The sequence below is a fragment of the Malus domestica genome, chromosome 12 (genome assembly GCF_042453785.1).
Source record: "Malus domestica chromosome 12, GDT2T_hap1".
NCBI classification, from domain to species: Eukaryota; Viridiplantae; Streptophyta; class Magnoliopsida; order Rosales; family Rosaceae; genus Malus; species Malus domestica.
Genome location: NC_091672.1, coordinates 11,747,573 through 11,891,751, shown reverse-complemented (window position 1 = coordinate 11,891,751; position 144,179 = coordinate 11,747,573). Strand labels below are relative to the sequence as shown.

Below are 144,179 nucleotides of genomic sequence, written 5' to 3'. Positions count from 1 at the left end.
AGATAAGAGAGAATCCTCTTTTTCTTTTCTTTTTATTTTTTTTAGCTTTGGTCCTTAGATGTCATTTTATAAGAAGTAAAATTGGTGTCAAAATGTTTATTAAAAAGTGGGTGGGGAGATAAGACAGTGTAGTGAGTTTATCAGTACTCATTCTTTTTAACAAACATTAAGTAAAATATTTGATAAGACAGTGGGGTGAGATAAAATAATGGGGTGAGTTTATCAATACTCTTTTTTTTTTTTAACAAACATTAAGTAAAAATATTTGATAACAATATATACCATGACATAACTTCTCTTTTTTTTTTTTATTAATATGCATTGAATTTATAGCATAAATGTCCCTTTTCTTTTCTTTTCTTGGCCATAAGCATTTAACCCCCTTTTCAATTCACATAGTTTAAAAGGAGTAGATTTCTCTTTCCTCCTCTTTCACTTTTCTCCTTCTTCTTTTTTTCTCTATAAAGAAGTCAACACAAAGTGTTGACGTGACTTAATCATGACTGTTCAAATAAAGGGGTGTTTGGACCCAAAGTAATGGATTTGTACTGAGTAAGGTCATAAGCTTGACCCATGGTTAAACATCTTAACCCAACCCAAAATACTTTGGCTGAGTTTGAATTGATGCAAGACATTTGAATTTCAAAATGGTGGATTCGGCTAAGTCTTGATTCAATTATTAATCCTCATATCAGAATGGTGTGAGAATATTTTAATATTCTCAGAGGCTTGATTAAAATAAGGGAACATATTTGATACCAAAAGATGGGCAGGTTCAGAGTCCAAGGTCTGGTAGGGGTGGTTAAGCTCAATTCATACAAGATATTTCATTAAGGATATGATGAGGAGTATTAGTTTGAATAGGACTCTACTTCGGCACCAATTTTAGTCCCAATAGGGTTCTACCTCGATACCAGGAAAAATTGTTACTATAAATAGAAAAGGATGTACAACGTTCAAAACCTCTTCAAAAACACAAATAGATTTACCCAGCGCAAACTATTGCTCTACGCAAAACCCTCTCATTTTTGAGAAAACATTGACCTTTCTAACTTCATTGAGCACACATTCAATTAGTCTTAATAGCATTGTGGTTAAGAACCGGCGACACCTTCAATTAGTCTTAATTGCATTGGAGTCATAGAATTAAGTGGTCGAGGAGCAACTTTAGTTAGTCTTAACAATACTGCTTCGAGACCGGCTAATTATTTATCCAAGTCTCGACCAGCAAGGAATCCTTGGTCCTTGTTGGAAGAGGTCACTTCATTAGCCTTCCCAACGAAGTGAATGTTACCAGGTTACATAGTTCGGCACATTGAAAGCCTATTTTATGATTAGATATTCACAAATACATTTCAGAGTCCGGCACTCAGACAACCAAACCACATTTACAATCAAGACACTTATGTCTTTCGAGTATTTGTGTCCGTATAGTCTAGTACCGATTTGCCACACTTATATTTGCACAAATGTAATTACAACAGTCGAGCCTGGTGCCGACAATTTGTGAACTTCGAAGAAACTAGGACCCTTGTCTTCAAGCTCTAGAACCTAGAGGCCAAGACGAGTTCCTTTCTCGGCAGCAATAACAAAAGGCAGCAGCGCGTTCAATGTCACCACCACCATATTCATTCACTCATCGATCGAGCTCGGTCACCTAGTTGGCACGTCCCACATTCAACTGAATGATGTAGTTAACTCATTAGCTATTCAGCTTATGCACCATGTAGGTTAGGTAGTTTTTAGGATCAACATTTGGCTCGCCCATCGAAACATGCAACATCAAGAAAAAGTCAACGATTGGAAAAACAACTAGAAATCAAACATCCGTAAACCAAACAGTATTACCCTCTATTAATAAACAGCATAGGGCCTACCTGTTGCTGTGACTCTTAAAGAAGTCCCACCAAAGACTTTATTTTCGCATAAACTTCAAGAACATACTCGGCATCTCGAGATTATCCTCGAGCGTGAGATTGGCAACCTGAGTCTCAAATAGGAACAAGTAAATTCTTGCCATCAAGAAGCCAATAAGTGGTTGGAATTGTTTGTAAAAGAATCTCGGGAAAGCAAACTTGCTGTCGAAAGATAGCGTTAGAATTTTCTTCCACCAAAGAAGAAAAATTCTCCAGGAAATGTAAAACCTAAGCCTTCACATATTGAAATCGACCTCAATGGTGACAGGGTCGATCTTGGACCTACTCACAACCCACAGTTGATCAGTGGGCCACTAATCATCGACCACAAAGGGGAATCTCCAGCCATTTATTTAGAAGAGGTATAGCGAATGATAGATTCAGCCATGAAACGAGGATCGAAAATCCCCAAGTATATTTACTCGCATCTGTCGTATGTAGAGAAGTTCAAGTGTCGCCGAGGATTTAGGATTCCTGATTTTAGTTTGTTAAATGGTGAGTCGAGCTTGTCATCTTTAGAGCATGTTGGTCGTTTTACTACCTAGTGTGGGATGCAAACCATGACTATCATAAGTTATGTTTGTTCAATTATTCCTTAACAGCAATGGTGTTCTCATGGTACATTAATTTAAATCCAAATTCGGTGCAGACTTGGGATGACCTAACAAGGAAGTTTCACAAGCAATTTCATCAGCCTAGCATTGAAGCTTCAGTCTCCTCTCTAGCTAGGATGGCTTAAGTGTCCGACGAATCCCTAGTTGAGTACCTATATAGATTCAAAGCAGTTAAGAATTGGGGCTAAATACCCCTCCACGAGACCGAATATGTGCGGATAGCTCAGAACGGCCTGAATATGGAGTTCTAAAAAAAGATCTTCTGCATGAACTTTCGGGATATGTATGAATTGGCTGAGCACATGGAACAATAAGATTCTTTGCTCAGAGAGGAAAACGTAAAGAAGACATCATCTGAAGGGACGTTGTACAAAAACCTAAATGTGATTTACACTTTAGCTAGTGACACTGAGGCTCAATATGCTAATATTGATGCGGCCAAAATTGTGATTGACAAGCCATTCGTGTGCAAGGCTTTAACTCGAGCTAATACAAAGGACACCAAAAGTCGTACTACTTCAGCCAAGGCTGGTGAAAACGTCAAAGGTTTATACTTTTGATATTACTAAGGTAAATGGGATGTTTTATCAACTCTTGAGAGCCAAGATAATTAAACTTCGGCCTGGGCATAACATACCTAAGGCCGAAGACCTAAAGGGCAAAATTATTGCAAATATCATAATTCTAGCAAACACGCAATGAATAATTGTGTGATATTTTGAGAAGCTATTCAAAGTTGAATAGATAATGGAAAGTTAAGGTTTCCTGAGAAAGTCATATGCTGGTTGACAGAGATCTTTTCTCTGATGTGATAGTCAACATTATCGATGCCCACCTACCAATGCACTCCATCCTCATTTGGCTGACTTCACACAAGAGTCGAGCTAAAGTAACTCTGAAGGGCCAATTATTTTATGTAGCTGATGCAAGACCGAGGTGATGATCGCCGGTCTAAAAGTGCAGTGCCGCTCCAAAGCAATGTCAACACACTCGGGGGCACCAGCAGAAGAACAACACAAAAATTTAGAATTTAGGTCTCGGTCGAATGATCAAAGTTTATGATTAAATCAATAAGGAGTTTTTGGTAGACTCAATCCCCAAACTACTGAACAAAAGCCTCCCATTTGATGGCAACTTAACATTGAGAGACCATTCTATGACGAGAATTACTTCGTCCAAAGATCCGCCAACTCTAGTTCTTCATCCATACCAAGAACTTTCAAGCCCCCAGAACCAAGAGACCAGCAATGGCATTGATATAATTTAACCACTAGAGCCTATACAGTCCTATATAATGTTTGTAATGCTTAGCGTTGCGCCCAGATAGCCCAAAATGATCAAGTCACACTTACTTGGCAGCCTAAGGCAAACAAATAGGAAGATCGTACTCCTATTATTCCTACCATTTTCACAAAAATCTCTAAAAAAAAAAAAAAAAAAAGACCAGATGTAACAACTTTTGAAGCTGAGATCAACAGGAATCTGAGAAACTGATACAATTACTGTTTTTGGCCAGGAAAAATGAAAGCTCAAATCAAGAAAAAAAAGAAGGCCGATTTGGCTTTGACCAATCCGACTGCCAAATAGATTATTGAATGACATTCAAATCCTGCTATGAAGTCAAGATTCTAATATATTCATGAAGGTGGTGTTCTGGGTTTTGATAACGAGTCATACATTGACATCAATCCAAATGAGTTACCTTTTTCCTTAGATGATTTCCAATACTTACGTGGTCACTTCCAGGTATTTTTGGTTGTCTCCTTATTCGGCCTCACTGAGGAAGAAAATGTTCGGGTCGGTCGCCTGCATGCATACTTAGATACCCGAGGCACTAGAATTGCATTTTAACGCTGAGCATATAAAGCGGCTCAGGCAGATGTCAAAGTTGGTTTGAGTTTAACAAACAAAACGACCATTTAGAATCGGTTGTTAAACATCTAACCATAACGACTGAAGTCGATGATGTACCTATGGCCATTCTTCCAAAGGATTCAGCTATCATCGAACCCACAATAGATCCTAATAATGAGGAATTTGATGGAGAAATATACGAATACAGCTCTACTGAGGAAGAAGAGACGGCATTAGGCCCTTTAGTCCTCGATAATATGGAAATTCACATGGTCCATATCCTATCACCTATGTTCAAATCGGCAGCCCATCAGCTGAATTTTCTTGAAGGGGATGTAATCATAGAAAAGCCCACGCACGATGACTTCGTGCAACCTGAAGACCCTAGCATAAACGGTCAAGAATAGAAGCTCAGTTCTCTTTCCTCGCAATTCAGCCACTAACCTTCATCATTTGAAACCCTTTTATGTAACTACGTATATCGAGGGGTGTTTGATATCAAAAGTATTTGTCGACTATGGCACCACAGTGAACATCATGTTGGTCTTTGTCATGAAAGCCCTTCATCGATCAAATGATGAATTTATCTCATCCAGCATCACTATGAGTAGTTTCATGGGGGACAAATCTCAGACCAAAGGTGTATTGCCTTTAGAGGTCACAATCGCAAACGCATATAACGACTTTCTTCATTGTGGATTCCCAGATCAAATATAATGCCTTGCCCAGTCGCCATTAGATTCACCAGACTAATTACATTAATTCATCCTTGTACCAAATTCTAATTTTTTGGGACGACAAGTCGGTTGTAGTACACCCAACCAATAATCAGTCATTCGAAGCTAACATGATTCAAGCATGGTACTACGATGAACACGCCGGCTACATCACCCTTTAAGGCTTCAACATGGAAGGTCAGCCAAAGTGAATCTTTATCTAGAAAGCCATCTAGCTAGGCGCCAAAATCGTCTAACAGGATTCGGCGATACTGGGCATGGCTAACCTTGCAAACTTTTCTAATAAATAACACGCCCACAGACCCTTGTAGGAAGACCATCGTTTCATCCATTGTAGAATGACTGCTAACCCATTGGTATGCTATCTTAGAAGAACCAAATTCTAGCATCAACCTCATCGAGTTCTTGGCAGAAGGGGATAACAGCATAACGCTTTCGCCTAAAGAAGTTAAGGCCATTATGGCCAAACACGAAGGTAATCGACCAGAATTCAAGACCTTTAGAAGAAATAAATGTAGGGACAACCGATGATCCTCGACCTTTATTTATTAGCACTTTTTTACCTCAGCCATGAAAGTCGTGCTTTGTAATTTGCTCATTGAATTTAAAGACTGTTTTGGAGTTATCATAAGATGCATGGCCTGGATAGGTCTTTGGTCGAGCATGAACTTAAGACCTAATTGTAAACCTTTTCAACAACCTCCACGTTGATTTTCAACCGAAGTACAGCTCGGCATCAAAGATGAAATAGTTTGCCTCCTAAAAGCCGATCTTATTTGGACAATTAGGTAAGTAGAATGGTTGGCTAATATTGTGTCGGTACTTAAAAAGAATGGTGCCCTCCCTATCTGTATTGATTTTTGTAATCTAAACATGGTAACCCCAAAAGATGAGTACACGATGCCAATTTCTACCTTACTTATTGATGTAGCAGACAATCATGAAGTTATGTCTTTCATGGATGACCACGCCAGTTACAATCAGATTTTTATTGCCGAGGCCGATGTTCATAAAATTGCTTTCCAATGCCTAAGGTGCTCGACACTTACGATGGGTAGTAGTGCCATTAGGTCTTAAGAATGCTTGCGCCACATGCCAGCGCACAATGTTAGCATTTTTTATGATCTCATTGTCACCATGGTCGAAGTTTTCATTGATGATGTACTCGTTAAGTTGACACGCCACCAAACCCATAGTCATAATCTTCAACAAACATTCGTCCGTATGCGCCAACACAAGCTCAAAATGAACTCAAAAAAATATGCATCCGGCGTATGAGCTGGGAATTTTTTGGGTTTCTTAGTTCATCACTGAGGTATCGAGATGGATAAAAACAAAGCTCCCAACATCATCGAAGCCCCTGCGCCTACTACCAAGAAGAATTTACAATCTTTCCTTGGTAAAGTCAATTTTCTACATCGTTTTATCTCTAATTCGGCCTAGAAAATGAAAGCTTTCCCTAAGTTACTTAAGCTCAAAGACAACAAAGGCTTTACAAGAACATTGAACATCAAGCCGCATTCGAACAAGTTAAGGTTTATCTTACTAACCCACCAGTTTTGATGCCCCCAAAGAGAGGAAAGCATTTATTAAAGCTTTATTTGTCAGCTGCCAAAGAGTCTATTGGTTGCCTCTTTGCCCAGGATAATGAGAACCACAAAGAACATGTCGTTTTCTACCTCAGTCGCAATCTTAATTCGACTGAGATTGATTAGCTTTATTTTTGCAGCATCTAAACTACGCCATTTTATGCTCCCTTTGGTTATCCAAGTTATCGCATAAACCAATGTCATCTAGTAGATGCTTACTTAGCCAATAGTCAGCAACGGTATCGGTAAATGATAATGGCATTATCTAAATTTACTATCTAGTATGTACCTAGAAATCTGTCAGAGGGCAGGCTCTGACCGATTTCCTGGCTTAACATCCTACCCCTTATGGGTTTGGGGGAGAAGACATCGAAATCGGCATGGTACAGATGCAGGACAACTACTAGATGATATATTTTGATGGTTCCAGTACCGCAGTGTCGACAGGCATCGACATTGTTATTTAATCCCTATAACGACAACATTAGTCATTCACCTTCAAGTTAGTTTCGAATGTACTAACAACCAAGCTGAATATGAGGCCTTGGTAATCGGCCTTGGTTTATTGCATGATCTCAAAGCCACAAGAGTTCTCGTCCTCGATGACTCTGAGTTGGTGATTAACCAAATAAAAAGGGCATTCCGATGCATAAGTTGCGTGCTGGCTCCGTATCATATGGTCGCTAGCGATTTTGCCAAGACCTTTTTTGGCATTTCTTTCAAGCATATATCACGTGTTTCCAATAGCAATGCCAATAAACTAGCCTAACTAGCCTCCGGCACACAATTCATGAAAGTCAAGATGGGTCAGATGATCTCAATCAAGAAACGTTTATAACTAGCTCTGGTTAATTAACAAATGTTTAAACAAAAGGAGGTGATTAAAACCACGGTCATGTCCATACCGTCCTTGCAAGAAAAAGGCGTCCTGAAAAATATTTACACCGTCGGATTAGCGAGGATTGATCACGTTGTACCTCAACAACTCGGGAGGCAAGCATGATAAGAAAACCATGTATCATGCTATGAACTATGCTGTGTACTAGAATGAGCTTTACCGAAAAGGTGAAGACGACCTTTTGTTGTTATGTCTCGGCCAGGAAGAGGCTTCTCAGACCATTAAAGAAGTACATGAAGGGATTTATGGCACTCACCAGCCTGGCTAAAAAATGAGATGGTTGCTTCAACGACATGGTTACATCTGGCCGACTATATTTTAGATTCCTGCCAATTGAATGGTCTCATACAGCGGATTCTAGCCGAAAGCTACATTTTGTCATAAAACCTTGGCCATTTAGGGGATGGGCCATGGATGTTATCAGCAAAATTTTACTAACTTCTGGTTTGGCAAAACATTGGATCCTTGTGGCTACAAACTATTATACTAAATAGGTCAAAACCAAATCTTACACCGATCTTAAGGCAAAAGAAGTATATGATTTTGTCAAGGAGAATATTGTGACAAGGTTTGGTATTCCAGAAATGATCATTACAAACAATGGCACTATTTTTATGGTCAAACGTTTCAAAAATTACACATCGAATCTCAAAATTCGTTCAAAAAAATCCACGTCGTACTATCCTTAGGCCAATGAGCAGCCGAGGCAAGTAACAAGGTTTTGATAAGTATTTTGGAAAAGATGGTAAAGAATAAGCTAGGTATGTGGCATCTAAACCTCAATGAAGCATTATGGGCTTACTGAACGACTCAACGCTCGGTGACTATCGCCACTCCTAATGCTTTGACATATGGACATGATGCAATACTGCATATGGAGATAAACGTTAACTTTTTAAGTGTTGCCAAACAAAGTGATCCGTTTAGTAGTGAATAAAAGTAGGCAATAATGTAGGAATTAAAAGATCCAGAAGATGGCGTCTTGATGCATGTAACCTACTTGTAGCTCAAAAGAAAATTCTTGAAGGAGCATACAATAAAAGAGTAAAACATAAGATGTTTGGCGAAGGCGATTATGTCTGGCAGATTTTCATACCAGTTGGGACCAAGGATCCCAAATATAGGAAATGATCATCGAATTGGGAAGGACCTTTTATTGTACACAAAGTGCTCGGCAATGGGGCATCCTACCTTAAAAATCAAACAACGGATGTAAACAAGTCATCAATCAATGAGAAATTTCTAAAGAAGTATTATCCAGTTACATGGGAGATGAGAGAATAAACTTTTTCAGAAAAATGCCAAATTCTATTAAATATGATGAGAAATTACAAGTGGGCATGAAGGCTTGCAAAGACGTTTTCAATTCTATCCATTTCGGCTCCCTTGTTGTAATCTCAACCTCCCAAATTCATCTGTCAGCCTTTAGGTGTTGGATCTTTTGCATACTCGATACATAGTCCACCAGTTGAGACTTGTGAGTCTCATAATCTTCTTCAAGTTCATAGGAGATTATGTTACGACGAGCATTGAGTTCGGCAATCTGGCGATCAATCTCGGTCGTTTCGGTCTTTTTTCCCTTGATCATCTTAAGGATCGGCAAGATGACCTCTTGACTGACCATTGCTTCCTCCATATCTATCTCGGCTTGCTCTCATTGCCGATAGAACAGGAGATTATTGAAACCTTCACCAATTAGCTTGAGGCCATGTTCTTCAAAATGTCCTGGGCAAATAGGGACATCAGTTGCTGCAGCTTAGCAAGAACAGGAGATTCGGCTGGAGCAATAGATGAACTGGCCGTTCCAGATGTGTGGGAGAGAAGTGCATTGAGCTCGACCGTTCAAGATGGGAGAGGTTGCATAAATAATATTTGGTTAAGTCAAGATGTAAATGAAATGATGAGATAGGGAGAAAGTTTAACTTATGGAGAAGAGACTTTGGCCATGTCTTCTAGGGTGTTGGTTGAACCAAGATAACTTAGTGGCCGAGCCCAGTGTCTAAAACAACTCCTTATTTCATAGGTCGATGGAGGTTGTCTATATTTGAAGGCCATTGAGGTGGCCAAGAAATGTAAACAACGCATTACGGTGCGTAGAATTGACGGTGATATGATTGCCCATGCACCTGATAGTTTTTCAGCTCATTTTAGACTTACTTAAAAGGCAAGGTGAGAAACTAAATATGACTTACATAGGTCGAAGTGACATCCTACTCTGGGATGCTAATCCTTCAATCATGAGGGTGAGGCTTTGTTTTCGTCCCTACTTGGGCCGTTTGAATCGATTGAAACGAAGAGGAAGCAGTCATCGAAACTGGAGGATTTTCTTTTTTAAGAAAACTCATTTCTTCACGGCTACAACAAGCATCACCTTTGAGCTCTTCCTAGTTCATCCACCTGAGGAAAAAGTAATTAGCAATGAAAAGGCATATAAAACAAAAGAATTCAGAAGGTTCATAAACTTGCATTGGTTGGGTCTTGGTGTGGGTGTCCTTGGACGATCATCAAAGATCGTACTCAAGACCTCTTTGACGGGAGTGCCAAAGAGTTCCTCAGTATGATCTCTCCACTAATCGTCGAATGAGGGGATGGTGTTAAGTTCGGTAAAGTATGGCCGAAACTGGAACTGGGTGCACTGTTCGGTATGCTTACCCTTAGTGGCATCATAGTCCTCTTAAGCTGAGAAAACTAAGTCACTAGAGGAATTGGGCAGCCCTAGTAGAAACCCAGCTGGCGAGCAAAGAAGTTTGGATGGTAAACTTCGAAACTCGCACGATGAGAATCACAGCCAAATGGGATGTCGTGGATAATCAAGAATGATCCCCAGTTCGGTCAGATTCTGGCCCCTATTGCCTCATCCCAACTTGATGTAGGAAATATCAGGGATGGCAGTTATATCCTTCGGCGGCAAACCATAAATTCTTCTTTGGTCAAGCTCTTAAGATCGAAGAATTATTGGAAATTTTTTTATGCTGAATGTTCTGGGACGGCGAGAGGCCCAGTTGGAGGCACACAATCAATCCTTAGAGGTGTGAAATACGCCTTGGGCCATAATTGCAATACCCAAAGAAGACCGTTTTGATGCGGATCCATCCCTCTGTCACGATGTCATGCAAGCATTGGTAGATGTTGGCCAGGATGCAAGGGCTAAGGGCCAAGAATTGGCCATTGACGAGGGCCTCAGCTACGGACATGTTCTCGATCAAACATTTATTCGATCAAGAACAAAAAAATGAAATTGCTATACCGCTAGAAGAGGAAGGTTTCTTGCTTACCTGCCGAATAGGTTCGTTGTCTTTCCCGACGAAGTTAGCAATAAAGGTGTTATAGTTCAAGAAGTTCTTTTCCTTTTGGCAATTTGTTCCCAAGACCATTCTTTCTCGGTGTCCTTTCCCTTGAGAACCTCAGCCATCATTTCCTCGAAGTCTCTTTTAACTCCGTATCATATTGATAAGAGTGAAAAGTGGCATCAATTAGGAAGCCTGAGGGACATGTGTCAAGAAGGGTAGTAACGTCAAGAATGGTTGAGCCCATGGGGCCGAGATGAATGATCATTGAGTTGGTGGCTGGACACCAGAAGTCGATAACCGCCAGAAGGAATTCTCAGTTAACCAACCATACTTTTGTATCCCCTTTCAAATCCAATTATAGAATGAAAATATGATTGAGTAAGTTTTATTAAATTTAAAAAATTAGAAATTAATAATGAAATTCAAATTATTGTATATACCAAATAAAAATTAGGGGCATTATTATTACTGATCAATAAAGATATCTTTCAATAAAAAATTTGAAGACCGAGGGCTATACACTTGAGGTTTGGTGACCTCCCATTTTGCCCAGTTCTGACTTTGGAAGAGATGAGATACAAGATACGTTTTCATCAGTGAGAAAACTGACTCTGGAATATTGACCTTGAAGAGTGGGATGAGAACTTTGAGCTTTGTTGTTTCTTCGTCTGGGAAACGAAAGTTCTTGATGGCATATTGATCCATGATCTGTGGAGTCTTTTCAAGTTCTCCAAATAACAGTTGGACAAAAATAGTGGAAGCCATTGCAGGGATTCTTTGAGTTTTTTGGGTTTCTAGGAAAGTTTGAGACCAAATTGGTAGAGTTTTTAAGATTCTGAGACTTTGAAAGCATAAGGAAGGAAATATGAGTTGTGGGTTTTTATAGCCAAAGAATGAGAACGGTGTCTAAGGTTTTATGTTGGTTTAATGATTAAAATATAGGACTAATCTTTTCAATCATCAGGTTTCAAAATTTGTAAGGTTTAGGCCATCATCACGGCACCTTATGAATGGACGTGATGATAAGGCACGAGTTTCAAGCTTAATCTTCAAAGCGTGGCAATTCAGCATCTACACACTGAAATCGTGGGGCGTGTGAAGTTGTCGAATACAGACAAATGTCGTGGAACTTTGACACATGTTTGTTTGCGGCAGTCAAGAAAAGTGGAGCAAATACGGATTCAAGTGCATTTAATGTCCAAGTTAATGGGCTTTAATTTCTCTAGGACGCTTGGCCAAGTGTCTCTGGCCGAGTATCATTTTGTTTCTTTGAAATTTTCTTAGATGAGGTGTCTTGACTACATATTCTAGAAGTGAGAAGTCAATGTTTGGGCCCAAAGTAATGGATTTAGGCCGAGTAAGGTCATAGCTCGGCCTGGTTAGACATCTTAGGCCAACCCAAAATACTTTGGCTGAGTTTGAATTGATGCAGGACACTTGAATTTTGAAAGGTAGATTCAGCTAAGTCCGGATTCAAATAAGAATCCTCAGACCAAGATGGTGTGAGAATATTTTTAATATTCTTAAAGGCCTGGTTAAAATAAGGGAATGGATTGGATACCAAAAGATGGGCAAGTTCAGAGTCTCAGGTCTGGTAGAAGTGGTTAAGTTCAATTCATACAAGAAATTTCATTAAGGATATGCTGATGAGTTTTAGTTCGAATATGACTCTACTTCAACACCAATTTTAGTATGAATAGGGTTTTACCTCGGCACCAGGAAAAATTGCTACTATAAATAAAAGAGGATGTACAACATTCAAAGCCTCTTCAAACACACAAACAAACTGCCCTGTGCAAACTCTCACTCTATGCGAAACCCTCTTAATCCAGAGAAAACACTAACTTTTCTAACTTCGTTGAGTACACCTTCAATTAGTCTAAGCAACATTATGGTTGACAACCGACAACACCTTCAATTAGTCTTAACAGCACTGGAGTCATACAATCTAGCGACTAAGGAGCAACTTTAGTTAGTCTTAACAACACTGCTTAAAGACCGGCTAGTTATTTATCCAAGTCTCGGCTAGCAAGGAATTCTTGAGTCCTTGTTGGAAGAGGTCACTTCATTAGCTTTCTCGGCGAAGTGAGGTGTTACCAGGTTACATCGTTCGGCACATTGAAAGCTGAATTTATTTCATGATTGGTTATTCACAAGTACATTTAAGAGTTCGCCCTTCAAACGAAACCACATTTATAATCAAGACACTTAAGCTTTTGAGTATTTATGTCCGTATAGTTTAGTACCAATTCGTTGCACTTATATTTGCACAAATATAATTACAGCAGCTGAACTCAGTGCTGACAATTCTGTGAACTTCGAAGAAACTAGAAACCTTGTCTTCAGACTCTAGAACCCAGAGGCCAAAACACAGAAGTCAGCAGTGCGTTCGACGTCACCACCACCATATTCATTCATTCATCGATCGAGCTCGGTTGTCGAGTTGGCATGCCTCACATTCAACCGAATAACATAGTTAGCTCATTAAATATTTGGCATGCACGCCACATAGGCTAGATAGTTTTTGGGGTCAACGGCACGCCTAATGGGACCCTGTGCTAAATCACTATGAAGTTCATGGCCATCGTAACACGCAGCATCAAGAAAAAGCCAATGATGGGAAAAGCAACCGGAAATCAGACATCCGTAAACCAAACACTGTTACCCCCAGTTACAGAAATGGCATAGGACCTACCTGTTGCCTTGACTCCTGAAGCTACTGCACATCGAGAAGTGGAAATTAATCTCGATCGGTAGAGACATTCAGCTACAGTCATTACTCAGATTACTCAACTTGTTGATGTCCTCCTTCAAGAGATGACACTTCAGAAGTCCTACCAAATACTTTGCACAAATATAATTACAATTCGTGAACTTCGAAGAAACTAGCAGCCTTGTCTTCAGGCTCTAGAATCCAGAGGCCGAGACGAGTTCCTTCCTTAGCCGCAATCACAAGACGCAGAAGTCAGCAGCGCGTTCAACATCACCACCACCACATTCATTCACTCACCAATCAAGCTCAGTTGTCAAGTTAGCATGCCCTGCATTCAACCGAATTACGTAGCTAGCTCATTAGCTATTCGGCCTATGCGCCACGTAGGCTAAGTAGTTTTTAGGGTCAACAAGGGGGAATTTGGAGGAGAGAGAATCCTACTTCAGTTTAAAAAATATTATGTCATTAATTCACATACTATGCACACAATTAATTGTAGATAACAAAGTAATTAGGTGTATTACAAAAAAATATAAAATGTGTGTAGTAAAATTTAATTAAATATTTTACTTAGGTAGAGCTTAGTACTGGGTTTTAGTTAAGAAAAAAATTATGTAGGATTTTAGTTAGAGTGAAGGGAAATTTATGAGATTCTAGCATGGGATTTCATAATGACTATCATGCATATACAAAACAAATTTAATATACGAAAGCAGCGGAAGCATTTATAACAATTTATCAAAGCTATAGTCATGCAAATCCCCTTCAAGGTTCATAGGTTTATATATAATGCATCAAAACAAATTTTAGAATCAAGAACAAAGTGAAGGTTAGTCTTATACCTCTTGATCTAAACTTGAGACCAAGGATGGACCACCTCCAAGCCCTTTACTCCTTGAAATCCTTGAGCCTAGCTTCCCTCCTTGCCTCCTCCACTTTGTTATAATGAGTGCTCCTAGGTTCTCTTCAAGTTCCCAAAGTAGGAAACCTCTAAAGATCCTCACCCACTTGTGTAGTGAGAAGGATGAAGGAATAACCAAAAGGGTGTAAGAGATGTTAGTAAAAACCCCCTTTGGTGGCCGGCCTTTGTGTAGTTTAGAGAGCTATTTTTCTTTTGCCTCTTTGTTGTTTTAACACACAAAAACCCCAATGAACAATATCTTATAAAGTTCCTTATATAGACAAAAGAAACCTAGTCAACAACTTGACTAAATATCTCACTCCTTTCACACCTAAAGTGGCCGGCCTCTTTGTTGTTTGTTTGGGCTTTGGGCTTTTATTATTTCAAGTCATCCAATGCTTGAATAAAAGCCCAATGGGTTTAGGCCCAATGGGCCCAATTAAACCCGAACGTTTCTTAAGCCCAAAACGATCTTTATCGCTTTTATGATTTCTTTGGACTTTCTAAATCAATCACAACAATTAATCAATCCAATTAATTATTTCCATCATCCATTAGTTACTCACTACAATAGTGTTGTGGTGAACAATCTTTTAGGTTCTAATTAGCAAGGCAGTGAGGTGATTGGCATCAATCCAATTGCTTATATTTAATTCAATCACTTAGTGAATTAAAACTTCATTTTAATTCACCTTTCTTTTTTGACGACTACATTTAATCATCTAGAAGAACTCACAAGCTATGAGTGACATCTAACCATATGTCATAGCTACCCAAGCTAATGTAGAAGTTTATTCGAAGAACCTAGTCAGTTGGAATTACAATATAATTCAATCCTTCTCTAATACAATACTCTCAATCACATCATTAGGGTATGGATATATCATGTCAAACCCCTAATGTGATTATTCCTTCTTATATGATCCAATTGAGTCGTATAGGAACGCTTCCCTTTATTACGCTCGATACTTCGGCCGAAGATTCCCGAATCATATCTTAGAGTATTCTTCCTCTCTTATCGAGGATTAGAGATTCCTTGTTGCGCATACACTTGCCTTCATGACTAAGTGGCTTAACCCCAACTATGCCGTTGACACTCTGATAGAGTGACGTTGACATAATCAAAGATTAAGTACTTAACCACAAGACAACGACGATGCCTCAGGTCAAAGGATTACTTACATTATTCCAACCATTTGAGTTACTTGCTTGACATGTGAGTAGACCTCCATGCAAGTACTCTGATTCGATTGTGTTCAGTGAACTCATTCCCTTAATGAGCACCTACATACTTGTCTTAGTGTCACAACACGAATGGGTTGAGACTTTCCATCCTTCCAATTGAAGCGGACACAGTATGTACCGGTCTAAGCATTGTCAGTATCCCTCCGACAATATAACGACCAGGAACCTTTTGGACATAATGGTTATGTGAAAAAGGTCTCTGTAGTCTAACATCATTAGATTACTTCTTCAATCGATCCATTGTCCATGGATTCACTATTCAGGACTTATATCGTTTATTGAGATAGTCCTAATTAGTATCTTTGCCATTTCATGTATAAGAATCATCCATACATCGATTCATTTGTCCTGAAAGATTTCTTCCAAAGATTGACTTTCAGGGCATATTTCCAACATAGAGAATATTGAATTTAAGGGAATAAAGTCATATTTTCATTAATTTTATATAATCAAATTATCTCATATAATATTTTTATTTAGTATGATTAATGGAGGCTATAATGCACATATATAGTAGAAAAACTTCATAGTACATTTAACAGGAGCCTATAATACGTTGCCAAAGATGTCATTGGATACTTAGAGCTCGTTTGGATGTGCTTTTAAAATGACTGAAAGCGCTTTTGGTTAAAATGTTTTTTGAACCAATCTTTAGTTAAAATGCAAGTAAATTATGGAAAAGCACTTAAAGTGCTTCCTAGAAGAAGTACATAACTGGTGCTTCTTGCATAAAACACTTCAAGTGCTTTTGGAACCGAAAAACTTTTTCTCTAAAAGCACTTTCAATCATTCTAAAAGCACATTCAAACGAGCCCTTAATAGGTGCCCATAAATTGCTTCAAGTCTTAACTTATACCAAATGCACCATAAACTAACCAAAATGAGGAACACTAATTTAGCAAAATATATATATATATATATGTATGTATGTATGTATGTATGTAACTCGTACACATTGGTCGAACAATGAAGTTTTAGTGAATTTTTAATCTCAGGTCCATACGACAGATTTTTAACAGTTTCTCAGCACACCTCATTTAAAATTTTGTTACTCCCTTGTGAAATCTTAAAAATCATGATATGTTGGGAAATAGGTACCAAGGTCACTCATATGTACAAGTTCTACAAATTAATTCTAATATGTTTATATGTATTCTACAAATTAATTCTAATATGTTCCTGCTCAATTCTGCATAATAGTAGTTGCACATTATCATTACCATCATCTAGAGCTCAATAAACACTTGAATCCCAATAAAGTGCCACTTGCATGCAAATCGAGGTACACATCCCTCAAGATGGCTTACTGACCAAGATAGGCCCATTAATCTCTATTGTGTCTCTAATAATACTAATTACAATATATAAGAACAATTCTTGGTATTTTGACTAAAAGTTAGCCCTCGATCAACGAAAGGTCAACATTCCCACGTAATTCATTCCGGAAAATCCGTACATCAAATTTTTTATCCGTAAATTTCTAAGACCCCGACAAAATACATACAACAACATACTATAATTTAATAATGATCCAACTGTCAAATCTTTGCCTACTACAAGGTCCAGCGGTAGGCCTTTAAGAGCATCTTCAAATGAGATGTCAAAATCCTAGGTGGAATGCCACTGTACATATTTGACATCAAAAGTCTCTCCAACCAAAATATTATTTGCTGACTGAATTTGAAGGCTTAGTGATTTGATGTCAAATTTGACATCAATGTCAAATTTATTTTTAATTCATTTTAATAGTGGGTCACTTATTCCACTAACATTTCAACTAATAAAAATTTTGTTTCAACATTTTTTTAATAATTACAATCATTGCTCTATTTAAATAATAAAATAATATTTGACAGCTGGAGAAGTACAAAATTTGACATAAGTCTTCAGATTGCCATTATCAGCCATCAATTGTAATTTGACTCTTATAATTTGACATTTTCTTTGGAGATATTCTAAGTAACTAAGCTCAACTAGCAGAACTACATCAAATGGACATCAAAATTGAATTCAAGGCATACAAAATTAGCCTAGAAAAACAAAGTCAAATTTCTGATGCTGGCGGCCACGACTCGCTAGAATTTCCAACCAAGACCAAAATGGCTTATTTTATATCAAATTGAAGGTTGTGAATAGTGAAGCAAGTTTTATACCTGACACAAAGGCTCCTTCCGTTGGGAAGGGCCTAAAAATCGTGAGGGAAGGCTAGAACTTCAAGGAAAACCCGAACCTCGGTTTGCGGTCACCAAAGCTTGAATGACTGAAACATGATTGGGTTTTGCTGCTGGGGACACGATGAGTCTATTTGGGATCGTGGCTGACTTTGAGGTGCACAGGGGAAAGCGATCGCCGACTTGAAATTCAGGGAGAATCTGATCTCCGCTCGCTATGAAAAGGTGGCCAAACTATAAGAACTTTGGGTAGGTTTTCTCCATGAGGTTGAGATGAGTGGAATGGTGGTGGTGGCAACCTGGTTCACTGTCGAATTCGCCCGAAAATTGGCTGAGAAAACTCTACAGGAAGCAAGTCAGTCCACGGGTTAGGAAGCAAGAAAACGGGTCGTGCAGACCTGGTTTCTATTGTTGGAAACCCCCCCTCCAGCTTTGCTGGAGTTTATATATAGAGAGATGCAAAATGACAGATTTGCCCCAGACTCTAGGGACTCTTAATTACTTCATTACAACTTTGATTCGCGAACGGTTTTCGTCTACACACTCGTGGCATCGAGCTATATCCACAAACACTAAGAGTCACTTCACAAGATTAATGGATTTTTAATGACTAGCTACGAAAATTCATACTTTGTAACTAGTCAGTTAAAATTCAAAATTGAACAAAATATACAAAATAAATTCGTGTACATACGGGATGCAAAAATTAAAATAGTAAAATTCGGGAATGGGATTTCACAATATTGTATTTTACTTGTTCTCGTATTCTTTTATCATACTGTTTTAAATTGACAGAAATTCATGCAAGGAACTCATGCTAGAGTTCATTTTGTTTAGTGAAACTGATATTTGCTTCATTGATTTCAGACACCATGGCATAGTATGCAATTGTATGCTTGGATTGAATGTGCATGTGACCATGTAGCACAAGTGCATAAAGATATGCATTTGGATTTCTATAGTTCTGCATTCAGTTTGAGTAATAGTTTGTATTTTGAGGGAAATATGTTGTATCCTTACCTTAGTGATCAATGTGCTTCTTGTTGTTATCAAATTCTTGTTATTGACACTTAAAGTGGGACAATATAAGACTACTGTTGAGTTGTCAATTGTTATGAATTGAACTATTTGAAAGGCAGATAACTTGATCTTCAAGTTATGAATCGAACTGTTGAGTTGGACAACATTTTGATTTAATAGTGTTTTGCTGTATCTTTCTATTAACTATAATATGTGGTTTTAGGAGACCTGATCAACTATATTAAGGATGTCTCAACTTTCACAATACACACATTCCTTTTTGAGCAAGCTCTATTATTGCTGGAATACTTATGTTTGTTGTGAGTAGAATATTCCCTTATCATCCACAAGAGTCGTATCTTCTGTATTCTACATATAAGGTTATTTATGTTTCATCTTGATTTGGTTTATCGTCTTTGTGATACTAATATCTTGTTGTTTTTGTTCCTAAGATTTCAAAAATATGTTGCATGCAGCCCATTGTATGTCCATTTTATGTACTCGATGTGAAACTCGATGGCTTAAATCTACTAGGGATTTTTCTTCCTAATAAACAATATATGCTAATTGTAAGAGCAACTTCATCCATCAAAAGAAAGGCAAGGGCAAGAGCAGGCCAATTGTCCAAAACCATGGAAGTGTCTCTGATGGCCCCCAAAAAAGGGGGGTGAGGGGCGATTGTTGAGCTTCACCAAACCCGTTGCAGTGTCCGACCTTCAGTTGCCAAGCCTTGTGCCTTCTAGCGTAGATGACGTCAGCGAGAAAGTCAGTGGGCTCCGCGACAAAAGTTGGAGACAAAGCCCATGGCTCTCTACACCATTGTGCCTAAACTGTTGGATTTCCAACACAACTTTTCATTTTTTTTTCCCCTACCATCTACTTTATTCTCTTGCACCACAACTCAATATTTATTTTCACTACAATCTCCTATATTTGTTATCCACTTTTTAGATCCTTTTGCTACAAATAGAAAAAAAAAATGAGTGATAAGGCCAATTGTTTTACACTTTACAAAGTTCACACTAAAACACACTTGAACATACTTAATAAACTTGCAAAGTTCAACACACTTGCTTACAAAGTTCAACACACTTACAAATAACACATGGCATGATGAGAGTAGTTGAAAACCTCATGGGCAATCTAAGAAGATAATTGCATATAAAGGATAAGGCCAATAAGACATAATAAAAAATATATATTTGTGAATAGTAATTGTCATTGCTTTTGCCCTTGCCCAAAGAATGAAGTTGCATAAAAACAATTACTGTTGAGAGTGAATAGTGAAGGCACTTGAACTGCCTTGCCCTTGTCTTTCCTAAAGATGGATAGGCTTTGCTCTAAAGGAAAGTGATTACAAGGTACCATTTTTTTTTCTTTGTGCATTTCACTTAGTTCAAGCCTTTATTTATTGAGTAAATTGTAGTAATGGTCCCTCAACTTTAATCAAATTAGAGCAATGGTCCCTTAACTAAAAATCCATTACCATTGGTCCCTCAACTTATCAAAATGTGTAGCTATAGTCCTTTTCATCAATTTCGTCAAAATTTTGTCAAAATAAGTTATGTTGAAATAACCATTTATATAATTAGGGTCCCTCAACTCATCAAAGTGTGTAATTATGGTCATTTTCATCAACTACGTCAAACAATTTTGTCAAAACGAGTTATGTTGAAAGGACCATTGCTACAATTGGGTTAAAGTTAAGGGACCATTTCTCCAGTTGAATTAAAGTTGAGGGACCATAGCTACACGTTTTGATGAGTTGAGGGATCAATGATAATGGATTTTTAGTTGAGGGATCATTGCTCCAATTGAGTTAAAGTTAAGGGACCATAGCTACAATTTACTCTTATTTATTTGTTCAACCAATAGTTAAAAAATAATCAAAAAAGAAGACAAGGAAGTTTTCATAAAGTAATAAAGAGTGGGAAATTTCATTTATCTTCTTTTTTTTTTTTTTGAACAAAGCAATATTTTCAAGTTTGAGAACATGTCAATGCAAGGTTTTGGTGAAAGAACCTTGTGACTGGCCTTCCGAATACTATAGCCTATAGGTGGTGAGCATTATCAGCAATTGCTGCACATACTTTTCTTATCGAAGTTATTAAAATGATAATAAAATTAGGCCCTACATTTGTCACGTTGATAGTTAACAAATGTTTTGAAGGTTAAACACAAAAGTGACTTAAATTGTTCATAAATACTTTGATTTTTTTTTTTCTTGAAAAGTTGTGTCTCATTTCAAAAGTAACTCACATGACGTTTGGTTAACACGAGATGCCATAATGATTTATTATCTTGCCATAGAAGTTACTCTCCTCTTGCTGTCTCAGATTTCCCGTTCTTTAATCACTCACTTAGCCAATTACAAAGACCATCCATAATTCCATATAATTTGTTGTTACTTTTGAAATGAGACTTACCTTTTAAAAAAAATAATAATAAATTATTAAAGTATTAAAACGTGAACAATTTAAGTTATTTTTGTGTTTAACTCGGACCAACTAATCATTAGTTAACGTAGTTAAATTTTCCAACCTAATTTAGCATGAGAAGAATGGTTAAGCCAGTCCCGTCATGCCACAAAAACAAGTTTTACCAAGCTTCTCACAAACGTACGAGATAACTTATCGACCTCCATGGTGACATCAGATCACCTTCGCAGGAAGCATTAAGCAGCCTATGGTGAGACCTCAGCTGCCCCACACCTTCCTTGTGGTCGATTTTGAAGAAGTACTAGAACTCATTTATGGTCAAGCCAAGATCAAAGAACCTCATCAAGTTCAAGAACCCTACCATCACACGAACTGCATTCGGGGAGCATTGAGTAGGCCCACATTTCATGGAGTATATCACCTCTTGAAAAACAAAGTAAATCACAACACGAAGTAATAAGGATGGAATTTGATAACCCTCTTCCTAACAGTGGCACCCTCGCCACACGGTTCATGGCCACTATCATCCTTCACCCGGTTGACGCGAACCCCTAATAGAATCGCATGCTTGTACGTCTCAAGAAGAACCACCTTGACGATACAAAGGTGGAGGGTATCGTCACTTTTGCGATCAGAGGAAAACATATCAAAACCTCTGCAAAAAGTACGAAGAAAAATATTTAGAAGCCAGCTCGCGAGAAGAGAAATAAAATATATATATATATGACCATAGAGCCCAACGCCCTAGCGCTAGACCCTACGGCTTAGCTCACCCAAACGTCTAGGCCACAAGAGGGCCCAGCCCTCACTCTTTCTTTTCCAACATAGGCCCAAAGCACAGGAGCCTAACAACAAGCCAGACCTCATGGCCCAAACCCGGGTCACTTTCTCTCACGCCCAGTGTGCCGCAGCCAGCCCAAGGGCCCTTTGACCCGGTCCACCAGCAAGGGAGGAAGCCCGCGCCTCTCTCCATTCTCCTCATTTCCGCCCAACGCACTCCAGCAAGGCCTAAGCCTCTCAGCCCAAGCCACCAAGACCCGAGAGCCGGCCCATGCCGGTCTCTCCCTTTTTCCTTTCTTCCAAGTTCCATCGAGCCCGAGCCTAGCACCGTTCCCCTACGCTCTCGACCCGTGCCGAGCCATCACCTGACCCACGTCAGCTGCGCACAGAGCCTAGCTCGCGCTGCCAACACCTCGGCCAAGCCGAGCTAACCCAATGTCGCACCACCAGTAGCCTCTTGGCACCTTTGCCATGTGTTTCACACATCCTCGACCCAGCTTAGCCAAGTTTTCAAGCCCTAAGGCTCCCAAAAAATTAAGAAAAAGAAAATTCAAATTTTTCTTACCTTGGTGCGGCACAAAGAAGAAGAACAACAATGAGAGACGACTCTTTGGAAGGGCAAGAGAAGAAAGCTAGGGTAGGGGGAATTTTCCTCTGGTTTCTCTCTTCCTTGTTGGAATGATGATAGTTCTCCAAAATTATTTAATCCCCTGCTTAACGCAGAATTAAATGGTATCGGGGGCAATTGGTTTCCTTTTCCTAGCAGAAGTCTATCTCCAAATCAAGAAAGGAGATCTAGTTCAAATTCTACAAGCCCATGCAGCTTGGATTTCTACACCTACTACCCTTTTTCCTACGTGCAGCCCAGCAGGTGTGGGGGCATTTGTGGAGCCTAAAATAATCCCAAAAATTCTAGAGGTGACACGTGGACTTTTGCCCAAGAAAGACAAAATTGCCCTCATTCAATGGGCAAGCTCCTCAGATACTCCCACGCACATCTTACACCCCTGAATGTCCCAGCAGTTGAATATGACTGCCCACAGCTTACCTACCCTTGGTAAGGAAAAGTCAAAGCATTAATTAATTACCTAAATCCTAACTTTAACACATTTTTAATTGAAGATTGACTCCATTCAAGTAAGTAATCCCAATTTAAATTAATTAGGGATAATTACTCCATTATCTCAAGATATTCCTTCCTAGCTAATATCTTGAGAATATTTCTCCATAAACCTTATCCAATAGGATGCCGCCATTTGTAGGGTAAAACCCTAACACTGTGGCCGGCCCTCCCCTCCTATATATACCGCTTATTCTACCAAATTTTAGAAGCTTTTGCTACCCTAAAAAGCCCTAAACACTTTACTCTCCTTAGAGAAACTGATTTAGGCATCGAAGATCCATTGGCCTAACCCCCCCCCCCCCCCAACTTCGTGGGCGCATAAGGCTTAGGTCTTTGATCAAAGGTGTTGATTGTTTTGCAGATGCATTTTCGTCAAGACTGAAGACGGCTGAAATTTGCATCGATAATAATGCATTATATTCTTCGAGAATTCATATTATTGCATGTTCTTACACATATTATATTTCTCGAGAATACATATTATTGCTTGTATCTCTATGAATTATCTGCCCATTGAAAATCTTATTTTTCGGATTTTCTTTATAACTTTTTAAATTCTCCATCTTTCTAAATGTAATCATTTTTTATTTCCAACATTATTATCCAACATTTTTTCTTTATAAGTAGAAGTTGAGTCCAAGCCAAACACACCTCCTTCGTCGAGCATTTGCAAAAAAGAGCCGAAAATTTTGAGAATTTTAAAATTGCTAGCTATTAAACATGTGCATAGTTTTCAGTTTATTGCAACAAGGGCTTGTAGCTCGAGTGATTAAAAAAAAATTCCCCACATCCGAAGTCCTGTGTTTTGAGGTGGACATTCTCAATCTTTTGTGAATATTAACAAGAAAAAATCATCTCACAATGTTTGATGATCTATCGAAGGAAGTCTAGTGAAGAAAAATAATCAATTTCTTGGTAAACTCGATTTCCAAACAAAGTGTCAATCTATTTGCTACAGTTGATTGATTAAACGACCTTTACTTTAATTTATTTTTTAGCAGAAATGATCCTTACATAATGATTTATAATGACCAATTCAAATCACAAGCCCAAAGTCTTGTGAATTGGGTACGAAAATTTTTGAGGAAGAATTCCTACTCATCCTTAAGTAGTCAAGTACGATTCAACTTCTAGTACTGTCCCGAAGTACTTGTAAAGCCTATTGATAATTTTCAATAGAACAAAATGGGCTATCTACTAAATATCATTATGTACTTATGTGTCGTGTGGTGTTTAGGATTAAACTGGATAACTCACTAGTTTGTTGAACGAAGTGACTGTCAACTACCTAAACACCAAACAAGGCCTTATAATGTTATATTTTGTTCTTATAATTTGGGCAAGGCTTTGGTGAGTGTTGGGGATGCTTTTGTGTCAAAGGCTACGATGGTGTTTTGTTGTAAAGAGACGAGTCAAAACCTTCATGTCCCCCATTGCCGAGTTAGTGAGGAATAGGCCCAAAGCATCTCGAAGGGAAAGCAAGTCCTAGGGAATGCTTTGTTCTTCTTCCAGCAGCTCCTGGATGCTTGGTCTGGTGTTATGTTGAGTACTTCCAGTGCTGATGAGATGTTTCCCTCAGTGCTGATAGAATGTTTCCCTTAGTGCTGATGGAATGTTTCCCTAGTTGCTGATGAAGTGTTTCACTGGGCACGATGGAGTGCTTCCATGGGCGCTAACGGAGTGCTTCCCTGAGCGCTAACGGAGTGCTTCCTTAGGCGCTGATCTTGGCAGCTTTGAGGAGTGTTAAACTAACAAATACTAAGAACAACTAAGTAATCACAATAAATTATGATTTGCACGAATGATGCATGGTGTGGAAGCTAAAAGCCCACTAGAGAGAGGTTGTTATTGGTTGTATGGTATCGAAATAGCTAATCTAGGGTTTGTGATGGTTTTGCAGGAGTTAAAGAAGATTATTGGAAGGCTCAGGGTGAAATGAAGGCTTATCTCTAAAGAACTAGGATTTTCTACACTTAGAGGAAGCTTGCTATGTGTGGTGCATTCTTGCCCTTGTCGTTCTTCTTCCCTCTCGTAGTTGTGTCTCTCCCTCTTTACATCGTACTGATTCTGTATTTATAGAAGCAGGGATTCTTCTAGGCTCCAGCCAGAGAATTTATTAGTTTCTTCTCTAGGCTTCAAAGGGATTTCCTTTTGTGGCTTGGTCTACCCCTTCCTTTCTCCCGAGCTCTCCTACTATTTCCCTTTTGGTGTAAAGTAGCTACAGTGTTGAAACCTGCATTATGCTTCTTCCTGAGGCGCGGCTTTCCCGGGCCAGCCTTCCGTAGACGCTACTTCAAGTAGCGCGCCTTGTGGCTTTCATGCATTGGTTGTCTGTGCAAGTTAGGAAGCGAAAGTCAGCATTAAATGCCTGACTTGATGGGCTTAGAGTGCATTTAATGCTAAAATCTAGTTTGGTCCTAACTAAGAGGGTTGGCTTGCTAGGGAAATAGGCAAACTAGGCTAATTCTCTCTCAATGCTTGCCTGCGTGAAATGCAAAGGGTATAGGCTTGGATCCTTGGGCCCCTAAGCAATCCAAAGTCTTCCATATCCCTAATTCCACGTAGGCCTAGTGAACTTCCATATCCATCAACACCACAAACCACTCGGCAAGCCCCGTTAAGTGGCTTGGGCTCATTTAAGCATGGCATGACTCTTATCATAATATTAATGTATTAATATTATAATAGGACTTGGCATGATCATAAATATGCATGCTCTTCATTTCATACTTTATGCATGAGTTTAAGCTTGGCTTGTGACGCTTCCACAATGATTGGGCTATGAGGCATTACTTTTGTACGGGCTCTGATTGCAGTTGTTGCCACTATGAAAAAGTAGTCTTTGTTCCAGTAATGCTTTTCAAAAAGGAAAACTACAGATGATTGGACTTGTAGATGACATTTTTGAGCCCCAACAGTAAGCTACCTTCATCTTTTCCTCAAGTTTTAACGGGATTTGGGCAACAAAAGAAGACATGGGGGGTCAATTTTGGTAGATCCAATTGAGATGTTCATCTAATGCCCTCTCCTATCAATCGTGTGTTTTTGTTAGTGGTATTCATTTTCACTTGTAAATAAGAGGTCTTAGATTCGATTCACGCGAAAGGAGAATTTGAACTACATTATTGCTAGCCCATTACGAGGCTAAGCTCATCCCCCTCCCCTTTAGTTTAGATAATATCATTTGTTCAAAAACAAAACTCCCAAGTTACAGCATGAAATATACGTTACTGAAAGCTGAAATGATAACCCGAATAGCGACATTAAAAGCACCTTGCCTTTCAAAATGCTTGCATTGCATGCTCATTAAGCACATTACTTTACCAAAACATAATGAGATAACGAAATTGCCGTCACTTGGAGCTCCATTATTCCAGTTCAACAATCTTGAACAAATTTGAGATAATACCTCGTCCTACGATATATGCTGTTTGACCTAGATTATCAACGTCAGAACTACAAAATCTCAATCAGCCATTCAGCTCAATCTCCTCCCTTCATCTGTTTCTTCCGCTTTCTCCGTTGATCTCTCAAACCTGAAAGGAATAACAATATCAATACAAACAGAGCCCACAGAAGCCAAACCCCAACCACCCCTCACATCCTCCACCCAAAAACAGAGAGAAAAAGGAAAAAGAATGTACGTGTTTTCTCCTCTTTTCTTTTCCTCCTCAGAGTCACCATGTTTCTTCGCTTTTGAGCCACCTCTTTCCCATCAATGTGTACCTGAATGAGAAAGAGTGTAAAATACTGGAACTCGAACGGACATAAAATATAAAATGAAAAATCCTAATTTTGAGGGCTTATTATTCACCACAATAAAGTGTTGTAAAATGAAAGTAATCCAATAATTTGTCGTAGTAATTTCAATATCACATTCTCATACATCAGCTGATAATCTTATGGTAATTATAATTTATCATCCATTCATGCAATAAAAATTTAAAATCAGATCACAGGAAGAATAAGTACACAGACTATGACTCTAGCATCTAGGTACTACCTCATGCCCAGCACTCCGAAGTGCCTGGAGTGGTTCCACGCAATCCTGACCAATAACTACCAATTTGCTTCTTTTCTTATCTCCCGAGTCACTGCCATCACCAAATTTTTGCTTAGCCAATTCTTCGAATTGATGTAGCAGGAAAGGTGACACACCAGCCTGAAAAAAATAATGATAAAACAAAGGATCAATCTCATGTACTGAAAAATAATGTTATTTGTGGCCATAGATGCAAACACAACGATGCTGAAACCCATTATAAAGTTACATATGCATCAATCAAAATACTCCTTGGTGGAGATCATACTCATCGTATATGGTCGTGCCAACCAATCATTAGTTCAATTCCAAAACTCTCCGAAACCTCAAATGGGAAAAGATGGTTATTAAGATGTCAGGTTACAAACAGAAGTGATAAAGCAACTATGAAAAAGGTGGGAAAAAAATGTGCAACATACTAAGATAGCCCTATATTAGAGTAAAAATCCTAGTGCATTCTACATCAAATGGCCTTTCAATTATGAGGTGCCATATTTGGCCCTTCCTTTGCAGGACAGTATACTCGTTTTCTGAGTATTTCGAGGATACTCCATTCAATGCATTTAATCTTATTAGGTGGGTGTTTTGAGTTGAATGTTACGCTCTAGCTATCAGTCAAGCTTAGACTGATATCCTATCTTTCCTTGTAAGTCATCTTTCTTTTCATGGATATTAGTTTTTGTTTCTACGTTTAAATAAAATGATAGCATGAAAACTCATTTTGGCAAGAGAACAACAATTAACAAATAACTTCTAGAAATGAAGGTCAAAGTGAATAAGATCATTTCCAATCAAAAGGAAAGTCACTTAAGGTCCTGAGATAGTTACCCCTGTCAAATAACGATGTGAAAATGACTTCGGTTGTAATGGTCGCGAAAGTAACATCTTGAGCTCCTGTTTTCCAAACAAAAGTAGATCAGATGATATAGCTCCAAACTTTAGACTATGGACACAGAACAATCATAAGAGGCACTTTCAGAAATCAGAATGTTTATAGTATTAGCAACCTGCTGCAACTTCTTTAAACTCGCAGAGCTGGCTTTCTTTTGCTTATGACTTTTCACCCTTTCCTCCTCACTGTCATCATGGTCCACAACCAATTCAATCAATTCTGCATTTCTTTCAACCCAATTTTTCTTCGATTTCTCCTAAAAAGAAAATAAGATTAAACAATAATTCATCACGAGAAAATTTTGTACAAGACATGAAGGGGAATAAGAGTAGACTAGAAAATATGCAGATCAAACATAATTTAGAGAAATGGAAAAAAACTGAAGAGTAATATGATAATAACAATTAGATACAGCAGAGCAGGTAAGGCACAAAGAAGAAAGAAGAATTAGCAGATTAATAACTTCTAATCTAAGAAAGAAAAACAATAAACACCTAGCAAGTAAAGGACTAATAGAAAGATACCGGTTAAGAAACTTGTGCGGGAATAACTAATCAATGCTTCAATACCCTCTTCAATCAACACAACCAGTGTTCAGTGACGAGATAACAGGTTTCATTAGGACTGTAAAATTAACCCAAGGCGTGATGACCCACCTTATTTTATTGTTTAGGCATGATGTATGAAGCGGGTCCAATGGCATACAAAAGCATGACAATCCATAACCAGTTGGTTGAGACTGAGCCAGACCCATCTCAAAAGGCATTAGGCACAACACAAGGCCAATTTGGCTGGGACTTGTGTTGAGCGGCTTGTGCCTATTGAGTTGAGCCTTATATTACAATACGTTATACTTTATGTTATCTTTAGATTATAAGATTTAGTTTTTTTTTTAGGATTAAATTATTGTATAGTGATAATTGAAGTTATTTGTATTTGTTCAACATATATTAGTAGTAAGTTATTTGTATAGTGATAAGTCAACTAACATATATTTGTTCAACATAATATCATTGAAAAAATTTTAATGTACAAATGATAAACCTGACATTTTCGATATTTAGGTTGACGATTCATGTCTTTTTTTGGAGTGTGTATGCGTGTGTGTTAAAGAGATTTCATTTAGTAATAATATAGATTATTTAACTATCTAATTAGTTGACTTTTGAAATAAAAAAAATGTTAAAGAGTCAGGTAAAGCCTTGTGAGTTCTAGGCTTGTTCTTATGGCCCATTCAATCGTTTGGACTAGGGCATAGGCCTAGCCTCCTAGGCCTAGCTTTTCCTCAATTGGATCAGGAATCTCTGCCTGAAAAGGGTTTGAATCTTATTGAACCCTAGGGTGGGTAAGGCCTACCCTTTCATGCCTCAAGCCAAGTCAGACCGGACCAACCAATTTTGCAGTCCCGTTGACACTAGAATTGCACTGTAAAAATCTAAATTGAAGTAATACCTGGGAATCTTTCCGCATAATCTTGTCTATTTGACGTGCAAGAGATAACCGTTTCATGACCTCAGGCATGTATGAGCTGTCCATGGGAAATCGCTGAAAACTTTCCTGGGTACAGAAGAAGAAACATAATAAGGATAATTGTGGACAGAAATCACAGGACTGAAAACATTGCTGTGGCTGATAAATTCGAAGTAGCACTTAATTTTTCCTTGATGTAAAATTCAAAAGAATGCCATCTTTTCAAAATTGCTACCTTAGAAAATGATTTGCACAAAGAAGCAAATTTGGAGGTCTCATTTGGTGCAATTAGTGCAATGCTGCACCCATCAGCAGAAGCTCTAGCAGTTCTACCACTTCTGTGAACATAAACCTAGTGAACAGAAAAATATCAACACACCCGTCAGCAAATGTGAGGCCCTCATCAAACATGGTGAAAAGCATCCAGATGTTTACTTCTGCTGAATGTGGAAGCTGGTAGTGAACAACAGTTCGAACACCAGGAATATCCAGGCCTCTTGCTGCAACATCAGTAGCCACAAGTAAACCATGTTCAAATCCACGAAAACGATCAATTGCCTGCATTCAGCACGATGAAGAGTGGTAAGCTTTCAAGTCTATGACCAGGGATCTGGAATCAGGATTATACTTTTGAAACAAAATGAAAGGAAAACTCTGCTGGTAATGATTATCCAACGAAAGGAAATACCACATCCTAACTAAATAGAAAATTGTGTCTACATCTCCATCCGGCCAGAAGCACAGTACAATATGGGAAGTTCACAATAACAATATTTTTTGATGAAGCCTTTCAAATTTTTATTCTCTTTACCAAGCAAGAAAAGAAAACAATTAGTAAAACTTTACTATTCGTCCTATCGTAATGAAAGGAGAAAGGAAAAAGCCATCGGATCTGTCCATAGTCATGTTGGCTAGGTCAAAAAAATATTATACACATTTCAGATCGAACTCTAGCAAGTTTGGTAAGATGATTGAAAAGTACCAAAAAGAAAAGAAAAAAAAACAAAACAAAAGAAGAATCCCTCTGCATTTCATAGTTCGATTCGCTGGAGTTATACTAATTTGAAAAATAGGTATTTGTTTCATCATATAACTGCTCTCTTTAAAATAAATCCATTTCCTTCAGCTCCTCCAAAACTTCAAGTGAAAATGTTGAACTTCAAATTTTCATTTCATTCCTAAATAACCATTTAATAGTATTGAATACTAAACAATTTTTATCAAGCATTCACATTGCCGAAACTTGGTGCGATGGCAAGTGCCTTCGCCCATGAGCGGTAGGTCTCGGGTTCGAGACTTGGGAGCAGCCTCTTCATAAATGGGGGTAAGGCTAGCCGACATTCACCTCTCCCAGACCCTGCGTAAAGCGGGAGCCTTGTGCACTGGGTACGACCTTTTTTATTCACATTGCCGAAACTTACACTCCAAATCTGAATTTGTCTCTCACCATAATGAATAAATATTAAACATAACTTTTTCTTCGCAATACATATCTGGTACAACCTTATTTAACTTAATTGGAAAAGTGAAAGCCAAACCTTCAAGCGAGCTCGCTGCTGCATCTGAGCATGAAGTGTCCAGACATTGATGCCAAGAATGCACAGGAGTGATGATATGTGTCGCAAAGCTGCAACTGATGTACAAAATACAATTGTGCGACCTTGTCCATGAACACTTAAAATATAATACAGGTAGGCGTCTTTATCTTCTTCCCTGCATCTGCAATCCTAAAATGATTAAGTAACAATCCGCTGAAAGGCTCATGAACTAAAACCCGAGAGACAAAATGAAATGGCTAAGCAACTTTATAGCACAACACAAGTACTTCTCGTGGATTCATACAACTGGCCCCAATTTATATTCTTAGTTATAAAGACTTGACTGGGTTGCCTTTAGAACAAATCAGTGGATGTATATTTAACTTGAGGCAAAGTCTACTCTACCGCCAAGGCAAAGTTTAACCTCAGGGTGGAAATTTCAACACTCCCATTTTGTCCATTTGCACTCCTATATCTTATTTCTATGCTTGGTGATTGAGGAAACAAAGGGACAATGAAAGCCTAAAATCAAGAAGTACAACAACAACAAAGCCTTTTCCCACTAAGTGGGGTCGGCTAAAATCAAGAAGTATACGGAAAAAATGGGACTCTAAAACCACTACCGTAAGCTAAAACCTAAACTTTCCTGGTCATTTTATAATAAGATATGAAAGAACCTAGTGAGATAATTGCAACAATAACATAAGCCCATTCAACAGAGCTACAAAGGGCAGGCTATAGCTAATTCTGCATATACAAGGCAGAATATGTCACCTTTAGGTAAGGGATTGTGAACTTAAGGGTCAAGGCAGTCATGGAAAAGTATGATCTAGGCATCTTTATAAGACGATTGCAACTCAATACCCAACAGTCATAGATAAAAATTACTTTTCCGATTACCCCCAAATAATTACCATTACAATTTCCCTTTAGATTTCAAACAAAATCAACTAACAACAAAATGCTGTATCTTTTTACAAAATAGAAAGAAAAAATAAATAAACTAATATAAGACATGAGTGCTTCTTTCCTTTTTTTTTTTTTTTTTTTTTTTTTTTTTTTTGAAGAAAGTTTATAAACATAACTGATTAAAATGAACATATACAGAAACAGAGGATGAACAGCCCACTGCACTAAAAGAAAACAAAGTCCAGAACAGCAGAACAAAGCACCAGAAAACAGAATCTCTCCAATCTAAAAAGATAGCATACAAGAAATGCACCAAAACTCTGCATCGATGCCCAAAATCAAGGTCTCTCTCACAATTATACCTTCTCCTCCACCTGATCAACATCAAACACAATTCTGTTTTCCTACATCAAAAGCATTACCAAAAAAGAGCTCTGTACAGCACATCTCACCGAAACTACACCCTCCCAGCTCAAATTAGACTCCCTAAACTGGGTAGAGAGGAGATGACCCACACTCTCAGCTACATTTTTACCATATCACAGCCATGGGGAGAAAGAAGTCTCCTTCTCTGAACCATCCAAGACACATGTATTAACACTCTCATGAGCCATAATGCAAGCTAAACCATATGTTAGGAAGTTTGTTACCACTTTACAAAGTCGATAGTTACAAAATGTCACTGACATATTGCAACATTCCAATAAAAGAAGAAAATTTGGGTCGTAAGATTGCATAGCTTAATACATAAATCTTAAGAGTTTTAAAAGCATAGGCATTGGAGGAGGGAAGAAGACTGCAAAAGCCACCCATCTACCACCAAGTAAACCCATGACCCATGCGGCTATGCCAAATGAACCCAAGCATTACCACATAAGTAAGGGTGAATGATCAAACAAGATTGATACATTATAATGCTAGACCTTCTCCAACTCCAAATGGTCATCTCACTCAAATTTATATTTGGTGAATGTCAACCATATAATAAGATACATAAAGAATAACATTGAGTTAAAAGCTTTGAGAAAAAAATTCGACATGTAGCATAACAATAGTCAATGCCTACCCCAGAGTTGCTATCTACAAAAGAAAATATTCGTAAAGATTGTTCATCACGATTCAAATATTAGCTCCACAAACGATTGGCAAAGAAAAAATTACTTACAACGTGATTGACTCAATCTAACACTCCTCTAATTAGTTAGAAACAATATTTTAATAAAATAAAATAATCGCTTGACTTTGTGACTAATCTGATTTCAGAGAAATATAAACATCTACAATTTCACATGACACTATCAAGATCTGACAATTTCACCCAGATAAATGAATCTAATACAAGATTATTTAAGTACATACATACAACTAATGGACAACTGTGTAAGAAAGTTTCCTCATTCATAGACAATAAGAAACCACGAAGGAGTGTGGATTAATAGCAAGCCAAGAGCATATTGAAGGTACACTGGCTTTCTAATATGCCAATGTTTGTTATCAGGTCCTCCCCTAGCCAAAAAAGTAGACACCCTTCCAAGCTATGGATTAGAGGAAACAGCACTCAGTGTGTTAACAGGACATATTTAATATTAAGGAGAATGACAAATCATCCAATATAGTTACAGAGGAAGTTTTCTCTTTCTCTATGGTATCTCGCCATGACAAATCATCCAATATAGTTAGTGAAAAATAGTTTGTTAAAGCTAAGTGTAGTTAGTTTTATTAGTACCTGTAATTAGTTAAGGTAGTTGAGGGTATTATTGTAACTAGCCTAAGGTAGCTAAGGCTATATATATTCACATCTGTGTAACTGAATTATTCATTCAATACAATTGTAAATCTTACAGAGGAAGTTTTCTCTTTCTATATTTAACACCCAAAAGGTATTGCATACCTCTGTGCTAGAAGATTTTCTTTATTATATAAACCTTTGGTAAAAATATGTAGAGTCTAGGCATCATAGTGAGGCAAGAGCAGATTAAAGTAGAGAGCACTGTCTTTAGTCAAAAGAAGGGACACTCTTCCTAGGTCTGAATTAGAGGAAACGAGACTCAGTGTCTTGTGAGGACTCCTTTACTATGAAACTTGGCTTAACAAAACTTACCTTGTTTTAAAACAAAAGGAAACTACTAAAAAGTGTAGGCATCATAGCGAGCCAAGAGCAGATTGAAGATACAAAGCACTGGCTTTCTGAGATGCCATTATTTGTTATCTGGTCCTCTCTTAAAAAAGGAAAGAAGACAATCTGAGGCCTGCATTGGAGGAAACAGCACTCTGTGTCTTAAGAGGACCACTACTTCGCCACTAAAGCTATTAGGTAACTCAGTGCAAGAAAATCCTCTCTATTTTTTAGCAAAAGAAAAACATAAAGACTGTAGGCATCATAGAGAGCCAAGGGAAGACTGAAAATACAGAGCTTTCTGATATGTCATTGTTTGTTATCAAGTCCTTTTTAGCCAAAAAGGGGGCCACCTTTTCGAGGTCTGCAATAGCAGAAATAGCAATCCTTGTCTTCCAAGGACCTTTCTTGAGATTCACATTCTTACGATTAAGCATATACATAAAGTGCAAACTTAGTGTAGGATATCAGCAAATGACAGGAAGCTAACAGGAAAAAAAATGGCATGAAGGCTTCACATGTACGAATGAACGAAAACAGGGAGAGGAATTCACTGTTTGAGCATCTATGTCTGATCACTGACAAACCTATTGCCCATAGTCTTCTTGTAATTTAATTTTGTCTAAGAAAAAATATTACTACTTGCTATCATGAAATAATAAGGATGCAGTAAAGGGCGATAAACTAAAGGAGAATGAAGTAAAAATAAAGAGAAAAAGATTAGAGAAGGAGAAAACAAAAAAGGCAGACAACAAGAAAAAAGATAAAAATACAAGGAGACAGAAAAACTGGGATAAGTTCAAACCAATATTTGAATAATGTGAGAAGATCATCAACCCTACTACAATTTATACAAGCAGTCCAAAAATAATAAGATACCAAAAATACCCAAAAAGGAACACTTGAATAACATGACAACTGAAAGCCAACACAAAAATAAATAGTAACAGAAATGAGTGCTCAACCCTAAATCATAACATGGAGATTAGGTTTGTGCTCAGGCCTAAAATAAATATACTTTCCTTCTTTGCATCCATGACGAAGGCATTGAACCATAGATGGAGCTAGTCACCAAGCATGAACCAATTAAACTAAGGTATAGAAATGATTTGCACTAACTCTTTCGAACATGTGGTCCAACCGAAGGGAAGAAAAAGGCATCAATTGTATAATCACATTTTTGGGGGGGCAAATTACCAGATATCTATAGTGTTCTTGGGGAAAGATAAAAATTGTGTTACCAACTTCTGTAGGAATAACCAGAAAACAAGTTAAGGTATAAAGAGAACCAAACATATCAAGCTTCGCATAATTCAATAGATAAACAGAAATTTCAAAAAATAAAAAGTAAATGGCTGAATTAATAAAGTGAAGACTACGAATAGACACTTTCATAAGTACAATCTATTACTTATGATGCATAGTGGATTGAGTACGTTAACCTACATAGTGGATCTAAGGTGTCAGATGTCCTGCTGCTAAATTAGTTACTAACGAAACCACCAACAGGCCTATGTGTATATATGTTACTTAAGTATGCATGAAAGACATACATAAATATTATATATATTAGAGAGAGAGAGTTCACAAAGTTGAATGGAAAAAAAATAGATTGAAAGCATTATACTCTAAAATGACAGTCGGTAAGGTGAACTGGATTCTCCTGAATAAGAGTTCCTCATGTCAGACAATAGATGGATAGGTCTCAAGAAAAAGAGTTCATCGTGTCAGATAATAGATGGATAGGTGAAAGGCACGTACTCAATAAATGACTCCACAAGCTTATTTGCCAAAATGGATGTATTTGTCAGATCAATGACGGAAACATTGTCTCTCATCCCTGCTCGCTCACTTAGAGCTTCTATAGAATTCACCCCATCAGACATTGATTGGTTGGTTTTTTGTGAACTACGCTTTAACTTCTTACGGAAATCAGGAGAAAGTGCTATAGTAGCAGAGAAAACAAATGTTTGTCTTTTCTTCCTCTGGAAGTTGGACATTGCAACAGAATTTTGTGCATTTTCAGAATGGGATTCAGTTGATGTATTCCTCACTGGAAGCATGTCAATTATTGACTGCATTTCATGAAAATGACCATTTTCTATCATTCGATCAGCCTCGTCCAGCACAAAGAAAGACAACGAATGTAACTGCAAAAACAGAAAAATTTAGTCAAAAAACAGTTTATCTATACATGTCAAAGGTGTATGCATGCATCTAGCTCATTAATGAGCATGAGCACCAGCATTACTTGATACCGCAATTGCGACTAGTCATCATATTCTTTCTAAATTATGGACCAGTGAAAAAGCTAGAACAGGATAGCCTCTTCCAATCAAGGCTACGTACATTTATATTAGCATACATGTATGATATCACAGGTTCCTTCAGCGTGATTAAACAAAAAAAAAAGGTTCAACCTTTTTTATATTTCCAGTTTTCTAATGAAGTAATTACTTGCACCTTTTTTATAGTGGTAAACTTGTGAACCTGTGGTAACATAGTTATGCGTGATCAACTGCAGAATACAATCAGTACACATGTAAACAAGTCTAGCTAATCTTGAACTCCTAGATCTAGTCTTTAGTAGTCCATCTTAAAGAGAAAAAAAACTACTACTTTAATCATCACGCAAAAACACGATATATGAATACTAACAGCACATAGCACAAAAATGATAACTCAGAAATTGAACATACTGACATGCATCATAACAGGAAAAATAAAGGGTAAAACAAAATTTATTGTCAGAGTCAATGTCTTGCGTTAAGCAAATGTTATTAGTAGTTCAGTACTGACCTCAACTAGATGCTTTTCTCCACCAGACATAAGTTCCCATAATCTCCCTGGAGTCCCAACAACAATCTCAGGTCTAGCCTTTAGAAGTCTCTCCTGTTTTTCCTTTGACATCCCTCCAACTATTGGAACCACTCTAATATCAGTATCCTTGGCAACTGCCTTAAGATGATCAGAGACCTGGAAATGAAAAAACAAAAATCTCAACATGCAGATTCCGAATCAAACAAGGTTCACAAAACCCATATTTTCAACTTATTCAAAAAGAAATTTCAGTATTACTGTTTAAAAAAAAAAAAAAAAAAAAAAGGGCAAGGCATGAGCAAACTGTTGCTTTCCATAGAATGCGAATAAACATGAGACACTTTACGATTTTCAGAACCTATAACTAACTTTTCTGGCCCTGCTATTATAAGTCCTAAACAATCCTACCATTGGCTGCAGCAGAACTTTTCATTTTCTTACAAGCTGATATGAAAATATACACAAGCACACCAGAGGCAAGAAAAACGAACAGTGTAGTAGTTTGTTGTTTCTTCAGTTACTACTACATGTTCCCACTGTTGCATTAAGCAATACAAAAAAGTTTCTCCAAAACAATATGGATTGGTCAGGAAATATTATAGGCTCTACCGTACAGAAGAGTCCCTCTTGGAAAGCTCACAGGGTAAACTTATAAGCTCTAGTCACTAAAAATGACATGAGGCCAGAGAGCTACCGAAATTCTATGAGGTTACTGCTTAGTATATTTACTAGTTCTCCAGTTATATTACATAGTAAAACGGTATCTAAAAACCTTAATCCTCATAACACAATAATGCCCTTCTCCTTTGGTTGCATGAAGATTTTATTCCTAATAACAAAATCCTCAATTCCTATGTCATGGTGGTGCAAAATTAAGACAAGGGGAATAACAGATTTAAGGGGTGATGTTATCAATTCTAACACTATTAAGGAGATATATCTCTTTCACGTTTTTAGGATCACAAGTTGGGCTTAAACATGCATGTGTTAGAAATGCAGGCTTCTTGTCTGGCTATTATCAAGGGTCTTCCAATTGTATTGGCTTCTCTTCAAATTTACTTAGCCACTATGTATGCTTCTTCCGCCTAGCACATGTAGCACATAGGACTTCGGGGAACTTCAGGTACTCGATATAAAAACGCTTGTAGTTCCTGCACTCATGTCTTGTTTTGTTTGCATGGAATGGGAATCCTTCTCATTCTTGTTCATTTACGGCATGATTACTTACAAGGAATGGTATCAGTCATATCCATGTGTTTACTAACAACCAAGGGAATGAAGAAGTAGGTGGGTCAGGGTAGGTGGGCGGTTTGTTTATCATATATCCATTCCTTTTCATTTATTATAAAAGTAAGAAGTAAGCAAACATGCCTTCGGTGTTAACTTCAAATAAAGAAATAAAAAGACATATGGAGTCCATGTAGGCCATACATGTGGGATTCCTGATGGATGATATAGGGATGGAATCATTCATTCCAGTAGGAATGAACTTTCATTTATTATAGAAACCAAAGGCTTAAAAAAAGAGTTTCCAGAAAAGGAAAACTGTCGTTTTGTGGAAAAATTACATGAACATAATCAACTGGCAAGCAATTTTGTTACCTGAAGTGCAAGTTCCCTTGTGGGAGTAATGACAAGGGCCCGTAAAAGACCTTTTGGAGAAAACTTCTCTGCTTCCTCCCCCTTTTCATCAAACATCCTTACAGCCTTTTCTTTTTCATCCAATAACCGTTGCAAAATGGGCAAACCAAAAGCAAGTGTCTTTCCAGACCCTGTTTCAGCAGCACCAACAATGTCCTGTCATATAAATCAATTTAATGAGTACCAAACAAGAAATGATCATTGCCTACCAAAGATCTTACACAATAACCTTAACCAACCTTCCCTTGATGAGCAGCAGCAGGAATACAAGCTTTTTGTATTGGCGTTGGGTTCTTGAACCCAAGCCTATATATTGATTTCATGATCAGATGATGGAGTCTCAACTCATGCCATGCATAATACTCATCTTCATCAAAACTCTCTTTGTCAATTTCTGTTTTTCCTTTGCTATCATCATCTAGAATCACATACATCAATGCAGAAAGTGACATGAGTATCTTAATATAGCACGTCTAGCACGTCCAACAAGCATTGTCAAAAATATGAGTGCTTCAAGAAAATATACAATAAGATAAAAAAACTGAACTAAACGTGTGAATATTTTAATTTGTGTGATGAGAGTGGAAGGAAAAAGTGATCGACATATGGTGGTGCACCACCCAACCAGACTAACCAAGACCAGAAAGTAAGCAATTACACATGCTACCATATGGGTTTAGTTTTAGTAAGAAACATCAAATTTTATACAGAACCAATAAATTTCCATGTCATTCGCCTGAAAAATCAATCAATTGAAAGTACACCTCTTATCAAAGAAAAGATAATGAAAGTGCAGTTCAAAGTCTGAAAATTTTCCCTAATTCCATAAATATGCACGAAGTAATGTTTGACAATAACATTGAATTGAGATTATCACCAATCCATCAACATGTTAAGGGCACATTTCATAATTCTTTGTTATTTAGATTATGGATAAGAGAAGAAAGTAAAAAGAGTGCTGGCAAAGATGAGGGGGAGAGGAGAAACATCATATCTGACAGTCTATAAATAAAAACCAAAACCAACTTCAAATAGTTGTTTAGTTTTAGTTGTATTTACTCTTCCTCGTTTCTTCTTTACCTTCTCATCTCACTCTCTCCTTCCCAACATAAGTAACACAAACAATTTTGATCCAAACCTAATGAAACTAGTACTACAGATCAATTTATAGCCTGATAAGTTAACAAGGACAATGCTCTAAAATCACATGAATTCGATCAAGTTTGTCACTGGCATGCCCATTGCCAAAGTGTCTAACAAACAGCACAGCACCAATGCAGAAAACAAAACATAAACAAATAAAATAAAGAACAGCACTAAATTTCCTAGAAGTAAAAAATAGACGACTAACCAACTGTACTCTCCACATTTTCCAGGGTCTTCTTGGCGTTGTTCTTCTTCTTCGTCAACGTCTTCCTCTTCCTCTTCTTCTTAGAATTCACATCCTCATCCTTGCTTTTATCTTCAAACTCATTGTCACCATTTCCATCAACATTCTCAATTCTCTGAGCTTGGTCCGGCTTCTTTTTCTTTTTCTGTTTCTTTTTCTTCTTTTTATTTAGCTCGCTATCATCCTTGCCCAAAATCCTTTCGCCATCCGCCTCAACCCCATCACCAGCACCCCCATCAACTCCACTGCTGCGCTTCCGCTTCTTGGACTTTTCCCTTTGCTTACTGTCTTCCTTGCTATTCCTATTTGCTACTTGTGGTTCAGGAATTTCAAACCCATATGCGGCCTCGTCAATCTCCTCAAGCATTAGGAAACCTGCATTCATTCATATAACAACAGCCAACATAAAACCCATAAACCCCATAAATCAACTTTCCCCTATTTTCTTTTCCAAATTTTCCCAGTAACCAAACAGAAAAACAAAACACAATTTGTCTAAACAGTAGTTATCATTAGTCAACCAATGCAATAGGATAGAGAGATGGCACGACGAACCTCCTTCGAGCTCGTTGTTGCCGACCATTTGCGAGAAGGCGTTGTCGTCGTTGGGGAGAGAGGGGTTCCATGGGAGCGAATCGAAGCGCTCGAGCTCTGCGTCTTGCTTTTGAATTTGCTGCTTCTTGGCTTTTCTCTTCAATCCGCGCGAGAGAGGGGGTGGCGCCATTGTAACAGGAAGGAGGCAGCAACTGAGGAGGCTGCAGGAGCAGGGTAGCGGGTTGAAGGGAGACTGGGAGAGGGTTGGGGAATAGTATACTTATAATTTTGGGTTAATTTCATGATTTTCACCCTACAATTTTGAGATTTATTTCATTTTGGTCCTTGAACTTTTATCCGTCCCAGTGTGGTTTTCTATTCCATTTGGTCCCTTAGAGCAAGTCCACCCCTAAGGACTTTGTGCCAGCACCCAGCGCATTTATCCACTCAATTAAACAGTAATAGACCCCAGTAAACAGTAATAGGCCAAAGCATCTCCACCCCTAAAAATACGCTGGCATCCAGTCTATCTAATATTATATTATTTTATTCATATCAATTAATATTTTATCATTTATTTTATTTTTTATTTTTTCTTCTTTCTTCCTTTCCCTCTCCGATCCTTTCTTTCTCTCTCTCTCTCTCTCTCCCTCCCTCTCTCTCTCTTTTCCAGCTCACTCCCGTGAGCTCACCTTCTCCTTCCTCTTCAAAACCTTCCATTTCTGCACGCCATCCACCCTTGCATCTCCGACGCCATCCCCCTGCATCTCCGACGCCGTCCACCCCTGCATCTCCGACGCCGTCGACGCCGTCCTCCTGCATCTCCACACCTCCGACGCCGTCGCTTCGTCCTCCCGTCGTTCTCCCTCCGTGGTTCCTTCCCTCGCGACATCCTCTCCCGCCTCGACCAGCTCCGCTCCTCAGCCTCCACAACAACTCCCTCTCTGACGTCATATGCCCTCCGACGTCACACTGACGTCAGATAGGCCGGTCCCAAGGTCTGTCGATTTTAGGCCGGCCTGTGGACTGGCTTGGGCTGGGTGCCAGTCGATTTCACAGGCTGGAGTGAATTGACAGGGTGCCAGCCTGGTTTTTTGACTGGGTGCTGGGCTCTCTTCTTCCCGGTGGAATTGCTCTTAAATTTTTCCGCCCAATTTGCGTTGTAAATCTCTCTATTTGGATGAAATTTAAGATTACAAAGAATTTAAAATGACGGAAATTAAAATGATGGATTTTTATTTTCTAGAATTTGTGAATTTCTTATTTAGTTAACCTATAAAAACAATGCAATTTGAATACAGAATTTGTTATTTTTAAATTCTCACTCATAGAAATTGGAAAATGACACATATTTACATGGAATTTAAACTTGGGAATTGATATTATGTTTGGATAAGGGAAATAAACTTGAAATTTTGACAAAAGTCAGAATTTATAAATTGACATGTATCAATTCCCTTATTTGGATTGATAAACATAAAAACTTAGAATTTCTACATGGAAAAAAAAAACTTGGAATTTGGTAGAGCTGGAAATTTTTTCCGAAAATCCTAAACAAAACCAAAATATTCTCGATCTCATACCGAAATTTTTGGGATCCATACCGAACTGATCCCAAACCTTTCGATACGGAAATCAGGATTACATATTCAATGGTTCGGGAATCCTGAACTGAATCAAAAAAAAAAAAAATATATATATATATATATATATACATATACGTATATATTATTTATTTATTTTGGTTGCATATAGCATGTTGAATGTTGAATTTAAGTAGTTTGATAGTAGACAATACTAGAAATAGAAGTATAAAATTAAGTTGTTTGAAACTTTGGAACGTCAATTTGACTTGATATGAATGATTTGGTATTTTAATTGGTATGAGGTAAAAAAAAAGGAACTTTAACGAAAAGCACCTGGTACTGTTCACTTTAACGAAAAACCACATTTTTACACTAAAAAGTCAATCCTGGTACTATTCACTTTACCTTTTATTTTGTCCTTATCATTAAAACTCAATGTTTTCAAGCCCTTTTCATTAGTTTTCCTAAAAAAAAAACCTAAATTTCAATTGATATGAAATTGGGCAACAAATTTTCAAGCCAAAAGTCCAAATTTTAGCTCACAACCCAAAAATCTCAAGTTTCAACCCAAAAACTCAAAACCCAAAATCTAATGCTGATGCATCTCGATCGGGAATCCCAAAAATTAGGAATAACGGAATTTTGGTTCGGGATTGGTCTTCAAATTTTCATACTGAAAATTTTTGGTTTGGGATTCAGGACCCTATTTTAGGTTTGTGATCTCATATCGAACCACTATAGAATTTGGGACGTTAAATTCCCAAGTTTGAATTCTATGTAAATATGTGTCATTTTCCAATTTCTATGAGTGAGAGTTTAAAAATAGCACATTTTGTATTCAAATTTCATTGTTCTTCTAGGTTAACAAGAAAATTCAAAAATTCTAGAAAATAGAAGTCCATCATTTCAATTTCTAAATTTATATGTTTATCAATCTAAACAAAGGAATTTATGCATGGCAATTTATAAATTCCGACTTTTGTCAAAATTTCAGGTTTATTTCCTTCATCCAAACACAGTGTTATCTTCAAGGACATGGATTTCAACTTCGATGCAAGGGGAACAAGTATAATTAGAGTTTAGGGTGGCAACAAAAACCAACAAATCGATCAAATTGATCAAACTGATTTGAACCAATTCAAAAAATTTGGTTGTTAATTAAAGACATTGTCTTCAAACCGAATCGGTTTAAATCGGTACGGCTCATAGTCTTTAAACATATGAAATTCGTCCAACCCAAAGTGGTTCATGTAAAATACATACTTTCCTTATTCTTTGCATTCTCAGTTCTTCATGTAAAATTTACCAAACATAGTCAGGCGATCTATCTACAGGTTGGTATGGCAATGCAAGATTCTCTGGAATATTTTCCTTCCCTAGTAAATTTCCTTTTTGTCCAAAGGTCTCCATTAAGGCCCCTCCCGCAACAGCATTGTCAAGCTCCAGACCTGGGGTGAGTGAAAAAAATAATCTAGCCACCAGTGCGCAAATAAAAATAAAATAAAAACAAAATTTGATACAAATAATCTGGAAACCTTACAAGTGTTGTCACATCCCGACCCGGGGTCCACCATATTCCGGGCCCGCTCCATTACTGTAGCACGATATTGTCCGCTTTGGGCCCCGACTACGCCCTCACGATTTTGTTTTTAGGAATTCACACGAGAACTTCTCAGTGGGTCACCCATCATGAGAGTGCTCTCACGCGCTACTCGCTTAACTTAGAGTTCCGATGGAACCCGAAGCCAGTGAGCTTCCAAAATGTCTCGTGCTATGTAGGGATGAAAATATACATATAAGAATCACTCTCATGGGCGATGTGGGATCTTACAAGTGTACAAAAAAAAAAACTTAAATCCCGTGTGCCATACATTTATCTCTCAGATAACCCAACACTGACGTTCTCATGCTCCATGAACAATCCTAAATAATTCACTACTTAGATATATAATTACTCCGAACAAATTTTTCAAAATAAACATGTTTGACTTGAAAATAGACCAAAATCAATAACAATTTCCCTCTCAGCAACTTTGGATAAGCTTCAGGTACCTTAACTAGCATTTAAACCGTAATTCACTACAACTATGAATAATTTCCAAAAACAAAAAGAAATTGGATGAGAGCACCTAGCAATGAGATGATACTCAAAAAGCTAGCAGCAAATACATATTTCATTGTACATCTAATTCATAACCATAAAACAACCTACAACATATCCATCTTTAAATAATTCAAAACTCACATGGTAAAGCAAGTCCTTTAGTTACATTTACTTTACATCAAGAGCTTATGTAAAATTTAAAGGGGAGAATTCTAAGTCCCAGTTATATAAACTTTCAAAAGTTTTCCACATTAATTAGTCGTTCAGTTTGCACCCACATTTTACTAACTCTACGTTAAGAGTCTATGTACAACAAAAAAAGGCAGATTTCTGCAACAAATAAGGACAAACTTTCAAGTCCCAACTATATAAAAAATTGCCCGCATTGCCCTATTTTTCATGTAGCATTCCTGTTTCTGGGCTCATCACAAAATTTTCTTATTGTTATGTATTGCTACAAAGTGCTTCATTCATTGATGTGAAATTAAACTAGCACACAAATTAAATCCTCTTTTGATAGTTGTAGTATGTGTAAGTAGAGATCATTCTAGGCCGAGGATTAGGAGGGACTGCTAATCAACTCAAATTAGACTCAATTATACTCAACTAGACTTAAAAATACTGAACTAGACTCTTATGACTCAAAACTTACTCAGACTACTCAAAACTACACAAAACAAACAAATTGACTCAAAACTAACACTAAGGATGACTTTGGACGAAATTTGTACTAAAAATACTCAAAACACTAAAAAGAAACCAGTTTTGGACAGATTCTAACTAAAAACACAAAATATAAAGGGGGAGTTGGTTTTTGACGAATTTAAGACTAAAACTAAACAGATTTAAGACTCTAAATAACTTTGGACGAAATTGGTGATTTAATGGGTGAATGGCTAGCTAGAGGGTCCTTCTCCACACATGATACATATGCATACGAATCGATTTTCAGTTATTCTTCCTATAAACCATGAATGACAACGCCCCAGATTAACCGTGAACAACACTAATTAACCCTCAGATTTTCCTAAGTTCATTGAATCAGACTCAGCGTCGCAACCAAATTATTCTTATCAAGTTCCCTACACGAGCAACATAATAAAGATACATATCAAAGATCATTAAGTTCTATGAAAATCATAAGCATTGATAAGATATTCGTAACTATGAATAGCATGATACTCCTGCCAAGAATTCACTTAACACGATCATGACCAATGACCTCCACTACTTGTAAATATAAGTTCATAACTATTAGGTGAAACTCCCTTATATTTTAGCATCAAATTCATGTATGCAAATCAAGTGTGCACCCTTAATCAACATACAAGAATAAGTTCTGAATTAAACAGTCAAGCAGATTACATTCACGATTTATGGAGTAATAACTGAAAGTAATCAATTCATATGCAATATATGTTCATGGCTTTGAATTTGCCTCTAGCCAAAACGAGTTTAGTTCCTCATGTTCACACTTAAACAAAGATAACTTAAATTAAACATTGAAAACAAAAGATAGAATACACCTAAGAACGCTCCAGCAACCCAAGGGTCTTGAATGGCAGGGCACGACAAAGGGTCTCCTCTCCTTTCTCCTTGCAAGGCTACGGCATTAGAGGGATTTTCCGTGTATGATGGATGTGTGGTGTTTGGTGCAAAATTGTGGTGAGAGATGGGTGAATTCTGAGTGCTGCAGCAATTGTATTTATAGGGAAAAGGGAAGGCACAGCATAGGCTAAGAACAAAGGGAATTAGGATTCCAAATTAGCAAGGAAAAATGACACTTCTCATCAGATTCCAGGGAGGAAAATGAGTAGTCCTTTCAGCAGGAAATATAGCTTCTAGAATGGCTAGGTGTGGCACCAATTTAGGGATAAGGTCTTGGCTTCTAGAAACCTGATTTGTAGGTGCTTTAATGTGAAATTGATCCCCCCCTTTCAGTTGGAATTAAGGTAGGATAAGATTATGATAGGATAAGATAAGATAAGGTTAGTTTGGATAAGATAAGGTTGGATAATGTTCCTTCTTTTTTGGCTGATTCCTTATCTTCTTTGTCTTGAATTCATTTCTTCCAGATCTTTAGCACATTCCTAGCCTCTTGAATTTCAAAAACGTCCATCCACCTTGCTCCATTCATATGCTATCCATTTTTGGCCCAAAAACTGCTCCAAAATGCTCCAAATTACACTTTCTTACCAACTTTGTCATTTGGACCTACAAACACACGAAAATAGCTTAAATCACTATAATAAACAGAAACTAGCTATGAAAATGCAAGAAAACAAGTTAACTAAGTCACATAAATATGCTCCTATCATTCATCTTTGTACTTCTTTTTCCTGTAGATTGAGATTATATTTTTGTATAAGAAATATGATAAAATTTGAATTCTAAAAATATATGTACTAATAACTAATATATGTAACGTATTGAGTTTTGAAAACAATAGAGACTATTTCAAATTTGTTTGGAGAAGCATTGGTTTTTTTTTTTTATATTTTTTTTTTTTTTTGAGATTTGATGGGAAAATTGTAACATCCCACATCGTTCAGGATAGTGGATCATGTAAGCCTTATATGTATATTCCCATCTCTACCTAGCACGAGGCATTTTGAGAGCTCACTGCTTCGGGTTGCATCGGAATTCCAAAGTTAAGCGAGTTCGCGCGAGAGCAATCCCATGATAGGTGACCCACTGAGAAGTTCTCGTGTGAGTTCCCAGAAACAAAACCGTGAGGGCGTGGTCGGAGCCCAAAGCGGACAATATCGTGCTACGGCTGAGTCGAGCCTGGGATGTGGTGGGGGCCTAGACCGGGATGTGACAAAAATCTTTAATGTCTAAAATATTTTGTTCATCAGTTTCTTCAAAAGTTTTAGTTTCCCTTAAATCCATATAAATAAAAAAAAGATTAATGTATTAGTAGATGTTTGGTAATGTGAAAATATAGATGCGAATGAGATATTTATTCAGTTATTGTGGAAGTTCTTACCTTTTTTTTTTTTTTTTCTTGTCTCGGAGCTGAAAAGAGTCTTCCGAGCGGAACTTTCAATATGTGATGTTGTGACAATGATGGATGAAGAGGTAGAAGAGACATACTTTTAACTTTTTTTTTTTTCAAAAAAGTGGTGGAGTCAATAAAAAATTTTGAGCAGTCGTATCTTCCTCCTGAAATTCTACCACTATTTCATAAGAAGCTTTGGAGCTTGATTGAATATCTTTTACCTTGTCATCAAATATTGCTTTAGATCATAAGATCATTTCTGTTGAAACCATTTTTCAAGGTTGATTGAATATCCATTCAAAGTTGAAATCTAATTTCTTTCATTCTTCAAGAAAGGTCATTTGTAAGTTCGCAAATAACTAAAATACATATACCCTTTCAGTAGAATTTAGGTTAATATTACTGACAAATTCATAGAATATGGTATTATTATAACTAAAGAAAAAAAATATTTGCTTACCATTTCATCAACCAATATACACTGGACACCGCCAAACTTATTATCCTTTCCTATAACTTTTGGTATCCAAATCTTGCACACACGAACTTTGATATTCTTGTTAGATTGAAAAGGTAACAAACTTCAGAACAGATCTATCTTCATTGCGCTACAAATTTGGAAGCCAATATACATGTGATAGAATAGAAGTGTAGACACGTATGTATTTAGTTATTTGTAATTTAATACCAAAAAAAAAATTCATGGGTTATTCATATCAACACAAATAAATGTAATCATATTTTTCGCTCGCTTTAAATATGGAATTAATCTGAAAAAGTCTTATGCTTTATCAGTGGAATTAATCATATGATAAATACATTCAGCACATTTACAACTAGTCAATTTTATAGAAATTTGAGAGACTGTGTGGAACATTAAGCATCAATTGAGATAAGCATTTCGTCTCATGTATACTAAAATACAACTTCGGCATGTAATTTAAGAAAGCACCAAATCTGTATTAGCATGAAACGTATTCTGATGTTTTGATCTTTCCAAAATTTGTAATCATTTCTAGGATAAAGTCTCCTAACTATATTTGAAAATGAAACAGCGATACAATTAAGTTCAACTTTTTCAGGTACATTGGTGTTCTCTCCCTATTTTCTTTTGCCCAGAAATTGAGAGAATCCAATCTTGAATCCTAAATAACAAAAAAAATTCAAAACTTTTAAAAAATTTAGGAGTCAAATTCCAAAATTAACAAAACAAATATCTAAAACCCAGATTTTGAAACATAGAAATAAGCAGATATGCCAGTTGCCATTTTAGTGGCTTGTGGGCTTTCTGGAAGGTTATTTATTTGCATGCAACGTTTTGCATGCAACGTGACAACGTTGTATACGAAACCAAGCGTAAAAGAAAAGGAGAATGTTCAGAGAATAACCCAAATGAAAACCCAAAAATTGGAAGAAAAAAAAAAACCCAAAAAAAAACTTAATGTACGTTCCCAAATTTCTTGTTGGGAACTTTATCAGAAATTTCTGAATCAAAATTGTGGGAACTTTGCAATCTATACAATCCATTTTCCACTTCCCCTTACTACTTCACAACAAAATACAATTTAATCAAAAATTTAAATAAATAAAAAAAGACACACACTCACATGCATTTGCTGGGAACTTTCCAAAATTAACATAAAAACAAAATATGCAAAGACAGAAGAAAAAGCAGATATCCGAGAGAAAGAGAGAGTCATAAAAAAGTAATCCGAATAACACCCCCCCCCCAAAAAAAAAACCCAAAAAAAAAAAAAAAAAACTAATACACATTCCTAAATTTCTTGTTGGGGTTTATCAAAAATTTGTGAATCAAAATCAAATTCCAATGTAGACTCTAATGCCAAAATAATCAGAATACCAAACAAAGGCCACAAATTCATTAATTCCAAAAGTTAATGTAAACAAACCTATTTCAACACTAACATAATCCAGAATACTCAATTCTTTTATCTTTAGTGCAACACTCATCCTCAATTTTACGATTTTAGTAATTTTAAATGAGTGAATTGATGAAAATGCCTCTAGAGGTGAGGATGTTGACTTTCATTGACCTGTGTGTAGTGAGACGTACAAATTATTCTTTTAACGTATTTGTGTAGTACTTTATGGTACGAACGCATAGGCAAAAACCGTTTGCGAGTTTGGATTATAACGGTATAGTTACGGACGTTTGAAATTGGTTATTTAAAGTTTAGTTATAAATAAATTTAACTCCCAACTTGTGGGAAAGAAACCAATCAGATTTAAGCTAGAAAATAAGGGACCAATCAGTTAAAGAAAGGGAGGACCAATCAGAAAATAGAGGGAGAGAGAGAGAGAGCCAATCAAGAGAAGAGAAAGAGTGTACCCCTCTTCTTCCCGTCTACCCATCCTCGCAACCTCCCATTTTCCGTCATCGATTCCAGCCAACTTCAGTGGAATTTTTCAACACCACCACCACCATCTTAAAGCTCTCACTCCCCTCTACGAAACCCAACCAAGAACCACATTGATTAACCTTTGTATGTGGCGGTGCAAGGTCACAAAACCCGATGAAAACCAATGGTGCTCCAGCCACCCTTTTCATTTTTCCAGTGAATCAGCAAAGCGATGGCCGACACCACTACTTGGGTTTTGTAGCCCATCATCTCAGGAGTAAATCTCGACCAACCTTGACCCCATTGGACCACCGTAGGTGACGAATCGACGCCTGAAAACTTTAGGCACCCGCCGACTTTATTGGCGAAATTGACCATCTTCTGTTCACTTTTGAACTTCGTGGCAGGCGCCAAAAAATTTGTGACGCCTCGATATTCATGCTAGGAAGTTGTAGCGCGGACCTCAGTGAGTGGGTCTTTTCCTTTTTGTAGTGTGTGTGTGTGTGTGTGTGTGTGTGTGTGTGTGTGTGTGTGTGTGTGTGTGTGTGTGTATGATTGATAGTTTCCACAAATGCTTTTGAATTGATTTATGCACTACATGCCATGATTAAATTATGTTATGAGAAATGTTGCACTGTTGTGAAATGCTAAGTAATTCTACAGGACGCGTAGGTAAGTTTAGGTGAGTTTATTGTGTTGTTTGGAATGATTGAGTTATGGCATGCTCATTTTCATATAATGGCTCATCATTAGTGTTCTAAAAATCGGCCTAGGCGGCCGCCTAGGCGCTGGGCAGTGGCCAACCGCCGGGATTAATGCATAATCGGGAGCAATATCGGGACATGGATTAGGCGGGCGCTGAGGCGACCTGAGCGGCCCTTGGGCGGCCCAAGAGGGCGACTAGGTGGCCTAGGGGGTTTGGAATTTTCAATTTTTTATGTGTTCGAACTTGAGAAAGGATGAATGCAGATTAGCTTTGTTCTGATTTTTCTGGGCTTCATGAGCTTCTGCCTGTGTTCTTGCGAAGAGGAAGAAGATGAGAAAAAAATTAATTTATCTCTCTTCCTTCCACACCCACGTGATCACTTTCAAATTATTTTATTTAATTTTTTTTTGTTTCTGTCCAATTGGACAGCTAGCTTGACTTTTCTAAAGAAAAAAGGTTGTCACCTTTCAATCCATCCATAGCATCAAGTGCTATTATTTTTTTTCCCATTAAAAAAAATATTAGATTGTCAGGCTGTTTCATAGCATAAGTTCTATTGATTTTCTAGACTTGTTAGATACACATTTTATTATTTTTTTTACTATCTTATTCAGGGATTTCATACGAGTATAATTTTTTTATAAATGTCAGTGTACACTTATTTACAAGATATACAAGAAATTTATCTAAATCCGCCTAGGCCGCCTAGACCCCGCCTAGCCGCCCGACTAGCGCCTATCGTTTTTTAGAACCTTGCTCATCATTGCTACACCCGGTGTTAGTGCTCTCACCCCAGGTCAGGGCCAGTCCTTCACATGATGTTCACCTTGCACCGCACGCTCGCCTTGAATCCAAGTAGGTGCTAGTCTTATCGTACAGGTCGCATTAGGCGACTCTGACTTGTAGGTGATGCGCATAGAGCTAGCCTTCACGTAATCGTAGCACTAGAATGTATATTATTACACCTAGCCCTGTCATACAAGTCACATTAGATGACTCCGACTCGTGTGTTAGCATAGATGGATGAGCAATAGGTGCAGTCGTACAGGTCACATGAGGTGACTCCGACTTGCGTGCACATGATTATATTTATATTGCCGTTGAGATATTGTGTTGTGGCATATTTCTGGACTTACTGTTGGCATGCATTTGATTTCATACTTATATGTAGTATGATTTTTTGGAAACTATATTTGTTTTATGGTGAGGGGTTACAATGTTTTCAGAAAGGTTTTTATCAAACTTTATCTTCAGGCCCACTTTTGTATGGACGAGGATTCTTGGTAAATATTGGTATAGGTGGTTACCTTCGATGGTATAACTCTCATTCCACTTTACTGTACTTCACTTATGATTTGTCATCACGTTTGAAATGAGTTCATTCCTGTTCACATCGCACTTTTCAAATTAGGCACTTTTAGGTTTAAATTTATTCACATTTTCCACTACACTACACTTTATGACTTCATCACCTTCCAGGTGTCGATCATCACAGCTCGATTCAGAGTCTAAATAGGCATTATGGGTCGGGATGTGTCAATTAGTCAAGAGGAACTTGGGAAACATCTGTAGACATCGAAATTTCGGTAAATAAATGTTGACCGATAAATCAAAGTTTCAACGCTCATGTATTACATAAATTTTACACGTAGCGTGTGTCTAAACAAAAAATTGAAATAAGTTGGAAAAGTCATCAAACAGGACACGTGTCAACACCTGGCAGAAACGACTTATTTCATCTGGAATATTATATTCAAAATTAGGCCTTGAAAATTTCTATAAATAGAAGGCTAATTCATTCATTTGAGGGAACCAAAATCATTAGGCAAAACTCTTGAAGCTCTGAAGCTCTGAAACTCCGAAGCTCTCAAGCATCCAGGTTCCCGAAGAATCAAGAAAGCGTTATTCGTTCATCGTTCTTCCAAGATCAAGCCCGACGGCCCTTGGATCAACAATCATCCACCTTCAAGATCAAGCCCCGACGGCCCTTGAGGAAAGCATTCTTCGTTCATCGTTCATCGTTCTTCCAAGATCAAGCCCGACGGCCCTTGGATCAACAATCGTCCACCTTCAAGATCAAGCCCCGACGGCCCTTGAAGAAAGCACCATCGTTCATCATCCGTTCATCCAAGATCAAGCCCCAACGACCCTTTGGATCAACAACGTCGACAAATCCACACATCCAACCGTTCTTCAAGATCAAACCCAAAAGCCCTTGAAGATCCGTTCATCACTGTTCTTCAAGATCAAGCCCAAAAGCCCTTGGAGATCCGTTCATCACTGTTTTTTCAAAGATCAAGCCCAAAAGCCCATTTGAAGATCCGCTCAAATCCACCTTCAAGATCAAGTCCACGGCCCTTAAAGAACGTTCATCCAAGATCAAGCCTTGACGGCCATTGGATCAATCACACATCCACAAATCAACACCTTACGGAGATCGAATCAGAGGATCAAAATAGAGAGAGATTGTAACCCAAAATCATCAAATACAAATATTTGTTTGTGTACGTTGTTCTTGTCTCTTTCGTTTCAGGAATTTTCCGTGTTCACAAATTGGCACGCCCAGTGGGACATCTCTACCTCTCATCTCTTTCTCCGTTCAAGAAATTCAAGTGCACTTCCAAAATTAATGGCATCAAGGAAGGCTCAAACTGTTCTCGCAACCGGCGCAAAGAACAAGAGCGTCCTCGTCGCAACTGGTGTCACTGTGGGCATCACGACTCGAAGCATGGCAAGAGCTACTTCTGCCGCCTCTTTCACCTCTACATCAACTCTGCCAAGGGAACAAAAGCACCGAAGGCACGAGCCTTTGATCACCTTAGCCTCACTAAGGGCACCAAGGGGGGAAAGCCCAAGGAAATACTCCGAATCCATGCTCTCCGATGCCGATTCAAGCGACAGTTCAGCCATGCAAGTCATGACCATTGGAGCAACTTCAATCGATGAACAGCTGGCTCAAATGAATGAAGCGATCGCAAGGCTAACCCGAACTGTGGAAGAAAAAGACTTGCAAATTGCAGCACTGGTCAACCGACTGGAGGCGCAGGACGGTGATAAACCCGACCCAGAGGATGATCTACTAAAGAGAAGAGACGACGAATGAGAGGAGCCTCAGGTGGAGAAAAACGATGTGAAGTCGGAGTCAGACCAAGCAGCGGCACTCATGGGATCTCTTTCTATCCAGCAGCTGCAAGAGATGATCACCAACACCATCAAGGCACAGTACGAAGGGAGCTCACATACCTCCTTGTTCTACTCGAAGCCCTATTCCAAGAAGATTGATGCCCTAAGGATGCCAAGGGGTTATCAACCACCAAAGTTCATGCAGTTCGATGGAAAAGGAAACCCAAAGCAGCACGTTGCACATTTCGTCGAAACTTGCAACAACGCAGGGACGGAGGGAGACTACCTCGCCAAGCAGTTTGTGCGCTCGCGGAAAGGCAATGCCTTTGAGTGGTACACGGACCTAGAGCCCGAGTCCATCAACAGCTGGGAGCAATTAGAGCGGGAATTCCTCAACCGCTTCTATAGCACCCGCCGCACTGTGAGCATGCTAGAGCTAAAGAGCACAAAGCAGTGAAAGGACGAGCCAGTCATTGACTACATCAACAGATGGCGCACTCTAAGCCTCGACTGTAAAGACAGGCTCTCGGAAACCTCTTCAATCGAGATGTGCATCCAAGGCATGCAATGGGGTTTGCAATACATCCTTCAAGGCATTAAACATCGGACCTTCGAGGAATTGGCCACTCGCGCCCATAACATGGAGTTGAGCATCGCCCATCATGGGAAGAAAGAACCGATCACCGACTACAAGAACGACAAAGTTCTTGGGACAAAGGTGGAAAATGCTGCATGGAAACCCACCAAGGAAGCGATGACGGTCAACACATCTCCCGTCAAAATATCCACACGAGGCAAGGCGATTCAAACCGAAGCTTTTCGTGATCAAGAGACGCGTAGACGCACTTTGAAGGAGCTTGAGGAGAAGACTTATCCATTCCCCGACTCTGATGTGGTTGCCATGCTAGATGACCTGTTGGACAAGAAGGTGATCAGTTTGCCTGAGTGCAGACGGCCGGAAGAAATGAATCGTACCAACAGTCCAAGATACTGTAAATTCCACCGCTTCATCAGTCATCCGACAGAAAAATGTTTCGTACTGAAAGATCTCATCATGAAGCTGGCTCAGAAAGGAATCATCGAGCTAGATCTTGACGATGTGGTGAACTCAAACTATACCACCTTCACTTCTGGCTCTTCCGACTCAAAATTTTCACCTCAACCGCTGGGGGCATCCTCCAAGACAAGCAAAGTTGAAGGATGGACTCAAGTCACTCCTAAGAAATTGCACAAGAAGCATACGTCTCCTCCACAAGTTTGCCAATCGGAAAGGGGGCAAAGCAGCTCTTGTCAACCTTCAAAGCAACGTGAACATGTTGAAGATGATAAAATTGCGACACAAAGATCGTCCGTTGCCATCACGATGCGTGATTTCTTGCCCGAAGACTTCTTCAATCACGCGGTCAAGGCTCCTTGCTATGAAGATTGTGAGGAACGCTTTTCCAAAATTGCTTGACAAATTCACCAATGCTCCTTGTTCGCACGAGCCTAAACTGCACGAACCAAAGCTCTTTGTCTGTAAGAGCCTAAACTGCAAGACACAAAGCTCTTTGTCTGTAAGAGCCTAAACTGCAAGACACAAGGCTCCTCGCCTGCACGAGCCTAAACTGCATGGCACTAAGCTCCTTGTTCGCACGAGCCTAAACTGCACGAACCAACGCTCCTGGTCTGCACGAGCATAAAAGGCAACACCAAACCTCCTTGCCTGCACGAGCTGAAACTGCAACACGGCACCAAATGCTCCTTGTCTGCACGAGTTGAAACTGCAAACGACAACAACACTCCTTGCCTGCATGAGTTAAAACTGCAAACGACACAAAAAGAAAAAAAAAATGTATTTGAACTACGTTACGACTTGATCTCTTCTTTGGAGGGGTACGTAGGCAGCTCGAATGTTCAATTTTTTGAGTTCAGTCACATCAAAATCAAAAGAATAAATGTTTTATTAAAGAAGGTCAATTTCATTACAAATTTATTTTGTTAAAGAAAATTACTATTTTCTTTGTACAAAATTAAACTACAGTTTCTTCGAAAAAAAAAAAAATTGAATACATATGTTATTATGTATTTAAAAAAAAAATCATTCTGAAACCCCATCAGCAGCAAGCCTCTTAAAATGAGGCCATCCAGGCCCAAGTGGCAGCCTCCAAGCCCAATCCGCGGTCAAATCCAATGCTTGTCTCAAATCTCAGCCGCACTAAACCTCTCAAGGAGTCAAGGGACAGAGAAAGCCCTGTTTCTAAAACCCTAGCTAAACCCTCGCCTCGCTTCTCCTCCAAACCAAATGGCTTTCACTTCAATTCTCCGCCGATCGGCCTCCTCCCTGGCCCCACTCGCCAGCCGCCTTGCTCGTGGCCAGCGGTCTTACCACGGCGCTGTTGCCACCGCCGTCAACCGCTTCAATTTCTCCCGAAAGCACACTCAGCCGACCCCTTTCGTTCCCACCCCTCGATACTATTCGAGCCACAGTTCGGACCAGTCTCTGATCAAGGTGATCGAGTCGGAGATCAAGTGCGCTGAGGAGACCGAGGATCTCGACAAGGTTGAGGAGATTCCATCATCCTTCCCCTTTAAAATTGAAGATACTCCCGGAATCCAAACAGTGACGCTGAAAAGAACATATCAAGGTGAAGACATACAGGTTGAAGTTCATATGCCTGATCTAGTCACAGGTGAATACGACAACGATGATAACCAAAATGATGACAATGATGAACACGCCAACCAATCCAGCATCCCGTTGGTTGTAACTGTCTCCAAGGGTAACGGACCAGTTGTCGAGTTTAGCGTCACTACTTACCCTGATGAGTTTCAAATTGACAGCTTGGCAGTGAAAAATCCCGAAGATTCCGAGGATCAAATTGCCTACGAGGGGCCTGATTTCCATGATTTGGATGAGAACCTTCAGAAAGCATTCCACAAGTATTTAGAGGTGAGAGGAATCAAGCCCAGCACAACTAATTTCTTGCATGAGTACATGCTCAACAAGGACAACAAAGAATATGCAAATTGGTTGCAGCAACTTAAGCGATTCGTCGAAGCATAAAACTTTTACCGTAAGATGTTACCTGCTAGAAAAGATTGGAGGGAATTTTGTCAACAACTCCTCCTCTCCAACATGTACCAGCGCCCCGATATGCTTACCAACCCCGGCGTCGACCCCCAGGGCCAAGCCCTCGACCCCCGCAAGATCCAGGACAACTTCGAGGATTTTTATGAGGATCTGTTCGAGGAGCTGAGCAAGTACGGACAGATCGAAAGCTTGGATATCTGTGACAATTTGGCTGACCACATGGTTGGTAATGTGTACGTTCGGTTCAGGGAGGAAGAACATGCTCAAGCTGCGCTTCAGAATTTCACTGGCAGGTTCTATGCAGGGCGTCCCATCATCGTCGACTTTTCACCCTTGACGGATTTTCGTGAAGCTACCTGTAGGCAGTACGAAGAAAATGTATGCAATCGAGGTGGCTACTGCAACTTCATGCACTTGAAGAAAATTAGCAGGGAGTTGAGGAGGCGGTTATTTGGGAGAAACAAGTGAAGGCATAGCCACAGTCCTCAAAAGCATCATCGTGGTGGTTATCAGGAGCGCCCACATGGAAGTCATGGTTCGAAATGGGTTGGATTCGAATTTCGGTCCTGGAGGTTTCTGTCTCTCGATCTTCACAGCTTCTGCTCCCTCCTCCCTCTCCCTTCGTCTCTGTAGAAATTTGGGGCACCTAGAAGGCACCCAAATTCAGTCTCTCAGCCATCCATTAGATCTGAAACTCTGATCCATTCCAAACAACTCATTCAATTTCTAAGCTTCTGAAATCAGAAGCAACAAAAAATGAAGAAAAGCTCAGATGGGTTTGTGAGGGTAGATCGGATTGATCTGAAGAGCTTGGATGACCAGCTGGAAAGGCATCTCAACAGGAACACCACCACCGCTGGCTCCAGCAGCCGGGTCATCGTCAGGCAGCATGGGATCCGAATCTGACCGTGGTCGCACCCGAACCCGATCGAGACCATGAATGCGCACCGCATAAATTGAGACGATTTAGAAGAAGCAGGGGAGGCAGTTTGGAGTCAACAACCTCAAAAACGGTCATTGCCGTCACACCCACCTACGCTCGGACCTTCCAGGCGCTACAGTTGACTGGCGTTATGCACTCGCTGATGCTGGTGCCGTACGACTTCATCTGAATCGTCTAAATTGTCGCTAAGACCGACCCGGCCCCTTTCTAAACCCTGATCTCCCACCTCATGTCTTCCGCCAACGATCAGCGCTCCCAGGCGGAGCTCCTCTTCAACCTCTGCAAGCTTGCTGTACTCTCCCCCATCCCCGGCGCTCAGATCCTTCAAGCCGTCTCTGCGGTTGGGCTGGAGCCACATACGGGCTTGAGGTGGCTCATCAATACGGTGTTCACGGGCAAGCTGGTGTTGTTTCAGACGACATGAATGGGCCCATCAACAATGAGCGGCAATCCCCTTCTGCCCGTCAGTTCCAAGCAGCAACGGCGACGGTAAAGTCTCCGACATCAAGGTTGCACCGCTCTTCTCTTGCACCCTCTTCCGTCTCTTGCCTCGCAGCTGCCACCCACTTCAAAGACCGCTGTCAAACGACTAGCCGGCCGAGAAGCTCTTCCTTAAACTCCAGCTTTCCGTCCGTCTTCGTCCTTCCCTACAAAATCCCTCAGCCAAGCATCCTAATTTATACAAAAAAAAAAAAAAAAAGTGGTGGAGCAAAGCAAAGTGGTGCTGTCACCACGTGAAAAAAAAGAGGGTGGAGCAAAGCAAAGTGATGCTGTCACCACGTGAAAAAAAAAGGGGGGTGCACCAGGCACCATGTGCAAAGAAAAAAAATAAAAGAATAAAAAATATATATATATATATTGTAAAGGTTTTGGGTGCTCCACTTACCGTGTTTTGATTGTTTTAAAGCCAAGACTGGAAAGAAGGAGAAATAATATAAAAAAAATTTTGGTGGAGTCTTGGTGCCTCTGGCACCATGTGAAAAAAAAAATTAAAAAAAAAAAAAGAATGGTGGATCAGTCCATGTGAAAAATTAATATGTATGTATGTGTGCATAATATATGTATGTTTACAGCAAAAAAAAAAAAAAAAAAAACCAAATGCATCGAGAGAAATAAAGTCCGCTTTTCTTTATTTCTTTCTGGAAATTTTTACATAAATTTGCATTGTACATACAAAAATAAAAAATAAAAAAAATAAAAAATCAATCAAATCAAATTTACAAGAGGGGATCTTCAAGGACGATCAGGTGCCACCTCACCACTCGGCAGAGCTCCAGAAATGAGAGGCACTGGAGGTTGACTGTTTGAAGCCTCACCACTCGGCGGAATTCCAGGAAGAAGAGGAGCCAAAGGATGATCATTCGGAGCTTCACTACGCGGTACAGCCCCAGAAGACGAAGGTAAATGTTGTTAGAACAAACCCATAAACCTCCGATGATCAAGTAAAATCTGACCATCAGATTCCTGCATCTGGTCAATTTTCCTCTTCATGTTTGTGGCATAGTTGTGTGCGAGCTTGTGCAACTGTTTATTCTTATGCTTGAGCCCCCTAATCTTCTGTTTGAGACTCATCACTTCAGCCGCCAAGGATTCAACTTGACGGGTTCGAGCAAATAGGCGTTGGGCCATATTAGACACAGAACCTGCACGCTGCACACTGCACACTAAGAGCCAGAGAATCTTTAACAGCCAACTCATCAGACCGTTTGGAAAGTAGTCTGTTATCTCTGGGAGTGACAAGGTTCCGGGCCACCACCGCAGCGGTCATGTCATTCTTCATCACCGAATCCCCGACGGTAAGAGGACCAGTAGGGGATATGAAGGATGGGCGCCATATGTTGTCTGGAGAAGGCGGGACTGCCTCTTCACCAAGATTCAAGTCAAAACGACGGTCGGAGGGTCCAGACATTTTCAAAGTGTTGAAGAAAGAAGAGGTCGGACGAATCAAGATCTTAGAAGTGCAAGAAGGGAGTTTCTACAAGCGAAAATTCAAGTGTGCTTTGAAACGAACTGCGTGCCTCTATAAAAAAGCAGCACTCGACGGGATTTCAGAGATCGAAGAGGTGAGCTCAGAGTTTGAAAATGCCGATTCAAAAATCGAAGAGGCAAACTCAGAAATCGGAGAAGCATCTTGCTTTTCCAGACGCGTTAGCCCCCGTCACACGCAAACTCAGCTTTGCGAAAATCACGGGCAATTTGTTAAAGTGCCAATCCCAGATATCGAAGAGGCGCCAGTCTTTTCAGCCTTGTCAACACCCGTCACATGCAAACTCAGCTTTGCGGAAATCACGGGCAATTTGTTAAAGCGCCAATCCCAGATATCGAAGAGGCGCCAGTCTTTTCAACCTCGTCAGCACCCGTCACGCACAAACTCAGCTTTGCGGAAATCACGGGCAATTTGTCGAAGTGCCGATCCTAGATATCGAAGAGGCGCCAGTCTTTTTCAGCCTCGTCAACACCTATCACACGCACACTCAGCTTGACGAAAATTACGAACAATTTGTCGAAAATTTCTGATAAAGAAGAAGGCACGTGAAGCCATACTGATCAATCACGCATTGGTTACCGACACGAGTAAAAGAATAGTACCTCTACAGGTACTAACGAATTTCCTATAACTGTCCACCTTCACCCTCCATAGCGAGGCAGACATACATAACCTTTCTTCATCTCCGAGAATACCTTCCCAACGAAGCCTCTCGGGTCACTCAGTGTTCCTTATTCCTTGGGGTACCTCTGCAAGCCAATGACTCCAAAGCAAAAGTATCTCATATCACCAGGGTAGAAAGCAAGAGTATCTCATATCATGCGTTCTCCCTATCCTTTCCTTTGTCCTTGTTCTTACCTACAAAGACAAGGATAAAGAAAACAATATGCCGGAACTTCCACTCAAACTCGGGTAAGGAACCGACTGCTTGGAACCCTTCCCTGATTGCCTACCTAGCACTGATCTCGAGTACTCGTCTCCCACTGCTGTTGTACTTCCAAAGAAGCTACCACATCTGCCTGAAGAATAGATAAGGCAAGTGAAAATGATACCTTGCAGCATGTGGAGACAACGTGCAGAAGAAACAAGCAGAGAAGAATGCAGCATGCACAGTCAACTCAGCAGAAAGAGTCTGAGATGAAGAACTCGAGAAGATGCCACATCTGCCTGAGGAACAAATAAAGCAAGGGAAAATAATACATTGAAGCATGTGGAGACAAGCACAACAAAGCACGTGCCGATTCATCCGCTACTTCTTCAAAATCAAAAGTATCTCATATCATCAGGGTTGTAATCACTCTGGACGGTGAACTCGTTTTGACCCTCAAATTCTTGGGTCGACTTACTAGGCGTTGTGGGCTGCACGTGCCGATTCACCACCCTTGAATCGAATCCTTAAAGATTAAGTCACCAACTTGAAGAAAAACCCATCAATCTTGAAGATCATACCGTTGACCAAACTGTTCAGGTATGAATTAGAAAGATTGAACAAAGAAACAGGTTGTCACCTTTACCTCGTGCCTGCTTGCCATGTGTTTGAGTCAACCTTCAAGAATCAAGCCTCAACGGCCCTTGAAGAAGTTTCCAGCCAAATTCAAGATCAAGCCTCGACGGCCCTTGAGGAAATCACAAGTCCGATCCAAGATTAAGTGTCTACCACCCTTGAATCAAAACCTAGTTCAAGAATAAGCTGTGGAAAATCAACAATTGGAGGAATCCAGAAAATCCTCCGACCCAGTTCAAGATCAAAGCTGTGGAAAGTCAACAAGCGCAACAAAATATGTGCCGATTCACCCACTACCAAAGTCAAAGATCATCTACCACATGAAGCTCCTTGTGGTCTAATTTCAACCTTCAAGATCAAGCCTCGACGGCCCTTGAAGAAATTTCAAACAAAAGTTCAAGAACAAGCCTCAACGGCCCTTGAAGAAATCTCAAGCCCAATTCAAGATCAAGCCTCGACGGCCCTTGAAGAAATCTCCAGCCCAATTCAAGATCAAGCCTCAACGGCCCTTGGATCGACATCTACAGTAAGGGACTTCAAAACGCATCTCCTACACGTGACAAGCACATGTATACAACGCGCCTTGAAGTGGGGGCATTTGTAGACATCGAAATTTCGGTAAATAAATGTTGACCGATAAATCAAAGTTTCAACGCTCATGTATTACATAAATTTTACACGTAGCGTGTGTCTAAACAAAAAATTGAAATAAGTTGGAAAAGTCATCAAACAGGACACGTGTCAACACCTGGCAGAAACGACTTATTTCATATGGAATATTATATTCAAAATTAGGCCTTGAAAATTTCTATAAATAGAAGGCTAATTCATTCATTTGAGGGAACCAAAATCATTAGGCAAAACTCTTGAAGCTCTGAAGCTTTGAAACTCCGAAGCTCTCAAGCATCCAGGTTCCCGAAGAATCAAGAAAGCGTTATTCGTTCATCGTTCTTCCAAGATCAAGCCCGACGGCCCTTGGATCAACAATCATCCACCTTCAAGATCAAGCCCCGACGACCCTTGAGGAAAGCGTTCTTCGTTCATCGTTCATCGTTCTTCCAAGATCAAGCCCGACGGCCCTTGAAGAAAGCACCATCGTTCATCATCCGTTCATCCAAGATCAAGCCCCAACGGCCTTTTGGATCAACAACGTCGACAAATCCACACATCCAACCGTTCTTCAAGATCAAGCCCAAAAGCCCTTGAAGATCCGTTCATCACTGTTCTTCAAGATCAAGCCCAAAAGCCCTTGGAGATCCGTTCATCACTGTTTTTTCAAAGATCAAGCCCAAAAGCCCCTTTGAAGATCCGCTCAAATCCACCTTCAAGATCAAGTCCACGGCCCTTAAAGAACGTTCATCCAAGATCAAGCCTTGACGGCCCTTGGATCAATCACACATCCACAAATCAACACCTTACGGAGATCGAATCAGAGGATCAAAATAGAGAGAGATTGTAACCCAAAATCATCAAATACAAATATTTGTTTGTGTACGTTGTTCTTGTCTCTTTGTTTCAGGAATTTTCCGTGTTCACAACATCATGGCGTCCGGTGGGACAGGGAGATTCCAGGTATGCTGCGGCGCGAGCCGTTAGATTAGGTGAAGTGGTGGTAGTGGTGGTACAGGTGGTTGGGGAACTGGAATAAAAGCTAGGTAGTGGATTTTAGTTAAATGAGTTTGATGGAAAGAGGAGGAACGTTGTCGTAAGGAGGCAACGACAACACACAAACGTAGAAAAGCAACATATATCCCATGCCCGTTTTTGTCATTCTAGTATGCATATTCTCTTTCTTTTCCATTTACCTTTGTAATTGACTTTTCTTGCATTGCTAATTGAATATTGTTGAAGACATGGGTGTTTAGTATGTTTATATGAGCTCCATTTGGTTTATTGATCATTCATCTTCAATTGAATATGTTTTCACTATCTTTCTTCCACTTATCCAACAATTGATGCAGGAGATATTTCAAAACCAATATGGAACCCTGGCTACATTTCACTGTTTGGCACATTAGGTCCAAATTGTACACGTCTAGCTAACTAACTAACTTCTCTTTTGTATGTCATGTACCCCTTGTGCAAAAGAAGAACAAAGAGTTAAGAGCGCAATGGATTTGCAAAAAGAGAACAAAGATGTTACTGCACAATTGAAGGTTTTTTTTTTTTCTTTTTTTTTTTTTTTTTTGCTGCAAGTCAGGGGCAGACCAACAACACTGGGTAAAACTTTTTTGTTAGCACCTCAATACGTCTGGAGGTATTGGATTGCTGTTTAGTGTAGATGGGACACCATAAGTGTATTCGACTTATACTTGTTATTTTTGGGAATGTTCATGTTAGTTTTTGAGATATTACTTGGCGTATGTATTCAACTTATGTAATTAAATTCTTGATTAATGAAAATGTGGTTGACCGAAGTATTTGCCACAGCCCGTCCCTGATTTTACGAAAATGCCCTAGAGGTGAAGGATTTTTGACTTTCGTTGACCAACGTATAGTGAGAAGTACGAACTTATTTCAGCGTATTTCTGAAGTACTCGACAATACGAGCAGAATAGGATTTGGAGTTACGGTTAAAGTTTTACGGAACTCTAACCTGAGAAGTACTTTTACTTTGGTTAATATATACATACATATATATATATACAGGGAGCTTAAGGGGAGGGATCCCCATTTTTTCAAAAAAAAATGGGGACACGCTCCCCACCGTTAGATTGACTTTAATGAAATTGTGTGGTTGAGATTAAAACACAGGCCATAGAATCTCAACCACAGGATTTCATTTAAGTCAAATCCAACGGTGGGGAGCGTGTCCCCATTTTTTTGAAAAAATGGGGATCCCTCCCCTTAAGCAATTCCTATATATATATTTATGTGTTATTATTTTTATTAGTTGTTATTAGAAATGGGAAAAGAAAGAGGAAGGCATCGGAAGGAAAGGAAAACAGAGGAAAAAGAGAAAAAGAGAGATTGGGCAAAGCTGCCCAATCGGAAAAGAAGAAGGAAAGGCCAAATGGGGAGAGGAGAGAGGAAGCTGATTGGCCAACCAGAAGAAGGAAATGAGGGAAAGGAGGATGAAGGAAAAGGAGAGGATCGGCCGGATCTTGTCGACCCGCGCGCACCCAACCCGTCGACCTAGTGAAATTCTGGCGGTTCTGAGCCGTTTTTCAGGTGATTTTCATCCCATCTCCACTTGCAAGCATCACCACATCTCTTCTCCTTCATTTTTCTCTTAAGATTTGATGGAAATTGGGTCAAATCCGTGACATTTGGCGATGGTGACTCCAGCGGGTCTTGTGTTGATTCTCCAAATTCTGAAATAATTTCTTCCAATTGACACTACACATACACTTCCCTTGAGGCCTAGAAAAATGCCCAATTGTTGGTTGGAGCGGCGGAGTTGAATTGAGGACGAATTGAAGAACACCACATATAGGGTTTCGTACGGTTTTGGCAAAATGAGCTTTTCCAGGCCAAATTGGCCTTGGCCTCAGGTATAATGTTTACTCTAATAATTGAGATCTTCATTTCTGTAAATTTTGATAATTTTTGGAGATAGTTGGATTTTTCGGCGAGTCGGGGCGGCCGACCGCCACCCGCGGCGGCGCCTGGCCAGTGGCCCGCCAATGTCATTCTTAGCATGTGTTTAATGTTCTAGGTTCAGTTTTGATAATTGATTGACGTAAATTGAGTAATTGAACCTAAGTTCGTTACGATTCGTGGTTAGGTGAAAATGTGAATTGACGATCCGACCGTTGGATCGCCACCAAACTTTGATACGTTGTAATACGTAATATTTGAGGATTATAGGAACTTATGGATTGGGAATCCGATTTACTGATCTTCCGGAATCGGAGTTGTAAGTTCATAAAATAGAATGTTAACCGTCACTTGGTTTTGACAATTGACGGAGATCCGACCGTTGGATGATAAGGAAATTTTAGGATGTTGTTCTAGAGATATATTGTGGACCTCTGGAAGTTATGGATTGGAATTTTTAGTTGCAGATCTTCCGGATCGAACTACGTAGTGACGTGTTTTATATAAGTTATATATTCTATCGATATGATTTCTGAGGTTTGATTTGATGATTGTTCTAGGCGCCGATCGTCATGATGCTTTGATGTGTTGTGCTAGGGAGTTGTAGGGCGAACTCCAGGTGAGTGGGCAGTTTTGTTTTCCGTATATACCTATATAAATGAGATTTTTTCCCAGGAAATCAATTTAAGTGACATGTGATATGAAATGCGATATGAAATGCCATGCAAAATATATGCCTAATTATTTATGCATTAGTAATTGCATACATGCATGATTGGTGCTGCAGATGCACAGGTAAGTGCCAGGTAAGTTCATAAATTAAATTATGTAATTGTTGAGTTGATATGATTGAAAGCTCATAAACCTGCACTAGGGTGATTGTGATTTAGTAGAGATGATTTAGGCCTGTATATATATATATATATATATATATATATATCACCCCCACACCATATGCTCACAATTGGATCCAATTTAGGTGCCCAGTCTTGTCGTACAGACCACTAGAGGTGGTTCCGACTCGTAGGTAACTAGCGATTTATCGCATAGCTATTAGGAGAGGATAGCATGAGCATAACTATATTTCACTCAGTTCAGTCGCACAGACCTTTTCAGGGGTTCCGACTCGTGTGCAGTGTACTGCCGTACATGTCACTTGCGATGACTCCGGCTAGATAAGATTGATGAGATTGATTATGAGCTATAGATTCAGCCGTACAGGCCACTATAGGTGGATCTGGTTGACATATTATTTTGCATGAGTTACTTATATGATTTGATGAGATATATATTTTGGCATGGCATATAATTCACATATCACTACTTCTGAGTATGGTTTTGAGACAAGTATACGTATTACATATTTCTGGGAAAGTATACGGGTTTTACAGCGAGGAGTTATCGTTTTGATAATGAGATGATTTTCGAAAAACTTTGTTTTACTGACCCACTCAACTTTGTTTTGCGCCCCTCCAGGTTCAAGATAGCAGAGCTTTGGTGGCCACGAGGAATCCAACGGTGTTTTGACAGAATTCACAAAAGTAGGACTCACCCTCGGGTGTTACATCTTAGTAATTGTATCTTTAAAGCTTCCGAACTGTGTAAATGGTTACGTCACTCTCACGTGACGGCCAGCATGCCCTCCTTCGAGACGGGGTGTGTCAGTATTACCTTACATTTGTTATAAATTCTAATTCCAAACTAAAAAACAAGGAATATGTGGTAGTTTGTTCATCACATATTGAAAACCAATAGCTATTTGATTTTGACATATTTGACAAATTTATAGGTCACTAAATTTTATGTTTTGTTACACTTATTTCGTCACATATCTCCTCGAATCCAGTATCCTAATCATTTAATGGGTGGTGTAGATGGCATCATACATAAAATATGTGACGAGCATAAAATTCATAACATGGACTTTCGGTGACGCCTTATAAGTGACACTAGCAGTTACATTGGATGTGACACATTTTCCCTTTTCGTGACGAATATATGTCGTCATATAAACCTTATCTTTTTGTAGTGATATTATAGAGATAATATACTATGGATGAGTCCATAGGATTAAAGTTATGGGAGCAATGTCCTAAATGAGGTTAGGGTAGAGAGACTTATATTCCATAGTTATAGTCCATAAACAAAATTCCTACTGAGTCCATAAACAAAAATTCCTCGCCGTTTGGAAAGTCAACTAAACTATCTGGAAAGGTTGGTGCATATCGCATTAAGGTTAACATGGTCTTGTGCTACGCGGGTTGGACACGTGGTGGATATACACGTGCTTGTTTGTTGAACTAATCCACTGAACACTTATCACCAAAGAAGCTTAAACGAATGGATGCTTACCATATGTCAAATGTTACAAATCTTTAGATTGTAGTATGCAAATAGTTCTTAGACCTGAATGATGATTGGATATCTTGTGCTTATAATTATGAACTTTCAATTTCATCACAAAGCCCTCACTACCTCACAGGGCTTGACAGTGCATGGCACGGGTTCATGTGTATGTGTACGGAGATATAAAGGAGATCTCTCTCGAAGCCGCTTGAAGATCCATTTCGAAAATTTATGGCAGAGTATTGTTGATCAAGCTATGTTTGTAAGACCTGCTTCAACATGAGATGCATCATGGTTATCACATATATCTACTTATGATTTGACATAATTTTATATCACATATATCTTGATCGAGATATGAGTGATAGAAGAACCGAATTACATTGTAATTACAATCAAAGTTCAAATATTATGATTATTTTATGAATACCTTTATCTAATCCAAGTAACCATGACATACTGCTATGTATCATTTATGAATTGTGGGATTAAATTAATTTATTAATTAATTTTACTTGCTGCTTTAGTTAGAACCTAAGAGGTCACACATCTATGATTAAGATGGAACGAATAAATAAAGGTTTATTTGGAGAAATTCTTTTATATGAAGCATTTTTGTTCGCTTGGACTAGTTCCCATAGTGGTCATGGAAACTTGGAGGTTCCTATTCCACCAACCAATTTCAAGAAGTCAAGGATCCGAAGAAGCGAAGGAGAGCAAAGGAATGAAGACTCTCTCTTGGGTGAACAACGTGTGCAAATGCAAAGAGATCTACAAAGGTATAATGGTTCTCAATTCTCTCTTGTAAATTTGAGTTGAGTCACGGTTTACCATGCTACTAGGTTTTGAATTTAATGGTCAAGGTTTATTTTTTAGTGCATATACACTTAAATAATCTTAGTTTAGCCAATTTTTCCTTCATTCATGGTACCAGAATAGGTTGTCTTGTGTGTGAAACCCAACGACCACACGTGCTCCACGTCACCCGATTGGTTAACCTTTGCTAAAATAGAGACAAAATAACCAAACATGAGAGGCCGATTTGGTCAATAGTTTACTTTTAATCTGTAGTAAAATTGTCGAAATCTAAAATCGAGTTTTCACCTTTGGCTGTAATTGTACACCATAAATTGTCTCACATAATAAGATATTACTTGCTTTGGGCTTCATCCACAAGGAGTTTTTTTTTAATCCAATCCTACGGTGGTACTTATGAATTGAAATCCTCTCCGAATCTCGAAGTCCAAAAACCACATATTCAGAGATCCAGGCCATTCAAGAAAGAGAGAGAGATCTAGACCCTTTAGTCTGTGTGGAGGTGCGCCAGTGGGATGGGATATTGAGTTCGTAAGATTTAAAATGAGTGGTCTGAATTTCTAAGTCTGCCAGCTCAAAACACAGAGATTTAGAGAGGATCTGAATTCGGTAATAAACACACTGATGTGAGTCCAAGAAATGTAGGATCTATCTCACCTAGACCGAGTACCTCAGCAGTGTCCTAACACGGATTTGTTCAACTATGATACTAATAAGCAACGCCCAGACGAATTTGTTCTTGGGCTGAGAAACACAACTTACATGGAAATGTGGGGTTGCACATATAAAGACACTTCACATGTAATCATACAAGTGATGTGGGATCTAGCACACCTGGTAACCTGCCAATGTCATTTTACTCAACGACGTAAGAACACTACACTAACTTGATTCGAATATTTTGTGAGTGGCATTATCCACACACCCATTTTTATCTTCCACACACCTTCTGTTAATTAATGTCTTTTGATTGTCTTTTATTTGTGTTTAGTAGCACACAACCAACCATCGGGTTCAGGTAGGCCTACATTTGGGACAACTATATTTTCAACCCGGTTTGAATTTTCACGCTTTCTGCTATATTATGGTTTAAAAAAAAAAAAAAAAAATCATTTTCGTTGGCCTCTGAAATCTCATGGCCTGCCCTAGGTTTGGTTTGAGAACTACAACCTAGAGTCGGCCGACCATGAGATAACATGATGGCCAGGAAAAATCTCAACTCTAATCAGTGACATAAGCTTGAAATCACATGCGTGGCGCTACGGAAATGAACATAAAATCAAGGAGAGGATTTTGTTACTACTTATCTTATTTTACCTGTATTCCAAGCTTGAAGCAGTATTTCAAGCAACGTTCAATTCAGCAGAATGCAGCGAGGGACAGTACTATAATCTGTAATAATATTCTGCGGAAACGATTTGTTTATCCCCTGAGCTACGGAGGAGAACAAAAATTGGATTTCATTGCAATGACACGAATATGCGTTGAAATAAGAAAGTCACTATCTGTGTCTAGCTCCGAGAAAATTCTCGGCTGCGGCTGGCAGCAGCAAGGACTGCATTCATCAATATTCCACGAAATCCACCCTTCTCCAACTCATGAACGCCGGCAATGGTAGTTCCACCAGGTGATGCTACATCATCTTTTAGCTGACCTGGATGCTTCCCAGTATGACAAGCCATAGATGCTGCTCCTAATACCTGCAAAAAAGAAACAAAGAATCAGACCTCCCCACAACACCGAACTGATGAGAAACAAATTGACAAAATATTTTGGAATGCAAAACGCCAAGAAAATGTATTATAAACTCTAAACCTTGCACAGAGAGCGATTTTTTCAAAATGTACTCGTGATGTGCAAGCCACCAACATCAAGGTCCAAAGGCAGTAGGAGTTATACAATATCTAAATTTTTTTGTACACCTTTGTTGGTAAAGGCTTTACTTTGAGAAGTAACATGATTAGATACTCTCATATTTTTTATGCCAAATGTCCCTTTCTAGGAGATCAAGACCTACACTGTTAAAGTTTGTGAGAAATAGAAACACATACACGATGGTATGATGATGCCAAATGACAGCTTGAGCGCTAAACCACCAAGCAATATAAATACACTTACAGTTTGAGATGCTAGACCCAACGCAAGTTCTCGAGGTAAACCTGCAGCAACTCCTCCATCTGCCAAAGCCTCTATTGCCAAATATATATATGCAGGACCACTGCCACTGTATGTTTATAAAGCGCATTAATCAAACCACAATTTATGAGTGCACCTCTTAAGTTACAGTTTACTATTATTTGGACAATACTTCATGGTTGACGAACCAAAAAACCTCTCTAATTGCAAGGGTACTTGAAAGGGAAAAAAGTCTCTAATTGCAGTAGGAGATGAGTAACATTTTGCATTGAAGTATGAATCAGAATCAAGTAGACACAAAGCCACATACCTCAGGCCAGTAACTGCGTCAAAGTATTTTTCATCAGCTTTCCATGTCTTGCCTATTGATCCAAATACTTTAGCTATGAGGTCCCCATCTTGTTCTGTTGCACCTCCTCCCAAGCTCAAAACTATTTCACCAGAAGATTAGTGGTGCATGACATTTTTCATCCATTTTACAAAATTGGCACACCAAATTACAAATAATATGAAAACAATCCAAGGAAAATGTGCATAAGCCAGAGGGAGACTTGAAGAATTCTAAAATACATTAACTAGACATAAGTAATCCGCATTTTACCTCTTGTCACCAGAGTCACGTAACAGAAGGATGATCTACAGTGACCAGATATCATTACCTAGTTAATACTAAGAAAAATACCTCTTCAGTACGTAAATAGCTGATAGTTTTTACATAGGGAGAGTTCCGAAGGGCAGGGCGAGAGAAGTACAACATAAGGCTTGGTAGATATTACTTTAGAAAAGGCTCGCCAAAAAGAAATATTACGTTAGAAAAATCCTACCAACCTATTAACAACAAAAATGCCTACTATGCATCTTAAATTTCACTGAAAACCTGATAGCTATATGGAGCATCTAATTGCATCTTAGCATTGTAAGTATGCAAAGCAAACTAAAGTTCAAATACAACCTGTAGCCAACACAGTTTACAGGTTCATAAAGAAAAACAATAAAGCATACATTTTTAACATCAATATGAAAGATTAAAATATTAAAAGGATAACATAAGTACCTGAGGCTGCTGCACCGACAGCTGAAGGAGTATTTGGCATTACCCTAATAAATCGGTTGTGACCGGCCCATTCCTGAGAAGGATGGAACAATTTTGTTGGAAAAATAGATAAAAATCTGGAGGCCATGGACTCAACTTTTTATTTTCAATAAGTAAGATTCACAGCTCAAAAGTTATTTATTAAAGTAGAAAATTGAACTCAATGCATGAAAGACAGAAAAAACAAAAGAAAAAAGAACGTAATCATACGAGTAGAATAAAAGCACTTAGAGAATGGAGAACAAACAAGAGGGAGAGATAGTGGGGACAAAATATAGTAGTTATAGGATTTCACATTATGATTTCTAAAGTATAACATGATAAAATTATTTATTCCAAATAAATTAGATCCTTAAAAGTCATTTCCCGGATCATGCCTCCCTGGTAGTATTAAAAGCATGCAGTCCAATTATTAATTAAACATATACGGACCAAACCAAATTATTCTGTTCCTGAAATCATAAAACTAGTAACCCAAATTACTAAGAAACTTCAATTTTCATTACTATGTACAATTTGAAGGGTGAAAAGGGGGCTAAACTTGGGAGTGGCTAACTGTTGTAAGTCTGGGTAATTGATTCACTCTGTGCAAAGAGAAATGCTAGCAACATTATTGTCAAACACGACTCTATATTCTTTCTGGTTCTTGGCACATTCATAAGTTGGGAAAATGATTATTATACAGTTGTTTATAGATACCGACCAGTAATAGCCATTGCCCTATATTTTCAGTCATGATATCTTAAATACCTTTGAAAAATTACGAACTGCACTATTTCCCTATAGAAAGGAAAACAAAGGGGAGAACTACAAGTCCCCTGAATTTAAAATTCAAGAACTGATGCTAAGGTGATGAAATTTTATGTGCACATGATACATTACTCCTTCAGTTCATCAGATTATAGTGCGCATGTTTTGTGCTATTTATCGGTCTTTCAGCCTCCGTATAGCTAACCAAACATTGAGGACTTCACATTTCTCCATGATAGAAAAGCCAGTCTTGCTTTCTTTGCTACGACTAAAATTTGGTAAACAGTAGCATCATATAATCCATTCACTTGACACTGCAAGGAAACCAAATGCTGAACAGAACAATATATTTATTCGCCTATGGATTTAGACAAAGAAAAGGGTGGCCTTAATGCACTTGGGGGAAAAAAATGTCCTCTTTCACTGTCAACTTCTAATAAGATCCAGAGGGCAGACAAAGAACTAAGAATTGGCTCGGCCTTCAAAAAGATTACATATGCATGAAAGACTTAAATTAGCCCAGCCCAGCTCTTTGTCCTCCCTTTTCCCCTTCTTACAAATTTAACTTCCTACTCTCTGTCTTCACAACCACACTCTGACCCTGCCCCCTCATAGCCACTCAATAGAGTCGCAAAAGGGCAGAGACGTGACAGAAGGTTGGCCAGTAAGGAATAGTAGAGAAGAAGGGGAGCTAATTCCGTGGAGCGCGGCTATCCAAATGTGGCTGCGATAATGTGTAAAAAGGAAAAATTATACATCTAACTTTATTCTTTGAAAACATTTATAACTCATTCACTCCAACTCTTAGCTACTTCTTGCATTGCATTTTTTTTTTTTTGTTTTTTTTTTTTAAATTCCTTCCTGTTTGTGCCCCACGGCCATGTGAATCTATTCTTACGTGGCACTTAAGAATAGAGCTTATTTAAAAAACTAGGCTTAGCAATACCCTGATATAAACTTTTGACTACACCGCGTACAACAATTAAATCAGTTAACAGATTCAGAACATGATTTTCCTCAGAAAACCGAATACAAAACAATCAAAATCAACACATTAAATTGGAAAAAAGAGGTCCAAAAATGAAATACAGGGTTTTGGGCAATCCATACAGTCAATGTGGATAAAAGTAAGAAGAGTTGCAAGTGAGAGACCTGCAGATCTTTCAATTTGACTCCAGCAGCAATTGAAACAAGCAGCTTCTTTCTGGAAAGAAGCGGCCTCAACTGCGAAACTACATCTTTAACTGCAAGCACGAAATCAAAACCGCAATGATACCATTATCGAGTAAACAACCACAAAATCACCACCTAATCATTCATGCCCCATATATATCTTTACAATCAATGCACATTATTTCAATCATTCAACAAATAAGAAAAAAACAAACAGCCAAATCTTTCAACTAAAACAAAATTTTCAAACAAATCCGAGATAATGGAAAGTGGAAATACCAACTTGAGGTTTGACAGAGAAAATGACGACGTCACTCTCTTCGACCACCTGCAACGATGCAACTTCAGTCATTCAATTAGATACAGAGATGTGCAAAAGCAGGGAAAGTGGGAGAAAGAGGGGGTTCAGACGTCGTCGTTTTCAGAGAGGAGATGGACTCCGAAGGACTCGAAGGCTTGGCGACGACTGGGGTCACGGTGGAAGGTGGAGATGCGATTGGGAGGGAGAACCCCCGATCGAACGATTCCTCTGGCGATGCTCTCAGCCATTTTACCTGCTCCGATAAACCCTAGTTTGTACGTGTCCGTCGGGATGGGTAGCGCCTCCATGGCTGCAATGCGACGTCGTATTTTTCTCACTACGCTGCCGGGGACTGGTTCAGTTTGTTACGTTTTCTCGAAGCGGGAGGGAGATTTGATTTGGAAAGATCCTCCGGCGCGGAACAAAAGGAGATTAGATTTGGTATCGGATTTGATGACACGTGTCAGGATCTGGTGGTGGAGATAATGATTTGAACACGTGTCTTCTGTTCTGACGTTGGATTTATTTATGCGTTTGCGTTTCATCTTTCTGTTTTGCACGTGCAAGTGAAGCGATAGAAATCCTTAAACCCAACCTTCTCGGTTCTCTTTTACTTCTCAGATCTACATTCTCACTTTCTCGTCATGACAAGTAGATTCCACTAACACTCAATTTTACCTAAAATTTAAATTTTAAGCAATTATAATTTTAATTTTGCGTGCTAATGAAGGTAAGTGAGAAGTTTGCTAGCATTTCTCTATACAAAATCCTCCACAAGTCTATTATGGGGTTTAATCACCTCAAAAAGGGTTGTGATTGATAATTGTTGCGATTTTAGTTTTTTTTATTTTTGTGTTAAAATTGAATAAATATACATAAGAAAAATTAGGAAAGTAGAAGAGTAGAGAAAGAATGGTACTAGAGGTGTAGAATAACTGGAACAAAGACTGACACACAAAAAGAGAACTAAAAATTAAAAATCAAATTTCACTTTGGACATGTTTGATACTAGGGCTGGGCATTGAAAAAAAAAAATCGATTGAACCTCCCGAACCGTACCGACAATTTGGTTTGGTTTGGTTTTTTATTTTGTTTTTTAATTTTCGGTGGTTAAATTGAACCGCACCGACCTTAATTGGTTTGGCAATCGGTTCACAAAATGGTCGATTAACCGAACCGACCCGCATATATTTAAATTTTTTTAATCATAAATAATTCGTGTAGTAATATAAATAGTTAGTTATTTACGAGTTACCGTGTTTCCACTACATGAAAACAAAACCTGATTAGTTTAAGAGTCCTTTTCGAGAAGAATAGGGGCACCGTTTGGAGAACTCAGTAGCTGCTGCTTTGATGCACTCCTTGGACTCCTTCATTTGTGCTTTCATTTGAGCAATCACTCATATTGATGCTATATTCTGTAGCTTTTGGAAGAGAAATTTATTATTTATTTTCGTCTTCACACAAATTGAAAATCAATCCAAACCAACCCGCCACATTCGATTAACCAACTTGATCGGTGGTTTCGGTTTGCAATTTTGGTCAAACCGACTATGTCGGTTTTGACCCAAAACCAATCCAAACCAACCTGCGCCCACCCCTATATGATACGTAGGATTCTAAGAATTTCATTCTTTTCCTCTTTATTTCTTGCCATCCCTATCACCACTTCACCTCTCTTTTTCCTCAGTCTACTTCATATCTAAAAGACATACAAGAACGACATGGTTATCAAATGAATCCTAAAACTTGAGGATTTGAACTCGTTGTCAATTGTTTTTGCGGTGATTACTCTAACTTGACACGTTATTAAAGCAGAAGATCTACAATTATTTTTATAAGATATACTTTGAGAGAATCAACTTTGTTCACATAGCATTCAAATATACATTCATGCACTGGGAGTAGGGATGGGCAAATACCCATCGGTTATGGGTAACCGTTTAGATAAATAAACAGTTATAGGTATAACCGTTTACCCACGAAATTTAAATGGGCGGTTATGGGTATTAACCGCGGTTATAAACGGGTAACAATTTACCCATTTATTTTATATATGTAAAATTAACACAAATCATGTTCCCTATCGGACAAAACTTAAATCAATGCTATTGACTATAGTGCATGATTTCTATAGCTAATATAACATAGTTTTCCTTAACCAATTTAAATTTCATGGTTCATTATATATATTATGTTAATATTTTACATTCCGAGTCAAATAACCCAAGAATACTGTCTTTTAACAGTTTTCATAACCCAAGAATACTTAGCAAATTTTATATTATCTTCATTGCTAACAGTTAAAAATATTGTTTGTAAACTATTATTTTAATTATTGGAATGATATATGGACTTAAAAATTAAAATGCGGAAATGTATGATGAATGTACCTATAACGGTGTTTAATTGTTAGAAAAACAAAATTATGACAAATTTTTCTTTTTTAATTTTCAAGTTGTTAAAAAAACATGTAGACGGGTGAAAAATGAGTAAATGACAAAAAAGAAAGGAGAAACGGGTTTAAAAATAATAAATGGGTAAACGGGTACTAAACGGTTACAGTTAAATGGGTACACGGTTATGAGTATGATTAATCGTTTATAAACAGTTATGGGTATGGGTATAACCGTTTAGACAATTACCCAACGGGTAAACGGTTATACGGGTATGAGAATAAATGGTTATCGATAAATAACCGCGGTTACCCGCCCGCCATAATCGTTTCCCATCCCTAACTGGGAGACGAAAAATCCACTTCACTTCAACCCAATGCAGAAAAGTAGGAGTCATACAATGAGCAACCTGGTACAAATTTTATGTGAATGATTCCCCAGCATACAGATCAATTTTACTTGTCACGACGCGACGTATGGAACCCTACCTTGGCAAAATTAACATGCGGAAAGCGAAGTCATTGACCCATCTCATGGCTACGCTTAGTAGCAGCAACAACCGTGTCCATCATGCTTGCGCGAAGTGCGCCCTTCTCAAGTTCATGAATCCCGGCAATGGTGATTCCTCCAGGTGAAGCAACTTGGTCTTTCAGCTGACCTGGATGTTTTCCTGTTTTCATCACCATGGCTGCTGCTCCATAGAACTTTGGCACAACACAAGAGAAACAGAAATGAGAGATTATACATCAGAGGCCAACAATAGTTCATAATCCTGGGACATCTCCTCAGGTCGTAAACAATATAATTTCCGTAGGCAAAGCGCATGGCATATCATGAGCCTGCCTGAGGTTTTTACTTTGGTGGAAAATGGCAACTACTATGATCATGTGGTTTATATACCACTTATTGTTTGTTTAATGTTGCTCCCAATTCAATTTTTGAATTAAATTTGTAACCGGATCTATTTGTGCATGTTTCCCTTGTTTAAACTTTTAATTTTTCACGCGTCTATAGAGCAACAAGAATCTTAACTTATAGAAATATTGAATTGTATAACCCCTCACCATAAATACGTGCTTCTAGGGGTTATTGCTGCTAAAACAGAGGCAAGAGAAAATCCATATGCTTGTATAACCCCTCACCATAAAGTGCTCTGTGAATCCGAAAGTACAAGTCTGGAGCTTTCTAGCTATCTTCACTTATAGAAATATTGAATTGTTTTCAGAAACATACATCGAGTACCCAGCATAGACAATCTCGAAAAAACATAATCAGTACAGATTCCACTTACAGCTTGAGAAGCAAGACTCAGACAAATTTCTCGTGGTAAGCCTGCAACTACACCTCCATCAGCCATAGCTTCTATTGCTATATACGCAAATGCTGTACCAGCACCACTGCAAAATTGTCCAAGGAAAAAACCACTAAATTTGACGGACTTCTGTCAATGTGAGTCTCTATCCATTCAGTTATTTCTTTTTTGAAAAAAATATATAAGAGATGCTTATGCAAGAGGATGCCTTTCCAAACTCTAATGGTATAATAGTGCCCAGTTTACATGTCTGATCTTTTAATTATAACAAGACATGCACATACCCAACAGCACCAGCAGCATCAGACAATTTCTCGTCCATTTTCCACACCTTGCCAACAGCTCCAAATAGGTCTGCTATTAACTCACCGTCATTTACTGTTGCAGCTTCACCCAAGTGCATAACTGTTTGCATGTAATCACACATTGTCACACGGAGGAGACTGCAGATAAAGCTAGAACAATGCTATGCAATTGATCCACATATATTATGTCTTCGGTAATAAAGCAGCATTTCAAGGTTGAAGGAAATGGCATCTGTCTGACAGATGAGAGTTCTTAGTACTGAAGGCCACTGGAGCTCTTCGTAATCTTTTAGATCTTTGTTATCCTCATATAAATTTAAAATCTATGGAATTGGTTTTAATGTTGACAAAACTAAGGCTGAAAACTGGTTACGTAGTTGATTCAAATTGGGAAAATCCTAGCAATGTAATTGTTCGTTTGGGGGAATATCCAGTGGGGACGTTTCCTGGCCAACGAGCACACAGCTCCCCGAGAGGTTGGCGCCGGTTGATATCGTCTGTCGGGCTTCTACTTATTGGCGAGCTGTAAGAGAAGGATAGAGTTAATTCTAAAAGGTGCATTTGTAGGGCCTTAGGTGTAGGCCTTGAGACTCACAATCAAAATTAACTTTAAATATTCAAGCGTGCTACTGCCATCTTTAGCATGACAGATGTAAAACTGATGTTCAGTTGTTTGATTATATATGTCCGAGAGACCAATTTAATTCTGATAGGTGCCTTTGTGGGGCCTTAGGTGTAGGCCTTGAGGCTTCTAACCAGAACTAACCAAGTACTCGAACATATATTGGTTGTTTTATTGTTGCGGAAGTATCACAACCGTTATACTTTAATCGCCCTAGCCCGCAGAGCAGAACGAATTCAGAAAGGTGCCTTTGTCGGGCCTTAGGTATAGGCCTTGAGGCTTCCCATCAGAATTAATTCTATACTCAAGCGTTCTGTGGTAATCATGATATAACAGAAGTAAAACTAAGAAAATAGGCTAATTACTTGCGCCCCCAAGTAACTTCAGATTTCTTGTTATCAAGGACTGTCGTGGATGGGTTAAGTACATAAAGTTCTTTTTTATGCCTTGAGACCAAGGACTTTTAATTGATCAATCTTGTCTGCCCGAATGGTTAGAACTTAGAAGTCTTTTAATCATAAACTGGCTAGAAATAACTTGGATGCAGATGGAAATATACGTTATATTACTAGATTTATGAATGAAAAGACTAAAACAAAGGAGGTCGGGCAAGGCTGATTGTCTTGCAACTTCCTCTCTTTGTGATTTACAAACGGTTTGAAGGCTAGAAGGGGAGATTGAGAGATAAGTTTATAGGAGAGAATCGATACTACAACAAGATTTAAACAAGGTAGCAGAGCTTTTACAAAGGCTTTTCTGGTGAAGGTTGATCCCGAAAAGGATGAAGGCTTTGTGCTGACTACAACTTCGTATGCAAATCTAGCTTGAGCAGAGTTTGTGTATTTGTTTGTTTGATTGATTGTCCTTATCTCTGATTTTTCTTTCTCCTTTTATAGATGATTTAGCTTGGCTGCCTGCAGTATTGATCTTACCCGAATGCCTCTGAAAGGTAGTGACTCATCAGCTTTTTACTTGTCCTGCCATTGTAAAGTACTTTTAGGCTGATTAGCTAGCTAGTCTACACCACTTGACCCCTAGATAGGTGAGCAGGTGGCTTGAGTGATCTGCACTTAGTCGGGAAAAAGGCCTCTTCCCCCTTCTGGGTTTTGGCTGAGCCTCGGGCTTCCTTTATTCTGGACCTCATTTTGGGCTAACTCCCTTTCAAGCCCAAAGTTCAAGTTTTAACCCAAACAGTAATACCTTCTACATGGGTTTAATATATTGATTAAATCCTTTAATTGAAGGAATTAAGGGCCATGAATTCGATAATTTAAAGAATTGGAAAGAATTTATTTCAGTACAGCACAACTTTATGGCCTAAAAGAGAAGGAGAGCATAACAAATGTGAGAACCGGGTGTAAGAAACTTAATGTGGGTTTCATCAAACATTTGACAAGTGTAATATTATAAGTTAAGTGAGTTATATATATTGAACTTAGCCTAACTAATGTAATAATGTAGTTTCCGGAATTAAGACTTGGAGGGAAACTTAAGGAGATTCAAATTAATTTGAATTGGACAGTTACATTAAGATGTAACTGGTGGTAACTCCTTTCTTGATGGGAGGAAGGAACTACTACAAGTATATATATATATATATATATATATATATATATATATATATATAGTGATATGGTCCATTCTCTCGGTGTGAAAAACATGTTTACCATTTCAGATTTAGACATAAACTCGTCCCATTGAGAGTTTGGAAATATTTTCGATCACACAAGAGAGAAGAAGGTTGTATTGCTGCAGTGATCTTCATAGCGTCAAATGTAGGTTAGTGTTATCAACCTTTAATGTAATGTTCTGCCGCTCAAGCGGTGTGTTCTATCGCTCAAGCGGTGGTATTACTATGTTCTGCCGCTTAAGTGGTGTGTTCTACCGCTCAAGCGGTGGTATTACTACATTTTGTTGCTCAAGCGAAGGTGGTATTACTGTATTATGTTGCTCAAGCGATAGATTCTCTATACACAAATTAGAGTTTGATGGTTATGATCTCTAGAAGGACTAACATGTGGTATCAGAGCCCCACCATTCAAACTCTTGCATGATTATACATGTATTATGACTACAATCTTCCGCTGCTATAACTGTATTAAATATTTCATGCGCATGACAATTATATCGATTACTGCAGCTTTATGTTGCAAACTACATTATTTTTGCATTGCTTTTATTCTTTCAATATTTGTATCTATCTGTAGTATAGTATGATGATTCATAATTTGATTCCCATTGAGAATCATGAAGCATGATGCCTTATATATTTTCAAGGCTGTATGATATCATTCTGGTGTTGATACTAATGATTTTAAGTACTGTTGTCATTTGATTACATTGCATCTTCCACCAAAGTGTTAGATCCAATCTTAAGTTCTTATGATTACAATTAAGAATACTTAAAATAGCGGTTCATAATACTATCAAGTTGAACAAATTTCTAAAGAAATTTATATATACTAGGATCATTATGGATTGATGTATAGTGAATGATGAATGTCATGTAATGGTGTATTTCTTCTTGCCTAAAGGTGTAGTCATACATACAGACCATGATATTTATATTTAGCTATGCAAACTTTGAAAATTATAATCTTATATGAACAGTTTCTTGCCCGAAGGTGTGGCTGGTTTCATATGTTTTAGTGTAACAAGACAATTAAGAAATGTTCTTGCTTACAAAACTTATGATTTTCAAACCAAATGTATATACATGCAGATTTCAATATGCTAAATCTTGTTAACATCGAGAAATTGAATGGCACCAACTTCAAAACTTGGAAGCAACAGATTGAAATGAATCTGGGAATGCTTGAGTTTAACATAGCTTTTAAGTCCCCTCAACCATCTGCCTTGGTTGATAGCAGCACTCCTCAAGAGAGAGATCATTTTGCAAGATGGGAGAGGGCAAATCAGATGTCTCTTCTCATTATGCAGAATGTAATGGAAGAGCATATCCGAGGTGGCATTACAAGTTGTGATTTAGCCAAGGATTATATGGCAATGATCGAAGAGAAGTACAAGAGGTCAGATAAGGCTGAAGTGGGGGCACATCTTTCTGCACTTATCAATAGCAAGTTCGATGGTTCAGGAAGTGTGCGTGAACATTTGTTGAAAATGGTGAATCTTTCTAACAAACTGAATGCCATGGAGATTGGTATCACTGACCAATTTCTAGTGCACATGACCTTGTACTCTTTGCCTGGTGAATATGATCAAATCAAGGTGAACTATATCACTCAAAAAGAAACTTGGAGTGTTAATGAGTTGATTGCTATCTGTTGGCAAGAGGAAGACAGACTGAAAAGATCCAAAACCGAGAAAATGGAATTGGTCAACCTTGCCAACACTGCAAAAGGAAAGGGAAAGCAGATCATGCTTGCCAAAAATGATAATTATAAGGGGACCAAGCCATTTAACCTTCGGAGCATAGCACCATCCACATTTGGTTCCAAGAAGCAGTTCAAGAGTTCTGGTGTATCTGCCAAAAATAATGGAGCCTCCTCATCTCAAGGTTTACAGGTTCACAAACCTCATTTTAAAAAGTGTTTTCATTGTCAATCAACTGAACACTTGAGAAAGAACTGTCCTGTTTTTAAAGTGTGGTTACTTCAGAAAGGTAAAACAGTTTTTGATGTTTTTGTGACAGTTGAATCAAATATGATTTTTATACTACAAAACCCTTGGTGGTTTGACACTGGATGCTCCATCCATATAACCAACTCTTTGCAAGGATTTCAAAGCCAGAAGGAGACAATTAAAGAGTCCTATAATGTTTATGTTAGAAATGAGAATAAAGTCGTGGTTGAAGCTGTGGGTATTGTCAACTGGATATGTTTTAACTTTACATAATGTATTGTATGTACCTTCAATTAGAATGAATTTGTTTTCAGTAACTCAGTTTGTTAAACATGGCTTCTCTTATATAGGAGATGCTACTCAAATAAGATTTTATGTTAAAGACCAGTTTGACAGTGTTATTGGCTATGCTTTTCCAAATGGTGATCTTTGGCAAATTGAATGCACTTATAATTATGATTGTCTCAATGTTGTTAACACAACTCTATAGAGAATGCTCACAAATGACTCATCCTCAATGCTTTGGCATCGAAGGTTAGGGCATATCTCCAAAGCTAGGATGTTGAGACTAATAAAAGACAGTGCATTGCCAAATGTTGACATATCTGATATTGAGAATTGCATAGATTGCTTCAAGGGCAAAACCACTAATTTAACCAACAAAAGTAAGGCCAAAAGAAGTAATGATCTTTTAGAGATCATTCACACAGATGTGTGTGGTCCATTCCCAACAAAAACAATATGTGGGAACTCTACTTTCTTCTTTTCATTGATGATTTTTCAAGATATACCTATTTGTTTTTTATCTCGGACAAATCTCAAACTCTAAACTGTTTTAAAATCTTTAAACTTGAGGTTGAAAAACTATTGGATAAACAAATTAAAATAGTAAGGTTTGATCGTGGAGGTAAGTTTTTTGGGAGATACACAGAACAAGGACAAATTAAGGGAGCGTTTGCGTTATACCTGCAGCAAGAGGGTATCGTGGCTCAATACACAACCCCAGGTACACCATCACAGAATGGAGTGGCTGAGAGGCACAATCGGACACTTAAAAGACATGGTAAGGAGCATGTATTCATTTGCTAAACTACCTGAATTCTTATGGGGTGAGGCAATCAAGATAGCTAACTATATCCTTAATCGAGTGCCTACTAAAGCTGTCCTAATCACACCATTTGAAGCTTGAATAGGAAGAAATCCTAGTTTCAATCATTTTCACACATGGGGATGTAAATGTGAAGCCAGATTGTACAATCCAAATGAAAGAAAATTGGATTTGAAGACCACTTTTTGCTACTTTGTTGGTTATGCAGAAAAATCGAAGGGTTTTTGGTTTTACTGTCCTCATGCTCATACCAGAATTATGGAAAGTCACAATGCAAAATTCATTGAAGATATTCATCACAATGGAGTTGGTGCAGCTACTTCCATTGTCTTTGAAGAAGTAAGTGAAGAAGAACCATGTTATTCCCCGGTCCCAAGTGCCATGAATACTTTGTCCTTGTGACAATGCCATTCGTTGATAATTTGCATTTCACTGCACCAACTGAAGCTTCTCTCCCAACCATTACTGAGATTCCTCAACTCTCTCCAATACTAGCCCTACCATTAGTCTTTGAAAGTGGGGATCAACCATCCACCAGTGTAGTTGTAGGTCCATCTCAGCCTACATTATCAGTTAATAATGAACCCCCACTGCTCCCAACTAGAAAATCTTCAAGACTAAAGAAACCAGCAATTTCGGATGATTACATGGTGTATCTGCAAGAGATTGACTACGATGTTGGAGATGTGGATGATCCACTCACTTACCAAGAAGCTATGTCAAGTCCTTATGCTTCACAATGGAAAGCTGCAATGGATGATGAGTTGGTTTCCATGGCAAGTAACCACGTATGGAATTTGGTGGAGAGTCCACCAAATGCAACAGTTGTTGGATGCAAGTGGATTTTTAAGACTAAAAGAGATTCTGAAGGCAAAGTGGACAGGTACAAAGCCAGATTAGTAGTGAAGTGGTTTACTAAAAGAGAAGGGGTGGATTATACAGAAACTTTTTCTTTAGTGTCAACCAAGGATTCATTTCGTGTGATAATGGCACTACCAACACAGTTCAATTTGGAACTCCATCAAATGGATGTTAAAACAGCCTTCTTGAATGGAGGATTGGATGAACATATCTACATGAAACAACCCCTTCGATTCTTTGAAAGGGGGAAGGAAAATTGGGTGTGCAAACTTAACAAGTCCATTTATGGCCTTAAACAAGCTTCGAGACAATGGTATAAGAAGTTTGATAATGTTGTGACATGTTTTGGTTTCACTGAAAATAAGATAGACAACTGCATATACATGAGAATGGTCAAATCAAATTTCATTTTCATGGTTCTTTATGTGGATGACATCTTGTTGGCAAGCACTAGTTCTCAGTTACTCTCAGAAACTAAGACCATGCTAAAAAGTCACTTTGATATGAAGGATTTGGGAGAAGCTCATTATGTGTTGGGGATTGAAATACTCAGAAATCGACACCAAAGACTACTAGGGCTGGCTCAGAAAAATTACATTAGTAGAGTCTTGAAAAGGTTTAACATGGAACATTACTGTGGTGGAGAAGTACCAATTGGGAAAGGAGACAAGCTTTCTGTCAAGCAATGTCCAATTACTGAGTTTGAGATTCAATAGATGAAGGACAAACCATATACTTCTTTGGTAGGTAGTGTGATGTATGCTCAACTATGTAGTAGGCCAGATTTAGCTTTTGCTTTAAGTGTTTTGGGAAGATTTCAATCGAATCCAGGGTTGCCTTATTGGAATGTTGCAAAGAAAGTGCTAAGATATTTGAAAAGAACACAACATATGTGTTGACTTACCACTATGTTGATAATCTTGAATTGACATGTTATACGGATGCTGATCTTGGATGATGTGTTGATGATAGAATGTCAACGAGTGGTTATATATTCATGTTAGCTGGGGGTGCACATCACAAATAATATCATAAAAACCTCACTCACCCAAGTGCCAGGTTTTGGAGGGGAATGAACTTCGAACTCGTCGGAGTTCATCCTCATTCTCTTGCCAGAAACTGGAAACAGAAAAGTGAATGCATGCATGGATTAGAGTTAGATTAATGAACCCAAAAGCCTCACATTCCAATAATGTTGAAGTACATAGAGATTAGAGGTATTGCATCCATCGTCGACCTCGAACTCAATGGAAAAATGCCAAAATTCGATGCCAGAGATGAACATGCAATTACAGATGATTCACAGAGGTTAAAGCCCTCAAATTTCAGATCAACACCAAACAAGATTAACCCAAAAGCAAAAAGGTTAAATGAGAAATCACACCTGGTATTTGAGAATAAAGCTCGAGGCTCTCGGCTTCAATGGTGGATCACCCTAGGTGCTCTGATGCAACATGCAAGTGCATATTTGTTTTCCTTGAGTCTCAAGGATGTCGAATATGCATGTGATTTTGGGGTTTGATTTGTGAAATGATTAAGGTGAGAGCAAGGGTGAAGCTCTTGGAGCTTAGAGAGAGAATGAGAGAATTCGAGAGTTAGAGAGAGTGTGGGGTTTGCAGAAACGAGGAAGGAGAGAGACAAAGTGGGTTATAATCCCACTTAAAATAATTTTAAGTGAAATTATGATTTTGCCCCTCCGTTTGTTTTAAATTACAAATAAACCCTCAAGGCCTTGGTTTTAAATCATTTTTTTTATGTTAAATTAACGTACCAAATAAATTTTATGAAACTTAAGAAAGTACAAGAATTTATATCTCGAATCGAGGCTCAAAAACTGATTAAGAAACCTACTCAGGGGCAAAATGATCATTTCATATGTCTCGGGAATAAAATACAATATTTTAAGGAACGGGTCGTAACAAATTTCTCATTGATTAGATGCCTTATAAAAATCTTGTCCTAAGATTTTCTATATTTATAATGGTATACTGAATAAAAGGCCTCAACACTGTTAGTAGCTGTAGTAACTTTTGCAATACTAGATTATTGTTGTACTTTTACGATATCATGATTGTAGTAGCATTTGAATATGTAATACTAGGGATTCATTTTCTCAAAGTTTCATGGCTTGTATTCCTGTCTTGTTGTAGTAGTATTTAAATATTTATTAGAAAAATATACAACGAGATGGACATGTAGCCAAAACCTCGAAGAAAAAAAAAATACAATAAAGGTTATAATTGTAGACATCGAAATTTCGATGAAATAAATGTTAACCAATAATTAAAATTTCAATGTTCACGTGTCACATAAATTTTACACGTAGTATGTGACTCAACGAAAAATCGAAAATCATCAGAAAAGTCATCAAATAGGACAAATGTCAACACTTGGCAGAAATGATTGATTTCATCTTAATATTATATTCAAAATTAGGCCTTGAAAATTTCTATAAATACAAGGTCATTTCATCCATTTCAAAGGGCACCAATTCACATACATTTCTCTACTCCTAAATTGGAAGAGAATTCCCCAAATCCTTGAAGCTTTCAAACTCTAAAGCTTTCAAGCATCCAACCTCCTAAATTCCCAAGAATCCCGATGGATCAAGAATGCTCTCTTTGTTCTTTGTCAAATCCTTGGAGAACTGTTCATCAAGATCAAACCCCGAAGGCCCTTGAAGATCCGTCCATCCTTTCTTCAAGATCTAGCCCCGAAGTCCCTTGAAGAAATCCACACAACTGTTCATCAAGATCAAGCCCAAAGGCTTTTGAAGATCTGTTCATCCGTTCATCAAGATCAAGCCCAAAGGCCCTTGAAAATCTGTTTATTCGTTCATCAAGATCAAGCCCCTTGGCCCTTGGCCCTTGAAGATCTGTTCATCCGTTCATCAAGATCAAGCCCTGAAGACCCTTGAAGATCTGTTCATTCGTTCATCAGATCAAGCCCAAAGGCCCTTGAAGATCCGCTCATTCGTTCATCAGATCAAGCCCAAAGGCCCTTGAAGATCCGCTCATTCGTTCATCAAGATCAAGTCCCAAAGGCCCTTGAAGATCCATTCATCCATCAACCTTCAAGATCAAGCCCCGAAGGACCTTGAAGAAACAACCTTCAAGATCAAGCCCCAAATTCAAGATCAAGCCCTAAAGGCCATTGAAGAAACTTCCCTCAAACTTCAAGATCAAGCCTTGAAGGCCCTTGAAGAAACTTCTAACCGTTCATCCAAGATCAAGCCTCGAAAACCCTTGGATCAACAACACAATCCACAAATCTACACCTTACAGAGATCAAATTGAAGGGAAAATTATGAGCTTAACATGTGGGATTTCTAAATGACTAGCATGCACATACAATTCAAAATTTATATACATGAGCAACGGAAGCAATTATCAAATAAAATCAAAGCTATAGTCATGCAAATCCCCTTCAAGGTTCATAGGTTTATATATAATGCATCAAAACATTTTAGTAAAGAACAAAGTGAAAGTTTAGTCTTATACCTCTTGATCTAGACTTGAGACCAAGGATGGACCACCTCCAAGCCCTTTGTTCCTTGAAGTCCTTGAGCCTAGCCTCCCTCCTTGCCTCCTCCACTTTGTTAGTAAGAGTGCTCCAAGGTTCTCCTTAAGTCTCCAAAGGAGAAGACCTCTAAAGATCCACACCCACTAGTGTAGTGAGATGGATGGAGGAATAACCAAAAGGGTGAAAGATTGTTAGTAAATTCACCCTTTAGGTGGCCGGCCTTTGTGGTTTTAGAGAGCTATTTTCTTTTGCCTCTTTGTTGTTCAAAAACACACAAAAACCTTAATGAACTTTGTGCTATAAAGTTCCTTATATAGACAAAAAGAAACCTAGTCAACAACTTGACTAAATATCTCTCCCAAACCCTTTAAGTGGCCGGCCCTTTAGTGTTTGGTTTGGGCTTTGGGCTTTTATTATTTCAAGTCATCCTATGCTTGAATAAAAGCCCAATGGGCCCAATTAAACCCGAACGTTTCTTTAAGCCCAAAACGATCTTTTATCGCTTTCATGATTTCTTTAGACTTTCTAAATTAATCACAACACTTAATTAATCCAATTAATTATTTCCTTCATCCATTAATTACTCACTACAAGAGTGTATCGGTGTACAATCATTTTAGGTTCTAATTAGCAAGGCAGTGAGGTGATTGACATCAATTCATTTGATTATATTTAATCCAATCACTTAGTGAATTAAAACTTCATTTTAATTCACCTTTCTTCTTTGATGACTACATTTAATCATCTAGAAGAACTCACAAGCTATGAGTGACATCTAACCATATGTCATAGCTACCCAAGCTAATGTAGAAGTTGTTCGGAGAACCTATTCAGTTGGAATTACAATGCAATTCGATCCTTCTCTAAAACAATACTCTCAATCACATTATTAGGGTATGGATATATTATGTCAAACCCCTAATGTGATTATTCCTTCTTATATGATTCTATTGAGTCGTATAGGAACGCTTTCTTTTATTACGCTCGATACTTCGGCCGAAGATTCCTGAATCATATCTTAGAGTATTCTTCCTCTCTAATCGAGGATTAGAGATTCCTTGTTGTGCATTCACTTGCCTTCATGACTAAGTGGCTTAACCCCAATTATGCCGTGGACATCCGCGAATGGGGTGACTTTGACATAATCAAAGATTAAGTACTTAGCCACAAGACAACGACGATGCCTCAAGTCAAAGGACTACTTACATTATTCCAACCATTAGAGTTACTTGCTTGACATGTGAGTAGACCTCCATGCAAGTACTCTCGTTCGATTGTGTTCAGTGAACTCATTCCCTTAATGAGCACCTACATACTTGTCTTAGTGTCACAACACGAATGGGATGAGACTTTCCATCCTTCCATTTGAAGCGGACACAGTATGTACCGGTCTAAGCATTGTCAGTTTCCCTCTTACAATCCAATGACTAGGAACCTTTTGGACATAATGGTTATGTGAAGAAGGTCTCTGTAGTCTAACATCATTAGATTACTTCTTCAATCAATCCATTATCCATGGATACACTATTTAGGACATATATCGTTTATTGAGATAGTCCTAATTCGTGTCTTTGCCATTTGATGTATAAGAGTCATCCATACATCGATTCATTTGTCCTGAAAGGTTTCTTCCAAAGATTGACTTTCAGGGCATATTTCCAACACAAATCAGAGGACCAAATTATAAAGAGATTGTAACCCAAAAAAAATTAATACAAAATATTATTTTGTACAAGTGTTCTTGTTTCATTCATCGCAAGAATTTCCGTGTTTACAAATTTGGCACGCCTAGTGGGACAATCTCTACCTCTCATCTCTTTCTTCGTTCAAGAAATCAAAGCACACCTTAAAATCAATGGCATCAAGCAAGGGACAAGTTGTTATCGCAACCACCAAGGGAAGGAGCCTGAGCACTTTCGCCGCAAACGGAAAATCCAACGGTGCCACAACCACTCATCAACACACCGTTTCAAAGTTGGTGCTGCTAAAAGAGTAAAGGGAGCATCAAAAGTGCGAGCCAGTCATCAACATGACCTCGCTGGATGTCTGAAGGAAAATCATTTCTATTGGTTGCATAAGTCATGACCATCGACGTTACCTCTATTGAAAAACAACTGGCTCAAATGAGTGAAGCAATTGCAAGGCTTACAAGGACCACATAGGAGAAAGATTTGCAAATCGCTGCACTCGTCAATTAACTGGAGATCTAGCATGACGAGAATGCTGACCCAAAGGCTAATCCACAAAAAAGAGGAGCCGACGAAGAAGAAGAGCCTCCGGTGGAAGAGGTTGAAGAGAAGCCGGAGCCAGACCAAGTAGCGGCACTCATGGGATCTCTTTCTATCTAACAATTGCAGGAGATGATCACCAACACCATTAAGGCACAGTACGAATGGAGCTCACATAGCGGTATAAACTCGAAGTCCCAGTGTTGTATTCCACAGAGAGCGTTGAAAAAGAATGCAGAATTTGTCAAAACTAAAACAATGAACAATATTGAATAAGATGTAATTTTTAAAAAGAAAATTCAATCATATAAGAGCACTAAGACATTAGAGTTCCACCTTCAACATACATATGTAATTTCATTAATTTGATTCTTTTTATAACTCAATCAAGATGCAACATACAGTGCACCCGATTGGATGATATGTCAATTATAATTGTATATAAAACACACACAAAAATATACAAATTCTAGCTATGGTTGTTCCCAATAAACTCAGTTGAATTCCTTATAGGAAGAATTCCAAGCATAACCTGTACCTCAAGCACAAACTATTAAGAAATACTTCTGTCAAAATTACTAGATATCTACTAATTTATCTCAATTCACAAAAATATGAATGATGAAACTGAACTATAGGAAAAACATGATTGAAACTATGAAGATTAACTAACATTCATCAATCGACAAATAGAGAAAAACTAGATATTAATTTGAACAAACCAATAATAAGAGTTTATTGTTGATACCACAATTCGAATCAAACTAATAAAATCACCCAGTAGTTGAAGGTTTTCCTTCTAGCCTTAGATAGAGAGATTAGTTCTCCATATAAGAAAATAGAAAAATAAGAAACTCTTAAAATTATGAAAGAGCAGAACTAATGGAGAACATAAAAATGGGAATGGTTGTGCTGCAGCCGCATCCAACCTTTGTTTTAAATCCTTGAATAATGATCAATGATAAGCCTTAATGCCATATTGAAATGGTAATGGTTGCCATTTCTTTTCTTCTTCTTTGCTTTCTCCTTTCTTCATTTCCTTTTTCGTAACCGACATAGAGTTAATCACCAATTTATTGTCTTCTGCCTCATCCTTTAATTGCCTTGCATCATTCTCATAGTCTTGCACATTAAAATAAATATAACATAAGTCAAAATTAAAACAAATTAGATATAAAACCTATTTGACCAGTTATACATAATAAAGCACAAATTTGATAAATGACTAGAGAAAAACATGTAATGGGTATAATCAAAATGCATTAGACATGCACTTTTGAGCAATTATCATATCCCTTCTTGAGATGTTTGATACATGATACGTTATCTTTATAGATTGTTGTAGGGACGTCAACGATGGAAGAAAGTTCGCAGATGTTTCGATTATATCACACAACTGCTCTTAGCCAGAAGCATTCCTGAGTAGTTTCATGTAGGGTGAGTATCTCAACATGGTTCAAAGAAGTAGCAACTAAGTCTGTTTGGTTGACCACCAAGATATTGCGATGCCTCCAACGGTAAAGACATAACCCGTTTAAGAGCATGCCGTCTGCGGGTCAAATAAGTACCCTGCATCAGCATAACCAACAAGATGGGAATCGATTTGTGAATTGAGGGGAACTGCAGCACCTCTTGGGCATTCATAGTGATAAAACAAGGCGGGAATTGACTCGAGAATCGAAAGATGTCTTTAGCAGCTGTCCACTATCTGAGTGTGGGCACATTGTTGTATCTTGCCAAAAGATTGACAACGAAGAAAATGTCGGGTTTAATGCACTAAGCTAAGTACAATAAAGCTCCTATCACACGAAGATATGGAACTTTGGATTCCAAAATCTTTCTTTATCCACTTTAGGATGGAAATGAGTTTGGAGAAGGCATCATTTCTTGTGGACAACAAATACACATGTGATTAACATGTAAAAGCATCAACCGATACCATTAAGTATCTAAATGGTCCATATGGTGGTTGAATAGGTCACAAATATCCCCCTGAATCCTCTGTAGAAAAGTGGGAGGATCTGAACAGATCTTATCATAAGAAGGTCAAATAATGAGCTTTCCCATGGAGCAGGTTTGTCATGCAACTTCTTCTAGAACTCACCTAATCTTTTGGTTAAGGGATACCAGTGTGAAGATTTGAGGATATGGCACATCACAATGTGTCCAGGATGTCCCAAATGGTCATGTTAAAGCAAACCTTTGTGTACAATTGCTAAGGCAGGGTCGGCCACATAGTGGTTTTCTATGGAGTGTATGGTTGTAGTATACATGCCACTCTGGAGACGCTCCATATTCTCTAGAATACGCTTCTGGCCATATTCTTAGAAAGTGATGCACATATATCCAACTCCATTTTCTATAGAGGTTTCAATGTGATAGTTATTATCTCGAATGTCTTTAAAGCCCAACAATGCTCTTTCGGAACAAAGAGAATAAAATGCCTCTTTAATGGTTAATTCAGTGCCATTAGATAACACTATACGAGTCTATTTATATCTTTTGATCAAGTTAGATGGACCTGAGAGGATTGTCAGAGGTGCATTCTTATTCACGCAAAATGTTATGTGTGGTTGCATTATATGCTAAACAACTAGCTTCCCCACTAGTCATACCTAGAAATAAATTAATTGAATTGGTCACATGCATAAAAGGTTCGAAAACATAAATTCCATTCAATAAATTATTTGAGAAAATAATTCATAAAAATTAATATTAAAAATTAAAATTAACACTAGCAAATTATCCCAATATAAAGGAAATTGTTCAAAACTTAAACAAAAAGACATAGGGGATTCGGCCAACATAAGGAATTTGGCCCATGGGGTAAATTCGACTAGTATGTGTGCCCATGTCTAAGAATCTAGTCTTCCATTGGGGCAGTTACATCCTGAAAGTTAGACAACTCCACTTTTGTATCCTCCAGTTCATCCACTTGAACACAATTTGATTCAAACTTCTTACGACGAGAATAATACTCAGCTACGACCGTGGGAGGATTGTTGGAAATGTGCCCTAAAACCAATCATATGATGATACTTTACGGACATTTCACATGTTAAACTAATCTAGTTTAATATCAAGGGCATAGATTATTGTTTTAAGCCGTCTCATATAAATGTTATATGCTTAAATGATAAGTCCAAGGAATATGTGATTGGGAGAATACGATCTAAAGAAGTTAGATTCATGAGACCATTCTTTCGTAGACACATCCTAAACGTTCCTGATCATAGGATTGCCAATTGGGCATTGACAGTCCGTTAAGATCAATACGTGCTATGTCTTCTCTCAGGGAGAGTGACTAGTCTCGAGTCATTGGTGTGTGTGACATCAAGACAAGTACGTAGGTACTCAATAGAGAATGAGTTCACTGAACACGATCAATGAAGAGTTCTCATATTCATGTCACATGAGAACTCATGGTTGGGATAATGCAAAGTAGTCATTTGACCTGAGGCATCACAATTGTCTTGTGGTTAAGTCCTTGATCTTTGATTATGTCAAAGTCACCCCATCCGCGGGTGTCCACGGCATCGTTTGGGTTAAGCTACTTAGCCATGGAGGCAAGTGAATGCGCAACAAGGGATCTCTAACCTTCAAACCGTTTGAGGGAGAATACTCTATGATATGATTAAGAATCTTTGGCCAAAGTATGAATGAGATTTAGGAAGGCTTTCCAAATCACATTCAAGGTAATCATATAAGCACACGAATCACATTGGATAGTAGACATGAATAAACTATCAAACCAAACAATGTGGTCAAGAGTATTGTATTAGAGAAAGACCGTATTGCATTTGTAATCCTAAACTGAATAGGTTCTCCACCTTTTTTGATTAGCTTGGGTAACCATGATATGCTGCTAGGTGTCACTCATGGTTTGTGGAAGCCCTAAACGTGTATAATCACTAAAGGGAGAATTGAAAGTAAGTTTCAATTCACAATCGATTTGAAAGAGTTTTAATCGCCCACTGCCTCGCTAAAAAGAACCTAATGGATCGTACACCGTGTAAGGTGGAGATTGAAGAAACAATGGAGATGAGTAAGAATAATTAAAAGGTTTAATTATTTATGGCAAGGATTAATTAATATGTTAATTAATCAAACGAATAAGTTCGTTAAAGACCTCGGGATAGTTTTGGACCTTAAGGCCCAATGGGCTTCGAACGTCAAGCCCATTGACTTAAGTTGTATGACAATTTAATGAATAAAGATTCACAAAGGCCCAAAAGCCCAAATCCCTAATGTGGCCGGCCATATGTGTTGAAATAGGGTTTTTTGGTTCTTTAGGTCATTTATAGAAGTGACTATATAAAGAACTTTATAGCCTAAAATTCATAAAGGGTTCTTTTGGAGAAAATTGGTGAGAACATGTCTCTCCTTTTTCTCTCTAGGAGGCCAGCCCCCCTTGGAGGGTGGATCTAGCAATCCCACTACTCCAAGGTCACTCATTCCTTCTCCAATCTCTCCTTGGTGTGGAGACTTAGAGGTTCTCAATTTTGGGAACTTGGAGAAACCTTTTCATCCATCCAAATCCATAGATTTTAGATGCAAGGAATGAAGGCCCTCTCTTTGGGTGATTAGCCTTTGCTTATGCAAAGAGGAATCTACAAAGGTATAAATTTCAACTCACTTTGTTTTGAGTTGATTCATGGTTCACCAATCTACTAGGCTTTGAATTTCATGGGTAATGTTTTGTTTTTGAATGCATGCAAGCATGATTCCACCTTTTAATTGTTAAATGCATGCTATAGATGTTATTCAAATGAACATGTTTTCACAAAATAATCCTTCAAGGATCTCGGCAAACATGGGACCAATGGTCATTCAAACCACATCATATGCATGTTTAAGGCATTGGGAACGAGGTTAGAACACTTTAGGGTTTAATTTCCTCCTTTAAGTGGGTGAGCCTTGGCTCTGTTGACCTTGGTGGGACAGCTTCTAGCCACGCTGCCTAGAATGGCAGTTTGGGTGTCGATGATTCTTCATCAACATCTAATTCTGGTTTTGAGAAATAAGTAAAACAGAGACAAATCTGAAAACTTAGTGAATGTTTGAGCCCTATATTGTTGTTGTACGACAATATTGGTCACATATAAGGTCGAATAGGTCTTCTTCATGAGATCTTCTTCAGTCAAGTCCTTATTACAGAACTTAAGAAGTGATCGATTTAAAAAAAACTTCAGTACTGTATTCATTCACAGACTTAAAATTTTGGAAGCGCAAATGTAGCCAACTGTGTCTTGCTTTAGGCAAGAAGATGTCTCTTTGGTGATCGAAACGATCCGCAAAAATGAACAATAAAACTAGTGGATCTCCCACAATGAGGTACTCGGTTTGCAGTGCATCATGAATGTGTTTTCAAGTGAAGATCATGGCAGTGAATTTCTTAGCTTCATCAATTGGGTTATCCATCTAAGCTTCAATGGTTGCTCTAAGGCTCTTAGCGGTGAGGTGAAGCTTCACATCTTGGTCCCACTTGGGATAGTTTTTTTTCGAAGCCCTCCAAAGAAGTAAAGTCGAGTTTGTTCAAATTTGACATATCCCTGTCACAAAGTAAATGGACAAGATTGTGGTTAGTGTAATGGAGACAAAATTTATCAATCCATTCACATAGAAGTAGAACATTCGGGTTATATTAGACATTTATTAGTTTAAAGTTACATGAAAAATGTCAAGTTTTCATGGGTGTAATGTTTTAAGAAAACCGCGAGCTTTCTAGGCATATTATTCGAAAACTTTAGATAAAAAAGTTTATGAACTTCAGGTTCATGGGTTCCTGCAACCAAATACAAATATATACAGAAAAATATGCAATAGATATATGCATGTAGGTCTTCAGGGTCTACAATAGTAATTGAATTAATTTATTGGACTTCGGACCAAATTTTAAAAAATAGAGAAAAATTATAAACCCAATATTGCCCAAAAAAATTAGGCGATAAATATCGGTGGTCCAAAATTGGACCAAAACCATAATGGGCTAAAAAAACAAATTTTTGTGAGACCCATGCCCAAAACTGGGTTGGGTTGGAACACGGGCCGAGTTGGCAGAGGTCAGGCCTAATCTTAGGCGGTGATTCTATGCTTTGCATGCCCTGGATGCACTAGTCATGTAGGCTGGGATTAGGTACAGTGCGATGCAAGGGACACCACAACCCATGTGGGCTAGTGTCGCATATGGGTCAAGATAGGAAGAGCAGTTGGCATGCCCAAAACGAAAAAAAAAATTCACTTGCTGCAAGCTAAAACAAGTCCAGTCCCAAAAGGAAGAAATGACCGACACCACCACCTCTGGCAACCGTGTATTGGTCAGGAAACCTCAGGGCAAACGGTGGGTTCATCGTCGAACCTTTTTTAATGGAGAGTGGAATCTCGATGTCCATGAACAAAAAAAACTCTCAGATTTGAATTTGGGTTTTCGAAATCGAGTGCGATTCGTATGAATCTCGACCAAGATCATGACGAGGATGACTTCTGGTTGTTGAGGATGCCAATCGTGGTGCTTGGGCATGGATGCAGGTCATGCATGCATCGATTTTGGCAATAATGACGCCATTGATGGCGTCGGATTTTGGGGGTGGACGACATTGAGGATTCTGGGTTCCAAGGTAGCATATGTGCTCTGGCTTGGGTTTGCGGATCAGCTCAGCTATGTAGGCTGTTGGCGTCTCAGGGCTTGGCGGTGTGGGTGTCATTCATGCTATCATGGTTGAACAATTATGAATATAATGCATAGACAATTGATGTAGAATCTACAATTCACAAACGTAAAGTAGGGTCATGCATTATGGTGAATGTTCATGCTATCAGGGCTGAAAAAATATTGAGATAAAAATTGTTGTTTTAGAAGAACCTGATTACGTGATGATATTGATGAACTGGTTTGTATCAGAAAATTCCATATCAAATTCCTTAGTGCAATGGTTGAGCTTGCTGAGAAAGTGTTATGGGCTATATTAGCTGACAAGGAATAGAGGGGTGCGGCAAGAGAAAGTGGAGAAAGAGTAGGGATTTCTCTGTGTGTATAAGTTGTGTTATTCTCCCTACACAACACCTTTATTTTTAGTAGTAAAGAGGAGGGGAATTACTTATCCCCCAAGTAAATACAATCCTAGTAGGGAAAGAATAACTAGTAACCAAATCTATCAAGGATTTACACAATCACACTTTAATATAATATCTATAACATGAGTGACATTTTCGTAAATAAATCAAAGTTTGAGTGCAGTAGCATTTTCGTAAATAAGTTGAAGTTCAGAAAAAAAAAATTTAAGATTAAGTAACATTTTGAATTAAAGAAATAAAAAATAGTTGTCCGTGACACTAAAGTTCAACTTATTTACGAAAATAGCAACACATCATTTATTTTGTTGGTATTCAAAGTTTATTAACTCAATACCAAAATATGTGGGTGATAAGTTTTCTAACTTTATCACGCCTCTCACTTGCACTCTCAATAAAATTGGACAAAAGAAAGAGAGGGAGGAAGCAGTAAGCATCAGTGACAACAACCACTTTGATATATTAAAGTTTACAAACTGGTTCCTTGTAGATGGAATGAAATTCTTCACACATACATAGGCATCTCTCTTATAGAGATTTTACATAGACTTTCTAAACATAGCATTGAATGTTATCCATGCAAAAGTCATATTCAACAAGTATTGTTTAAAAACAAACAAAGACTAACACATGCAAAATAAATGAAGGTGTTCAAAGTTTTTACATCCTTTAAAATACATGTAGCAGCTTTAAACTTTTGCACACACATTATTCCACCGGTTGTAATCCACAATTTTGCCCAGTACAGAAGAAGCATTTAGTTTTGGTAGTTGCAGGAAGCATGAGAAAAAAAGCAGCTAGCGGTACACAAACATTGAAATCATGTTTTTATTTGAACTTCCAACACTCCCCCTTAAATCAACTGACACTTCCATCAGCTAGCATTTCATGCAACGGCCAAAATGAACCAACTGACAGTGGCTTAGTGAAGATGTCAGCCACTTGTTCCTTCGTGTGGGAATACACAAATTCGATTGTCTTTTGCCTCGCATGGTCCCTTAGAAAATGGAACTTGGTATCAATGTGCTTTCTCATTCCAAGTTGAGCAGGATTCTTTGTAAGCTTGATTGCTAATTTATTATCCACATGAATCACAGTCAATTTCACTTGTGGATGACATAATGACTTCAACAGATTTCTTAACTAAATTGCCTCACACACATTTAAGGCTGCAACAATGCACTCAGCTTGACACGATGACAAAGCAACAATTGATTGCTTCCTTGAAGTCCATGAAAAAGTTGTTGATCCTAGAAAAAACACATAGCCGGTTATGCTTTTCTTTCCATCTTGGTCACTTCCCCAACCACTATCTGAATAACTAAATAATTTTGCATCTTCACCAAATTTAAAAACTGACCATAGTTTAGAGCACCTCTTATGTACCTCAAAATTCTCTTGGCAACCAGCCAATGAGACTCCCTTGGTGTTTCCATATACCAACTCACTAGTCCAACACCATAAACTATATCTGGTCTTGTGATTGTAAGGTACCTTAGGCTTCCAACGAGGCTTTTGTACATGGTTGAGTTTACAAACTCACCTTCTCCTTCCTTGGACAACTTCAATCCAGTTGCAATTGGAGTGTTGACAGCATTGCACTTATCCATATTGAACTTCTTTAATACGTCTCTCATGTACTTTTGATGAAAGCTGTAGATACCATCACTTTCTTGCTTCACCTCTATGCCAAGAGAGTATGACATTAATCCATTGTCAATCATCTCGAATTCATTGAACATGGATTGTTTGAGTACTCACAGAACCTTGCTTCATTGTTTCCTGTAAACAACAAGTCATCTACATAGAGACAAAGAATTAAGAACTCCCTTTTTGTACCATTCTTCATGTAAACTGAATACTCGTATGGACATTTCTGAAATCCATTTTGGTGAAGGTAGTTATCAATCCTTGAGTTCCAAGCTCGTGGTGCTTGCTTGAGGTCATACAAAGCCTTTTTCAAATGATACACCTTTTCTTCTTCTCCTTGTACTTGGAAGCCTTCTAGTTGTTCCACGTACACTTCTTCCTTAAGAACTCCATTAAGGGAGGATGACTTGACATCTAGTTGATAAATTTTCCATTTATGATGAGCGGTAAAAGAGATTAGTCATCTTACCGTGTCAAATCTTGCAACTGGAGCATAAACTTCATCATAGTCCACTTCATACTTCTGTTAGTAGCCCTTCATTACAAGCCTTGATTTGTACCGATCCACACTCCCATCTGCAGAGCGTTTGATCTTGTACACCCATGTGACACCAATAGCCTTCTGATTTAGTGGGAGCTTTATCAACTCCTAACTGTCATTCTTCTCGATGGCATGGATTTCTTCCTGCATGGCTAATCTCCAACGATCTTCTTCCACAGCTTCATTGAATGAGAGAGGCATGTGGTTTGCATACAAGCAGAAAATGTTAGTTTCTTCTTTTTCTTCTTCTTGTCTATATATCTTGGTGAGACTTTTTAACCTTACTGGAGTTAAGGAGCTTCTTTCTTCACTGGATGTAGGACCACTCTTTACAGTTCTATGCAATGAAGTTGTTGTGATTGATTGAGCAAGTTGTTGCTCAACAGGTGGTACAACTTCTAGTTCTTCAAAATCAGTGGAAACAATCATCTTTTCACTGACTTCTTTGTTGTTCCACTTCCATGCCTCTTCCTCACTGAAGATGACATCTTTACTAACCACTAGTTTGCCAGTTAGTGGGTTGTAGAGCTTGTATGCCTTAGGCTTTTCACTATAGCCCACAAACACACACTTCTCACCTCGATCGTCAAGCTTCCTCCTTTTGGCTTCTGGAACCTGAGCATATGTAACACACCCAAAAACTCTTAGGTGTGCAACATTCGGCTTATATTAACTCAAAGCCTCTTGTGGTGTCATCCTCTTGACGCTCTTTGTTAGACATCGATTCAACAAATAAATCAAACAAGCTACAACTTATGCCTACAATTCTTTTTGGCAAATTCTTCTCTTTAAGCATGGACCTTGTCATGCCAAGGATGGTTCGATTCTTTCTTTCGGCTATCCCATTTTGTTATGGGATATAGGCAACAGTTAGTTGATCCTTGCTCTTTGCAATATGCTTAGAAAACATTGGAGGTGTACTCTCCACCTCCATCTAATCTCACAGCGACAAGCTCTTAGTTACTCTCAACCTCTGTGAGTGCCTTGAACTCTTTGAAAACTCTTAAGGTAGCCGACTTCTCCTTGAGAAAATAAACCCAAGTCTTCCTACTAAAATCATCAATGAAAGTAATAAAATACCTAATACCTCCATAAGACATGGGATCCAATGGACCACATATATCTGTGTGCACTAACTGCAGTGGTGCCTTGCTCTCCATGCATCACTAACATGGAATGAGAGTCGTGCTTGCTTGCCTAGCACACAACCTTCACATACTTGTTGTGTGGCTTCAATCTGGGGTAGAACACGAACCATTCCTCCACTTGACAACAACTTTAGCCCATTGAAATGAAGATGGCCAAACCGAAGATGCCATTTCTATGACTCATCTTCCATTACACCGATGTTGCACCTTCCAATCTTTGTGTTCAAATTCAACTGAAACATTCGGTTCTTTGACATTTGAACAAGTGTAATAAGCTTTCTACTTGCATTCCTAAGAGTGAGAAGCATATTCTCCATATGTATAATGTACCCTTTTTAGAGCAGTTGACTAATGCTTAGAATGTTGCTCTTCATAACTTGTATATAGTAGGTATCGGAGATGTATTCTTCTCTACCATCCTTTTGGATGATCTTGATCTTCCCTTTGCCTTTAACTGGTAGCTTTAAGGAGTCACCAAGACTCATAGATTCATAGGCCCTATCTTTGAGTTTGGCAAAAAACTCCCTTCCACACATGTGGTTGCTTGCACCAGAGTCCAAATACCAAACATCTTGTTAGTTGCTGGAATCATGGTGTGCTAGTAAGACTGTAAGTTCCTCATCAGCATTTCCACTTGATTCTACCATGTTGACATGCTCACCATTTTTATATGAACATTCATTGGCATAATGTCCATATTGCTTGCAATTGTGACACTAGATATGCGTATTTCCTCAAGTAGATCTCCAGTCTTGAGACTGACCTCGATTTTATGCATAGGCTCAACCTTTTCCTCGGTCTCGTCCTCGGCTACGGTTGGATGAACTCCCATAATGTGAGTTCCACTGCCCATGACCTCCATTTGGTTTGTCAATATTCAACGTTGACTCCAAAGCTTGCTCTAGCGTTGTGGGGCTTGCATTCTTCTGAATGCGTTGCTCGTGAACTAGGAAGGATCCTAGCAATTCCTCTGCACTCATCGTCTCTAAATTCTTGGATTCCTCAATGGTAGTCACCACATGCTCAAAGTTGGATGTGAGAGACCGAAGAATTTTCTCCATGACACAAACATCGTCAAGCTTCTCGCCAATCCTTTTCATCTGATTCACAATTACAAGTAGTCGAAAGTAGTAGTTTGAAATGTTTTCTCCTTCTTTCATATGAGCAGCCTCAAAATCTGCTCTTAATGATTGAAGCCAAACTCTTTTTACTTGATTTACTCCTTTGTAAATTGTGCTCAAAGTGTCCCAAACTTGTTTGTTGGTTGTTGCTTCTGTAACCTTTTTGAACGTTGAATCTTCTAATCCTTGATATAGAAGATACAGCGTCTTCTTGTCATTTTTTCGCAAGTCCTTGAGAGTGTTCTTTTGATCTACAGTGTATGTGGCTTCTTGCTCAGCAATGGGTTCAACATACTCGATACTGACAACTTCCCATAGCTCCTGTGATCCAAACAAAGCTTTAAACTGGATGCACAATCTTTCAAAATTTTCTTTCTTCAATGTAGGAACCTGAAGCTGCATTAAGTTGGACGCCATAGCTGTTGCACCTGCCAGAATGGTATTCTAGCTCTGATACAAACTGTTGGTATTCAAAGTTTACTAACTCAATACTAAAGTATGTGGGTGATAAGTTTTCTAACTCTATCACACCTCTCACTTACACTCTCAATAAAATTTGACAAAAGAAAGAGAGAGAGGAAGCAACAAGCATCGGTGACAACAAATACTTTAATATATTAAAGTTTACATACTGATTCCTTGTAGATGGAATGAAATTCTTCAAATATACATAGACATCTCTCTTACAGAGATTTTACAAAGACTTTCTAAACATAGCATTGAATGCTATCCATGCAAAAGTCATATTAAAAAACTACTGTTTAAAAACAAACAAAGATGTTAGTCTTTACATGCAATCCATGCAAAATAAATGAAGGTGTTCAAAGTTTTTACATCCATTAAAACACATGTAGCAGCTTTAGACTTTTGCACACACACACTCTGCATTATTCCACCGGTTGCAATCCACAATTTCGCCCAGTACAGAAGAAACATTTAATTTTGGTAATTTTGGTAGTTGCCTGAAGCATAAGAGAGAAAGCAGCTAGCAGCACACAAACAAATCATGTTTTTATTTGAACTTCCAACATATTTTTCCTTATTAGTAATAACAGTCTATGTGTTTTTCAATAAATTTTTCCTTATAAGTATACTAACTAGTAATTTTAGTTATTATACTTATCTCAACTCACTGAGAGTGTAACTGATGCAGTGCTAAGCTCATCTGAACCATCAGAAGCTCAACCAAATCAGCAAGCTATAAGTGCACCAAGAAGAAATCTTACACGAGATAGACATCCACTAGTGAGGTTATAAGAGTATGTTACTTACACTGCAAGGCATCCTATCTCTGCCGCCATTTCCTATCACAGATTCTCATCTTCTCATACTTCTTTCCTTAACAAAGTGTCCCACACTTTCGAACCAAAGAATTTTCATGAAGCCACATGCATGCCCGACTGGCAAGATGTTATGACTAAAGAGCTTCAAGCTCTGAATGACAACCAGACATGCAGTGTGGTGGATCTTCCAAATGGCAAGAAGGTCGTGGGAAGTAGGTGGATATATAAGACCAAATTCAACTCCAATGGAAGCATTGAAAGACACAAGGCACGGTTAGTAGCTCAAGGCTTTACTCAAACCTATGGCATTGACTATAAGGAGACATTTGCTCATGTTGCCAAAATGAACACAGTGAGGGTATTGTTGTCTGTGGTAGTCAATAATCATGGCCCTTATTCCAAATGGATGTGAATAATGCATTTCTTCATAGGGATCTTGAAGAAGAAGTGTACATGAAGTTGCCTCCTGGTCATCCAAGAGAAAATGAACCCAACAAGGTCTGCAGACTTCACAAAGCCATATATGGTCTCAAACAGTCCCCTCGAGCTTGGTATTCAAAGCTTAGTTCAGTCCTTGAAGCTGCAGGGTTCAAAAAGAGTTATGCCGACTCTTCTTTGTTTGTTCGAAGTAGTATTGCTGGCAAATTGGTTGTGCTTATATATGTTGATGACCTAATTATTACAGGTGACAATATAAGTAAAATCAAGACGCTTAAGCAGTCACTTCACCAAAAATTTGCCATTAAAGACTTGGGCCCTTGAAATACTTTCTTGGAATTGAGGTGGCTACCTCTTCAAAGGGATTGTTCTTGAATCAAAGAAAGTATGTTCTCAATCTTCAAGATGAAGCTAACATGATGGAATGTAAACCAGCTCGGACATCCCTAGCTAGCAAACTTCAGTGGCATGAAAAAGGTAAACCTCTCTCGGACCCTAGTGTTTATCAGCGAATGGTTGGGAAACTTATTTATCTCACCATTACTAGGCTGATATCTCATATTCAGTTAGCCTAGCCAGTCAGTTCATGCACTCTCCTACTCTAGTTCATTGGGAAATCGTCAAGAGAATACTTCGATATCTCAAGGGCTTAGTAGGAAGAGGGAGCCTACACAGATGCTGACTGGGCTGGAAATGCCCTTGATAAAAAATCCACAACAGGTTTTTGCACATTTGTTAGAGGGAACCTTGTCACTTGGAAAAGAAAGAAACAAACTATTATTGCTCGATCTAGTGCCGAAGCTGAGTATAGGGCTATGGCAGCAACAACCTGTGAACTTATATGATTGAAAGGTCTTCTTTCCGAGCTCGGATTCACAAGCATGGCACCTATGTCCTTGTATTATGATAACCAAGCTGCCATGCATATTACCTTCAATCCAGTATTCCATGAAAGGACCAAACATATTAAAGTTAATTGTCATTATATTCGTGCTCAAGTTCAATCCAAGGTGATAGACACCGTGTTCACACGTAGCCACGATCAACTTGTTGATTTATTCACAAAAGCACTAGACTCTACTTAGTTTCAGCGTTTGTTGTGCAAACTTGGATCAATCAATCCCCTTGATCCAGCTTGAGGGGGTGTATTGAAACCGGTTTGTATGGATGGGTTGTATGTATGAGTTGTCATCCTCACTTTAGCTAAGTCATAGGCTAAAGTCACTTTACATAGCTTGTCATTCACCTTACATCAATCTTTCCATAGCTTGTCATTCACCTTACATCAACCTCATTTTCCATAACTTGTCATTCACCTTACATCAACCTTTCTTAGTTGCTTGTAAAAGCTTCTTTACTTGTAAGTTGGTTTTTTCTTTTCCACTTGTTAGGGCAGATTTTAGGGATTGTGTTTGTGTAGTTATCCTACAATCTATTGTAGCTTTCTTTTGGCTCTCTATAAGAGTTGCCTTCACTCTCTTGTAACATTCATAATGAAATATACAACAAATATTGAAACTCAAACTCAACAAAGTAAGAGATTTTAGGTTCGATTCTCATCAAAGGCGAATTTAAACCATATTATTGTTAGCTCATTGTGAATACATTGTTACCCCAACGTAGTTTGTAGTGCGCAAGATCGTCGAGATGGACGCTCTCCTATCATTCCACAGCCAGCCAGAGCAAGTGGTAGTAGTACTTAATTACATGCTCTTTCTTTATGGTGAGTTACACAATTTAGTCGCTTCTTTAGGACAAGAGAAAATTGTAGAAATTGTCATTTAACTTCAACCCAATTGGAGCAATGGTTCTTTAACTACAATTTCATGAACATTACTCCCTTAACTTATCAAAATGTGCAGCTATGATCCTTTTCATCAACTTCGTCAGAATTTCGTCAACATGAGTCATGTCGGATTGCACAATTTAGTTAAAGTTGAGAGACCATTGCTCCAATTGCGTTAAAGTTGAGGTATCTTTTTTTCTCATTTGTTTTTCCATATTTGTCTCTTGATTCAATTTTACGTGCGTAGCATGTGACTCATTTTTACAGAAGTTCTACCAAGGTTGACAAAAATGACCATAGTTTCATGTTTTGATGAGTTAAGGAACCAATGGTCATGAATTTTCATTTGGGGGACCATTAATCCAATTGGGTTAAAATTGAAGGATCATTTCTACAAGTTCCTCTTAGGACAAGGGCACATTGGATTTGCGATTTTGAGCATAGTTAGGTCATCTCCGTTGTAGGCAAATAAAATAGGTAAAATTATATTATAATGGTTAACGTGATAAGTTACTTACTCAACCGTCTCGTAGAAAAAGTGTCAGTTTAATGATAGTCAAACGAACTAGGCAAAATTTTATTTTATTACACTTTCACTTTAGAAATTCAAATTTCACCACTTAACCTCCTAAAATTCAAAATTTACTCCTCTTTTAATCTCTACTAATTAATAAAATCCTCTTTGTCAACCAAAAGAAGGTGAAGATAAATTAGTCTTCTGTCACACAACAAAAATGATGGGCAATAATGTAATTTCATATGTCCAAATTTTACTATTTTTTATTGAAACCTCACCTACAAGTGATTTTAAAATACCTCCAATATTAAAATAAAAAAATAAAATAAAAAAGAACCAAAAACAAAAACCTTCCACTCCTCTCAAGTTCTCTCTCTCTCTCTCTCTCTCCTTCTCATTTTCTAAAAAAATGTGTTCATACATACAAAGTATGTAGGCAAATGCTAGTTATATTTATTGCAACTAGCCTTAGCCCACACACTTTGAATGTGAAGTAGATTTTTTTTTTTTTTTAATTTAGTTTTTTTTTTCGAAAAAATATATAGGAGAGAAATGTGAAAAAAAACGTGGAAGTGGAGAGAATTTATATTTGTATTTTATAAAATTAGAGATATGCGAAGAAAAACAACAATAAAATTTGATTTTTGTAAAATTTACATTACTATCTATGATTTTATTTTGTTATAAAAGATCAAATTATATTTTCCTGATAATATATTTTTTTTATTAATCTGTAGCTTATGTGTTCTAAAAGAAAGAGTATTGTAGTTAAAATATTGAAATTATTCATTAAATAAGCATGAGGGCATTACTAAATTCATAACTGCAATCTATCCAAATTCATGAATGATGAATAATGGTACAAGAATTATTGAAAAATATGGTATGCAATAATTCTTCCCATCTTTGTGGAGAATACTTATAATTTCATTTTTTTCATCACAAAAATATTTTTTTTTTTGTTCTTTTATTTAAAGAAAATGGATATTGAATTATTGAGATAATTAGAGCAATAGCTTTATAATGCAGGGAGCAGCATGGTGGTAAATAAAAAAATGAAATGAATAGGATAAGTATAAAAAAAAAATATGATAAATAGGCAGGGTCACTATTTCATAGTGTAAAAAGAGACTTGAAAACCCTAAGAACTTCGTTTGTAGTGCCTACGACATTGACAACTAGAAAAACAAAGTAACAAACTCTTAAACAAGAGCAAGGCACTTAAAAACGGAAAAGGATCCTCGCTAGGGATTCCGTGATCTTATTCGTTTATCGTATATCGTGCGGTCAGAAATCATTTTAAAAATTAAAATTTAAAATTAGATATGAATAGTACATAATAAAAAACTGACCGCACGATATACGATGAACGAGTGAGATCACAGGATCCATAGGAAAAGGATCTGGCGAGGATCCTTTTCCCTTAAAAACGAGTTTACATCTCAAGTTTCCATATTATATTTCAAATAACCCTTGCCTTTCTGCCTTACAAATACAAGTATATATAGGCTTACAACTTAAAATGAGAAATATAAAAATACAAGAAAACCAAAAGATTTCAGATATCATAAACCACAAACTTAAAGCGGGATACATGCATTTATAGCTCCAAAATGCATGTATTTTATTATATTACTTAAATCTCAATTGCCACTTATTAATATAATAATGTCTTTGGCCGATGCCTACATCAAACCCTTCTCACAGAAAACTCGTTCTCGAGTTTTGTTTGGTCTTACTCAATCTTTCGGATGTCCATCCATTTTCCACAATAGCCATGTAAGAGCATAAAGTTCCAAAGAACTCCAGAGTGGTGGTAAATAAAAATGAATAAGAATAGGATAAATTTGTATGATCCACTATCTTCTAGTGCAAGGAAAGATCTGAAAAATCCGAAGAACTTCGCTTCTAGTGCCAACCTATGACGAAGGCAACTAGAAGAACAAAGCAACAAACTCTTAAACAAAAGAAATGCATTAAAATGATGGAGATAAATACTCTGAATCTTCCATTAATCAAAATGTGGATAATTTCAGGTCTCTCATCGCACTAAGAGATATTTGACCATTCCTATCTATCATATCCTATCTTTTTATTTTATTTTCATTTTTATTTACCACCACAATGCGCCCTGCATCAGCTGGTTATTAGAGCTAGGAAACATTCTAAAGAACGTAACCAAGCTCTGATAAAAATTAAAAAAAAATTAAAAAAAAAAAGATAGATAGATAGAGTCCACTATCTCCTAGTGCAAGGAGAGACTTGAAATCCCTATAAACTTTAGTTCTAATATCAGCCTACAATGCAGACAACTAAAAAAACGAAGCAACAAACTCTTTAACAAGAGAAAGGCACATAAAAATGAGGTTCCAACTCAAATTTTAATATGATATTTCAAACAACCTCTCTTCCTTTCTGCCTTACAAATACTTGTATTTATACGCTTACAACTTAAATGAAAAATATGAAAAGACAAATGAAATAAAGAATTCCACAGTAACCCTATTAGTGCCAAAATTTTCAAAATTTTTGAGCCCATCAAAATGATAGAATATGCCATATATGTTGCCTTCCACAACCTTTTCAAATTCCAAGCACCCCTTAATTGTTTCATGGTAGAAAAATGAGCATGAACCTTCCAGATTCCATCTTGATATTAATGACATGTTATATTTTCATATAGTGACATGTAATGAATTCTTCCCAGCTGAGATGTAGTCAGTCACATATACAATTAGAATAAATAGAGCCAGATTTTACTCCTTTATGATTATGCACAGTGTTCTTGGACCAATGTGTTGGTTTCTTCATCACTATCACATTAACAAAAAAACTGGGGCAAAATCTCCATCGGTACCAAATTGCTTACAACACACTTTAGCCACCTCAGCCATATCTATGAAATCATCATCGTCAATGTACTCTAAATTGGTGGGGAATTCTAATCCACCAAAATATCGACTTCATCAAATCTGACAGTAGCGACATGATTCCAGTAATCGCTCGAAGCTCTAACACCAACTGAGCAGAGCGATAGTGCAAAAGAAACCAATTAAAGTTAAATGAGAAATGAAATATATGGTTCATTATCTCCTAATGCGAGGAAAGACCTGAAAACCCCAAAAAGCCCATCCTAATACCACCCTATAACCGCAGAGAACTAGATAGCGAAAACTGAACAATCTCACAAGACAAAGACACTAAAATGATAGAGAGAAAAACTTTGAATCTTTTATTCACGGCAAAACGTCCAATCTGCCTTACCTTCCAGCAAGAAGTGGGTTTTATAAGAAATCTGTAACATACATCCAAAAATTGAAAAGACAACAGAAAACTGAAAATTACATAATGAAAGTAATCTAAGTAGCCAAGGTTATAAAAGACACTAGGCGCTAGTTGGGCGGCGGGCTAGGGTCTCGGTGGGCACCCAGGCAGATTAGGCGGATTTAAGTAAATCTATTATACTTTGTATAAATAAGTGTCTGTTTATACTTAAAATATATATAATTTCATCATAAACTACAAATAGAATGACATATATATTATGAAGTATTGGACATAATAAAAATATGGGGAACAAGCATATAATGTGTGTTCATTTAAGTATTCAACAAGTCTTTACAATTTATCGAAAAATAAAATAAAATGTAAAATAAAAGCTATCTATTTTCTGTCTTAGTGAGTCGCAACCTATTCGGTGCCTAGGCAGGTCTGGACAGGCTAGGCGGGTTTGGACGGGCTAGGCGGGTGCCTAGGCGGTCTAGGCGGCTACCTCAGCTGGTTTAGGAGCCTTTTCTTAATTTTCAAATGCCTAGGCATTAATCTGGGCGGTGGCCAGCTGCCTAGTGCCTAGGCAGGGCCTTGGCAGTGCTTGGCGGGGATTTTAAGAACAGTAGCAACCAAAGATGCCTGACTGTTATTAAGTGCTACTGATTGGTGTTAGTCATTTAATTTATCGCAACGTTCCATAAATTTACTGGCTAACAGATTTGTAACATCCTTTCCAGGTTGGAACAAATTCGCCCTCGAATTTTCATTTCCAATATCGCCAATGTCCTTTCAGAATGGAATGAGGTGTTTCACATTGATTAAATAAGAAGTACGAATATGACTTGGTAACTTCAAGCGATAAACATTAGGGGTTAATTTTTTCAAGAATTTCATATGAACCCATCTTCCTTGCAGAAAATTTGTTGTTATCTCCAACTAAAAAGCGATCCTTGGTCAAAACTGCCCAAACAAAATCTACCATATCAAACTCAACCATTTGCCTCTTGGAATCTGCATAAGCTTTGTATTTCTGACTTGTTTCTTGAAAGTGTTTATGATTCATGCTATGGACTTTTTTCACATTATCAATGAAACTTTCTACCTTACCACTAATTTTTTTCGTGTATGGGATGGGAGTAAGATCAACTACTGCTCGTGAAATTAAGCCATAAACAATATACAAATGACACATTCTGGTGCTGCGATTGATGGAATGATTATAGGTAAACTCCTTAATACATAACTTATGGTCCCATAACTTCAGATGCTCACTTAATAAGCAACCTAAAAAATCTCCCAATGAGCGATTCACAACTTAAGTTTGCCTGTCTGTTTGAAGATGATAGGCGTTGCTGAAATTCAATTGAGTGTTAGCTAATTTTCACAAGCTCCTCCAAAAATGAGTCATAACATTGGTTTCCCAATAAAAAACAATTGAACTTGGTAACCCATGAAGTCGGTACATGTTATGAAAGAATAGCTCAACAACTTTTGAAGCATCTCTTGTCTTCTTATAGGCAATAAAGTGAGCCATTTTCAAAAAAATGATCAACCACAATAAAATTGAGTCTACACCACACTGAGTGCGAGGAAAACCCAAAACAGTCTACACCACACCGTCAATTTTCATTGAGCCATGTAAAAAATTTCTCGACTCAAGGCTTTGCAAACTGATTTGGCACACCATCTTTGTACTTAAAGGTGAATGTAGATTCTTGCAAGTATGATGCCCATTTAGCATGTCTCGCTAACAATTTTGCCTGGATGTTCATATGCTTTAAAGAGTCGAGATCAAAGTACATAACAAACTCTTTGTAGATCAGATATTGCCTCCAATACTTCAATGCTTGAACAATGGCATAGAAATCCAAGTCATATGTGGAATAATTCAATCTTGAACTACTCAATTTTCACTGAAATAAGAAACAAGCTTCACTTCTTGAATTAGAACAACCACAACACCAATCTTGTACACATCACAAGATAGCTCAAAATCTTTTGAAAAGTTAGGTAGCACGAGCAACGGAGCCGAGCTCAACCTTTTCTTGATTTGCTCAAAGGTAGTCGCTACTTCTATAGTTCTTGGATTAAACTCACACTTTGTTATTTTCAAACACCTTTGGAGATGAAATTAAAAGATCAATTCTTGTAAATAATTTACTTAAAAGATTGTAATCGTAAAACATTCATTTAATGGAATTTATTATTTTGTAAACATATTATTGTTTCATTCGAACAAGAACAATTGAATTTACAACCAAATTTAAATAATAGAATATATAAAACATAAACAAAAGAACACAAAATCTTGAAGACAGTCAAACATAAACATAAGCGTCCCTTGTATCTTCCTTTGACGTTGGAACCCAATGTCTCAGTTCTTTCTTTTAGTTTTATTGTTTCTTACTTTCTTCGTACAAAGGAATAAACCATGGCCATACAACATTCGTGACCAGATCCTAATTTCTTGTCCAAACTCGATATGATTCACTTTTCTCCAACCCCGAATGTTACATAGCTGATCCAATCAGTAAATTTAGACACAACCAGTAGTGTAGTCAGGATTTTCAAATAATGGGGTCATAGTATCATCCAAAAAAGCTTCATTGGGTTATTTTGTCGAGCACCTAGTAGACACTTGCTGATTCCTGTCACCATATGCCAATAGTTTATGCCAACATATGTCGACAACTACTATTATTTGTTGAGGCTTGTCGAGAATGGCTACAAAATATTGTAGAGTAATGCTAAAGGATGTCAAGACCTTTCAAATAAAGTATTTTCATAAAAGAATAGAAGTAGGAGGAGGATGAGGTTATAATTTAGTTTGCCTTGAAAAGCCCCATGTAATTTGTTTCATACAACCTCCTCCTCCTACTTCTATTCTTCTATGAAATACTTTAGTTGAAAAGTCTTGACATAAAATGCTAGAATTAATATAAATTAAACAAGACCAAGACACTTAAAATAAGTTTACAACTCAAAATTTAGTATTACCATTCAAATAACTTCTACATCTCTTTTAGTATTACCATGCATGTATTTCACGCTCTAATACCAACTAATTCAGGGAGCAATGTGGTGAGAAATACAATTATAGAATTAATATGAATTAGAATGAATACATATGATAGATAGGTATGGTCCATTATCTTCAAGTGTAAGGAGAGACCTGAAAACCTCAAACCTTGTCTCTAGTACCAGCCTACAACGTAGACAACTAGAAACAAAGTAACAACTCTTAAACAAGAGCAAGGCACTTTAAATGAGCTTACAACTCAAGTTTCCATATTATAATTCAAACAACTTACATCTCTTTTATACCTTACAAATACATGTATTTTTAAGCTTACAACTTAAAGTGAGAAACATGAAAAGATAAATGAAATAAAGACGAATAAATATCAATTTTAATATAGGTTTTAAAGAAAAATACCAACTTCAAGGAAAACTACCACTCCCTTTCCCATTCTATTTGGATAAAGCACAAAAACAATTCTATTTTTGTCCAAATTGCACATGACAGACACGCTACCAGTGTTAGTGCCATAAATTGTCGTCGACCACCGTCATTGTGGCCGAAATTTTTTCCCGGTCGCTGGAGAATTTCAAGTCACTAAACAATATGTACAACTTTTTCATCTTAAATAATGTTTTGTTGTGTGAGTTTATTGTTTTTTATATGTATACACACAAAAATTAGGGATTTTGTTACAATACTTACATGTATTTAATACAATTACATACCCATTGTCAAATTATGATTGTATTAAATACATATATTCACATGAATATATATTAGATGATGAATGTTTTGAGTACATGTGAGCATTATAGTCAATTCTTGAAATTAGAGAACTTATGAGAAAATTCATTACTTAACATGGTTTTTTTTATGGTCACTGTTAGACAGTGACACTAAGACCTGAAATCTGATTGGCTGACCTCCGAAAAAATTGATCAAAAAAGTTTGATAGTCGAAAAAATGTGTTACGATTGTGCGACAATCATGTAATTATTGTGAATTATATTAGTATTTATAGAATTATTTTGGCTGACATTTGAATAGGTACCTAAACTATAAACATAAACATGATAGTTTAGCTCAAGTCAATGCGGTTTCACTCTGCATACAAGTTTCCAATGCATAATTAAAACTTAAAACTCAATGGCCAAGACCTTTCTTCCTTCGTTTGGATTGGACCAGCCTCAAAGGGAATCTTTACTTAAGTTAATAATAACTATAATGTCAATCTAATAATGGAAGGGATCCTTTCGATAAAAATAAAATAAAAATAAAAATAAAAATAATGGAAGGGATATCCATTTTTTTTTAAAATGGAGATTACTTGGAAGACCAACCCCATTTCGAACATTAACGATCTGAACCATCTATTTTGTAAGTCTCAATTCATAGATCATCCTAGCAAAATTCAATTCAATTTGAAATCATTTGCCTGTTTAATTTCTTTGAACTGAATAAGATGCCTCAAATATTTCTGATTTGGCTAATATTTTGTAAGGATAATCTATGAAGTGCATCTTGAAAATAAACAGTTCGGATCGTTAAAGTTTGATGTGGTGTAAGTGCATCTTGAAAATAAACTGTTCGGATCGTTAAAGTTCGATGTGATATAGGTCTCACAATTAATCCTCATTTTTATAAAATAATGGAATCCCTTCTTTAAAGGCGGCTCTCTCTCTCTCTCTCTCTCTCTCTCTCTCTCTCTATATATATATATATATATATTGTGAGATCTGGCGTGCTTTCCACCCTCCTGTAGCTCAACATGTCTCTTGGTTGGCATCTTCTAAAATCTCAATGTAAGGCTGTCAAAGATAATAAGATAGTATACTTGCTACTTACTAGCTAGGAAAATCTTGAGAAACTTCATACGATTGCAAAGCAAAGAGAAAAGTTCAAAGCACCGCACCAATAATATCCGTCTACGGTCATTAAAATAACATCAACCAGTTATAAGTCCATCATCATCATCAAACTGTGTAAAAACAAATCCACACATAAACCAGCACCGGATCAACAAGCCAGGCCACCCAAGTTTTTCTAAAGGAATACATGCATTCATCGAAATTGCAGCATACCAAGGGGAGTAAAGAAGCACCAATTAAGAAGAAGAAGGAAAAGAAAAGGAGGACGGGATATGTTATCGCTATTGCAACACTAATATAACATTGTATGTGTTCGAATCCAGAGATTCCAGAAGCTTCAAGCAAGTTTCAAATCAGCTTCTTCTTTCTATGCGGTTGCCAGGTTAAAGAAAATAAAATGCTCTAGTGAAGTGGAGTACATGAGATAGATCAAACTTAATAATTCAAGTTTCTAAGAGGTTCACCGTCACATTTGGTTTAACAATCTAATGAATCATACGAGGAAAACAAGATGGAAGTCTAAAATATCATCGCATTACTGTACCTGTCCAAGAGATATGAGCTATAAAAGAGAGTTTCAGATGTGAATTTACCTCTACATTTAGAATCACATACAACTTCAACAGCAGTAATTTCTCATGAAAGAAGCGTGCACTCATAAAAATAAAATAAAATAATAATCCTTCTATCCACCACTCAGATTAAGAGATAGACAGAAAGAATGTAGCATACGATAATTACAAGATTATGTAGATTTCTCTTCATTCTAGGCTTAACTACAATATCAAGTTGCAAGCTGGACAGGTAAGCCAAAACCATGGGTGGTAAGTAAGACAGATGTAATACGATGCACAATTCAAACTTTTGCCTAACTAAAAGTAATCTCATGGAATTAGAAACTAAAAATGTAACCCAAACCTCAAATCTTACATAGGAGTACTAGGATAACTAGTGTCCATCTTCTTTCACTATGCAGTTACAATAACTCAGACAGAATATCATCACTTAAATTTTATAACAACCCACTGAAACTCTATATAGTTTGAACTTTGAAGTTTTTGAACTTTCATTTTTAAGCTGATAAATTATGTGACAAAGAAGTAACTCTACTAATAATTATCATCAAGCTTAATGTTTAAACGGGGATCTAATACTATAATATTTTACTGTAAATGCCATTCCCAATCCATTTGCATAACATCTAAATTTGGTCACTTGCATTACAAATTTACAGGCAGTAACTCAATGGGACTCTCACATATTCGTCATTTCAAGGATGCTGCTCGCTCAACTAATCTATTCATAAAAATAAAAATTCTATTCACTTTTGTCTAAACTGTTACAATGTTAACCAAAAAGAATTGAAACTGAGTGATCTAGGTTTGCCAATCATTTTTATGTGTTTACGTTTCAATACTGAACAAGAAAGAATAGAGGACCTTGTAGCAAAACCTATATCCCAGTCCATAAGCAAGGGAACCCTCAAACAATAAAAAACATCTGAATGACTTATATGATGCAAACATGAAAGAAGATATGAGCAATAAAGCGATAAAAGCACCAACGAAAGATATAGAGCCAGATCAAAATAAAAGATCAAGAAGCATTAAGATAACCTTCTAATAAAATCAGAATTGTTTCAGCAGACCCCTAGCATCAGGGGGTTTAAGTTGTCCACAAACTTACACAATGTACAACAAGTAAAACTTGCCCCTATATGATACTAAACTAAGAGATACACGGCACAACTCCCAAAAGCCAAGAAAAGCGGTGCCAAATACGTCCAAACACAATTACCAACTGCATCTTTAGATATCTAGAGAAGCCAAGGAGCACTTTTGATAGCATTATTTATCCTCATTGCAAGCTCAAAATTAGTTAACTGTTGCTTCCTCCAATCCTACCAGGCTACCAGCCATACCAATGAGAAAACCTCGACAGCACGAAAACTCTGACTTGAAAGAAACCCCAGTTGATTCCTTATATAAAAAGGTAGAAATGAACGTCTAAGAAAGCTGGATTGATTGACCGTCATGATACCACTATGATTTTTACCAAAGAAGAGCTTGAATCAATGTCGCTCGAATGACATCACAATCATTATCCCCAGATATAGATTATAGACTGCAACCAGCAATATAATTACACAAGTAGCAGTCCAGAGAAAAGGACACATGGATACACCCCTCCTAACACTACTGAACTCATAAGGACAGCAAAACAAACCCCGATGGCAACAAATGAATAATAACCAGAAATTTTGGATCCGCAATAAGGATTCACAGATCTCATCTGAAGCCCAAACCACCCGCTAACACAACAAGGAAATCTAGTGTATTTTCCAACAAATACAACCAGACACCAATTTTCACATGACCCAGAAATTAAAATGAACTTAACAGTAGAAAGATGGAATGAGAAGAAAAAAAAAAGGGAACAAAGTGATGACATTTACCCTAATTCAATCATCCCCAATTGGAAATAGAGTAAGAACTTTCCTGCCACCAGTTGCATTCGCTGATTCCAAGTCCTCTACATAGCCTGGCACTGAATTGTGCAGCGGTGCCCCCATCCTATGAACCGGCTGTGAAGACTGCCTCGCCAAGAATGGGTGCTCGAATTGCCCATTTGGTGGCGACCCAAAATGCCCCACCTGCCTGTGATACTGCGGATGGGCTGCCACTGCCGCTGCAATCTGCTGCTGCTGCTGCTGGTGATGGTGGTGCTGCTGCAGAGCCACCGGCACAAACGGCAAGAAATGCTCGGAATTGGGCCGCCCCCCAGGGTGCGAGTGCAGGAAATGAGCTGGAACTGGGGAGCTGGCGAACAAATGGTCAGTGGCGGGATCGGCAGAGGCGGCCAAGCCAGCGGCACCCGCGCCGGCACCCCCAGCAGAACCTCCAGACAAGCCCTGCATCCGCTTGAGATAAAGACGGTACTTCTGCAGATGGCTGGCAACATTCTCGCGGGTGAGGCCGTCGACACTCATGAGCTGCATTATGGTCTTGGGGACGGCGTTCTTGATGCCGAGGTGGGCGACGGCGTCGACGAAGCGCTTGTGGAGCTGGGGGGTCCAGACGAGGCGGGGGCGCTTGAGGGTGCGGGCGGGCTCATCGCCGGCGGCACCGGAGCCCAAGTCAGCGGAGTCGGCGAAGTCGGCGGAGGAGTTGGGGTGGGTGGGGGTAGCGGGAGGGAGGGAATTGGGAGGAGGAGGCGGGGGAGGGGGTGTGTGGGGGGGTTGAGGTTGGGGTTGGGATTGGGAATGGGGAGGAGGAGGGTGTTGGTGGGAGATGTCAAAGGCGAGGGCAAGATCAGGAGTGATTAGGGTTTGGGATAAGGGCATGAGTTCGTCGGGAGTAGGCAGCTCTTCCTCCCATCTGGAGAACCAATTGGACTCATCATCTTCCCTCATTACTCAATTCAATTCAGTTGATTGATCGGATCCCGACAAATCAAAACACAGAGACAGAGTCAGATGGCATGTAAGAGATTCATCCTCCTCCTCGGACCCAAAAGAGACGGACTCACACAGCAGCTCAGTTTTGCTACTTTGCTAGTGTCTACTAGAGGAGACTGAAGGTGATGGAATTGTTGTAAGCTGATTGAGAGAGTGAGGGATTGATTGATGATTGATGATTGATGATTGATGCTTGATGATCGATGATTGATGCTTGATGATCGATGCGCTTAGGAAGAGGACGGAGGAGGGTGAGGAGGAGTGAGGTTCGAGGTGGATCTTGTTTTCTCTTTGTTTCTTGTTCCTCATTTTTATTCTTTTTAGTTTTTATTTCTATTTTCCGGATTTGAAGGAGAGTGATTGAGTGTTAAAATTTCGACGTGTTTTTAAAATAATTGAGAGCGTTTTTAGCTAAAAGTGAAAATATTTTTAAAATGAATTCTTATTAAAAATTCAAGTAGATTTTGAAGAAGTACTTTTAAATGCTTCTTGCAAAAAACACTTTAAATGTTTCTTGCAAAAACCACATATCTTGTACTTCTTCTAAAAATCTTTTGAAACTCAAAATTAATTTCATTAAAAATACTCTCAATTATTTTAAAAGCATTTCCAGACTCGCACGACAACTTATAGCCGCAGGATGCAAGCTCTCTTGTCATTCAACAGCCAGCCAAAGTTAGTGGTAGTAGTACCATCATCAATCAATCACTCACTTAATTATACGATCTCGAGAGCAAAACTTTGGCAGCTACGAAAGGAGGGTACAAGTATCAGCTGCGCGTTCCTCACACGCTCTTTATGGTGAGTTACACGATTTACTCGCATCCTTAGGACAAAGGCACATTGGACTTGTGATTTTAGAGCATAGTTAGATCATCTCCGTTGTAGACAAATAAAATAAGTATAATTATATTATAATAGCTAATGTGACAAATTATGTACTCAATTTTCCCTTTCTGCCTTACAAATACAACTATATGCAAGCTTACAACTTAAAATGAAAAATATTATAATACATAAATTTCAGCTGCCACTTATTAAATATAATAATGTCTTTGGTCCATGGCCTACATCATTGTCCCACTCTTGAAGAAAACTCATTCTCGAGTTTTGTTTAGTCTTTCTTGATCTTTTGGATGTCCAACCAAACATTTTCCACAATAGCCATGTAAAAGCACAAATTTTCAAAGGACTCCAGATTCTAGAGCACTTCAAATAATTTTTTTCTGTATGCTACTTTCTCATGTTCCATATAGATTTTAATCTTTTCTTGATGAGAGCAGTTGTATTAGAAATAGAAAGCACATATAATTTCCAAGAAATATCTTTATTTTATGACTTGAAAAACTGTAGAGATAATTTGAATAATGTGAAAAAGTTCTTTGCTCCAAATAAAATCTTGTAACATGACAAGCAATGAATGATTCCCAAACATAAACATAAAAGTTAGGGAAATCAATAAGGGGTTTTACCACCAGGTTTAGCTTCTCAAAATTTGTTCAATCATTGAACCTAAAACTTCATCTCCATTTACTCCATCAAGTATAGGGCAAAATTATAATCCTTACAACGATTAACTTTGTTGATGCACAAAACCATATGGTCTTGGAACAACGTAAATCTGACCGTGAATCTGCAAGAAAGTAAAGAACACAAGATGTATCGTGGTTCACCCCAATGTTTGGGCTACGTCCACACTGATGTTGATATTGTTTCATTTTGAATGGTGAATATACAAGAAGGCTAGAGGCAGTATGCTCTCTAGCCTATTTTCTCTCTAGCCCATTTTTTGTGGCCTAAGGGGTGGTTTGGGAGTAAGATGCTTAAAAAAAAAACATCCATGAAAAAAAGCTGGGAGGGTTTTAGGTGTTTGGTAAACTGAAAAAAAAATGGCTTATTTTGGAAGCTGCTGTGAGAATAAGCTGAAATCAAAGGAAAAAGCTGAAGCTGCTATTTGCAGCTTTGGAAAACTGGTTTTTTTTCAAAGCACACGAAGCTACAGTGCTCCTTTAATGAAAAGACCCACTATCAGACTGCTTTTTTTTTTTTTCCAAAAGCACTTTTACAAAAAAGTTTACCAAACACTCTTCTGATTTATTTTACAGCCGCTTATTCTCACAGCACAGCCACTTATTCTCACAACAACTTTTTTTCAAAGCACAGCAATACCAAACCAGCCCTAAGCCTTGACCTCAATCTTGTCCTCCCCTAATGAGGAGAGTGAGGAGTCCTTTTATAGAATAAGGGCTCCTCACTTATTATATATTTGCCCCTTCATTTATTACATAATTACATTTGAGTCCCCCGAGTATTTATACGAGGTCTAAATACGAAGGCCCTAAGTATGGTACAAACAAACTTCATGATCACCCAAATATCGATTAGGGCTTTGGTAATCAACTAATGCAAGAAGTAGCTTGGTAGTAAATAAAAAAGAAAAAAAAATAGGATAGATAGGTAGGATCCATTATCTTTTAGTGTAAGGAGAGATTTGAAAATTCTAAGAACTTTCTAGTGCCAGCCTACGATGTAGGCAACTAAATGAACAAAATAACAAACTGTTAAACAAGATAAAGACACTAAAATGATGGAGAGAAATACTCTGAATCTTCCATTAATCAAAACGAGGATAATTTCAGGTCTCCCATCGCACTAGGAGATAGTTGACCTTTCCTATCTATCCAATCCTATCTTTTTATTTTATTTTCATTTTTATTTACCACCACGATGCGCCCTGCATCAGTTAGTAATCAGAGATAGGAAAGATCCTAAAGAACGTAACCAAGCTCTGATAACCAACTGATGCAGGGCACAACGTAGTGGTAAATAAAAATGAAAATAAAACAAAGAAATAAGATAGATAGGTAGGGTCTACTATCTCCTAATGCAAGGAGACCTGAAACCCTATACACTTTGGTTCTAATACCAGCCTACAACGTAGACAACTAGAAGAACCAAGCTTCAAACTCTTTAACAAGAGAAAGGCACAAAAACCAGGTTCCAACTCAAATTTTAATATGATAATTCAAACAACTTATCTTCCTTCGGCCTTACAAATACTTGTATTTATATGCTTACAACTTAAATGAGAAATATGAAAAGACAAATGAAATAAAGACTTACATGATAACTCCTAAAAAGCTAAAAGATTCAGATAATCATAAGCCACAAACTTAAGGCAGGGATACATGCATTATAGCTCCAAAAAAATGCATGTATTTTATTATAACATTAAGGTCATCTCCAACTTGGTAGGCTAAAGGGTCATAAGCCAAATGTTAGCCCATTTTGACACAAAATCCATCTCCTATGGAGGTTTGGGCCAAAAATCTTGGGACCCACCGAGCCAAAATCCAGCAAAATGGACGGGATAACCAGCCAGCCAGCCCGTTTAGTTGGGTTTAGTTGTGCTACTAGCTGACGTCAACTAACGTCATGTAAGCTTTTTTCTTTCTTTAAGACGAAATTTTATAAATAAAATAAAAAAATTCTATTTTTTCCCATAAATACCTGAGTCATTTCTACACGATTTCTCACATCATTTTCACCATTCCATACTATCTTAATTCATTTTAATGTCTAAGTTGTTAACATGCAAGTAAAATTAAAATATTTAATAAAATGAATCTTAAACAACATTTAACAAATAACAACACAATCTCCACTTTAGCGACACGTGTCACTCGAAATCATATCTGAAAAATTATTGAGATTATATCAAGATAAGAAATGCGAAGCCTTATTCATTTAGCGACAAGTGGCACTCAAAATATGTCTGGAAACCTTATTTTAATATGGTATGAAATTGGTACTAGGTGGAATAACCTGCAATTTCAAAATCTTCATGCAACCTTACTTTACACGAGATGAACTCCTTCAATCTTCACAAAGTGGTAGCTCCTCCTGAGCTCTTCACCTTGTGGCACTGAAAATCCAACCAACTTATGCAAATGATGTTATGATGAAGTTGATGCAAATCAGGATTTGATGTCTAGTCGGTTTCACCAGTCAAACATAAACATTGAAAGATGAAATTGACGTGAATCCAAAAAGAGGTCAACTCAACGATTTGAAACTGGAGAAGCCTAATCTAAAACAAAGATCAAAACCACAAAAATAATGCAGCCCTAATATGTAATGATCTTGGTATTTAGTGCATGAATGTGATCTTATGGCTAAGGTTTTCTAGTAAGAATAAAAGAGCAGCTCCCAGCTGAAAATAATCATTCTCAAAAATAAATCACCTAGCCAAATGAAAATGAAACCCTAGATGAAGCTTTTATAGTAGGCTTTATTTTCATACAAGAAAGGAGACAAGAAGAGACACGTGTCATGTGCACACACAATCTAAAAAGATCTAGGGTTGAAAAACACTCTCGAAGAAAAGGCTGACAGAAAGCCCATATGGGTTATGTTAAAGTGTATGCCCAACTCGTGGGATAGCAGCGAGAAGTTTTGACTAGACAGAACCACTAGACATAATGAACTAGAAATAATGGCATGAAATGCATATGTATGAACAAACCTTTGATGAGAGACATTAAGCTCTTAAGATGAAAATTTCCAGCAGCATGATCCCAAACAAGTATTTTAACCCTAAAACTAATTAGAGCATGTGTGGTACAATCTACAACATTTGACAAGAGAAGCCAAACAATAAAACTATACCTCACATGGTAGTTTAATTCAATTAACCAATGAAATTAAAGAACAAACTTAAAATAACAAATTACTGAGGGGGCTAAATAGCCCCCTTTGGTTGTCAATCATTCAAATCCCGTCTACTAGTAGCAAGTAGTAACGGCACGCTCTCAACCACCAGTTTCTTTTTCGAGTAAATTTCCAACATGCTCTCAAGGCCCATGGCGAATTTAGGGGGCAAACAAGTTTTGTTTAATGGGTGTCAATTTATATAACAAGACACTCGAGTCCAAAGCACGGTATGGAACGTGTGAGGCCTTGTGTGCTTTGGAGTATGGATTAATGAGAATAGAGGTGGGATTAGGGAACATTCATGCATTATCATGAAATTATTGTTTCTAATCTCTCAAGATTGAAATCTATGGTTGTGTGTCATTTTGTTTAGTCTGATCAATTATTCATGATGAGGTTTATTTTCCTATTAAGCTATGGTTTCGCTCACCCCTTTATAGATCTTGCAGGTATTGAACCGGAAACCTAAGGTCTTTGTAAAGAGTTGGAAACTAGCTAGAAGTTATCCTTAAGGTTTTAAACAAGAGAATAAAGAAACTTTATTGTATAGCTTGTGAGTTGTAAATTCTTATGTAAATTATTAGTATCACTAGGCTCTCATTTCAGAATTTTAGGCCATCTTCAACTTATCCGGCAAGAGGGCCATAGGGCTAACAATAGCCCGAAATGACACGAAAGTCATCTCCAATCGAAAGTTAGGACAAAGGGATCATGGGCCCCACATGACCACAATTGTACAATCGGGCCAACCAGCTAGCCCAGACCAGCCAGCCAGCCCCGGGTCGGTTCAGAAATTCAAGCCCAATGGCTATGCCAGGTAGCCGTTGGATTTGAATTTTTTTTTTTTTTTTTTTTACAAATTTAAAAAAAATATATTAAAAATTCTAATTTTTTTTCCCTATAACTACCTAAGCCATTAAACAACATTAAATAATATTAAACAATATTAAATAACATTAAATAATATTAAACTTAAACAACATTAAAGAACACAATCTTCACCTTAGTACTAGTTAGGGAAGTTATTCAAACTTAAAACAACATTAAAAAAAACGTTTAACAACATAAAACTTAAATGCCTACTCCATGCTTCTTTTGGCCCAAAGATGTACAACAAAATCCTATTGTAGGTACTTGTTTGTGGCACGCGAACGTATTATCCTATAGCGCCTCATGTACTCATTTAAAGAGATTAAGTTCTTGGATCCAAAGGCAAATTAGGCCCATCATATATTTTTGCACGAGCCCTCCTTGGCCTATTTGGATCATTTTGATCGTCATCAGACTCTCCATCAATATAGCCATCTCGCTTATCCTCCACAATCATGTTGTGTAATATGATGCATGACATCATGATGAAGTTCACTTTACCTTGACTCCACCCTCTTGTCGGTTCCTTTATGATCTTCCGTGATGATCTGGTGGGATAGTTCTTCCACTGCCAATGCATGCAATCTAATGACCCTATCATGCTTAGAAAGCCACGGTCTTCAAATTTGCGAAGAAGCTGATCCAGATCTGCTTGATTTGGTTCACGGAGGTACTTTTCTTTGTAAAGCTAAACAACTCTGTGACAGAATTCAGCAAGATTATCAAGGCATGTAGACTCAAACATACCATAACATCAGCTGAGGAGGCATAGGCCAACATTCGGAGTGCAATAGTAACCTTTTAATGAGGTGAGAAACCAAGGCGGCCTGCTTTGTCTAGTTTCTGTGGAAAGTATGGATTGACATGTTGGACAATATGAAGGAAATGCTTGAAAACATGACGCCTCATCCGGAAGCAACGTTTGAAATCCTCTTCTGTGTACACCGAGTTGGGGTTGAAGTAGTTGTTCATCAAAGTCACATGCACCATCTTTCTATTTCGTGGTTTGTAAGAGCGACTAGCAACAGAGCCACCACATTAAGGTTGTTCTTCAGTTGGCTCACACACCATGACCCCAGCCATGGCTGCCATATATGATGTGTTGCACCATGCTTCATCTTCTTCATTGGACTCCTCACCTTCTCGTCTCATCTGCGCCTATTTATCTTCCAATTCGGAATTGGATGAGGACCCCTAGTTGGAATCCGAAGAGTATCGAAAGTTGGAATTCATTGCAAACTTGAATTAAAAGCGATATTGGAGAGGGCAAAGTTGAAGGTGTGTGAATTACCTAATATCTAACCTATTTATGGACATTGGAAGTTAAAGATAAAAAGTGCCTCGCAGTTAAAAATCCTGTCTAAAATTTCCATAACCAACTACATCTCAACACGTGGCACTCGAAATCCTATCCAAAAAATTATTGAGATTCCATATTGACAAGAAATCTGCAAAGTTATGCACATATCGACATGTGGCACTCGAAATCCAAGACGTAAAATTATTGAGATTACATAGCAACAAGAAATCTGCAAAGTTACTCACTTTAGCGACACGTGTCACTCGAAATCCTATCCGAAAAAATGATTGAGATTCCATCTCGAAAAATTATTGAGGTAGTTTAATTTAAGTAACCATATTAATTCAATTAAAATAATAAATTATGCTTGGCCTATAGCCCTTTGGCCCCCTCGGTTGGAGATGGTTTTTTGTCACAGGGCTATGTTTGGCCTATGACCCTTTGGTCTCTCGGTTGGAGATGGTAAGAAATATGGTCTGACACTGTTTATTAAAATATTAATTTCTTGGAGGGCTATCCTAAAGGACTCTCTGACCCTCCTTCGGTTGGAGATGGCCTTAAAATATTATTAAAATATTTACTTATTTTATCTTGATTATAGAAAGTTTCTAATTCTATAATTGGGATATGATTCGCGCCTTGGATCAAGAAGAAGAAGAAAAATTTATTATCCTAAGTCGGGCGTTACAGAACCCCATAAAGAAGCACTATGTCGACTACTTTGTTTCTCAATCTAGAGAGATGTGCTTCAGATACACTATAAGGATCACATAGATTCAGTCTCATGAATATTTTGGCACAATCCTCCAATGTAGTGCAAGCCATTTCGTGCAAGTAGATTGTAAAATTCCTTTGTATAAAAACTCACTAACTTATTGACTTGCCAAAGATCTTGCTTAATTGTGAGGCAAAAATTCAGCACACATGTATTTCATCTTTTCCCATGTTTCAATTTTTCTCTTCCCCATTCGAATCCGAGAGGCCTTAACTTGTTGCCACCAAGTTGATGTTCTTCCTTGTAAACAAGTGGCCACCAATCTTTTTGTCTTTGGGAACCCCCTTAAAGGTCAAGTGTTCCAATTGTAATTAGAATTAATGAATGAATGAAGCGAATAGTACATCACTTGTTCTGATTGACCCATACTAGCTTGACAAGATAAAAAAAACACATAAAATTGCACCCGGCCATGCGGCCCATGACCTCACATTCACACATAAAGCAGTGACAAGGTGATGATGATTAAACTACTCTGGCCTTGGCAGCAGCAGCACCAATACTAGTGATGGACGTGGATGTGGACGGAGTTCCAGCTCGAGCCAAAAGAGCTTTGGCCGGTGGAAGCAGTGCAACAGCTCCGTGCTCCGAATTTGAGTACTTGCTGTACACACCTTGAAGCTTACTTTTTGTTGCCATTGCGTGCAAGCTCGCCAATAGTTTGGAACAATCTCTGTTGGTGAGCCCAGAACATTTACGTTAGTTCCAGATAACATTACATTGCACAAAAAGAAAGGAAACAGAAAGAGGAGAGAATTTAGTTACCTGAGCTGAGGTTCTGAGAAACCAGTGTGAAGCTTGAGTGTCTCGGACCAAACGGGACTCTTGTTTAAAGTGCATTTGGCAACATGGACTGCTGAGGCTGCAATCATGGAGGGGCAGTACATAGTCGTGGTGTAGTGCATCGTAGCTAACTCCGCCAGAAAATAAACCATGTTTTCCATCTGCACATTCAATTTCAAATTATTAATTTTTTCAAATTCAGACGAACAAGCCAGAACACAGAGAGATGACACGAATTAGAGAAGAATAGACTGCTGACTTGGTGATCTGGAATTGACGCTTTGATGAAACGAACGAGGAACACATAAAGTGTAGGCACAGTCAAGGTCCATTCGAGTTTTCCGAGTATCTTCTTCTCCATGATGAGTATCTGAGAATGAGTGTAAGCCCTGTCTGAAAGGCAAACAAAGTCATTGACTTCAGGGGCCCAGATTTCTTCATACTTGGAGGCAATCAGCATAGCACTGATGCCGACTAACTGTAACTCCTTCCTGGGAACAATCTTAACCGCAAGGAAGCGATCAATTATATTGATGGCCAGGTAGAATGTCTCAGGAGAGAGTTCAAACTTGGTATGCACATCAACCAGCCAATCCACCAGAATTGCTCTCATGTTTTCATTAATCTCGGGCTGTGAGTCCATGTAGTCGTGAGGGCGGTTCTCATTCTCAACAAGCTTATAAAACTTGTACATGTCCTCAATGTATTCAACAGCAGCCAATTCATTACCGGCGTCATTTGCATCAATATCAACAATATTATTATGGCTCTTTGGTTTATCAGTCACACCACAAGCAGCCTGCCAATTGAAACAACAACATTAATAATCATATATAATTTACACACACACACACACACACACACACATTACAACTTACAACATAAAAAACGTCAAAATTAACCTTCAAACAACAATTTCTTACCTTGCTTCGAGCAGTAAGGACTGAAGTATAAGTTGGTGCTTTCTTCCTTGAGGTTCCGTCTGCCTCCTTTTTCTTGTTAACTGGCTTAGCGGTCAAATTGCTCTCTTCCTCTGTTGCCTTGACTTCCCTGGCCATGGGCTGGTTAACATTCACCTTCTTCTGAGCCGCCGCTGCCACCTCCTTTGGTACCTCAGCTCTTTTAACACCATCAACAACAGCATTCACCTTCTTCTGAGCCACTGCTGCCACCTCCTTTGGTACCTCAGCTCTTTTAACACCATCAACAACAACAGGAGCATCTCTTTTCACATTTAGACCAATTTGTTTCTGTACGCGGATTACTAATTTTTAGAGAACAAGAGATAACAATAACGATAATAAATAATAAGTAATAAAGTAGAATGGGGAAGGACGAACCTTATTGTTTTGGGCAGCTGCTGCAGCCTGCGCATTAGCGAGTAATTGAGCACAGAAGCTCCTAAAACAAGAAGAGAGAAATAATCAGTAAGCAAGAAAAACAAAGAAAGGACAAATGAGAGGAATCACGAAAGAAACTAAGTAAAAAGCAGCATCAAGCAAACCTTGTTACTGGCCGATTAGGCTTGCCGTCTATTACCACATTTCCAATATCGCCTAGCGCTGTTCGCCTTCTGCCATCGCCGGCTGCAACAACATTCTTTTTCAGCGGCCTACCTCCTCCTCTCTCCGCAACTGCTGCCTCACCTATACGTTACAACAAATAGACTACAGAGTCAATGTACGAAACAAATCAAAGCAAACTATTTTCGCTTTGGTTGCGGGGGTAAAATCAAGACAGCGAAATGAACCCGAAAACCCATCATGTACTGGGAAGCCCAATCCAAGAAAAAAACAAGTCTTGAATCGGTTTAGTACGTGAAGTTTTCTGAAATATAAACCCTAAATCCTAAATCCAATCCTTGGCAAATAATAAACTCTAAATTCTTAAACCCAAGAGACAAACCAGAAAATCTTTGATCCAATTCTTTAATTAATCAAGTCAAACAAACAATAATTTTGAAGCAAAAGAAACCCAGCATCGAATCAGTGTAAAAGGAATACCTCTCGCTTGTTGTGGAACAACTACTGCTCTGGAAGCCATTCCGAATCGTTTCGTTCTCTGTCTCTCTCTCTCTCTCTCTCTTTTGCAGGGAAGGGAAGCGAAGAGAAGCCTAGGATTAAGAGGGGCCGTGTTCCGTATTTGAAGAAGGTAGCCGACGCGTCGCGCCAACGGTCGAATTTTACTTTTAGTTTCGATCCGTTGGATGAGTACTTCATCCTACGGCGTAGGTTCGTCTTGGAGCCGTTGGAGGCCGAACTAAAAAGTTACCGTTGGCGTTGGGTTATTATTACAAATTAATTATTATATTAGGGAATATAGTCGGCTGAAGGTGTCAGGGAAGGCGCGGTCACCCACTAACATAGCTGTAGTGGAACACGTGGATGAAGATAAAATAGTGGTCCTTGATTTTGTTTACTGCTTGATTAATGTACGGATGTTTGCTCACTTTCAAGATTTGTGTATATTCATTATACAAATTTTAAAATTTAATCTAATTTAATGATAATAAATAAGATGTAAAGTATCACTAACACTTGAGAGTAGTGAGCATAAATATTTTCTCCCCGTATAATCAGGCTAACTTTTGTAAATTGTTAATTCTAATTTTAAATTTTATTTAAATATCGTTTAGAAATTACGTGTGACAAAAAATTCCTTAAATTTTATCACAAGATGTCCAATATGCTTGGAATATGAGTCAGAGCACGTGTCATAATACAAGTTAAGGAATACAAAAATATTTTCGCTCTACGTATATTATAACACATAATATATACCGACTTTTGTTCTAAATACATGAACCTCTCCTACTCCCACTATTTCCCTCAAACAGGCAAATTTGCGTTGTAAACAAGTTGACATTCTTCCCATAAACCTAAGCTCTCGCTGCCACTGCCATTGCCACACCACCCCAGGCATAAGCCCAAGAAGAAAGAAATCTAAAATTGAGAGCCTTGATGTCTGATTTGGGCTAATAAAATTCTATTAGGTTCGATTCTAACTAAAGTAAATTTGAATCATATTATTACTAATCGTGAGCCTTAGCTTATTACCCCATCCTTTTAGTGTAAAAAATCGTTTGTTAAAAAAAAATTGAATGAACGGTGAAACAAACTAAACTCACTGCTATGCCATGACATATTAGGTATTAGTTTTTATTTGTTACTTTTTGTGTGTAGCAAATAATGATGTTTACCACGCCAAATTGCATTTAAAAAAATTTAGAAAACTTTTAGAAGTTCATATTTTTGTATTCTATTATTTATTTTGGGGTAAGAGTATTTAAGCATTGTTTTAAGTTGAACCGAAACCGTCTTATTTATGGGATTAGCTACAATACTCATATGTATTTAATATAATCATCATCTGAAGGTCAGTTATATTCATGTAAATATATGTATTTAACACAATCACAACCTGACTGTCAAGATGATGATTATATTAAATACATATAAGTATTGTAGCCAAATCTCTCATCCATTTATCAAATTAAAATTTAAAGGGGATCATTATATGGAGTTCGGTAGACTTTCATACGGTTTTGATGGATTCTCATATTTAGGTGCATTCAATATATACTTTTAAAGAGTTAAAGTCACCCTATATGAATAGATACTTTTTATGACTTCTAAAAAGTCTACAAAAAATTTTGTGATATTCAATTATGAAGGATTTTAAAGAGTCATAGATGTTGATGGATTGTAAGTAGGCCTGGCAATTCCTGACACGACCCGATAACCCGACACGACACGACACGAAATTAACAGGTGTTCGGGTCGACACGATAACGAAACGGGTCGTTATCGGGTAACCCGATAAGCACCTGTTAAGATAACGGGTTTGTTCGGGTATACACGTGGGTAACACGATACACGATAAGCAGAATATTAATTTAATAATTTATAACCCTAAAAAAATACTATAATTATATATATATATATATTAATTTAACAATTTTATACCCCTAAAAACTATAATAATTATATATATATATATATATTAAATTAACTATAATAATTATATATACTATAATAATTATACCCAAAATTTTAACTATAATAATTATATATATATATATATATATATATATATATATATTAAATTTTATACCCCTAAAAACTATAATAATTATACATACAAAATAAATAGATTTAAATCTACTTAATAAATAAATATATATATATATACACACACACACCATTGAACTTCATGGGATACAAATTATACGAAACTAATTTCAACGATCCAACCGTCAAACATGTTTGTATATACTTCAAGATCGCATACGCCAAAAATTGAAAAAAACAAACATTCTGAGAGCAAGTAACGGGACAAAACTTTTCGACGGTTATAAACGAAAAATCACGATTTAACGGTCATTTTAACTCCGATTTTGATGATTTTTTACAACCACACTCCTTGACCCTATATGAATACAATGATTGAATTCGATCTTCAATTTAAAATATTTACACTAGTGGATACCACAAAATCTTATGTTATACTTAATAAAAGTATGAATAAACTCTTAAGTATTAGTGAATCTATTGTTTTGATGGGATACTCATTCTACAAAACTAGTTTCAATAATCCAACCGTCAAACATGTTTGTATATACTTCGAGATCGCATTCGCCAAAAATTGCAAAAAACAAACATTCAGAGATGAAGTAATTGGACAAAAGTTTTCGACGGTTATAAACAAAAAATCACGATTTAATGGTTTTTTTAACTCCGATTTTGATGATTTTTTACAACTACACTCCTTGACCCTATATGAATACAAGTAATGAATTCGATCTTCAATTTAAAATATGTACACTAGTGGATACCACAAAATCTTATGTTATACTTAATAAAAGTATGAATAAACTATTAAGTATTAGTGAATCTATTGTTTTGATGGGATACTCATTCTACGAAACTAGTTTCAAAGATCCAACCGTCAAACATGTTTGTATATACTTCGAGATCGCATACGTCAAAAATTACAAAAAACAAACATTCAGAGATCAATTAACGGGACAAAACTTTTCGACGGTTATAAAAAGAAAAATCACGATTTAACGGTCATTTTAACTCTGATTTTGATGATTTTTTGCAGCTACACTCCTTGACCTTATATGAATACAATGATTGAATTCGATCTTCAATTTAAAATATTTACACTAGTGGATACCACAAAATCTTATGTTATACTTAATAAAAGTATGAATAAACTCTTAAGTATTAGTGAATCTATTGTTTTGATGGGATACTCATTCTACGAAACTAGTTTCAATGATCCAACCGTCAAACATGTTTTTATATATTTCGAGATCGCATACGCCAAAAATTGCAAAAAACAAACATTCAGAGAGCACGTAACGGGACAAAACTTTTCGACGGTTATAAACGAAAAATCACGATTTAACGGTTAATTTAACTCCGATTTTGATGATTTTTTACAACTACACTCCTTGAACTTATATGAATACAATGATTGAATTCAATCTTCAATTTAAAATATTTACACTAGTGGATACCACAAAATCTTATGTTTATACTTAATAAAAGTATGGTATAATACTATTGTTTTATTTTTTTTTCATAATTATTTTGGTAAACTTCTCATAATTTGAATGATTTTTAATGTTTGGTTTTTCTATGCTTAGTTTATGCAGAAGATAGTTATGACGTGGAAAACCTTACTGAAAACATCATCAACATAACTCTTGAAGGTAATAGATCAAGCCAAAGTTCCAATGCAATTTCATGATGATCGATGTAAATCGAGGATTTTGTAAATTGAGGTTTAAACTTTTGAGAAAGATTTCACAACCTTGAAAACAAAAACTGTTTCATTTTGCATATCCTTGCACATTTAAAATTTGTAATAGATTAGTAGTGTATGTATTATTTTTTTATTAGGCTCTTATTTTCGAGTGTAGATGTAGTACTTAAACGACAAATGTGTTTTAATGTTTTGAAGTAATATTTATGTGGCAATGTGTGGTATGTGCAAATTTAAGAAAAAAAATATATTTTTCTTAACGGGTCATAACGGGTCATAATGGGTCGGGTCACTTTACCCGTTGGGTAAAGTGACACGACCTGTTAAGGACCCGTTAAGATAACGGGTGTGACACGACACGACCCGTTAAGATAACAGGTGTTACACGAAAACGACACGAACACGACTGACACGACCCGTTTGCCAGGCCTAATTGTAAGTGCTTTTATAGTAAGATTTTTTGTTATTGCAAATTCTATTTCTCCTTGTAAATTTGATGTATTTCATTGTCCCACTTTTAATGATATTACTCCACCACCCACTTCCATCACCATCACTGTCTCCATCACCGCCACCACCGTCATTTCCATAAGCATCATCACCACCCCATACATGTCGCCACCACCACCACTACCTCCATATTACCTCGACTACTACCATCTTGTTGTGACCATCACCAGAAGCACATCACCACCACCAACACCTTGTCATTGCCATCACCATTGTGCCACAACATCTTGAGATCACTTTTCTATCTTCGTCACCATCACCACAACCGCTACCTCTATTACTAACATCTTATATACCTTGCTCATCACCACTATCCTTGCAGGCACCACCACCACCAGAGGGGGCGTTGGGGGTGTGTACAGTGGCATAGGGCTCCGAACTTTTAAGGGCCCCATAATTTTTTATCTCCTATATATTACATATAGTATAAAATTTCTAATAAAAAAGTTGTTGACTAAAAAGAAATCATCATCATATGATTTTATCTATATTATAATTGATTAAGGAAATTGTTCTTGGCACTCCAAATATCTCATTTGTGAGGAAATCTCATTTGATACTCCTCACAAATGAATTTTTCTTTCTAAATATAGAAATTTTGGAATGCCAATAATAATTTCCTTGATTAAGTGGAGTTTTATGCTTAATATATTAATTTCCAGCTTTCTCTAGCAATAAAAAAACTTGTGCATTATTGTCTTCCACAACACAAGCATATTTCTGTATCTTTTTCAACCATGGTCCATTTTTTCATGAATGAACCCTAAATCATATTTCATGGCAATTGGAGATTATTTAATTAGCCAGAGTGAGATTAATTGCTAAATTCTGTATGATTACATTGTCCATTTTTTTTTTAATAATGAGGCTTTTTTGTTAAGGACTCCCAAAATGTCGAAGATGGTCTAAACCACCACCACCACCTTCCATGACCTCCTTACAAAAAACACCCCCTGGATATGGATGGCCAAAAAGCCCACTGGTTTAGGTATCTTCGGGCATTAACTTAACTCTTTATCACTAAATTAGTGACATAAAAGAATCTCTCATCGAGGAGTGAAATCTTTTATTTATTAAATTTAACCAATGAATTGGTTGTAAAGTACACATCAAATTTAAATTTTACAAGACTTTAATTTGGAAAAGTCATTATGGTTTAGGTTTTCTTCGATCAGACATCCACAATTCTACATGTTTACAGAGGTAACAAAATCTTACAGTAAGTAAATCGAAATCAGCCACAAATGAACCAATTAATAATAAAACGAAAACTCGTTACAACAAATGATTAGGCAAACAAAAACACTGCCTAAAATGATGCAACCAAATTAGTGGAAGAACACCCCAATTACCATAACATACATTTTACTCTATCATCACATACACACACACAATACATATTAATCACACTACACAACGCCATCGTACTCACATTTGCAAATCCTCGAGTCAGCAGTGGTTTTCTACACTCTGTCATCTGGTCCGGCAAGCATGATCTGCATCCACAAAACATCGTAACTGGAAAGAAAACAAAAAGCAGCATGCCGGGATATATCTAAAGGCACGGTATGACAGAATATGCAAACAAGTACAATGATACGTACATTGCAATCAAGAGCATATTTCCTGGCAAGTATAATGGCTGCATTTCTTTCCCTCTCTGTTTCAAATGTCAGTACAAATGAGAGGCCCTTCCTTGCTTGCCAGAACAATGCCTTCGCCGCATTTGCAATATCACCTCTAACGCCACATAGCTATATAACAGGAAATATTAAAGTGTAAGAATGGCTTATTTTGGGGCACCATAATAATTAACTCTGTTTTCCAAGAAATAATAGTATCGGGATTCAAAAGAATAGCTCAAGGACTCAGGTCCAAAAGGCAATAACTATTTCTTATAATTTGGAAGGGAGGTAAATGCTTCATAGGTTAGAGGGAGATAAAGAATTTTGTTTTGCGTATACAGGATGCTATACGAGGAACAATTCTGCAGAACTAGTATGCCGCTTCTTCGCTAATAGGAGGGATTTATCCAAGAAAGATAATGCTGGAATGGCTAACAATCCAGAAAGGAATCTATAACGGAATAATTACAGCCTAAAAACAAATTTTGTTTTGGGAAAGAAAAAATAAATAAATGCCCTTATTCCAACACCAACACCAAATTATTGATTACTCGAAGAAAAAAAATGCTAGGTCCGCTTCTTTAAATAAGACGATGTTTTTATCTTTCATTAGGCTAATCTTCCCTTTTTTGGTTGCTTCGTGATAAATGAAAAGAAGGTTAAGGTTCCCTGTATCAGATTATGTTTAATTAGAACATAGATTCAAGTAGCTGCAAATGACCTTACCTGCATTGAAGAGGAATAGTTTTCTCTCGACTTGGTAATCCATCCTCTACTGAGCTTCATCCTCATCTTCCCAACATGGAATGCATGAACAGAATGCGATGTATGGTCTTGTCCATTCATTTTTGAAATAACTACCTACAAAACATCCAACATTAAACTAACTAAGAACTAAAGGTATTTCTGCAGACCGGTGTCCAGTTAAAATACTGCATGTTTCATTTCTTTCTATTGTTTAAAATCAGTCGCGGTGAGAATTAAAGGTCAGCTACAACTATAGAGTTGAAAGTCTATTCACAATTATTATAGTATGATCTTGTTTTTTCTTGAGGAGGCACACTGATTCGAGTATTATAGTCACTGCCTAACGACTCTCCGAAGCAACAAGAATCATCAAGCAGATAAATTTGGAAGAAGGTGATAATCAAGCAATTTATTGCAACACATAAAAATCATCAAGTGCGTAAATTTGGGAGTTACAACAAAGAAGTAGGTTCTTACATTAAATTCAGTGTTAGATTTTCGCAAAAGTGTGTCTACATAGCTTCCGATTCCTGCAGCTGTTAAAACTTAACTTAATCAAAATTTTGTTTTCTCCTCTAAGATCAATCTAAGATAAACCATGGATAATACACTATAAAGAGGAACATAACTCTGGAAATTTACTTTGATTACATGAAAGAAAAAATAAATAACACATCTAAAAGTTATATCAGCGGTAAAAAAGAAAATCATGGAGCATTTTATGGAAATACGAACCAGGATCAATAGGACCAGCAGTCATCACTATGACTCTTTGGTCATTGGAAATTATGTCTGCTTGTAGGATTCGTCCAACATCAAAGGGTTCTGGAGCATAAATAGACTTGTTGGCACCTGATGAGGTAGAAATTTGACCCGTATAAACATACGTAAAGGATTTTGAGGACAAATTGATGATATAAAAGCCAATGTAGTAGGAAATGATAAAATAGGATTCATATAAAGCACTTGATCAAATCCTTAAATAACACTGCACGTCTTGTTGTGACAAACTATACCTGTGATATTTGGAATTGTCAGACTAAAATATCAGTTCATGTACTTATCTTAGTATGTATGCGTGCATGCACATACGTAGGCAGATGATCGTACATATTGAGCGTCGGGATAATGACATCAAAAGATATGTATAACAATATTTGGTGGAAGGAAAAAAATCACTTATGTTTATGATCTATATAATGAAAAAAAATAATGGTAAAACACAACTAATAAACCAAATGCATGCTATAGCTGAAGAAAGTTGAGGTTCCACCATAAAACCAATTGGCAATATGGGGAGTAGCCCAATTTACTTATAAGCCCATGAAAGGTCTCATTCTCAACAATAGCTATGACTTTGCACGTTGGATCAGACAGAACTCAGAAAACAATGATCACTGCGCATGCAGGTCACCCAAAAATAAATATATCAAAGGGTAATGATTCAACCGGCCGCCACATTTGCTCATTCCTCTTCAGTTAGGTTTTATATGTGGTTTCATTCTATGGCTTTGATCTTTGTTCGGCCCTTGTGCTTTTATCTTTTGTTTGTTTGTTTTTTTGTTTGGTGAATCTTTTGTGTGTTTTTCGCTTCTTGATAATATGTTTTTATTTATTTTTAATAAATTTTACATGCGGCTAACTTGTATATATGACTCAAATACCTATAAAAGTTTTAAGGAGAAACCATGTTTTTGGTGAACCAGCCAACTAACACCAAAACATCTAGCAAGGATGTTACAATCTTTTATCAACAAGTGAACTTACAACAGCATAAGCGTGTACAAATGAAAGCTGTTTAAGTTTCAATAATTGAGTGTGTGATACATCATACTAGTGGGAGTTGCGCATCCCCCTTCAATTTACAATTCCGAGAGAGCCTAAAGCAAAGGTTAAAGTGAAAAGTGAACAAGAAAAACACATTGTGGAAGGTAAATATGTGAACTGGACATGGTGCATGAATCAGTGACAATAATTACCCATTTTCTTGTTAGACTATCACTATACCCCCAAAGTGCTGTTAGGAAATGGGCCAACAGTGTACATCAAGCTGATACCCTCCCCTCCCATGCAGTGTCATCGGAAGAGAGACAGAGACATGTGTGCAACATTGTCCTGCTCTGTTGACCCAGGACCTCCCACAATTAAAGCTCTAATAGACATGTACCATGTTAGATCACCATTGTACCCCAAAGGTTTATACTACAAGGGAACGGGCAAACAATGTATATATAAGGCAAACAGGTATATCATTTCACTGAATCAAACAATATAGATGGAATTTGATGACATTGATTGAATGAATACCTGAAATAGCTTCATTCCTGCTACCATCTGATGAAACGCGGTACCATTGAATTGCACAGTTTGAAAGTTGTGGAGCATTTTCTGAGACAGGTTGGATTCGCAGATATGCACCTAGAGTTTCTGAACCATCTATAAGATATAAACTAGATTTGTTTTCCTCCGCTCTCTTGTTCATTGCCAGCTGGTAAGAATAAGGAAATCAGGAGGGCAAGGAGTTATAAATTCTCACTTTCTGGAAGTTATATTAACAACAGAAAGACTGTCCCAATGAAAATGAATCTCAAGTACAAAAAACAGATGAAAAGTTCAGCAATAAAACCCTTGATCTCAAAAGTAATGACAAAAAGAAAATAACTACTTGGAGATTTTTTTTTTCCCGCCATTCTTTCAAAGATCCAAAGCTCAAGACAAACACTAGATTTAGAGAAATCTCCTACAAGGTTCATGAAGAGCAAAAGTTTACAGAAGCAGCTTGACTTCCATTGAATTTCTTTAAGGGTTCTTGCGATTTATACATCAAGCTTAAACAGCAATTAGGGTCACCCATTATGTGCAGGCAGCATAACGTTGGAATCTCTAAGAGTCAAGATTCAATACCTATTTACGGAGTTCAATTTGAAGTTTTTTTATGTCAATTTAGTGAAGGTAGTTCAGGCTGTCTACTGTTATGCCAAACATTGGTCTTCCAACTTGAATTGCATGTGTTTTCTAAGAGCCCTTTGTCTTTAACCAAAGTATCTTAGTAATTGTTCTTAGTTAATATTGTCTTGGGATGTCAAAGGTCATCTTTGCTTCGAAAAAAAACTTATGAATGGATTTCAATGTGTGGTGAGTTCCTTTAACTCTGTATCCCTAGTGAGCTTCTAGGGTGATGAGTTTTGTGTTTGTTGTTTCCCATTCCTCTACAGATTTGCTATCAGTATGTGGTGTAGTACAGAGTTGGGCAGCAGAATATAGATAGCTTAGTCGAAGCGAAAACACAAAAAACTGAAAATAAGCTAAATCACTCTAAGGTTTGGTTTGGCACGAAAGAACTCCTTTCTCAGGAAAGGGGAAACTTTAAATAAAATTAGGAAACTAATAATAAAACCCTGCTCAAAAATTTTAACTGAGTCCTAAAAGGATTTGGATTGTCTTCTTTCTCTTTTTAACTCTTCCAGCAATAAACCCAAAAAACTTGATATCCTCATCAGTATGTTATTTGCAGCACATAATAGTGTGTCATTCAAGTTTCCTAAGATATAACTTTTTAGAAATTTATTAAAACAAGGAACAAATGAACATGTCGTGCACACAAGAGCATTCGATTTATGGAGAAATAAAACTTATTTTAATTTAACTTCAAGAGAGGAAAGGTATATTTGAATACAATTTACTTACCTCTTTCTGAAGCTTCACTGAAACTATGCATTTCTCTCGTATCTGAGTTCGTAGTGCACGAAGCTCATGCTCCATGTCCATTACCTAAATGTGAAAGCCACCAAGAGTCAATGGCTACATATTAATCCAATAATCCAACTGCTGGCATGATAAGAATAACATCACCTATCTTCATTAAAAATAGAATCGAAAGTTGAAAAAGTGAACACGTACTATAGATGTTAAAACTCCATCAATGGCACATAACATTAGAAACACAATTCACTTGAAATAATCAAATGTGCCAATTGAAAATTAAAAGTTAATACTATTGATGTTGCAATGCGCACTGTTTAGTGAAGAGACATGTCAACCAGTTTAAATGGAGGAGAAAGAGAGTTCAAATAATTAGTACAATATAGAAAAGTTGTAACATAATTGGATGATGAATAGTATTTTGAGCAGAACCTGAAAGAAATTTTAGTGGATGAGTTTGTCTTGCCTAATACTCCAAACATAAAGACATTTAGAAATTAACAAGATATGACTGAATAGAGAAACGCATCATAGACTTCAAACATGATATAATTATCCAGACTCTCATTGTCTGACAAATCAAAGGTTCGCTCCAAGTTCCATGATACCGAAAATTATTTAAAAAAAGAAGATTCTGTATGAAAGTTTCAACTTCAAAACTGTTGAATGAACTCCTTTTTGGTTTTTATTTTGTATTATATATTCCATATCACAAAGATAGATATTGGGCAATTAAATAAATAATCATTTGATAGAGACCCCAAGTAAGGGTTTTCACTCTACAAAGTCATTAGAAAATCGTAAAACATGTATTAATAGATATCCAAGTTGAGAAAAACACAAAACCTTGCTTGGCTGATGCATTAACTTAATTCTCCTAGCTTCCTGAACCACCTCAACTAGTTCCTCCACATCCTAACATTAAAGAACCAAGAACATAAGTTACTTCCATGAACAATTTAAAAGGTAAAGAAATTGATTATTTCCATAATGAAACTCGCCATATGTATTCCAATCACTATGAGAAATCTAATGATAATATAATTATACAATAATAGAATACTGCATCACATGGTGAACTAGATAACAGGTACAGCGATTGAAGATGACCGTTTTGACTTGCTGATCAGAGATGAAACTAATTTAATTTCATCTAGCTCTATAAGTTTTATGAATAGTTAAATTTTGGGTCCCCAACACTTCAAATTCTGGCTCCATCCCTGAAAGCAGGAGTGCCTCAGCGGTGGGTTGGGTTTGTTCTCTTAACTTGCATGGAAGGGGAGAAATGAGCAACCCCAAGCCTAACATTGAGGGTGAGTGCTAGCAATGTCCCACGCAGCATGGGTACCTTGGGATGTGAGGTCTGTAAACATAATATTTACTTGTAAACCGATTCTCCATAAAGGTTTCTATGCATGGGAAGCTTAAGATGCATCCCACTGATTCTCACCCCAATCTTAGTCGTTCATATGATATAACAGCTAAACTGCTAGTCCTCGAGCGAAGTCCTCATTAGAGTGTGGAATATGTGTGCGTTTGCCTGTGCTTGTTCCTGTGTGCTGGTCTAGTTACCTAATTATAACCCCACCAAGCACCTTATTTGATCAAACAGCTAAGATGCAAGTATTCAAGTGAAGTTGAGCATGTACATATCCTACAACATATGTAACAGATCTACAAAAGAATGATGATTCAATATAAGAGAATCTAAGAATCCTGTGCTGCAAAAGCGAGAAAGTTCTTCGTTACTGTCCTCTTAGTCTCAAAAATGAAGTGGGACTGATCAAGTTAACATTTCACTCATAATTCTTCTGAAGCCAACTATCCTTGCAAAGCTTGACCATCATGTAAGAGGTAACAATTCTTTCCGGAAGAACATAAAAGACAATGGTAAGAGAATTCACAGGAACCTGTTTTTTAGAAGCTTCAAAAGTTATGTCTTGCTCTTCAAGAGCCTCTCCAATTCTCTGTACTACTGCCCTCGCACTTTCAATTTCAGCACAAGCAAAAGATTTCTCTTGGTTAACCAACTTTTTAGCATCTTCAGATGCCTGCACATAATGCAAATAAAATAAGAATCAATTTTGTTCGTGCAAGATAACAAACTATACATAAGCTGCATCAGCAAGAAATATACCCCCGACCAAAAATCAGAAACGTGCACAAGGTGAATGGTTAATGAATCTGGCTAAGTAATTATTTAGCTTCCCCGAAGAAGCAAATGCTAATTAGATACCATTTTGTGGAGGCCACATAAAGTAACAATCCGTGAAAAGGAGTACCATCGGTGGTTATTTTTTAAATAAAGGAAAAATATCCAAGCATGCAGCCTCAGTATAGACCTCATTTGGTATAATCAGTTCTTCAGAAATCAGATATCATCTTCTTATGTTAAAGTTTAGTGGCTATGATTCTTTAATATTTAGGCATTTTTTTCCAGAATTTTCTCAAGGCTCCGGAGTTGTTTCAACTCTTATTAATCTGGGTTTTACTAATTTCCATTTTACATCAATTGGTACCAAAGTCATATGTTACTTGTGGATGATTTGTTCTTGATTGATAGTGGACGTCAACTGGGATTTCCTGGTCCATCTCAACCTGCATCAGTATTATCTTTATTCGTTTGAGCTTATCCTATACTAAGTACATAGTTGCATCTGAATGTCTGATTGTTGAATTTTAAGATGTAAAATTCAAACGCAAATTCGTGATGATGCTTCTGTTATCTGGACTTGTTAAAAAGAATCCTTATATAAAGTATTTCCCCGAAAAGCCACATTCAAATCTAAGAAGGAATAACAACCTGTTTGAGAAAACTAGCCAGCTTTTTCACTTCAAACTTCTCCTGAATCAGTTCTCCTTCCTTTTGAGTCAACTTAACAGCTAAAGCTTCCACCTGCATGAAATGATAGAGTTGGAGATATATTGGACATATTTGCATACACAATAAGAGGGCTTTTGAATTGATTCCTACATTTAAATAATAAATAATATGAAAAGGTAACATGATAACAAAGAGGGCGGAATCACGAATAATTGCAGTGTTGCAAAATGTAAGATATCCATGAAAAATTATTGTAAAATGCCCTGGAAAGGCAGTGTCACTAAATGTAATAATAAATAACATGAAAAGGTAACATGATAACAAAGAGGGCAGAATCACGAATAATTGCAGTATTGCAAAACGTAAGATATCCATGAAAAATTAATGTAAAATTCCCTGGAAAGGCAGTGTCTCCATCAGGAATTATTGATAAATATAAACAGTCCACATAAGCAATTTTAATTTTGATATTCAGTATGTACCATTACTCGATTAGGCATAATTTCATTGGTCAAATTTCCTTTTCATTTAGGGGTTGGCATGGTTTTTAAGTTTTAGTACCCCTGCCATTCTGTTAAACAATAACATACACTTTAAAATCGAGAGAAAGTCAGATCTTGTAATATCTAACCCACAAACACAGTACTAATGAAAATCATGTGGTTTTGAGGGATTACACAAGGTATTTTAAGATGCCTTAATAACAAAGCCCTGAACAAGGATCTTGTCATACATTTTTTACGATTTCTGTGGGATACTTCTGCACTCGGTAAAATAATATTTACTACCAAGCAGTTTAAGTATTCGCATGGATCCTTACTGCCCATATTGTCATCTATGTGTTCTGAGATTTGAATAACGAAGTACTGTATAACCTGGGCATTAAAAAACAAGTTGACAATGCACACATCCAGGTCCACCCATAAGTGATTTAGGCGTAAAATCATAATACCATTCATCACTTAATCCCCGTACGGAATTCTATTTCTTCCACATACATTAAGACCCCAATTACTTAATATAAAGTGATTGTCAAGGACAAAAGACAAGAAATAATTTTTGTTGCAGTTGAACAACATGGTTTATGTAATTATCAGAATGATATTTCAGATCAAAAAGGACATAAGAATGGCAATTGCAAATGAGACGTGATCTAGGCTCAGGGAAATATAATATTGAACGCTAGATTGAGCTGTTCAGACTCCAGAGGACAGAAAAACTACATGATCTATGGATCATTCTTCACGAATGTGTTTTTCTGATAGTGCTTTTAGAGAAAAACATTAACATTCCTAAGGATCATTTTTTATATTTTAGGAATGAAAAACCTGTGACTAGACTCTACTATTTTAGGATCTTCATTCCATATATAAACTACTTTTCCGAGTTAAAGTGATGCTACATGTGAGCCTAACTATTTATTTGAGCTGAGAAATTCAATCAAAAAGTGAAACCAAAGAGGAGATAGCCGTAGAAAACTAACCATAGAAATAGCTTTCTCCACATCCTCCTTATTTCGCCCTGCCAAGCGCCCTCTCAAATGTTCCAATGCATCTCTAAGCTTCTTCAAAAGAACATGTCCCTCCAAAGAAGCCACTTCTCTAAGCTTTGCCTGAATTCCCAAAAGAGTGCCATTCATTCGTTATGTACTCTCCTAAGTGTTAAAGCTCTTCCTAGAAAAGAAGTAATAAGATAACAAAGTCTTGTAAATAACATAAATGAAAGAGTTGGAAACCTCTTCAGATAATTTAGCAGCAGCAACCAAGTTCTTGTCAAATTTACTGGCAAGGTCACGAACTGAAAGACGTTTATGCTGTTCTGACAAATGGGTAGTTTCCTGTTCAACTACCTCTTTCACAGTCGGACCGTCACTATTCTCCTTGGGCTCTTCCAGTATCTGATTATCAGGTCCTAATTTATACTTAGGAAAACCATCAGAGATGAAGCTCACATCAGCTGAAACTGACAGAACTCCCTCAATTGGGATCTCCTCTTCAAATGCAGGACTTATCTTTGTCATTGGTTCAGATTTGAATCTCTGCTGAGGCAAAAACAAGACTGATCAAGCATTAGACCGTTATCCCATTGTTTTCCAGAATCCAGGTCACAAAAAGGTCAATACAACAACAACAACGCCTTATCCCACTAAGTGGAGTCAACTATATGAATCCTAAAATGTCACTGCACTCGGATTTGTGCCATGTATTCCCCAATAAGGTCAGCACTAAAAAAAAAAAAAAAAAAAAAAGTAAATTAAAAGTTTTCTCTGCAATTTAATGAAACCCGAATTTTTCTTTAATAAAATCAACATTACTCCGGGCGCATACAGAAGAGTTGACCATGTGTTAAGAAGAACAAAAAGGGAACATAAGTACATAATTCATGTCACTAAAGGGTTGATTTACAGATTTTGAACTCAGTTCTGAAGAAGCAAATACTTTTTCCTTTTTCTTAATCTGTTTACTGTAAATCAAACCACACAGATCACTCTGAATGTTATGAGAAGGAAACAAACCGAAAACTCTGAGACGACATGGATTTTTTACCTAGCATTTATCTCAGATACACCTGTTCTTCTTAGTTGTTCACTAACTACAAGTAAAAATAAAAAATAAAAATAAAAAGCAAAAAATATAAATTAAATCCTCAAATGAATAGGACATGGATTAGCATCTGAAATGACAAAACCCAGAATCATTTGATCCCACCAACTTGTAATTTCTACTAGATAAATCCCAAACAAGGAAATTAAAGAGAAATAATTAAAATAAAAAATAATGCTAATTAAATTTTGTAACAATCCCTCCCATAGATAATAAAGCTCAGTCCAGAAATGGGATCAGAAACTCCAGAACAACATGGGATCAGAAACTCCAGAACAAGCAAGTGGCCCTTTACCATGGTGGTGAAAAGGAGTTGCAAGACGGTCGTGGGTTTGACTAATCTAATATCTAATCCTACAAAATCTACGACAAAAGAAAAAAAAAAACTCCAGAACAAGTAAAAAACAAAGCCACGATATATAACTGATGATAATGATACATTTACATTCCCTCCCACCTAATTAAAATAATTAGCAGAAACTTCTTCAAACTTTGAATGAATCAGCCCAGAAAAACAACAGAAAACAAGGAAAATAAAGTAAATAAATGCAGAGACTAATTAATTAATAAAAAAAGAGTAAATTAAACGTACTTACAGATGATATTAAGACCAAAAAACAAAGAAATATGCAAATGCTGTGCCTGTGATGCTCGACTTTTTAACTTCCCTATGATTTGTGTAATGTAGTAATGTGTGGGAGGAGCGGAGGGGACACGAAGAGAAACGAGCGACGGATCGAGAAACAACAACAGCAGCAGCAGCAAAAAGAAGATGAAGAAGAAGAATCTAACAAGTGATCATCACCATGTGCTTTACTTTTGAAAAAGGAAAAACTGGAAAAGAAAAGCAAAGAAAAGCAAAGCTTTGCTATGTTTACTGACAGCTTGTCCGTCTCTTTAATTCTCTCTCCTCACTCCAACAAGCCAAGCATGACACGGGTTTACCGATACAGGAATACTAGGAAGGTTAATTTTTTTTTTTAATTAAATAGCAAATTAAATGATGTGTTAACAATGGTTTAAAAATTTTAGTTTATCTAACATTACTCTTATATATGACGTTTCGTGTTAATAATATAAAACGTGTCAATTTTTTTACGGGTAATGTTAGGGACTAATTGTATATACTACTGTTCTAAAAAATTCAGCCTAACGCCGTCTAGACTCTTTAGGCGCTAGGCGGTTGGTTACCGTTCCGATTAATCACTAGTCGTTTTAAAAATAAGAAAGAGTGTCTAGATCTGCTTAGGCATCCGCCTAACCTGTTCAGACCTACCTAAGTTGCGACTCTTACTTAGACAGAAAATAGATAACTTGCATTTTGTATTTTATTTTTTTTAATAAATTGTAAGAAACTTGTTGAATACTTAGATGAACACACATTATATGTTTGTTCTCCATGTTTTCGTTATGTTCTAATACTTTATAATTTATATATCATTATATCTTGCAGTTTATGTATCATAGTGAAATTATGTATTTTCTAAATATAAGCAGATACTTATTTATACAATATATAATAAATTTAGTTAAATTAGCACAGGTGCTACCCAGATTAAATTTTGTAAACTAAATAGCATAGAGGTTGATAATTAGATTATTACTTAAGTATTGATTAACGTGCTTATTTTTTATTAGTGACATATCATTTAATTTACGAA

General features: G+C 37.6%; 8 protein-coding genes across 11 annotated transcripts; 2 read left to right on the top strand and 6 right to left on the bottom strand.

The window, feature by feature from the left end:
- Positions 1 to 26,563: 26,563 nt before the first annotated feature.
- On the bottom strand, positions 26,564 to 41,036 carry LOC103430291 (DEAD-box ATP-dependent RNA helicase 13-like). Its single transcript, XM_029090691.2, has 15 exons — positions 40,663 to 41,036; positions 40,069 to 40,482; positions 38,957 to 39,135; positions 38,679 to 38,873; positions 37,056 to 37,232; positions 36,018 to 36,406; positions 31,232 to 31,412; positions 30,129 to 30,251; positions 29,929 to 30,045; positions 29,676 to 29,780; positions 28,339 to 28,479; positions 28,160 to 28,225; positions 27,293 to 27,451; positions 26,934 to 27,015; positions 26,564 to 26,825 (listed from the first exon to the last, which is right to left on the bottom strand). The coding sequence occupies exons 1-15, from the start codon at positions 40,829 to 40,831 to the stop codon at positions 26,773 to 26,775; spliced, it is 2,550 nt and encodes an 849-aa protein (XP_028946524.2). The 5' UTR covers positions 40,832 to 41,036; the 3' UTR covers positions 26,564 to 26,772.
- A 14,695-nt stretch (positions 41,037 to 55,731) lies between these two features.
- Positions 55,732 to 56,607, top strand: LOC114820212 (uncharacterized protein At2g39795, mitochondrial-like). The gene has a single exon (XM_029090757.2). The coding sequence runs from the start codon at positions 55,806 to 55,808 to the stop codon at positions 56,565 to 56,567; it is 762 nt and encodes a 253-aa protein (XP_028946590.1). The 5' UTR covers positions 55,732 to 55,805; the 3' UTR covers positions 56,568 to 56,607.
- Positions 56,583 to 57,062, top strand: LOC114820213 (splicing factor U2af small subunit B-like). Its single transcript, XM_029090758.2, has one exon. It carries the CDS (start codon positions 56,583 to 56,585, stop codon positions 57,060 to 57,062), a length of 480 nt encoding a protein of 159 aa, XP_028946591.2.
- An 11,936-nt stretch (positions 57,063 to 68,998) lies between these two features.
- On the bottom strand, positions 68,999 to 73,606 carry LOC103454613 (pyrroline-5-carboxylate reductase). Its single transcript, XM_029090688.2, has 7 exons — positions 73,294 to 73,606; positions 73,162 to 73,210; positions 72,862 to 72,953; positions 70,921 to 70,993; positions 70,177 to 70,297; positions 69,849 to 69,954; positions 68,999 to 69,430 (listed from the first exon to the last, which is right to left on the bottom strand). The coding sequence occupies exons 1-7, from the start codon at positions 73,489 to 73,491 to the stop codon at positions 69,242 to 69,244; spliced, it is 828 nt and encodes a 275-aa protein (XP_028946521.1). The 5' UTR covers positions 73,492 to 73,606; the 3' UTR covers positions 68,999 to 69,241.
- Positions 73,607 to 75,825: 2,219 nt separating this feature from the next.
- Positions 75,826 to 84,981, bottom strand: LOC114819984 (pyrroline-5-carboxylate reductase-like). The gene is made up of 5 exons (XM_070808926.1): positions 84,754 to 84,981; positions 77,176 to 77,296; positions 76,871 to 76,976; positions 76,068 to 76,283; positions 75,826 to 75,988 (listed from the first exon to the last, which is right to left on the bottom strand). Exons 2-4 carry the CDS (start codon positions 77,292 to 77,294, stop codon positions 76,098 to 76,100), a joined length of 411 nt encoding a protein of 136 aa, XP_070665027.1. The 5' UTR covers positions 77,295 to 77,296; positions 84,754 to 84,981; the 3' UTR covers positions 75,826 to 75,988; positions 76,068 to 76,097.
- A 29,442-nt stretch (positions 84,982 to 114,423) lies between these two features.
- Positions 114,424 to 116,578, bottom strand: LOC103449881 (transcription factor MYBC1-like). Its single transcript, XM_029090684.2, has 2 exons — positions 115,290 to 116,578; positions 114,424 to 114,813 (listed from the first exon to the last, which is right to left on the bottom strand). Exon 1 carries the CDS (start codon positions 116,244 to 116,246, stop codon positions 115,296 to 115,298), a length of 951 nt encoding a protein of 316 aa, XP_028946517.1. The 5' UTR covers positions 116,247 to 116,578; the 3' UTR covers positions 114,424 to 114,813; positions 115,290 to 115,295.
- A 7,668-nt stretch (positions 116,579 to 124,246) lies between these two features.
- LOC114820196 (G2/mitotic-specific cyclin S13-6-like) lies at positions 124,247 to 126,869 on the bottom strand. The gene is made up of 7 exons (XM_029090682.2): positions 126,736 to 126,869; positions 126,237 to 126,378; positions 126,073 to 126,133; positions 125,656 to 125,982; positions 124,992 to 125,531; positions 124,715 to 124,893; positions 124,247 to 124,622 (listed from the first exon to the last, which is right to left on the bottom strand). The coding sequence occupies exons 1-7, from the start codon at positions 126,773 to 126,775 to the stop codon at positions 124,415 to 124,417; spliced, it is 1,497 nt and encodes a 498-aa protein (XP_028946515.1). The 5' UTR covers positions 126,776 to 126,869; the 3' UTR covers positions 124,247 to 124,414.
- A 5,382-nt stretch (positions 126,870 to 132,251) lies between these two features.
- LOC103423286 (stomatal closure-related actin-binding protein 3-like) lies at positions 132,252 to 143,450 on the bottom strand. Of its 4 annotated transcripts, none has more exons than XM_008361357.4 (13): positions 143,115 to 143,450; positions 141,651 to 141,956; positions 141,399 to 141,527; positions 139,895 to 139,987; positions 139,002 to 139,142; positions 137,938 to 138,006; positions 137,077 to 137,160; positions 135,697 to 135,877; positions 134,125 to 134,241; positions 133,867 to 133,925; positions 133,369 to 133,503; positions 132,622 to 132,771; positions 132,252 to 132,513 (listed from the first exon to the last, which is right to left on the bottom strand). In XM_008361357.4, exons 2-13 carry the CDS (start codon positions 141,933 to 141,935, stop codon positions 132,481 to 132,483), a joined length of 1,476 nt encoding a protein of 491 aa, XP_008359579.2. In that variant the 5' UTR covers positions 141,936 to 141,956; positions 143,115 to 143,450; the 3' UTR covers positions 132,252 to 132,480. The 4 variants fall into 4 exon arrangements, with proteins under 4 accessions (XP_008359579.2, XP_008359578.2, XP_008359580.2 ...); XM_008361356.4 differs by having other exon boundaries at positions 141,651 to 141,953; XM_008361358.4 differs by having other exon boundaries at positions 141,651 to 141,973; positions 143,115 to 143,439.
- Between the last annotated feature and the right edge of the window lie 729 nt (positions 143,451 to 144,179).

Excerpts from the sequence above, each read along its gene's own strand:
- LOC103430291 (XM_029090691.2), bottom strand. The coding sequence starts at position 40,831 with ATGGCGCCACCCCCTCTCTCGCGCGGATTGAAGAGAAAAGCCAAGAAG. Across the intron at positions 40,483-40,662 it reads CAACAACGAGCTCGAAGGAG|GTTTCCTAATGCTTGAGGAG; the intron begins GTTCGTCGTGCC and ends GAATGAATGCAG. Across the intron at positions 38,874-38,956 it reads CTGCTGCTCATCAAGGGAAG|GACATTGTTGGTGCTGCTGA; the intron begins GTTGGTTAAGGT and ends TTTATATGACAG.
- LOC114820212 (XM_029090757.2), top strand. The coding sequence starts at position 55,806 with ATGGCTTTCACTTCAATTCTCCGCCGATCGGCCTCCTCCCTGGCCCCA.
- LOC114820213 (XM_029090758.2), top strand. The coding sequence starts at position 56,583 with ATGTTACCTGCTAGAAAAGATTGGAGGGAATTTTGTCAACAACTCCTC.
- LOC103454613 (XM_029090688.2), bottom strand. The coding sequence starts at position 73,491 with ATGGAGGCGCTACCCATCCCGACGGACACGTACAAACTAGGGTTTATC. Across the intron at positions 72,954-73,161 it reads CTCTGTCAAACCTCAAGTTG|TTAAAGATGTAGTTTCGCAG; the intron begins GTATTTCCACTT and ends TCGTGCTTGCAG. Across the intron at positions 69,955-70,176 it reads GACGCAGTTACTGGCCTGAG|TGGCAGTGGTCCTGCATATA; the intron begins GTATGTGGCTTT and ends ATAAACATACAG.
- LOC114819984 (XM_070808926.1), bottom strand. The coding sequence starts at position 77,294 with ATGCACTTGGGTGAAGCTGCAACAGTAAATGACGGTGAGTTAATAGCA. Across the intron at positions 76,977-77,175 it reads GATGCTGCTGGTGCTGTTGG|TGGTGCTGGTACAGCATTTG; the intron begins GTATGTGCATGT and ends ACAATTTTGCAG. Across the intron at positions 76,284-76,870 it reads TGAGTCTTGCTTCTCAAGCT|TTCTATGGAGCAGCAGCCAT; the intron begins GTAAGTGGAATC and ends GTTGTGCCAAAG.
- LOC103449881 (XM_029090684.2), bottom strand. The coding sequence starts at position 116,246 with ATGAGGGAAGATGATGAGTCCAATTGGTTCTCCAGATGGGAGGAAGAG.
- LOC114820196 (XM_029090682.2), bottom strand. The coding sequence starts at position 126,775 with ATGGCTTCCAGAGCAGTAGTTGTTCCACAACAAGCGAGAG. Across the intron at positions 125,532-125,655 it reads TCCTTACTGCTCGAAGCAAG|GCTGCTTGTGGTGTGACTGA; the intron begins GTAAGAAATTGT and ends TTCAATTGGCAG. Across the intron at positions 124,623-124,714 it reads TTCTCAGAACCTCAGCTCAG|AGATTGTTCCAAACTATTGG; the intron begins GTAACTAAATTC and ends GCTCACCAACAG.
- LOC103423286 (XM_008361357.4), bottom strand. The coding sequence starts at position 141,935 with ATGACAAAGATAAGTCCTGCATTTGAAGAGGAGATCCCAATTGAGGGA. Across the intron at positions 139,143-139,894 it reads TGGCTAGTTTTCTCAAACAG|GCATCTGAAGATGCTAAAAA; the intron begins GTTGTTATTCCT and ends CATTATGTGCAG. Across the intron at positions 132,772-133,368 it reads ACTATTCCTCTTCAATGCAG|CTATGTGGCGTTAGAGGTGA; the intron begins GTAAGGTCATTT and ends CCTGTTATATAG.